The sequence below is a fragment of the Pristiophorus japonicus genome, chromosome 13 (genome assembly GCF_044704955.1).
Source record: "Pristiophorus japonicus isolate sPriJap1 chromosome 13, sPriJap1.hap1, whole genome shotgun sequence".
Lineage (NCBI taxonomy): Eukaryota > Metazoa > Chordata > Chondrichthyes > Pristiophoridae > Pristiophorus > Pristiophorus japonicus.
The window spans coordinates 107,374,236-107,491,084 of record NC_091989.1 but is presented as its reverse complement, the minus strand read 5'-3'; the positions used below and the strand labels follow the sequence as shown (position 1 = coordinate 107,491,084).

Here is a 116,849-nt window from a genome sequence, read left to right as displayed (position 1 = left end):
TTTGCCCACTCAATTTTTAAAATTTGTTCATGAGATTTGGACATCATTGGCAAGGCCAGCACTTAAAGCCCTTGAGAAGATGGTGGTGAGCCACCCTCTTGAACCGCTGTACTCTGTGTGGTGAAGATGCTCCCACAGTGCTGTTAGGGAGGGAGTTCCAGGATTTTGGCCCAGCAAAGATGAAGGAACAGCGATATATTTACAAGTCAGGATGGTGTGACTTGGAGGGGAACGTGCAGGTGATGGTGTTCCCATGCGCCTGTTGCCCTTGTCCTTCCAGATGGTAGAGGTCGCGGGTTTGGAAAGTGCTGCCAAAGAAGCCCTGGTGAGTTGCTGCTGTGCATCTTGTAGATGGTACACACTGCAGCCACGGTGCGCCGGTGGTGGAGGGTATTTGACTGCTTTCTTGTTCTTTTTCGGCTCGTCACTTTAAATGCCAGATTTCGCACACTCAGCTGTAGCATTGCAGGATCAGGACTTTATTGAAACTCCATACGATCCACAGCCAGTATGGGCTCTGTGAGGCATCACACTTCACGGTTCCAGCGTGAGCGCACAGGTCTTTTCATACTTCACAAAAGCATATGACAGCTCAGATCTTTCCATACTACACTGTTAGTGTTAGTGTTTTATCAGAAGAATCACTCAACACTCAGAGTCAGTTCCAACGCCAATGCGGCCTTTATTAACGCCAACGGGGAGGAAGCCTCAGGACTGGATCCAGGCACTTCACTCCGCAGAACAAAGGGTTTCATGGATCTTTATATGTTTTACAACAGTTTACTACAGTTACATACAACAGTTTACTACAGTTACATTAGACCAATAGATAGAGTTAGTCTCTAAACGTAAAGTGGCTCATGTATTGCCAAGAGATGTGTTGCTAGGAATGACTCATGTCTTGTAACATGGCCTGAGCCTCCCTTATCTTACTGTCCTTGGATGCTGTGTTTGGGTAGCCTCCTTATCTCAATCCTGCTACAGAGTCGTATTGTCCTTACTTTCAACAGAACATTTAGTCCTGAGGCCTGGCTGATTTAGAGACACCTGCAGAGTTTGCTTCTAGTCCTGTGTGTGGGAAACAACAAGTATCAGTCTCCAAGAACGCGGTCTAATTTCAGCTAACAGAAATCCCTTGAGGCTTCACTGGTAGCCATTTTATGGTACAAGTTACATATTTAGTTCTAACCTTATACTACAGGTGTATTTCTAACCTTATCCTACAGGTGCCGTTGCCCTAGGGTGCCTAATACCTACAACATACACCATTCCAGTATGAGCGAGAGCTGCTGAACAGTGGTTCACTCACATCTCTTATACCAGTTTCACCTTTGATCACTACATTCCATCAATAAACCATAGTTCAGCAAAGGTACACACAAATGCCAACAGAATAAACTAAACAAACAGGCATTCTAATCATTTTATCACCATGGGTATATTGCCTTCTGAAACTCTTCCCATTCCACTAAACGCAAGTGACCAAGCTGACATATTCCAGACCATTACAGATATGGTTGACTAACTCTTACACATTCTACTATTTTACTCTCCTGTGATGATATCCTTGCTTTAAAATGCCCTTACACATTTTACAACCCATACTCAGCAGAAAGTTGTTTTAACTTTTAACTCATTGTGTACTGGTCACAGAAAATTTGAGGTACTCAGGTAATGTGAACCCTTGTTCCCTCAGAGGGAGTGAATGTTTAAAGTGGTGGATGGGGTATCGAGCTTCTTGTATGTTGTTGGAGCTTCACTCATCCGGGCAAGTGCAGAGTATTCCATCACACTCCTGACTTGTGCCTTGTAGATGGTGGAAAGGGTTTGGGGAGTCAGGAGGTGAGACACTCGCCGCAGAATACTCAGCCTCTGACCTGCTCTTGCAGCCACAGTATTTATGTGGCTGGTCCAGCTAAGTTTCTGGTCAATGGTATCTATCAATCTATCAATTTCTCTTTGCAACTTTCTGCTCCCATCTACACTACTTACCGTGCCACCTAATTTAATGTCATTAGCAAATTTGGATATTAATTCATTCAAGTCATTGATAAATATAGTAAAAAGCTGAGGCATCAGTACAGATCCCTGGGAGACACCACTACTCGCATCCTACAAATTGAAGTACATACCCATTATCTCGACTCTCTGTCGCCCACCTCCTAATTCCATACTTATTAAAATGTAGTATTCCCATACTGGGGGCTTTTACATTGAAAACATTAAAATTAACTGCTCCTATACTGGGGGATTGACACTGAAAACATATTGGCCTGGAATGCGGTTGAAACTGTCAGCACTCGCCGTCATTACTGTGTAAAACTGACAACAACTTGTATTTATATAACGTCTTTAACAGCAGTATTATGAGATTAAAAATTTGACACCAAGCCACATAAGGAGAAATGAGGTAATTTGGTCAGGGATAGGTTTTATGGAGCGTCTTCAAGGAGGGTGGAGAGGTCTAGGCAGGAAATTCCAGAGCTTAGGGTCTAGGCAACAAAAAGCATGGCAACGAATGGTTGAGTGATGAATATCCTTGATTACAAAGAGGACAAAATTAGAGGAGTGCCGACATCTCGGGGAGGTTGTGGGGCTGGAGGAGATTACAGAGATGGGGTGGGGAGAGGCTATGGAGGGATTTGAAAACAAGGATGAGAATTTTGAAATCAAGGCATTGCTTAACCAGGAACTAATGTAGGTCAGTGAGCACAGGGGTGACGAGTGAGCAGGACTTGGTGTGAGTTAGGACACGGGCAGCTGAGTTTTGGATCACCTCTAGTTTACGTAGGGTAGAATGTAGGAGGACAGCCAGGAGTGCATTGGAACAGTCAAGTCTAGAGGTAACCAAGGCACGGATAAGGCCTTTAGCAGCGGACGAACTGAGGCAAGGGCGGAGACGGGCGATGTTACGGAGGTGGAAATAGGCGGGCTTAGTTATGCTGCGGATATGTGGTTGAAAGCTCATTTCTGGGTCAAATATAACACCAAGGTTGTGAACACTCTGGTTCAGCCTCAGACAGGAAGTGGTGAAAGGGATGGAGTGAGTGGCTAGGGAATGGAGTTTGTGGCGGGGATCAAAAACAATGCCTTCGATCTTCCCAATATTCAATTGGAGAAAATTTCTGTTCATCCAGAACTGGACGTCGGACAAGCAGTCTGACAATTTGGAGACCGTGGAGGGGTCGAGAGAAGTGGTAGTGAGGTAGAGCTGAGTATCATCAGCGTACATGTGGAAACTGACGCTGTGTTTTCAGATGATGTCGCCAAGGGGCAACATGTAGATGAGAAATAGGAGGGGGCCAAGGATCCTTGGGAGACACCAGAGGTAACGATGCGGGGGTGAGAAGAGAAGCTGTTGCAGATGATTGTCTGGCTACAATTAGATAAATAAGAATGATCGGAACTCCTTCATGGCAAACGAGCCAAAGGTGGGCAGAGGAAACATTACAAGGACACCCTCAAAACCTCCCTCATAAAGTACAACATCCCCACTGACACCTGGGAGTCCCTGGCCAAAGATCGCCCTAAGTGGAGGAAGTGCGCTGAGCACCTCGAATCTCATTGTCGAAAATATTCAGAAATCAAGCGCAGGCAGCGGAAAGAGCGGGCGGCAAACCTGTCCCACCCACCCTTTCCCTCAACGACTATCTGTCCCACCTGTGACAGGGACTGTACTCTTGTATTGGACTGTACAGCCACCTTAGGACTCATTTTAAGAGTGGAAGCAAGTCTTCCTCGATTTCGAGGGACTGCCTACGATGAAGAAGAATGGAACCAGGCAACTTCTGGCATCTGCTCATGCTTTGTTAAATGCGGAAATCCAGAAGTTGCTGTCAGTGACATCATCCTCCTCCAAAGGGTGCGCTGTTGCAGTCTTTGCAGATGGAGTCAACACAGAATCTGTGATTTGACTTGAACTTCAACTTCTTACGCACTATTGTCGCTGCAAAAACAGTTGAAAATGTTACCATTTTTAATTTGGTGTAACTGAGTTTTTAACGGCGTAGCAAGTCATAATTACTGCTGAACAACCTCACTGGCCCTGAAAAACTAATTTTATAAGTGTGGAGTCTCACTCCCTCAGAAGAACATTTCAGGATTCTGGATTTTAAAAATAATAAAAATAGATTTTTATTTTACTTTTTTAATGTTTGTTTATGTTATTTCAGCTTCTACCTTTATCCCATGTGTATGTCCCACTCTTTATTTTGCTTTCTGTACACTGTTCTAAAATGTGAATTATAATCCCTGCTTTACGGTCTGTGAGAATTCTTCAATCTGATAGGCGGATCAGCCAATTTGCTGCCTGCACTGTTGCCAGATGGCGCCAGATTCAAAGTCACATCATAATGGAGGAAATTAATGCTCTCGAGCCTGCTAAATCTTTGTGGGCAGCTTTGTTTGAGGTCAGCGGCCAGTGCCATCCCTTCACTGCTGACCACAAAATCTGGGCAATAAAATTTACTGCTCCTATACGGAGGGACTTATCATAGAATCAGCGTGGAAGGAGGCCATTTGGCCCGTGCCGGCTCTCTGCAAGCGCACTTCAGCTAGTCCCACTCCCCCGCCCTTTCCCCGTAGCCCTGCAAATTTTTTTCCTTTGGGTACTTATCCAATTCCCTTTTGAAAGCAGTGATTGAGTCTGCCTCCACCACCCTTTCAGGCAGTGCATTCCAGATCCTAACTACTCGCTGCGTAAGAAAGTTTTCCCTCATGTCACCTTTGGTTCTTTTGCCAATCACTTTGAATCTGAGTCCTCTGGGTCTCGACCCTTCTACCAACGGGAACAGTTTCTCTCTATCTACACTGTCTAGACCTCTCATGATTTTAGACACCTCTATTAAATCTCCTCTCATTCTTCTCTGCTCTAAGGAAAACAACCCCAGCTTCTAGTAAAGTGGACAAGGGAAAACCAGTGGATGTGGTACATTTGGACTTTCAAAAGGCCTTTGACAAGGTACCACATAAGAGATTGGTGTACAAGATCAAGGCACATTGTATTGGGGGTAATGTACTGATGTGGATAGAGAATTGGTTGGCAGGCAGGAAGCAGAGAGTCGGGATAAACGGGTCCTTTTCGGAATGGGAGGCAGTAACTAGTGGAGTACCACAGGGCTCAGTGCTGGGACCCCAGCTCTTCACAATATACATTAAGGATTTGGATGAAGGAATTGAGGGTAATATCTCCAAGTTTGCAGATGACACTAAACTGGGTGGCGGTGTGAGCTGTGAGGAGGATGCTAAGAGGCTGCAGAGTGATTTCGACAAGTTAGGTGATGGCAGATGCAGTATAATGTAGATAAATGTGAGATTATCCACTTTGGGGGCAAAAACACGAAGGCAGAATATTATCTGAATGGCGGAAGATTAGGAAAAAGGAGAGGTGCAACGAGACCTGGGTGTCATGGTTCATCAGTCATTGAAAGTTGGCATGCAGGTACAGCAGGCGGTGAAGGCAAATGGCATGTTGGCCTTCATAGCTAGGGGATTTGAGTATAGGAGCAGGGAGGTCTTACTGCAGTTGTACAGGGCCTTGGTGAGGCCTCACCTGGAATATTGTGTTCAGTTTTGGTCTCCTAATCTGAGGAAGGACGTTCTTGCTATTGAGAGAGTGCAGAGAAGGTTCACCAGACTGATTCCAGGGATGGCTGGACTGACATATGAGGATAGACTGGATCAACTGAGCCTTTATACATTGGAGTTTAGAAGGATGGGATTTCATAGAAACATATAAGATTCTGACGGGACGGGACAGGTTAGATGCGGGAAGAATGTTCCCGATGTTGGGGAAGTCCAGAACCAGTGGACACAGTCTTAGGATAAGGGGTAGGCCATTTAGGACGGAGATGAGGAGAAACTTCTTCACTCAGAGTTGTTAACCTGTGGAATTCCCTGCCGCAGAGAGTCGTTGATGCCAGTTCATTGGATATATTCAAGAGGGAGTTAGATGTGGCCCTTATGGCTAAAGGGATCAAGGGGTATGGAGAGAAAGCAGTAAAGGGGTACTGAGGGAATGATCAGCCATGATCTTATTGAATGGTGGTGCAGGCTCGAAGGGCCGAATGGCCTACTCCTGCTCCTATTTTATATGTTTCTGTTTCTCCAGTCTATCCACATAACTGAAGTCGCTCTTCCTTCGAATCATTTTCTAAATTTTTTCTGCACCCTCTCTAAGGCCTTCACATCCTTCCTAAAATGCGGTGCCCAGAATTGGACACAGTACCCCAGTTGAGACTGAACCAGTGTTTTACACAGATTCATCATAATTTCCACGTTTTGTTGTGTACCTCTATTCATCAAGCCCAGAATCCCATAACCTTTTTCAATTTCTTTCTAAACCTGCCCTGCCACCTTCAACGATTTGTGCACATATACCCAAAGGTCTCTCTGTTCATGCATCCCCTTTAGGATTGTACCCTTTAGTTTATATTTCCTCTCCTCATTCTCTCTACCAAAATGTATCACTTCGCATTTTTCTGCATTAAATTTCATATGCCACGTGTCTGCCCATTCCACCAGCCTGCCCATGTCCTCTTGAAGTCTATCACCACCCTCCTCACTGTTCACTATACTTCCAAGTTTTGTTTTATCTGCAAATTTTGAAATTGTGCCCTGTACACCCACCTCCAAGTTATTAATATATAACAAAAGCCTAGAACCGACCCCGAGGGAACACCACTGTATACCTTCCTCCCGTCCGAAAAACAATCATTCACCACTACTCTCTGTTTCCTGTCACTTAGCCAATTTTGTAACCATGCTGCCACTACCCCTTTTATTCCATGGGTTTCAACTTTGCTGGCAAGCCTATTATGTGGCACATTGTCGACTGCCTTTTGGAAATCCGCATTGCCCTCATCAACCCTTGCTGTTATCTAATCAAAAAACTCGATTAAGTTGGTTAAACACGATTTGTCTTTAAAAATTCCATGCTGGCTTTCCTTAATTAATCCACACTTGTCCAAGTGACTATTAATTTTGTCCTGATTATTGTTTCTTAAAGCTTCCCCACTACCGAGGTTAAACTGACTGGCCTGTAAGTGCTGGATTTATCTTTACACCTTTTTTTGGAAATCTCCAGTTCTCGGGCACCACCCCGTTTCTAAGGAGGATTGGAACATTGTGGCCAATACCTCTGCGATCTCTTCCTTCACTTCCCTCAGCGTACTAGGATGCATCCCATCTGGTCCTGGTGACTTATTTACTTTAAGTACAGCCAGCCTTTCTAATATCTTCTCTATCAATTTTTATTCAATCCAGTATTTCCGCTACCTCCTCCTTTACTATGTCTATGGCAACATCTTCTTCCTTGGTGAAGACAGATGCAAAGTACTCATTTAGCACCTGAGCCATATCCTCTGCCTCCACACGTAGGTCTCCTTTTTTGTCCCTAATCGGCCCCATCCTTCCTCTAACTATTAATTTACTATTTACATGCCTATAGAAGACTTTTGAATTACCTTTTATGTTAGCTGCCATTCTATTCTCATACACTCTCTTTGTCCCTCTTATTTTATTTTTCACTTCTCCTCTTACCTTTCTATATATAGTCTGATTCTCACTTGTATTCTCAACCTGACATGTCATAAGCGCTCTTTTTCTGCTTCATCTTACTCTCTAGTTCTTTCGTCGTCCAGAGAGCTCTGACTTTAGTTGCCCCATCTTTTCCCCTAGTGGGAATGTACTTCGACTGTATCCCAACGATTTCCTCTTGAAAGGCAGCCCATTGTTCCACTACAGTTTTGCCTGCCAATCTTTGATTCCAATTTACCCGGGCCAGATCTGTTCTCATCCCACTGAAATTGGCCTTCCTCCAATTAAGTCCTTTTCCATAGCTAATTTAAACTTTATGATACTATTACACTGAGAACATCGTTGCGGTCAGTGGCAAATAAAAAATGCCAGCCTTTCATTACACTTGCCCACAGATTTTCTATGAGCTTTAGAACTGGAACTTGCAATTATTAGAAATCCAAAACAATATGGTGTCGTAGTCTGGGAATCTTGGACCTATATGAACAGGGCAAGCAACTGTTTTTCTCCTTAACCAATCAGATTGAAGAATCCTTACTGAGATGGAAGTATTAGTTAGAATATTTAATTCAATGCCAAATCATGTACAAAAATTGAAATAAAGGGAAAGAAATATGGGATTGAGAGAGATAAAAGAGACAGAAAGAAAAAGTAAAAAATTATTTTTAATTTTACAAATGTTTAAATTTTTTTCAATCACCAACAATAATTAAATATGTAGGAATGAGACTCCACACTTAGTAGTAGTAATTAAGACTTATCATGCCGTTAAACATTTATTTACACTTGAATGGACGAGCCCTAACATTTTCTAGTGGGCAAGTATCGCAAATTCAGACCTTTCATGCGTTTGAATGCCAACTCCCTCAGAGAAATACTGTTATAGCGAAGCTTCTAGAGGAGCAGGACAACTTGAACAGTAACTTCCTGATTTCTGGGTTTAACTGCCTATGTGCGGTCGCCAGAGGTTGTTGTCAATTTACTCATTAATCATGTTGTGCGCTGATAGCCTCACCATTACTTCTACTGCAACATCTGGGCCAATAAAACGTATTGCTCCTACACTGGGGGAATTTACTCTGAAAATATTAACATTTACTACTCCCGTCAGGGGGTCTTACATACGGAAATGTATTAAAATTTACTGCTCAATGTTACTTCGGCAGAAGATCTGCAGAAACCTCAGAGAATGGCATAAACTCTATTTACACCATTTCCACTGAGTTTTAGTGGATCTTCTGCCAGTTGCAGAAGAGCATTCACTATGCTATGTATGCAATCAGTCCATATCGCCTCCTTTAAGGCCATCCCTAAAACCCACCTCTTTGAACAAGCCTTTGGTTACTCCTCCTCTGAATACCTTTTTTGGCCTAGTGCCATTTTTGTCTGATGATGCCTCCGTGAAGTGCCTTAGAACATTTTTCTACGTTACAGATGCTATAGAAATACAAATTGTTGCTGCATAGTGGGTTTTTTGGCCAGCTGGATGTCTGACATATGCAAAAATCTATTACTATCGTTAAGTCTGAGAAAGCTGCATGGGTTGAAAATCTGATTGGCTCATAATGGAGTCCAAACTCTCTTCCAAGAGGGACAGCTGTAGAAACCCAGGGAACCTAAATACAGGTGGTGAACAGTCAAGGCTCAGGCATGCCCAAGAATGTGTCAGGGTACTGCTAGAGTTTAAACCACTAAAACACAAAAGGTAGTAGAAACCTGGAATTCTCTGCCCCAAAAGGCTGTGGGTGCTGGGTCAATTGGAGTGTTCAAGACTGACATTGCTAAGAGTTTTGTTAGTAAGGGTATCAAGGGATTGGAGAATAGGTGGGAAAATGGAGTTCAGGTGGAGATCAACCATTCAATTGAATGGCAAAGCAGGTTTGAGGGGCCACACCTGGAGTACCCGTGAGCAGTTCTGGGCACCACACCTTAGGAAGGATATATTGGCCTTGGAAGGACTGCAGCGTGGTTTACTAGAATGATACCCGGATTCCCAAGTGTTAAATTAAAAGGAGAGATTACACAAATGATGATTGCATTCCCTAGAATTTAGAAGGTTAAGGGATGACTTGATCCAAATTTTCAAGATATTAAGGGGAACAGTTAGGGTAAAAATAAGACTTGGATTTTCTATAGTGTCTTTCACGACCATCGGACGTCTCAAAGCGCTTTACAGCCAATGAAGTACTTTTGGAATGTAGTCACTGTTGTAATGCAGACAGCCAATTTGCACACAAGCAAGCTCCCACAAACAGCTTACACCCGACCCACCAGGGAAAGGTTTTATGTCGGGGTAAATAATGACCAGATAAGCTGTTTTTGATATGTTGATTGAGGGATAAATATTGACCAGGACACCGGAGATAACTCCCCTGCTCTTCTTTAAAATAGTGCCATGGGATTCCTTAGCACTGCACTGCAGTGTCAGCTTAGATTTTTTGAGTTCAAGACCTTGGAGTGGGACTTGAATCCACAACCTTCTGACTCAGAGGCAAGTGTGCTACCCACTGAGCAACAGCTGACACTGAATAGATAGAGCGAAACTATTTCCGCAGGTTGGGGAGACTTAGACTTTGGGACCTAGTCTAAAAATTAGAGCCAGATCTTTCAGGAGTGAAATTAGGAAACACTTCTACACACAATGGGTGGTAGAAGTTTGGAACTCTCCTCCGCAAACGGATCCTAGATCAATTGTTAATTTTAAATCTGAGATTGATAGATTTTTGTTAAGCAAAAGTATTAAGGGATATGGGCCAAATGCGGGTATATGGAGTTGGGTCGCAGATCAGCCATGATCCCAATGTATAGCGGAACAGACACCAGGAGCTACATGGCCTACTCCTGTTCCTATGTTTCCTATGGCCTATTCTTGTCCCTAAAACAGTAAGCTTATAGAATCACAGGGCTAGACTTTCCACTTCACATCGCTGGTCTAGTGTCCATATATCGCCCAAAACGGTAGGCTTTCGCCCATTTTGATGAAAAAGTGGAAAGTTGGGCTGGAACATCGCCGGAAAATTGCCAGCCCAACTTTCGGGTCACATCACCCACCCCAACTTTTGGCACATCGCCAGGTTGATCACTCGCCAAAAAGATCGCTGGCGAAAAGTTGCTTTTACCTGGCCTTCCTCACAAAACTCGGCACTACGGACGCCATTTTGAATGTCGGAGGAAGTGAGGAGGCAGCTTAAACAAGGGGCTTATAATTTGAGAATTATTTAAGGGCCTTTTACTGATAGATCCACTCACATTTATACTTATATTTGTATGTATATTTATTTAGGGTTAGGGTTATTTATTTAGTACCAAGGGCATTTATAACAACAGTGATAGTGATAATAATGATAGTGATGGGACCTGTAGCTTCTCTACCATTACTTATAACTTCACATGCTGGCGTCTGAAGTTGCGTTAAGTGAAGGGGCCGATCGAAGAGGTGGCAGACTAATGCGGAGACTGAGGAGGAGAACGTACAGCCGTCGAATGTACAGGGAAAAGCAATCTTACCTCAATTTGTCTGATAACGAGTGCCTTAGGAGGCTGCGCTTCCAGAAGGAGGTCATCGATGAGATATGCCAGCTCATCAAGGTGGATCTGCAGCCTACCAGCACCATCAGGACCGCACTGCTTGTTGAGGTAAAGGTTACCGCAGCACTATCCTTCTACGCATCTGGCTCCTTTCAGGCTTCAGCTGGCGACATCTGTGGTATCTCAGAGCACGCCACACACTGCTCCATTTGACAGGTGACTGAAGCCCTTTACGCTCGCAGGATGGACTTTATAAGCTTCCCTATGATCCCCCCCCTGCGTAATCCCCAGACGGAAGCCGTGAAGCGTTACAACAAAAGCCACATAGCTACACGCAATAGCGTTGAAAAGACAATTGAGTGCTGAAGCAGCGTTTCAGATGCTTGGACCACTCTGGAGGCAGCCTACCAGGTCGCTGAGTTTATTGTGGTGTGCTGCATGTTGCATAACCTAGCTATAAGGAGAGGACAACAAATGCCAGATAGGGCTACTGGTCCACCTCAGGAAGGAGTGGAGGTAAAAGAGGCTGACGACGAGGAGCAGGAGGCTGGTGAGGATATCGGGGAGGACAATCAGCCTGGCGATGAATCCATGGTTCCCCCCCCCCCCCCCCCAACCCCCAAGAAGGCTGGATAAACCCTGTGGGAGTTACGCAGCTGCAAAGCTGTTGCGCTAGCAGCTCATAAATGAATGCTTTGCATAAACTTACATTGGGGACAGTCACAGTTACGGTTACAGTTAGACAAAAGTTGCATTTACGTTTTATCCTTGTCTGCTCTGGCCTGGCCATTGTTGTACAACATTTGCATTAATGTTTTAACTTAACTTATGTTATTATAAGACAATGCACAACAATTGTAAAATTCAATTAAAAATGTTAATAATGTAACAGTTTCACTTTAACAACCCCCCTCCCCCACCCCACCCCTAATTATAACCCAAAATGAATTTAAAAACAGTAACAATGAGATAACAAGCACAATAACAATAACACCCCCCCTCCCTACCTGCGGCTACGTTTCCCTCCAGATCCTGATCCCCACCCAGTGTCCTAGCCTCACCCACCCGTTTTGGTCCCTGGGTACCGAGACGACGCTGGTGTGTAGTGGGCAACGTCAAGACTTCCTGCTGTGGTGAGGGTGATGGTGGTGCTATCGGCTGTTGGGAGGGTGTTGGAGGGGAAGACGAAGCTTGGGCATCGTCTTCCGAGTCAGAAGGAAGTGCTTCCTCCTGACTCGCTTGTGTGCTGGAGCTTGTGGTGTGTCCGATCACAGCACCTTGGGGTGCAGCGCCGTGCTCAGCTAACAACGCATGCCACAAGGCATTGGTGGCAGTGATCTGTGCACGCATCTCCAGGAGCATCTGCTGCATTGTCTCCGATTGGATAGCAGACACCTGGGAAAAGCCCAGCGTGAACTCCACAAAGGCCTGGAAATGTTTGCGACTAATCGCGACTGTCTACTCGCACAGGGAGATCAAGCCCTCTATCAGATCGGCCCTTGGATGCGAGTGCTGAACTCGCTGACCCAACCTCAGTGGGGTCGGCACGCGCACTGTAAAGCGCTTTGGCATTGCCGGCTGCACGTCGCTTGGTCCCGGTACCTCTTCGGTAGCAATCGACAAAGTTTCACTGTTGTTGGGATGAACGGGGCACCCTCCTCAGTTTCTTCCATAACTTCTTCCTCCCCTGGTTCGGTAGTACTGTCCTCCTTCCACCACCCGTGATGAATGACACCTGTAAAGGTGCAGGTGCATGTGCGGCCTCCATTTGCATCTCTGTTGGTTGACCTTCAAAGCACAATTGAGCTTATTAGAACAGAAGGGTACACATTGCACTGCGCTGGCATACGTAGGAGGAGCAGCACTACTGCAATAATTGTTACCGAGAGACGTTACATATTAATGCAACATGCCCCAGAGAGCTGTCGCGGCCGCATCAGTCGGAGATGGACAGAATAAGGGAGTGAGGGTTTATGGGGAGCGCACAGAGAAGGGGCAGATGGCCAGATGACCTCCCCTGCTTTTATTGCTTGTGTTCTTATGTTGTCAACCTGAGAGTAGCACAAAGGCTGTATGCATGACATGGCATGATTTGTATATGGCATTATAATTAAATGACGTACATTACTTTAAAACTGTTTGACACATTACTCACGTGATGCATGGAAGGGTTCCGCAACACCATGAGTGGTGGCCAAGCGACTGTGGGAACCCACAAGTGCCGTGCCTCGTTCCTCGAGGTCAGCTGCGAAAGTTGGGCAGTGCTCCCTCCGGTGCGCCTCTGCTCACTTCTGTTATTAGATATCATCTTCTGCAAACGTGAAAAGAGCATGGCATAAGCTAACTGATGAGGTAGTATCATGGAATGACAAGTGTCAAACGTTACATGCAAATAGGATCCACAATTGATGCACGGTTATAACAAAGATCGGCATGTTTAGGAGCTACAGCTTGAAACAAACATCTCTCTATACTACAATTGCCATTGAACTCAGCAATGGTAGGAGCTAATGTACAAAAGTGTCCCAGGGCAGACAGTGAGCAAGGGCAACTCTCCCTCAGTCCATGCTGGGACCCTGTGTAAGTGACAGCAGCCAGAGAGACTTAAAAAGGGCACAGGTTCATAGCCCTGTCCAGACCTTAGCAGGGAATATATATATGTTTGTAAGAATTTACAAAATTTAATTCAATCCAGGAGATTTACTATTATAATTACAATCTTCATCAATACACTATCAAATCTGTACTTACTCTTGCTGATTCAACAAGGCTGTACCAGCACTTCTGTCACTGGTAGGGCCCCCTCTCCTCGTGGGACGGCAGGAAACAACGTCCACGATCTCGGCCCAGAGCTTTCTGTAGACCCGGGGTGGAGGTTTCCTATGCCCAGCCCGGGTTAGTAGGGCCTACCGGGAGTGCACCTCCTGAACGAGAGCCTCGTTTGTCTCATCGGAGAAAGGCCTTGCCCCGCACCTCCCCCCCTCCACATCACTGCCGCTGGATGAAGACATTTTTTTTTTCTTAAAACCAAATAAATTTTCTTTAATACTGTTGTCTGTATATCCATTTTGATTTGTTCCTTAAATCTATAATGAACTACAATGACCTGTAAACTCTTTTACACACTTTCCCTCCTCTCTCTCTCCCCTCCCCTCCCCTCCCCTCTCTCTTTGCCTTCTGCACGTGTGGATGACCCCTGACCTCCCGAAACGCAGGAAAACTTGTTCATTTTTTTTTAAATCGCATGCGCAGAATGCCGCTGCTAGGGAAGCTTTATCTTCCACAATGCTGGGCCGAAAATTGTGATCCAAAAAATGGACAATGTTCCAGCGAACATGAAGGCTGACACATCGCCAAGGCTGGAACGTCACCCATTTTTTGGCCGATAGCCAGCAAAGTGGAAAGTCTAGCCCATAGAAATTTACAGCACAGAAGGAGGCCATTTCGGCCCATTGTGTCTACACCGGCCAGCAAAGAGCTATAGCCTAATCCCACTTTCCAGCTCTTGGTCTGTAGCTCTGTAGTTTACAGAACTTTAAGTGCACAACCAAGTATTTTTTTAAATGGCGAGGGTGTTTGCCTCTACCACCCTTTCAGGCAGTGAGTTCCAGACCACCTCTGGGTGAAGACATTTCCCCTCTAAACTTTCTACCATTTACTTTAAACCTCTGTCCCCCCCCACACCCAGTTGTTGACCCCTCTGTTCAGGAAAATAGACTGTTTCTAGTTAACATATCTAGACCCCCTCATAATTTTATGCACCTCAATAAGGTCACCCCTCAGCTTGCTCTGTTCCAAAGAAAACAAACCCACCCTATCCAATCGTTCCACATAGCTAACATTCTCCAGTCCAGGCAACGTCCTTGTAAATCTCCCTTATACCCTCTCTCTAGTGCAATCACATCTTTCTTGTAATGTGGTGACCAGAACTCCAAGCTTCCCAAAACTTGTCCAGTTAGTGCCATTTTGTCTGGAGTTTGAGGCAGTGTGCAGTATGAGGGTTGCACGCCCTATGAACTTGCTCAGACAGACCCTTGCCAGGCCTCTGCTGCTTGGGAGGGCCCTGCCTGGGGCGATGCATGCTGGGCAGTGGCTGACGTCGCGCATGTTACGTGCAGCGCAATGACGCACGGTGTTGTTGTTGGTCGCGGGCTCCATGACATGGCGGCTCGCTGGAGCAGCGAGAATGTGGTGGTGGAGGTCAGGGACTCGCAGGTAACTCCGCGCAAAGCAGCCGTGGCACTGCTGGGGTTCCGGGGTGGCGTTTGGCGAGAGGCGGCGGGCCTGAAGTTGTGCTTCTGGCCGGCCGAATCAGTGAGACTGCGCACGCGCGGGCCCAGCACCCTCCGCCCTCCCTCCCTGCCTTAAATAGGCAATCCTCTCATTATGGTGGTCGCTTCAACTTAATTTCAAACTATTCTCACACATTGCAAATTGCACGTCTGGATTTGGTTAAGATTTGAAACTTGGCTTCTTGAAACTATCCTTGTGTACGGTCCCATTATATACTGACGAAAGATGCTTAGTTATTCTTGCTGTTTTTTTTCTTAAACTATAAATGGTAACAGTAGTTAACCACTTGTGACCGTACTTCTGGGTTGACCCAGTGACCAGGAGAAACAGTAAGGGCTGTCCAGTAAGGCTTCTTAATGGACACTCTCTATGAAAAGTGGAGTATGGTATCCACAGGCTGTTGCATTTTCACTAATAATTAGATTTCTTGTTGGAGAAATAAGCCTCATTTATTTGTGTGATCATAATAAAATCTTATACTTGATTAAATAATTATACTTCATAAACAATCCAGGTGTTATTAAAACACAGAGGATTATAAGAACATAAGAGGGACTGGAGTGCATCATCACGCCCGGCAACCAAATTTTAATTTGATTTTACGTTTTAAAGTTTAATTTGTTTTAATTGCCGGTGCTTTTAGTGTCCCCTTCCCTTTTATAGGGGGCACCAGAGAAATTGTGATTTTAGTGCCCAAAAAAAAACAAAAAAAAAACAATAAACACAAAAAAAAAACAAAAAAAGGAAAAAAAGGGCCTTGTAAATGTCTGGTGTGTCACCCAGGTCGGGTGGCACAGTTTAATGTTTATGTTTTGCAGGTAGACTCTAAAAGAGTTATAAGAACATAAGAAATAGGAGTAGGCCATACGGCCCCTCGAGCCTGCTCTGCCATTCAATAAGATCATGGCTGATCTGATCATGGACTCCGCTCCACTTCCCTGCCTGCTCCCCGTAACTCCTTATCCCCTTATTTAAGAAACTGTCTATTTCTGGCTTAAATTTATTCAATGTCCCAGCTTCCACAACTCTCTGAGGCAGCGAATTCCACAGATTTACAACTCTCTGAGAGAAGAAATTTCTCCTCATCTCAGAATAAGTGGCCGCCCATTTAAACTAAGATCATGCCCTCTAGTTCTTGTCTCCCTCATCAATGGAAACATCCTCTCTGCATCCACCTTGTCAAGCCCCCTCATAATCTTATACTTTTCGATAAGATCACATCTCATTCTTCCGAATTCCAGTGAGTAGAGGCCCAACATACTCAACCTTTCCTCATAAGTCAACCCTCTCATCTCCGGAATCAACCTAGTGAACCTTCTCTGAACTGCGTCCAAAGCAAGTATATCCTTTCGTAAAAATGGAAACCAAAGCTGCACACAGTATTCCAGGTGTGGCCTCACCAATACCCTGTATAGCTGTAGCAATACTTCCCTGCTTTAATAGTCCATCCCCTTTGCAATAAAGGCCAAAATTCCATTGGCCTTCCTGATCACTTGCTGTACCTGCATACTAACCTTTTGTGTTTCATGCACAAGTACCCCCAGGTCCCATTGTACTGCAGCACTTTGCAATCTTTTTCCATTTAAATAATAACTTGCTCTTTGATTTTTTTCCTGCCAAAGTGCATGACCTCACACTTTCCAACATTATACTCCATCTGCCAAATTTTTTCCCACTCACTTAGCCTGTCTATGTCCTTTTGCAGATTTGTTGTGTTCTCCTCACACATTGCTTTTCCTCCCATCTTTGTATCGTCAGCAAACTTGGCTACGTTACACTCAGTCCCTTCTTCCAAGTCGTTAATATAGATTGTAAATAGTTGGGGTCCCAGCACTGATCCCTGCGGCACCCCACTGGTTACTGATTGCCAACCCGAGAATCAACCATTTATCCCGACTCTCTGTTTTCTGTTAGTTAGCCAATCCTCTATCCAGGCTAATATATTACCCCCAACCCCGTGAACTTTTAATTTGTGCAGTAACCTTTTATGTGGCACCTTGTCAAATGCCTTCTGGAAGTCCAAATACATCACATCCACTGGTTCCCCTTTATCCAACCTGTTCATTACATCCTCAAAGAATTCCAGCAAATTTGTCAAACATGATTTCCCTTTCATAAATCCATGCTGACTCTGTCTGACTGAAATTTGTTTTTCCAAATGTCCTGCTACTGCTTCTTTAATAATGGACTCCAACATTTTCCCAACCACAGATGTTAGGCTAACTGGTCTATAGATTCCTGCTTTTGGTTGTCAACCAGAGAATGAACCATTTATCCCGACTCTCTGCTTTCTGTTAGTTAGCCAATCCTCTATCCATGCTAATATATTACCCCCAACCCTGTGAACCTTATCTTGTGCAGTAACCTTTTATGTGGCACCTTGTCAAATGCCTTCTGGAAGTCCAAATACACCACATCCACTGGTTCCCCTTTATCCATCCTGTTCGTTACATTCTCAAAGAATTCCAGCAAATTTGTCAAAATGACTTCCCCTTCATAAATCCATGCTGACTCTGCTTTTCCAAATATCCTGCTACTGCTTCTTTAATAATGGACTCCAACATTTTCCCAAACACAGATGTTAGGCTAACTGGTCTAAATATATACATAGTGATAAATAAAGAAGAAAGACTTGAATTTATATAGTGCCTTTCACGGCCACTGGACGTCTCAAAGTGCTTTACAGCCAATGAAGTACTTTTGGAGTATAGTCACTGTTGTAATGTAGGAATAATGTATGATAAATGTGTGGGAGTGAGTATTTGATTAAAATCTAGTCAAGGCGTGTAGATGATTTTGCTGTTTTTAAAAAAAAATGCCACCAGTTTTCTGTCTCCCTCTTCAAAACATGTTAAGGTCTTACTGGTACCTTTCCCAGGTGGCCATTATTAATAAGTGAGCCATGGCAGATTATTCAACGATAGGGATCCAGGATGTTTGGTTCTGTCCTTTCCCAATATCAATGCCCATGTAGTGAACATAAGTGGAATCTTTGCCTTATTTTCCCTTCCTAGCCCAGGGGTTTTGTAGCCCTGAACCTCTGGACTCGCTGGAATCAGCTAACTTTGCACAGAATGGGAATTGAGTCTTGAGATGTTCCTAATATAAACATTTTTATAGAAAATAACAGGCTGGAGGGGTTACACACTAATCAATCATTGGACTGGAAAAGACCATTGCTTTACATCTGGCCAATCCCAAAGATTGAAAAATGCCATGTTCTATCTCTTAAATGTCTTCAGTGTCAGTTGTGGCTCAGTGGGTAGCACTCAGACCTCTGAGTAAGAAGTTTGTCATTTCAAGTCTCACTCCAGAGACTTGAGCACAAAAATTTAGACTGATACTCCAGTACAGTGCTGAGGGAGTGCTACACTTTCAGAGATGCAGTCTTTCGGATGAGATATTAAACCGAGGCCCCGTCTGCCCTCTCAAGTGGACGTAAAAGATCCCATAGCACTATTTTGAAGGGCAGCTGGGAATTTATCCCTGGTGCCCTGGCCAATATTTATCCCTTAGTCAACATCACTGAAACAGATTATCTGGTCATTATCACATTGCTGTTTTTGGGAGTTTACTGTGCGCAAATTGACTGCCCTGGTTCCTACAATCAATCACAGGCGGTCCCTCGAAACGAGGATGACTTGCTTCCACGCCAAAAAAGAATGAGTTCACGGGTGTTTCAATGAAGGACCCGAACTACGTCTTGGAAGGGTGGAAGATGCCTGTGCGTGGATTTTTTTAACGTGGTGGCCGTTGCACACCAGCCACCACACGGGCTTGACAGAGCTCGGTCTTGGTCCAGTGGCAAGGATTAACCAAGACGACTGCTGTACAGACCTATTGCGTGCACACAGCGCAGTGTGGGCTGGCCTGTGCTGCCCCTGGCCCCGAGCTCACACCTTCCCTGGGCCCCGATCATGTCCCTCTACAGTTTCTCACCGTTCCTTTGCCACGACTTTGCTGCTCCTGCTGTAATGCCTACGCTCCAATCACCATCCTGGACCTTGATGACATCACTCTTCGCTGCCATCAGCCTCCTGCACCAGCTCGCGCTGCTCCCTGAAGTGGTACGCCTCCACGCTGTCCAGGGCCGCCGCTCGTCGCTCCTTTTATGGCTCCGACCTGCCACTGGTGTTCTCACGGCTGCTCCCATCAACCCGTGGCGGAGGCAGAGTGTGGTTCTCCTGCTGGTTCCTACATTACAACACTGACTACAAAAGTACTTAATTGGCTATAAAGCGCTTTGGGATGTCCTGAGGTCATGAATTGCTCAATAGCAATGCAAGTCTTTTATTGCTTCTGCCACCAAAAAAAAATCCAATGCCTCCTTGAATTAGATTGTGCTATCCATTTTTTAATGATAGTCTGATCCACACATTCACCACCCTCTGTGTGAAGAGTTAAATCTAAATGGTGTGTCCACCTCCCTGTTCAGACCTTGATCATTAGTTGTAATCTCGGGTCGTTGCTGAAACAATGGTTCCAATGTGTGAACTGCGTGGTGGGGGAGGGAGTGCTTTATAACACAATGGCTGAAATCTGCCAACTCGGCACAAGTGGAATTAAACCTGAGACTACGAGGTCCGTTATGTTGTATTGGACAGTGGCTTTACCCACTGGAAGGTTTTGTGAGTGTTGATTGTGAAATCCATTTAATTGGTCCCTTTGAGATGAAAGGAAGTGGGCAGAAGTGTTGCACGCAAACGTCTTTTCATTATAGCAGCGCTTGCACCATGGTGGCAGTGGGTTAGCTTTTCTAAACGCTGGATCCTATCCGCTAAGATTAGGAATTACAAGAAATGTCGATTAAGACAGTTGGTTAAAATGGTTGTGGTGGTTTTCAGTTGTTCAGTAACCACAAACTCTAAGCTAAGCACGTCATACAAATTGATTGGATTACTACAATGTACAGATGAAACGTGACCGTGTTCTGTAAGTGCACAAAACAGGCCAACTGGGAGCATTTTGTGCGTGATTGGAAATTCTATATAGTTGTGGTTTGGCAGTGATGTATGTAAAAACTAGGCTAGAGTAAATTATTCTTCTTTGATGCATATCTGTTTAAAATGTTAATTGTAATTTTTTTTTAATACTAGGCAACTGCGATGTCTGTGAACTGCCACGGCCAGCTTGCAGTGCTCTCTGGGTAAGCAAACGTCCAGGGATGGGTAGTAACTGAGGGTAAACCAGGTGTTCGTTTCCATCCTGTTACCTACCAGCCTATTTTCTGTAATGGGGAAAGTACAGCAGCACACAACTCTACACTATCCTGTTGATTACAGGCCTGTTAATGTTCCTGATACAATTTAATATCCTATTCGATCTAAACCTGCAGTCTTGTATAAATTAGGAAAAGGGGAGAGACGCTCTAGTTAGGCCATGAATACCCTCTGAACCCTGAAACTATGTTTAATGCACCTCCTTATTTTTGCTTTGAGTACCGTACATTGTGATATAGATTAGCTTTATGAAACTACAATGCCATTTCTTACTGAGGGATTGCTGGCCTTTGACTGAAGGGCAGATCATGGCTCCTTTCCTGATGCATTCACTATTATCACTGGTGTCTTGCAGTCCTATACCTGTTTTGTTTTATTCATGAAAACTGGTAGACAGAGACACCTGTGGAGGAATCATGTCCCAGCTTGTGTTCCTAAAGACCTAAAGAATAGATGGTGGGTGGAGAAAGCACAGGAGATCCAGCAGCTGGCCGACAGCCATGACGTGTGAAGATTCTTCACCACAGTTCAGTCCACCTACGGCCCAAGAACCCAATGCCCCACCCCACTGCTGGCCAAGAACGGGGAGCCACTCGGGGCCTGCTGAAAGGAGCACTTCGAAGATCTCCTTAATCGTGACTCTGCCTTTGACACAAGTGTCCTTGACTCCATCCCGCAGCATGCTACCCGCCGCCATCTCAGCAAAACCTCAGGCCTGCACGAGGTAGAAAAGGCCACCCGTCAGCTCAAGAACAACAAGGCGTCAGGAGCAGATGGAATCCCTGTCGAGGCACTAAAGTATGGTGGAGAAGCACTATTGGCACGAATGCATAACTTCATCTCTATTATCTGCAACGAGGAGAGCATGCCGGGAGATCTCAGTGATGCCATAATCGTGACCATCTTCAAAAAAGGGGACAGGTCCGACTGCGGCAACTACAGTGACATCTCCCTGCTGTCGGCCACTGGGAAAGTCATCGCTAGAATCCTCCTCAACCGTCTTCTCCCTGTGGCTGAGGAGCACCTCCCAGAGTCACAATGCAGATTCCGTCCACTAAGGGGTACAACGGACATGATTTTCACCGCGCGACAACTAGAAGAGAAATGCAGGGAACAGCACCAGCCCTGATACGTGGCTGCCTTTGACCTCATAAAGGCCTTCACTGTCAAGACTGAGCGACTATAGAGCGTCCTCCTCCGTTTCGGCTGCCCCAAAAGTTTGGCACCTTCCTCCGCCTGCTTCATGACGACATGCAGGCCGTGATCCTAACCAACGGATCCCCCACAGATCCAATCCACGTCCGGACCAGGGTCGAGCAGGGCTGCGTCATCGCGCCAACGCTCTTCTCGATCTTCCTTGCTGCAATGCTCCATCTCACTCTCAACAAGCTCCCCGCTAAACTATAGAACCACTGGGAACCTGTTCAATCTTCAGGCTAGATCCAAGGTTGTCCCATCCTCTGTCATCGAATTACAGTACACGGACAACGCTTGTGTCTGCGCACATTCAGAGGCCGAACTCCAAACCATCGTCAACATCTTCACCGAGACGTACGAAAGCATGGGCCTTACAGTAAACATCCGTAAGACAAAGGTCCTCCACCAACCTGACCCCGCCACACAGCACTGCCCCCGGTCATCAAAATCCACGGCGCAGCCTTGGACAACGTGGACCATTTTCCATATCTCGGGAGCCTACTGTCAGCAAGGGCAGACATTGATGACTAGATCCAACACTGCCTCCAGTGTGCCAGCGCAGCCTTCAGTTGTCTGAAGAAGAGAGTGTTTGAAGACCAGGACCTCAAATCTGGCACCAAGCTTATGGTCTACAGGGCAGTAGTGATACCCGCCCTTCGATATGGCTCAGAGATGTGGACCATATACAGTGGACACCTCAAAGCGCTGCCTCCGCAAGATCCTGCACATTCACTGGGAGGATAGATGCACCAACGTCAGTGTTCTCGCTCAGGCCAATATCCCCAGCATCGAAGCACTGACCACAGTCGAGCAGCTCAATTGGGCGGGCCACATTGTCCGTATGTCAGACACAAGACTCCCAAAGTAAGCGCTCTATTCGGAACTCCTACACGGCAAGCGAGCCCCAGGTGGGCACAGGAAACGTTTCAAGGATACCCTCAAAGCCTCCTTGATAAAGTACAACATCCCCACCGGCACCTGGGAATCCCTGGCCCAAGACTGCCCTAAGTGGAGGAAGAGCATCTGGGCACCTCGAGCCTCATTGCTGGGAACATGCCGAAACCAAGCGCAGACAGCAGAAGGAGCATGCGGCAAACCAGACACCCCACCCACCCTTTCCTTCAACCACTGCCTGACCCACCTGTGACAGAGACTGTAATTCACGTCATGGACTGTACAGTCACCTGATAACTCACTTATAGAATGGAAGCAAGTCTTCCTCGATTTCGAGGGACTGCCTATAATGATGATGTGTCCCTCTGGCATGGCATCCAGCCCATTTTCTGAATTTTTAATATGGAGGTGCTCCCTGATGCACTCATAACCAGTATCATCGAGTTGTGTGAGGCAAGACCTATTACAGTCCCTCACTGTGTGTGTGTGATGGGGTGGGTGTAAATTTTTACTTTTAGCGTTCTCAGGTTGGAAATGGTACTTTTATACTGAAAGTGCCCACCTCATTCATCCTCTTTTATTAAAATCTCAGAGTGTCCCCTATTATTTCGATTTAGCTACCTCATGCCTCAGCCAGCCTTCTAGCGTATCTGATTCTGATTGAATGAATGAATAAATAAATAAATGAGGGCCACATTGTGCTGAATTTTGGGCAGCTGTGTGCCCGGGACCTGTGCTGAATAGGATTTGATCGAGTTGTGCTCAGGTGGGCGATCCACAGCAGTCCTTGCTGCCACTGCCACCCTGAAGCAACCACGAGGAGGTGAGTGACACTTCTCTTCATTTTCTGCCTCTCCTTGTTGGGAATTGCTAGGCAGTTCTGCACAAAGCAACACAGCGATGTGTGGGAAAAACAGGAGCACAAGGCCACGTTCCACTATTCCACAATGAAGACACAAGATGGCCATTTATGCCAGAATATTAAACATTTTTGATCCAAATTTCCCACAAGAGCAGGAACATGCTTTTTGTACGTTCAGTCGTTCTGCCTGTGTGCAATTATGCTCATTAGAATACATTAGGAACAGTTTTCCATTACTGGGGTGGGGGAGAAGTGGAATAAGCTTTGTGTGGACGCAGCAGTATTGGTTCGTCACTGCCAACGTTTATTTCTTCACAGGCGCCGTTTCTTGTATGTTATAAATTTAGATGCTCCTTCAGAAGTACCAAGAAAGATTGCAAGGCAGAGCAAGTGGGACATCGGGGCAGTGCAGTGGAACCCACATGAGACCTCATCCCACTATTTTGCAGCTTCAGTAAGTATTACACTGGGTTGAGCTGATTGGGAATCCTGACATGTGAGAGTAAAGATAAAAATATCTCAAATATTACTGAGATAAAAAGGAAAAACTATAAATAGTGGAAATCTGAAATGCAAAATGCTGGTTGTTCAGGATCTGAGAAAGACAGGTTAATGGCTTTGGCGACGTAGTAGATAGTGATGATGATAGTTGTAGACTTCAGGATAGTGAAATGGGCAGAAGCACGGAAAATGGAATTCAATGCGGAGAAGTGTGAAGTGATGCACTTTGGAAGGACTAATATGGAAAGGTAGTATGGTACAAACAGCATGATTTTGAAAAAATGTCTATACACATATCCTTAAAGGTGGTTATAAAAGCATGTGTGGTCCTTAGGTTTTTAAATAGAGGCATAGAATATAAAAGCCAAGAGATCATGCTGGAACTTCATAAATCACTGGTTAAGCCTCAGCTGGAGTATTGTGGACAATTCTGGGCACCAAGATGTAAAGGCCTTAGGGTACATAGGAGGTTTACCAGGAAGGAAATAAAGTAAATGAGTTGACGGCACAAATCATTACAAATGGGTATGATTTGGTGGCCATTACAGAAACGTGGTTGCAGGGTGGCCAAGACTAGGAATTAAACATACAGGGGTATCTGACAATTCGGAAAGATAGACAAGAAGGGAAAGGAGGTGGGGTAGCTCTGTTAATAAAGGATGATATCAGGGCAGTTGTGAGAGACGCTATTGGCTCTAATGAACAAAATGTTGAATCATTGTGGGTGGAGTTTAGAGATAGTAAGGGGAAAAAGTCACTGGTGGGCGTAGTTTATAGGCCCCCAAATAATAACTTCACGGTGGGACGGACAATAATCAAGGGAATAATGGAGACATGTGAAAAAGGAACGGCAGTAATCATGGGGGATTTTAACCTACATGTCGATTGGTCAAATCAAGTCGCATGGAGTAGCCTTGAGGAGGAATTCATAGAATGCATACGGGATTATTTCTTAGAACAGTATGTTACAGAACCTACAAGGGAGCAAGCTATCTTAAATATGGTCCTGTGTAATGAGACAGGAATAATAAACGATCTCCTAGTAAAAGATCCTCTCGGAATGAGTGATCACAGTATGGTTGAATTTGTAATACAGATTGAGGGTGAGGAAGTTGTGTCAGAAACGAGCATACTATGCTTAAACAAAGGGGACTACAGTGGGATGTGGGCAGAGTTGTCTAAAGTAGACTGGAAACACAGACTAAACGGTGGCACAATTGAGGAACAGTGGAGGACTTTTAAGGAGCTCTTTCATAGTGCTCAACAAAAATATATTCCAGTGAAAAAGAAGGGCGGTAAGAGAAGGAATAACCAGCCGTGGATAACCAAGGAAATAAAGGAGAGTATCAAAGTAAAAACCAATGCGTATAAGATGGCCAAGGTTAGTGGGATACTAGAAGATTGGGAAAATTTTAAATGACAGCAAAGAATGACTAAGAAAGCAATAAAGAAAGGAAAGATAGATTACGAAAGTAAACTTGCGCAAAACATAAAAACAGAGAGTAAAAGCTTTTACCGATATATAAAACAGAAAAGAGTGATTAAAGTAAATGTTGGTCCCTTAGAAGATGAGAAGGGGGATTTAATAATGGGAAATGTGGAAATGGCTGAGACCTTAAACAACTATTTTGCTTCGGTCTTCACAGTGGAAGACACAAAAACCATGCCAAAAATTGCTGGTCACGGGAATGTGGGAAGGGAGGACCTTGAGACAATCACTATCACTAGGGGGGTAGTGCTGGACAGGCTAATGGGACTCAAGGTAGACAAGTCCCCTGGTCCTGATGAAATGCATCCCAGGGTATTAAAAGAGATGTCAGAAGTTATAGCAGATGCATTCGTTATAACTACCAAAATTCTCTGGACTCTGGGGAGGTACCATCGGATTGGAAAGCAGCTAATGTAACGCCTCTGTTTAAAAAAGGGGGCAGACAAAAGGCAGGTAACTATAGGCCGGTTAGTTTAACATCTGTAGTGGGGAAAATGCCTGAAGCTATCATTAAGGAAGAAATAGCGGGACACCTAGATAGGAATAGTGCAATCAAGCAGACGCAACATGGATTCATGAAGGGGAAATCATGTTTAACTAATTTACTGGAATTCTTTGAGGATATAACGAGCATGGTGGATAGAGGTGTACCGATGGATGTGGTGTATTTAGATTTCCAAAAGGCATTCGATAAGGTGCCACACAAAAGGTTACTGCAGAAGACAAAGGTACGCGGAGTCAGAGGAAATGTATTAGCATGGATAGAGAATTGGCTGGCTAACAGATAGCAGAGAGTCGGGATAAATGGGTCCTTTTCGGGTTGGAAATCGGTGGTTAGTGGTGTGCCACAGGGATTGGTGCTGTGACCACGACTGTTTACAATATACATAGATGACCTGGAAGAGGGGACAGAGTGTAGTGTAACAAAATTTGCAGATGACACAAAGATTAGTGGGAAAGCGGGTTGTGTAGAGGACACAGAGAGGCTGCAAAGAGATTTAGATAGGTTAAGCGAATGGGCGAATTGGCAGATGGAATACAATGTCGGAAAATGTGAGGTCATCCACCTTGGGAAAAAAAAACAGTAAAAGGGAATATTATTTGAATGGGGAGAAATTACAACATGCTGCGGTGCAGAGGGACCTGGGGGTCCTTGTGCATGAAACTCTTTTTGGAGTTTATCTGCAAAACAAAAACATTAATCGGTGCCACCCGACCTGGATGACACACCAGACATTTACAAGGCCCTCTTTTTTGTGTTTTTTTTGTGGGTTTTTTTGGGCACTAAAATCACCTTTTTTCCCCAGTGCCCCCTATAAAAGGGAAGGGGACACTAAAAGTACCGGCAATTAAAACAAATTAAACTTTAAAACGTAAAATCAAATTAAAATTTGGTTGCCGGGCGTGGTGATGCACTCCAGTCCCTCTGGTGCCCACCTCTCGCGGAAGGCCGCGAGCGTACCGGTGGACACCGCGTGCTCCATCTCCAAGGACACCCTGGACCGGATGTAAGAGCGGAAGAGAGGCAGACAGTCAGGTTGAACGACCCCCTCGACCGCCCGCTGCCTGGACCGGCTGCTAGCACCCTTGGCCGTGCCCAGGAGCAGTCCTACAAGGAGGCCCTCGGACCTACCCGCTCCCCTCCGCACAGGGTGCCCAAAGATCAGGAGAGTGGGACTGAAGTGCAGCCAGAATTTCAGGAGCAGCCCCTTCAAATAATGGAACAGGTGCTGCAACCTCGTGCACTCAATAAAAACATGGAACACGGACTCCTCCAGACCGCAGAAATTGCAGGCGGCCTGGGAGTCTGTGAACCGGCTTAAAAATTTGTTGCACGGCACTGCTCCGTGCACCACCCTCCAGGCCAAGTCCCCGATGAATAGTGAGAGGACCCCTGCGTAGAGTGCCCTCCATCGGGGACCCCCGCCTCCTCCGGACGGCAAGATGGTACGCCAAGGCGTGTCCGGATGGCAGACGAGGATGGCAAAGTTGAGAGTGTGCAGGAGCAGCCCGTACAAGAAACCCCTCCGCGCGGAACTGAAAGGCACGGAGGGGATTTCCCCGAGGCGGCTCAAGTTGTGAGAAGCCGGCCCCCGAGGGAGGTTCCGGGGTTTGGCGCCGATGAGGAATTCCGTCTGGACGGGGGTCAGTTCGGACGGGATCTCCCCACGTGCTTGAGCCTCCTCGATGCACCTAATCCCAAAAAGTTAGTTTGCAGGTGCAGCAGGTAATCAGGAAGGCGAATGGAATGTTGGCCTTCATTGCGAGAGGGATGAAATACAAAAGCAGGGACGTCCTGCTGCAACTTTACAGGGTATTGGTGAGGCTGCACCTGGTCACCTTACTTAAGGAAGGATATACTAGCTTTGGAGGGGGTACAGAGACGATTCACTAGGCTGATTCCAGAGATGAGGGGTGATGATAGATTGAGTAGACTGGGTCTTTACTCATTGGAGTTCAGAAGGATGAGGGGTGATCTTATAGAAACACTTAAAATAATGAAAGGGATAGACAAGATAGAGACAGAGAGGTTGTTTCCACTGGTCGGGGAGACTAGAACTAGGGGGCACAGCCTCAAAATACGGGGGAGCCAATTTAAAACCGAGTTGAGAAGGAATTTCTTCTCCCAGAGGGTTGTGAATCTGTGGAATTCTCTGCCCAAGGAAGCAGTTGAGGCTAGCTCATTGAATGCATTCAAATCATAGAAAGATAGATTTTTAACCAATAAGGGAATTAAGGGTTATGGGGAGTGGGCGGGTAAGTGGAGCTGAGTCCACGGCCAGATCAGCCATGATCTTGTTGAATGGCGGAGCAGGCTCGAGGGGCTAGATGGTCTACTCCTGTTCCTAATTCTTATGTTCTTATGTAAAGTTTAACCAGGATGAGGAGAGGTTGGAAAAGTTAGGACTATTCAACCTGAGAACAGAGAAGGTTAAGAGGTGAACTAACAAGAGGTTTTCAGGATGATATGAGAGGTTTTGCTGGAGAAAAACTATTCCCTCTGGCAATTGGGTCAACAACCAGAGGTCATTGGCAAAAGATCGAGAGGGGAGATGAGGAGAAATTTTTCAATCGGATTTATCAGAATCTGGAATGCTCTATGGGGGAAGCTTATTCCATAAATAATTTTAAAAGGGAGTTGGACAGGTTCTTGGAAATGAGGATCTTAAAGTTGGGGACAAAAAGCTGGGGTGGGACTAAGCACGACTGCTCTTTCAATGGGCTGAATGGCGGCCTCCTGTGCTGTAAATTTCTATGTTTAGGATGTAACCTTTCATCAATTCTGGTACTTAAGCCATTCAGGCAGTTCGGCTGTAGGCTTTGCAAAATAAGACAATTTTTTACAAAATTATTATTAGTCGGTAATAATGTATTTAAAAAAAAAAGATAGTTGGTCTCTTGATGGGTTCACTACTAGTGGTCTTGCAGAGATCATAGAAGCCCAGGTAAAGACACAAAAATGTTTACAGCTGATGATGCAATATATTGGATAGGTGGGTTCACTTCAGGGCATGTCTGTTTCTCTTAATGTGGGTGCAGGGTTATTGCTGCAGCATTATTGGAAAAAAATTCTGAAGGACAGGATAAATCTTCATTTCAAATGACATGGATTAATTAAGGACAGTTAGCACGGATTTGTTAAGGGAAGGTCATGTCTGATTAACTTGATTGAATTTTTTGAGGAGGTAAAAAGGAGGGTCGATGAGGGTAGTGCGTTTGATATAGTGTATATGGATTTCAGCAAGGCTTTTGACAATGTCCCACATGGCAGACTAGTCACGGAAGTAACAGCCCATGGGATCCAAGGCAAAGTGGCAAGTTGAATCCAAAATTGGCTCAAAGGCAGGAAGCAGAGGGTAATGGCTGATGGGTATTTTTGTGACTGGAAGGATGTTTCCAGTGGGGTTCCGCAGGGCTCAGTACTGGGTCTCTTGCTTTTAGTGGTATATATCAATGATCTAGACTTGAATATGGGGGTATGATTCAGAAGTTTGCAGATGATACTAAAATAATGAAGAAACCACCTGTGGACTGCAGGAAGATATCAATCAACTGGCCAGGTGGGCAGAACAGTAGCAAATGGAATTTAATCCAGAGAAGTGTGAGGTAATGCATTTGGGGAAGGCTAACAAGGAAAGGGAATACACATTAAATGGGAGGACACTGAGAAGTGTAGAGGAACAAAGGAACCTTGGAGTGCATGTCCACAGATCCCTGAAGGCAGCAGGCCAGGTAGATAAAGTGGTTAAGAAAGCATACGGAATAATTGCCTTTATTAGCCAAGGCATAGCATTCAAGAGCAGGGGGGTTATGCTTGAACTGTATAAAACACTAGTTAGGCCACAACTGGAGTACTGCGTGCAGTTCTGGTCACCACATTACAGGAAGGATGTGATTTCTGGTCACTGCTTTACAAGAAGGATGTGATTGCACTGGAGAGGGTACAGAGGAGATTTACGAGGATGCTGCCAGGAGTGGAGAATCTTCGTTATGAGGACAGATATTAGACAGGCTGGATTTGTTTTCCTTGGAACAGATTAGGCTGAGGGGAGACCTCATTGAGGTGTATAAAATTATGAGGGGCCTAGATGTAGTGGATAGAATAGGCCGATTTCCCTTAGAGGGGTCAACAACCAGGGGGCATAAATTTAAAGTAATTGGTATAAGGTTTAGAAGGGATTTGAGGGGAAATTTCTTCATCCAGAGAGTTGTGGGGGTCTGAAACTCACTGCCTGAAAAGGAGGTAGAGGCAAAAACCTTTACTACATTTAAAAAGTATTTGGATGAGCACTTGACTTGCTGTAACCTGCAGGGCTACGGACCTAGAGCTGGAAAGTGGGATAAGGCTGGATAGCCTCTTGTTGGCCAGCACGGACACGATGGGCCAAAATGGCTTCCTTCCGTGCTGTAACTTACTATGATTCTATGAGCATAGAAACATAGAAACATAGAAAATAGGTGCAGGAGCAGGCCATTCAGCCCTTCTAATCTGCACCGCCATTCAATGAGTTCATGGCTGAACATGAAACTTCAGTACCCCCTTCCTGCTTTCTCGCCATACCCCTTGATCCCCTGAGTAGTAAGGACTTCATCTAACTCCCTTTTGAATATATTTAGTGAATTGGCCTCAACTACTTTCTGTGGTAGAGAATTCCACAGGTTCACCACTCTCTGGGTGAAGAAGTTTTTCCTCATCTCGGTCCTAAATGGCTTACCCCTTATCCTCAGACTGTGACCCCTGGTTCTGGACTTCCCCAACATTGGGAACATTCTTCCTGCATCTAACCTGTCTAAACCCGTCAGAATTTTAAACGTTTCTATGAGGTCCCCTCTCACTCTTCTGAACTCCCGTGAATACAAGCCCAGCTGATCCAGTCTTTCTTGATAGGTCAGTCCCACCATCCCGGGAATCAGTCTGGTGAATCTTCGCTGCACTCCCTCAATAGCAAGAATGTCCTTCCTCAAGTTAGGAGACCAAAACTGTACACAATACTCCAGGTGTGGCCTCACCAAGGCCCTGTACAACTGTAGTAACACCTCCCTTCCCTTGTACTCAAATCCCCTCGCTATGAAGGCCAACATGCCATTTGCTTTCTTAACCGCCTGCTGTACCTGCATGCCAACCTTCAATGACTGATGTACCATGACACCCAGGTCTCGTTGCACCTTCCCTTTTCCTAATCTGTCACCATTCAGATAATAGTCTGTCTCTCTGTTTTTACCACCAAAGTGGATAACCTCACATTTATCCACATTATACTTCATCTGCCACGCATTTGCCCACTCACCTAACCTATCCAAGTCACTCTGCAGCCTCATAGCATCCTCCTCGCAGCTCACACTGCCACCCAACTTAGTGTCATCCGCAAATTTGGAGATACTACATTTAATCCCCTCGTCTAAATCATTAATGTACAATGTAAACAGCTGGGGCCCCAGCACAGAACCTTGCGGTACCCCACTAGTCACTGCCTGCCATTCTGAAAAATACCCATTTACTCCTACTCTTTGCTTCCTGTCTGACAACCAGTTCTCAATCCACTTCAGCACACTACCCCCAATCCCATGTGCTTTAACTTTGCACATTAATCTCCTGTGTGGGACCTTGTCGAAAGCCTTCTGAAAGTCCAAATATACCACATCAACTGGTTCTCCTTTGTCCACTTTACTGGAAACATCCTCAAAAAATTCCAGAAGATTTGTCAAGCATGATTTCCCTTTCACAAATCCATGCTGACTTGGACCTATCATGTGACCATTTTCCAAATGCGCTGCTGTGACATCCTTAATAATTGATTCCATCATTTTACCCACTACTGAGGTCAGGCTGACCGGTCTATAATTCCCTGCTTTCTCTCTCCCTCCTTTTTTAAAAAGTGGGGTTACATTGGCTACCCTCCACTCGATAGGAACTGATCCAGAGTCAATGGAATGTTGGAAAATGACTGTCAATGCATCCGCTATTTCCAAGGCCACCTCCTTAAGTACTCTGGGATGCAGTCCATCAGGCCCTGGGGATTTATCGGCCTTCAATCCCATCAATTTCCCCAACACAATTTCCCGGCTAATAAGGATTTCCCTCAGTTCCTCCTCCTTACTAGACCCTCTGACCCCTTTTATATCCGGAAGGTTGTTTGTGTCCTCCTTAGTGAATACTGAACCAAAGTACTTGTTTAATTGGTCTGCCGTTTCTTTGTTCCCCGTTATGACTTCCCCTGATTCTGACTGCAGGGGACCTACGTTTGTCTTTACTAACCTTTTTCTCTTTACATACCTATAGAAACTTTTGCAATCCGCCTTAATGTTCCCTGCAAGCTTCTTCTCGTACTCCATTTTCCCTGCCCTAATCAAACCCTTTGTCCTCCTCTGCTGAGTTCTAAATTTCTCCCAGTCCCCAGGTTCACTGCTATTTCTGGCCAATTTGTATGCCACTTCCTTGGCTTTAATACTATCCCTGATTTCCCTAGATAGCCACGGTTGAGCCACCTTCCCTTTTTTATTTTTACGCCAGACAGAAATGTACAATTGTTGTAGTTCATCCATGCGGTCTCTAAATGTCTGCCATTGCCCATCCACAGTCAACCCCTTAAGTATCATTCGCCAATCTATCTTAGCCAATTCACGCCTCATACCTTCAAAGTTAGCCTTCTTTAAGTTCTGGACCATGGTCTCTGAATTAACTGTTTCATTCTCCATCCTAATGCAGAATTCCACCATATTATGGTCACTCTTCCCCAAGGGGCCTCGCACAATGAGATTGCTAATTAATCCTCTCTCATTACACAATACCCAGTCTAAGATGGCCTCCCCCCTAGTTGGTTCCTCGACATATTGGTCTAGAAAACCATCCCTTATGCACTCCAGGAAATCCTCCTCCACCGTATTGCTTCCAGTTTGGCTAGCCCAATCTATGTGCATATTAAAGTCACCCATTATAACTGCTGCACCTTTATTGCATGCACTCCTAATTTCCTGTTTGATGCCCTCCCCAACATCACTACTACTGTTTGGAGGTCTGTACACAACTCCCACTCACGTTTTTTGCCCTTTAGTGTTTTGCAGCTCTACCCATATAGATTCCACATCATCCAAGCTAATGTCTTTCCTAACTATTGCATTAATCTCCTCTTTAACCAGCAATGCTACCCCACCTCCTTTTCCTTTTATTCTATCCTTCCTGAATGTTGAATACCCCTGGATGTTGAGTTCCCAACCCTGATCATCCTGGAGCCACGTCTCCGTAATCCCAATCACATCATATTTGTTAACATCTATTTGCATAGTTAATTCATCCACCTTATTGCGGATACTCCTTGCATTAAGACACAAAGCCTTCAGGCTTGTTTTTTTAACACCCTTTGTCCTTTTAGAATTTTGCTGTACAGTGGCCCTTTTTGTTCTTTGCCTTGGGTTTCTCTGCCCTCCACTTTTCCTCATCTCCTTTCTGTCTTTTGCTTTTGCCTCCTTTTTGTCTCTCTCTGTCTCCCTGCATAGGTTCCCATCCCCCTGCAATATTAGTTTAACTCCTCCACAACAGCACTAGCAAACACTCCCCCTAGGATATTGGTTCCGGTCCTGCCCAGGTGCAGACCGTCCGGTTTGTACTGGTCCCACCTCCCCCAGAACCGGTTCCAATGCCCCAGGAATTTGAATCCCTCTCTGCTGCACCACTGCTCAAGCCACGTATTCATCTGCGCTATCCAGCGATTCCTACTCTGACTAGCACGTGGCACTGGTAGCAATCCCGAGATTACTACTTTTGAGCTCCTACTTTTTAATTTAGCTCCTAGCTCCTTAAATTCTTTTCGTAGGACCTCATCCCTTTTTTTACCTATGTCGTTGGTACCAATGTGCACCACGACAACTGGCTGTTCTCCCTCCCATTTCAGCATGAGGCGAGGCGGTTGTTCAAATGTGTTGGGCAACAGTCCAGACACAACTGATGATCTCATTCTTGCCTCATTCATTTGAGTCACTCGAGAGTGACCCTATACATACAATTGCATTATACCAGTTTGTCAGTTGTACTGCCCTATTCCGATATCAGATTTGTAATGTAACTCCTTTGGTATCAGTGTAGCTTCTATAGTTTGTCGGCATCACACACACGCGCACAATTTCAATCCCCGCCCCCCCCACTGGGGTTTTCAGATTAAACGTCAGTATCTCACAAATATAAACGCTTTGGCCCCGATATTTGCGGGGAGGGAGGGTGGGGCGACTTTTAGCGGCCAGGAAACATGGAGGTGCTGCTGAATTTAACATCAGTAACTCCTTTAAATTTTTTCCCTCCGTTTCACGCCTGGCAGCTGGTCAGATCTAGAGACTGGCCAGTTGCCAGACGGGAAGGCCTGCAGTGGAAGGCTGGAGCCGGACGGACTGGAGAGGAGGGAGGGTGGTAAATCGCGGGTGAGGAAGGGAGGGGAGGATAACGTGGGGGAGAGAGGGATACATCTTATGGAGGAGGGACGAGATCATGGATCTTGTTGGGTGGGGGGAGTGCTGATGTTCGAAATGGGGAGGTGTCGGCTGATAGGATCGGGGGTGAGGGGGGCGCTGATGATGGATCAAGGTGGGGGGTTCAGCTGATTGTAGAGAGGCTGGCAGATCAAAGGAGGTTTGTTTGTGGGACTTTGGGAAGCACTCCTGCTCCCCCGGTCCACAAGCTGTGCTGGAAGCCAATACCAGTTCTCCCCTCCCTTCACATGCTGGATTTCCCGAACCCTGGGAAACCTGGCCGTTAAATCCACTGTCATGCTAAAATCTGAGGCAAGCAGCCTCATTTAAATATTAGAATTTCTGACCAGCTTCTTAAGAGCAGATTACTTGCCCAACCCCCAACCTGTCCCAGTTAAACCGGAAGCAGGCATGTTTGCTTGAATTTCGCTTTCCCATTTAAATTAATTTAAACCCACCCCTCTCCTGCCCGTCCTGGGCGGTTAAAATTCCCCCCTTTGTGATGACAGCTGTGATTTATTCTTCTTACATGAATGCTATGGTCTGGGTTTATCAGTACTTAAGGTATTGTTGAGTGTCAACAGAGCATCAAGGGCTATGATGTATACTGTACCTGAGAACAAGACGAGCTTTGAATGCGTTCTCAGTGCTGCAATGTGTTTGCGACAAGGGATGAAAAGTGCCATTAACATTGCCCAATTCTCTAAATTGGAGAATGTTTACTGGCTTCATATCTTTCTTCAGAGTTGGGAAGGACTTTCAGGAAATCTTTTAAGCAGGCTCAATAAATGTGAGTTTCCTGTGAGTCCCAATGCAACAATCTCAACTGTGTGTGAAAAAAAATACTGTTTTTAACAAAAAAGTGAAAATGAATTAAAATTGTTGAATGATGACTTATGCCTGTTGTGCACTGATCTCCAGCTAAAAGGATGCCGTGTCTATTTTATAGTTGATGCAAGGTGATATCTGGGTGTGTTTTTCAGTGTAACCAGCGAGTGGACCTATACAAATGGCACGATGGAAATGGCGAGATCCACACTTCATTGCAGGGTCATACTCGCGTTATAAGGTATTTTGTTTTGAATTACATCCCCTGCATAAGTAGTGTGGATATATTGCACTGGTCCTTCTTACAGCATTGTAGATACAGTTAGAGTAATAATTAACAGTTGTCTGCTTGAAGCAATTGTTTTATTCTCTTCCGTTTAAATTGGCTTTTTGAGTAACTGAAACAGTCTTATTGACATTCCTCAAGGGAAGGGAGGAATTTGTTTGTTTTGTTGGTTTCACGTTGGGTCTTGTCTCCCATGCTAAGGGGTCAAAATTTGGTCCCGCTGGTTTTGAGGCGGTGACACTGGCTGAGTGTTGATTTTAGCGGTAGGTGCCACCTCAAACTTCAAAGTTCAGTTTTGCAGCATGAAGATGAGAGAGAGTGGCTTTGCACACTCATGCTCAGGTAACAACGGAGCGGCATCTCAGGAGGCCGACCGAATTTCCTGACGGTAGGCTGCCGGCATGCGAGTTCCCTCACCCACACCCACACTTCCCCACTAATCCCATTAATACATAAATGCTTAAAAACAACATGAACACTTACCTTGATCCCTGGACGCTACCATGCCAGGATCCCTGATGACCCACCACCTTTCCCAGGCTGTACGGACACCTGCCAGTAAGACCACCTTACTCCCCTAATTTTGGAGCATCAGCGGCACGCTTGATGCTGTCACCATGTGGGTGGCAGCCGCACGCGCAGCGGTACGTCTTGGTGCGGTCTCCACTGCCCAACTAAATTTAGCATGAGGCGAGGGACCCGATTGGCGGTAAGTATTTAGCCGTCCGTTAGCCGCTCCTCTCCGGCTAAAAAAACAGATTTCAACGCCTAAAGGTCTGTGACCTTGAGCAGACTCTGGCAAGGAACTGGGGGGCCGAAATTGCCCCGCCGCCCATCTGGGGGCGGTAACCTTCCGGGCCCGGGTCAGTTCACGCTCGGACGGAAGTCCCGTCCCCGGTGTGCAATTGCCCTTTGCGCCCCTCAAACGAAGTGGAGCGCTGTCTCGTTGGAGGGGCATTCATGAGGAGCTGAACAGGTCAGCTCTACGTGGCTTCTCTGCCGAGGGGAGGGCCGCTGCGGTCTCTGCATGGCCCTTTGGTGGCCACCAGGGAAAATCTCAACTGGGCATCTCAGGAGGCCGACCGAATTTCCTGACGGTAGGCTGCCGGCATGCGAGTTCCCTCACCCACACCCACACTTCCCCACTAATCCCATTAATACATAAATGCTTAAAAACAACATGAACACTTACCTTGATCCCTGGACGCTACCATGCCAGGATCCCTGATGACCCACCACCTTTCCCAGGCTGTACGGACACCTGCCAGTAAGACCACCTTACTCCCCTAATTTTGGAGCATCAGCGGCACGCTTGATGCTGTCACCATGTGGGTGGCAGCCGCACGCGCAGCGGTACGTCTTGGTGCGGTCTCCACTGCCCAACTAAATTTAGCATGAGGCGAGGGACCCGATTGGCGGTAAGTATTTAGCCGTCCGTTAGCCGCTCCTCTCCGGCTAAAAAAACAGATTTCAACGCCTAAAGGTCTGTGACCTTGAGCAGACTCTGGCAAGGAACTGGGGGGCCGACAAAAGAAAAATGACGGCCCGGGGCATGCAAGGAGTCCCCTTTAAGGGGCGTCCCGGGCGGATGTCCGTGCCCTGCGAAGCCCGCGCCAGCCTTGTGTCCCACAGGGCAGTTTCCCCCGTGGTAAGCACAAAGGAGTGAGTGCGGGGCGGTGAGGGATCGGCATCATTGCCAGATGTGCGCCGGCCTGGGGCGCAAATCGCAGGGCGTGATGCAAACTCCAAATCGCCTCTAAAATCGGCCACCCATACCCGGGCAAAAAAGGCAATCGCGCCCCGTTAACGCCTACCGACGGTGCTAAAAGAGCACTAAAAAGGGGCGATTTCGGTCCCCACGACTTGCAAACTGCTCTTGGAGCCTGAAGTCACTGCCCCCGTCAGTATTTGCATTTGTCCAGGAAGGTGAGCAAGATTTGGGTTGGGACGAGGGTGAGTGTGTTGATTATTGGATTGCTGTGCGTGTGCTCATGTTTGTGTTCCGTTAGTCATGGAGAAACGGTCATTCCGCTGGAGTGGGGTGTACACAGTCATTTTTTTTCTTAAATTTGCTTTCTTTGTATGCCCTTGTTTGCAGTGATTTGGAGTGGTCGTGGTTTGAACCTGAGCTGCTTGTGACGAGCTCTGTTGACACCTATATCTACATTTGGGACATCAAGTAAGTGCAGGGCTTTGGTGAGTGGGGGGCGGGGGGTTGCGGGGGGGGAAGAAATGACCAAACATTGCTGGTGTCGGAAAGAGGGAAATGTTTTTGTTCTGAATTGTGAATATATAAATGTGAGGATGCTGTTCTGCTGAATAAAGTGCTGGATGTGCCAGTTCACCCACACAGTAATAATGATTGCAATTCCAAGTAATTCATTGCATGTAAAGCACTTTGGGGATGTTTCTGAGAGACTACCAGAACTCCTGTGGTGTGGCAAATGTGGGGAGGGGTTGTTGGGGCCTGATGGCCTGCTCAGTGACGGGGGCTGGTGTCACTACCATTACATAGGATATACGACACAGAAACAGGCCATTTGGCCCAACCAGTCCATTTATGCTCCACTCGAGCCTCCTCCCGTCTTTCTTCATCTGTCAACATAAACCTCTATTCCCTTCTCCCTCATATATGCTTGTCTAGCCTCCCCTTAAATGCATCTATACTATTCGCTTCAACCACTCCCTGTGGTAGCAAGTTTCACATTCTCACCACTCCTAAGTTTCTTCTGAATTCCCTATTGAATTTCTTGGTGACTATCATATTGATGGCCTCTTCCCCACGTGGAAACATTCTATCTGCATCCACTCTTATCAAAACCTTCCATTAAGACCTCTATTAGGTCACCCCTCAGCTTTTTTTTCCAAGAGAAAAGAGACGTAGCCTGTCCATCCTTTCCTGATAGTATCCTTGTAAATCTTCTCTGCACCCTCTCTAGTTAGTACCTCTATATTCTTTCTATAATATGCCGACCAGAACTGTACGCTGTACTCTCCTAAGTGTGGTCTAACCAAAACCGTAATCCTGTATAATGGAGTGGGGTGTATGTGTGGAGAGGTTGAAATTCTCACTGTTGGGAAAAGATAGGGGATCGAATTCGTATCATCGAATCATACAGCACAGAAGGAGGCCATTTAGCCCAAGGTGCCTGTGCCAGCTCTTTGAAGGAGCAATCCAATTAGACGCCCACCCTTGCTCTTTCCCAATATTGCAAATTTTTCATGTTACAATAGTGAATGTTGCTCATCCTTTACGCTAGCTTAGGGGTTGCAAACAATGTTCCCTATAAGCTATACAACCGCACAGTGGTCTGGAGCTCCCGTGCAGCTGACTCACCGGCTTTTAAGTCGAAAAACCATGCATGCATGGAATTTTGAATGGGCCATGTGGCCCCCAAAAAATCAAAGGGAACATTGGCTGCATGATGATGTTATGTTCACCTTCACTGAAATTAGTTTATTACATGTCAGCATCAGTTGAATTCCATTACAGTGTTGATCACGCACCGTTTCTGATATATCGTTGATACATAGATATTTATATTGCTGTGATAAGGAACTATATAAATCAGTGTTTTGCAAATGTAAAAGTACTTGAAGAATTAGATCATTTAAACATCCAGCTGCTCTTTTATGAGTTTCACCCCTTGATTTGTGACTGGGATTGGCTTATTTAAGACAGAAATGTCCCATGCTGTCCAAGTGAAGAAAATGTTTTGACTTTGTAAAGCCTGTGGATCAGGACTAGGCTTAGAATGCAATTTTTGTTCACTTTCTTTACTCCCCTCGCTTAGTGGAGCCATTCGTGTGATATCCATCCATAAGGTCATTGTTAGTGATAAGGGAAAGGTCAGTGCCCCAACAGATAAATGAGTCCTAGCTGGGCAAGTAGCAGGAAGCATACCAGTGCTTAGTATTGGGAAGCAGTGCAGTTTAATCAGGTTAAACTCCAACACGACTGCTGTGCACATATGGGGGTTCCTTGGCTCTGCTACATTGTACCCAAGCTCACTGGACTTGGGGATATAGGGTGTGTTTCTACAGGGAGAGATTATGTACTCTATTGGACAAACATAGTCTACAGGTGGGCATAATTTTCTCATTAATTTGATTTGGAGACTTTTAACTAGAGTGATGGGGGTTTCCGGGTATATTCAAAAAAAAATTAAGATCATCGATGGTGAGAAATTTGTATTTGGGATTATCATTCACTGGAGCTTGAATATTAGAAAGGGTCTGGTTGTAAAGGTGAACTTATGTGTCCAAATGTTAAACTATCATTATTACAATCAAAGATTGAGTTCCCCCTAACCATTTGTTTCTCTCTCTAGGGACACACGGAAGCCATCAGTGTCACTGTCAGCTGTAGGTGAGTAGTGTTTGGAGCTGCACCAGCATGGCAACCAATGAGAATTCTTGAGAGGTTGGCAGGTTCTGTTACAATTGGGGCTCCACCCAACTCACTATATTCATGGTAAATTATAGTTATGATAAGTGGATTGATATCCCTTATGAGTTGAAACTGAAATTTAAAGTATATAGTAAACTAATGTGTATTGTGGTTAACAACAACTGGGCAACATGTCGGAAAAATGTACATGATGCTCACAGTACCAAACTAATATCTTTAGGCCATAAAATGCTTACAGACAATATAGTTCAGGCTAAAATATCAAATAAATTTATTACCAGACTAAAATATACACGGAAGCAAGGTGAATAGGCAGGTAAACAGCAATGTAGTATTTAACTTTTACCAATGTTTTCAACCATTTCCTAAAACCAAAGTAACAGTACTTTGATTTCTTGGAGTTCTTAAACTGAGACTTCGATGACCACATTGTGGGTAATTCAGCTCCATGGAGTTCTGTCACCACTGACTTGGAGTGACACGGTTGAAACAAGTGCACTGAAAAAAACTAGATAAGGCTCCATTTCCTTTGATGTGATGGCTAGTTTCTTTGAAGAACTCCCTTGCATGCTCCTTGAAGCATATCCCAGCCACAGTCTTTCATGCAATCTTTGTTAATTCATTCATTGGTCTTACTATAATTTGACTGAGCAGGCCCCGTTATGATACCCTGCACTATTATGCAACTTTGACCAGTGACTTTGAAAAGGGTCCTCCTGCTGAGATCTGTGGGTAAAACTCAGTGCTGTATCGGATAGTGTAAATCTGGATGAGTGTGTCCCCTAAAGTAAGAAGAATTGTGTTAAATACTTGTGTATCCATGTTTGTATGTGGCATTGTTTTTACCTGAAAATGTCCATTTTGCATAATTTACAGATTAAGTAGTATATTCCCAATTTAAACCTGTCATATAAAACAAAACTGCAGTTAAAACCTAATAAATTGCACATACAAGTTGGCTTCCCATTGAAACTCAAGCCTAATTTATATTGTACATGGATGCTTACTACTGGGCAAATGGGAGAAACATCAGATTTATCAAATTATGCAGAGAGCGACTGAAAGGGGAGTGGGTCAAATGGTGAAACAGGAGCATTTCTTGGGATGATAAACTGGATTGAAGCTGACGCATAGAACGTGAAGGGTCGGCATTTATTCTTGCGAAGGGTGAAAGGATGGAATGATGTGCTTGTGTGCAGAAACATTTTCTAAAATAAATGTTTTCAGCCCTGAATTTGATTTTTGAATCGCCTTTGCCTGACTGTTGAGTTCACAAAGGCAGTGAGTTTGTGCTGGTTCAGTGCCCAGGATACCATAGCATAAAACTGCCCGTAATTCAAAACTAATGGTGCTTAACTAATTTAATGACATTTTGGATGCTCGAGACCTTCTAATGTAATCATAGAATCTTACAGCACAAAAGGGGGCCATTCGGCCCATCGTGTCTGTGCCAGTGTTTTGAAAGAGTTATCCAATTAATCCCATAGTCCTGCAATTTTCTCCCCTTCCTCAAGTATTTATCCAAAACCCTTTTGAAAGTTACTCTTGAATCTGCTTCTGCCACCCTTCCAGTCAGTGCATTCCAGATCTTCTCATCTCACCTCTGGCTCTTTTGCCAATTACCTTAAATCTGCGACCTCTGGTTACCGAACCTTCTGCCAGTAGAAATAGTTTCTCCTTATTTACTGTATCAAAACCCTTAACCGTCTCTGTTCCAAGGAAAACAATACCAGCTTCTCTAGTCTCTCCACATAACTGAAGCCCCGCATCTCGTACCATTCTGGTAAATCTCCTCTCTAAGGCTTTGACATCCTTCCTAAAGTGTGGTGCCCAGAATTGGACATAAAACTTTAGCTGAGGCCTAACCAGTGATTAATTGCCTTGCTTTTGTACGCCCGTGCTTCTATTTATAAAGTCAAGGACCTTGTATGCTTTTTAACAGCTTTATCAACTTGTCCTGCCACCTTCAAAGATTTCTGTAAATAAACCCCAATCACTTTGTTCCTGCATCTAATATACCTAATTATACCTAATGGACTTGATTTATCAGCCTTGCCTTCATTGCACTACAACCCTTATAGAGTTGGTGTATTTAAACTGATCGCTTATAAAGAGCGAGATTCATGGGTTTGGCCACCAAATATTTGGAAAAACCAATCAAATAGTTTGAAGCCCCTAGTCCCTGTTTACGAACAAGTAAAGACTATCTGGTCCATCGAGCCTATCCCACAATAGTGATAACTAGTGTATCGCAAATTATACACTCCACCCCACCCCAAACCATGTGATCTCCCGGAAGAGGCAAAAAAAAGATTTAAAAACCCAGGCCAATTTGGGGGGAACAATCTGGGAAATTCCTCTCCGACCCATCTAGGTGATCAAAACTAGTCCAGGAAATCACTCTGACCATTAAATTCCCTGCAGTACTTACCTTCTGTAAGAGGTGATCTCCGCCGCAGCCAGAAACGAATCTAGCTTTCGCTTGAAGGAATTCAGCAAGTCTGCATCCACCACATGAAATGGCAGCTTGTTCCAGAGCTCTATTCTCTGTGAGAAGAACCACCTCCTGATCTCTAACCTAGGTTTAGCCCTATACAACTTAAATTTGTGACCCCTGGTTCTGCCTAACCTATTTAATTGAAATAAACTGTCAGCTGGAACACTGTCTATTCCCTTCATTATCTTATAAACCTCAATCCTATCCCCCTAAGCCTACACTGCTCTAAGGTAAAGAGTCCCAACTCTTTCTGAACCCAACTCAATATATTTCCACTAATACCAGAGACTCCGATCTTGTAGAGAAGCCGCTTATGCAGTACCTTGTTTACTGGGCTTCCCTCATCCACCAGCTTTGTAACATTTTCAAAAAATACAATTAGATTTGTGAGACATGACCTCTTTTTTTTAGTGAAGCCATGTTAGGTGTCCCTAATATGTCCCTCCCTATCCAAGTATTCATATATTGCAGCCCTCATGATTTCTTCAAGCATCTTGCATTCTTCAAGCATCAAGCATTATTAATGATGTTTAACTGATGGGCCTATAGTTTTCCAGGTCTGTCTTGTCATCATTTAAAAAAAAAATGGGGTCTACATTAGCCTCATTCCAATCTGTTGGAATCATTCCAGAGTGCAATGAGCTATTAAAAATACAGGCCAGGGGCTCACACAGCACGTGTCCCATCTCCTGGAGGACCCTCGGATGGATATCATATGGCCCGGTTGCTCTATCTATTTTCAAGTTCTTAATTCTTTCTAAAACAATATGTTTATTTATGTTAATGTTACCAACAAAACTAGTATTATTAAATTCTAATATTTGTCAGAATTAAATTGAGATTTGTATGAAAGTTGAATGATATAGCAGAGAGGTGTGTAAAGTTGCTTGGGTTTCCTCACATGATTAATGAAGCTGATTTCTATATCCGATAAATGTAATAACGGCAGTGGAAAAAACCTCAAGATATGTTTTCTTACAGTAACATGGCTGTGGCTGGGAGTATTTTCTATTTCTGTGCGAAGTTGGTGCAATCACTACTGTATTGTGTCAAGGAGATTAAGGAAGAATGTTTTGGGGAACTGGGTTAAACAATGCAGGCGACGAGAAAGTGGTTGTAATTTACTTGCATTGCACAAGCGGCCTCTTTATGTTTCTTTATCTCTTTCCCACATTGTGTAGCTGGAGCCTCTCAGGTAAAATGGAACAAAAAGAACCCGTGCTGCTTGGCAACGAGCCATGACGGAGATGTCCGAATCTGGGACAAGCGGGTGAGTGGTGCAGAAGGTAAAACTCCTGCTGAGCCTCCGAGACAATGCGCTTGTGTGCGGTGGCAGAATTAAAAAAAAAACATTTGGACCCCTCTGAATTTGTTTTTTTGAATAACCTTTGCACAACCGATGGAGTTCACAAGAGCAGTGTGAGTTTGTTCTGGCTCAGTCCAGTTTTCAGTGGGTAGAATCCCAGAGCACAAAACTAATTGCTCCTGACTAATTTAGTAACTTCTTGGTTTGAGAGAGCTGTGAAGATGGTAGAAGAAATTTTTCACTGAAGTGTTGGAGCAGTGCATTGTAGATAGAAAGTTGATTCATTCCCAGAGTGAACAATGCTTCAGGCAGACACAGGTCTAAAGTGTGGCCACATCACATTTTCCTGCACCCGTCCAGCATCCCTTTGGTGAATGTGTGCGTTAGAAGAAGGCTAAAGAACCAAAATTAACTATTGGCTCTTATTGAATACCAAGGCTGGGCTCGTTGAGGACGGTGGATTTCTGGACATAGCTTCAACTACTAAAATTTTAATCTCTGCATCTTAAAAATCCTGGACACTTGGGGGAAATTGTGTTTTCTACTTTGTATCTACAATGTATTGCATTTCTTTTCCAATTAGTAAATTGTTCGCACAGGTATTTGTGCAAGAAGAAAAACGTAGTAAGGCATCGAGCAGTCTTTCGACCAAAGAATATGGGTCAAGGGGGATTCTCCAGCCTTTTACGGGAATAAATAACTGCAAAGAGGACCTCTGGAAAAACTGATCTTTTAGAACAAACTGAGGATATGGAGTGAGTAGATAACATTGTTTATATGGACAGTTCAGTAAGACCAATAGCTGAAGCAACAGAGAAGTTAAACAAAGAATAGCAATTGCACAAGAAGTGTTCAATCATCATCATAGGCAGTCCCTCGGAATTGAGGAAGACTTGCTTCCACTCCTGAAGTGAGTTCTTTGGTGGCTGAATAGTCCAATACGAGAGCCACAGACTCTGTCACAGGTGGGACAGATAGTCATTGAGGGAAGGGTGGGTGGGACTGGTTTGCCGCACGCTCTTTCTGCTTCCTGCGCTTGATTTCTGCATGCTCTCGGCACTGAGACTCGAGATGCTCAGCGCCCTTTCGGATGCACTTCCTCTACTTAGGGCGGTCTATGGCCAGGGATCTCCAGGTGTCGGTGGGGATGTCGCACTTTATCAGGGAGGCTTTGAGGGTGGTCTTGTAGCGTTTCCGCTGCCCATCTTTGGCTCGTTTGAGTAGAGCACTTGCTTTGGGAATCTCGTGTCTGGCATGCAAATTATGTGGCCTGCCCAGCAGAGCTGATCGTGTGTGGTCAGTGCTTCAATGCTGGACGAGGACGCTGATGTTGGTGCGCCTATCGTCCCAGGGGATCGTTGGTGATATTTCTCCAGCGACTTGAGATGTCTGCTGTATATGGTCAATGTCTCTGAGCCATACAGGAGGGTGGGTATTACTACAGCCCTGTAGACCATGAGCTTGGTGGCAGTTTTGAGGGCCTGGTCTTCAAACACTCTTTTCCTCAGGCGGCCGAAGGCTGCACTGACGCATTGGAGGCGGTGTTGGATCTTGTCGTCAATGCCTGCTCTTGTTGATAGGAGGTTCTTGAGATATGGGAAGTGTCCACGGTGTCGAGTTGCCACGCCGTGGATCTTGATGACTGGGGGGCAGTGCTGTGCGGTGAGGACAGGCTGGTGAAGGACCTTTGCTTAAGGATGTTTAACATAAGGCCCATGCTTTCGTACGCCTCAATAAATACGTCGACTATGTCCTGGAGTTCAGCCTCTATGTGCGCAGACGCAGGAGTCATCCGCATACTGTAGCTCGACGACAGAGGCTGGTGTGGTCTTGGACCTGGCCTGGAGACAGTGCAGGTTTTAGTTCCACTCCAGCGGGGAGCTTGCTGACTGTGAGGTGGAGCATGACGGCGAGAAAGATTGAAAAAAGGCGATGATGCAGCCCTGTTTGACCCCGGTCCGGACGTGGATTGGCTCTGTGATGGTTCTGTTGGGAAGGATCACGGCCTACATGTCGTTGTGGAGCAGGCGGAGGATGGTGACGAAGTTTTGGGGGCATCCGAAACAGAGGAGGATGCTCCATAGACCCTCGCGGTTGACAGTGTCAATGGTCTTTGCAAGGTTGAAGAAGGCCATGTATAAGGGCTGGTGCTGTTCCCTGCATTTTTCCTGTAGCTGTTGCGCTGCAAAAATCATGTCCGTTGTGCCCCGTAGGGGACGAAATCCACACTGTGAATCCGGGAGGAGCTCCCGGCCACGGGAAGAAGACATAAGAACATAAGAAATAGGAACAGGAGTAGGCTATACGGCCTCTCAAGCCTGCTCCGACATTCAGTAAGATCATGGTTGATCTGATCACGGACTCAGCTCCACTTCCCCGCCCGCTCCCCATAACTTCTTATCCCCATAGCGTTTAAGAAACTGACTATTTCTGTCTTAAATTTATTCAATGTCCCAGCTTCCACAGCTCTCTGAGGCAGTGAATTTCACAGATTTGCAACCCTCTGAGAGAAGGGCGTTGAGGAGGACTCTAGCGACGACTTTCCCAGTGGCTGATAGCAGGGAGATTCCTCTGTAGTTGCCGTAGTCGGACTTGTCCCCTTTTTTAAAGATGGTCACTATTACTGCATCTTTGAGATTCCCCGGCATGCTCTCCTCCCTCCAGCTGAGAGAGATGGTCATGTATTCGCACCAGCAGTGCCTCTCCGCCATACTTCAATGCCTTAGTAGGGATTCCATCCGCACCTGTAACCTTGTTTTTGAGCTGTCTTATGGCTTTTTCTACATCATGCAGTGTTGGGGTCTCACTGAGGTGGTGGCGGGTAGCATGCTGCGGGATGGAGTCGAGAACACTCGCGTCAAAGGCACTGTCTCGATTGAGGAGATCTTCGAAGTGCTCCTTCCAGCAAGTCCTGACTGCCTCGTGTCCTTGATGTATGTTTCCCTGTTCTTGGACAGTAGTGGGGTGGACCCTTGGGTGTTTGGCCTATAGGTGGTCTTGACTGTGATGAAGAATCCTGGCACATCATGGTTGTTGGCCAGCTGCTGTATCTCCTGTGCTTTTTCCATCCACCACCTGTTCTTTAGGTCCTGTTTTTTTTTTTGTTGGACCTCAGCCTTGAGCCGTCTGTAATGCTGCTTTGCTGCTCCCGCGTTGGGTGGTTGTTTAAGGCTCAGAAATGTCCTGCGCTTGCGATCTATTAGCTCTTGGATCTCCTGATCATTCTCATCAAACCAGTTCTGGTGTTTCCTGGTTGAATGACCGAGCATCTCTTTGCAGGCCAAGCGCTGTGGGCATTCTGCGTCTCGGGATCGTCAAGGTGTCAGGTTAGCTGTGAGGCGCTGGCTGTACAGGGCTCTCTTAACTGGGTTCTTAAGTGCTCCGGCATTGGCTGTTTTGCGGCACTGCTTCTGCTGCCCCCTCTGCTTTGGGGTTATGTTGATGTCGATGATGGATCGGATTAGGCGATGGTCCGCTGGTGATGCGCATATCCTTGCGATCCCTGGCTCGGACGATGACGTAGTCGAGCAGGTGCCAGTGCTTGGAGCGAGTGTGTTGCCACGATGCCTTGTATTTGTCCCTCCGGCGTGTTCAATACCATGACAGCGTTATCATGCAACCAAAGAATCCAGCTGATGATAAGTAACATTCTTAAGTGTGGTCGTCAGTGCCGTACAGATGTGAAAACTGGACCTTGAATTCTGAAGTAAGAAGTGTGACAATGTTTGAGCTGTGGTACTGCAGATATATGCTAAAATTTAGTTGGTAAGAAAAAAGGGCCCTTGAACTCGCACAGAGAGAAAAATTGATGAGGCCGATTTAATAAAAATAAGACTTGTATTTATGTAGCCCTGATCACGACCTTGGGACATCCCAAAACGCTTTACAACCAATGAAGTAATTTTTAAGAAGTGTAATTACTGTTGTAATGTAGGAAATGTGGCAGCCAATTTGTGCAGTGATAATTACCAGATATTTTGATGATGTTGGTTGAGGGATAAATATTGACCAGGACACTGTGTAGAACACCCTTGCTCTTTGAATAATGCCATGTGATCTTTTATGTCCACCTGAGAGGGCAGATGAGGCCTCCGATTAACGCCTCATCTGAGAAACGGCACCTTTAACCGTGCAGCACTCCCTCGGTACTGCACTGGAGTGTCAGCCTAGATTTTGCGCTCAAGTCTCTGGATTGGGACTTGAAACCACAACCTTCTGATTCCAAGGCGAGAGCACTACCAATTGAGCCACAGCTGGTTAGAATAAGGCTATACTGTCACAAGGAAAATTGTTGGGGTTGCCATCGTCTACAGTTTTTGGTAATAGATTGAAGCCAGAAAATAACAACAATGCTAGATGAGGTAATGGAATGGGTAGGTGTAACATCGGGGGGGTGGGCATAATCCATCCGAATATGGAGTGCACTGGTCATCAGCTTCTCCCGAGCAGAGAGCCATCGTGGAAAATTCTGAAACTAGCAAGGAGGGGTATTTGAGGTTTTAAGAAGGCTTCTGCCTTTAAACAAGAGGCTGTACAAGTGTTTTAAAATAAGATCTAGACAAGACTGCTCTCATTTTTTCCTAGAAACCAAACACAGCAGTGGAATATATAGCTGCTCATTTGTCAAAAATTCATGGGCTGGACTGGCACCCGGAGAACGAACACATCTTTGCTACATCGAGCCAGGATAACTCTGTCAGGGTAAGTGCTGGGCCCCATAAGCTCTTGGTTTTTATTTCATCTGTGTTAAGAGGGAGGTATACATCTATCCAACACAAGTCATTTTTCTTCCTCTTCTGGTCTCTAGTTTTGGGATTACCGACAACCACGGAAGTATCTAAACATCCTCTCCTGTCAAGTGCCAGTGTGGAAGGCCCGGTACACGGTAAGGATTTTTCCTATTTGCTGTTAAGAGGCAAAAGATGATCATCTTTTAGAATTATCGAATGGTGAAGGAAACTATTTGGCCTGTTGAGCTCGTGCCGGCTCTCCTGACAGCAGAAGTGCCTGACACAGAACAGGACTGACAGCTTCATGTTGATTCATTCCAACTCATAGCCGTATAACCGGATTCCTTCGTCCCATGTCTAAACCTTACAATCTGCTATTCCGCACTTCGAATTTGGCAACTAACATATAACATTCGTGGATTATTCCAAAAATGGTCTGATATTGGAGCAGTTTGCTTTTTTCCATTTTCTCCCTTTGGCTTCATACTATTCAGCATCATAGAATGGGTACAGCGCAAAAGGAGGCCATTCAGCATGTAAAGCCCGTGCTGGATCTCTGCAAGAGCCCTTCAGCTAGTCCCACTCACCCGCCCTTTCTCCGTAGCTCTGCAAATTATTTTTTCTTTAGGTACTTATCCAATTCCCTTTGAAAGTCACAATTGAATCTGCCTCCACCACCCTTTCAGGCAGTGCATTCCAGATCCTAACTACTCTCTGCGTGAAAAAGTTTCTCCTCATGTCGACCTTTGGTTCTTTTGCCAATCACCTTAAATCTGTGTCCTCTGGTTCTCGACCCTTCTGCCAATGGAAACAGTTTCTCTCTATCTACTCTGTCCAGACCTCTCATGATTTTGAACACCTTTATCAAATCTTCTCTTGGCCGTCTCTGCTCCAAGGAGAACAACCCCAGCTTCTCTAGTTTATCCATATAACTGACGTCCCACATCCCTGGAACCATTACTGTAAATCTTTTCTGCACCCTCTCTAAGGCCTTCACATCCTTCCTAAAGTGCAGTGAACACAATTGAATACAATTCTCCAGTTGAGACCGAACCAGTGTTTTATAAAGGTTCATCATAACGTCCTTGCTTTCGTACTCTATGCCTCTATTTATGAAGCCCAGGACCCCATAGGCTTTTTTAACTGCTTTCTCAACCTGCCCTGCCACCTTCAACGATTTGTGCACACATGTCCCTGGGTCTCTTCTGTTCATGCACCCCCTTTAGAATTAAACCCTTTGGTTTATATTGCCTCTCCTTGTTCTTCCTACCAAAAAATATCACACTTCATCCTCTCCCCATTTCATTTTGATATTGACTGTTTTTTGAGTATTAAGCACATTGATGAACTTACTCTGGATTTTGAATAATGAGGTGCCGGACAGGACTGCCTATTGGCATTGAGCCAAGCAGAGGATAAATTACCGGGAAAGTTTAATAATAGGATTTTTAGTCTGCTCCTTTTCCTTCCTGCCCTTCTTTCCAACTTCACAAAATTACGATGGTAGCTTGATGTGATGCCAGTTGTTTGGTACTGGATGTTATTTGAGAGCAGTGGAGGATAACTTAATTTTCTTTTGCCTTTTTACTGGTAAGCATTTAACTTCCACTTAATTCTTTCCTTTCATAGCACAGCACAAAGCATAACTTGCCATATCGACTAAATGCCTTGTAGTTGATTCCTTAGGGATGTCCTACCCAAGTCCCAGTCTGATGCATTGGAAGAAGTAAGCTTGAATAGTTGAATGACCTTCATCACTGTGTAACTTTGGTTCGATGTTTTGGTTTCCTCCTGTTACACTGAAGTAGATGCTGGAGTGATTTCTGTATGGGAAAATTAGGCATGGTATTTTCCTTTAAGAATGAACTGCAGTTTGCCTGGTTATTGTAATTTACAGTAGAATTGTTCTCTGTCCTTTGCAGCCGTTCAGCAATGGCTTAGTGACGGTGATGGTCCCACAGTTACGGCGTGGTGAAAACAGCCTCCTTCTCTGGAACGTTTTAGACCTGAATGTCCCTGTTCATACCTTTGTTGGACATGATGATGTGGTGCTAGAATTTCAGTGGCGCAAACAGAGGGAAGGTAAGAGTCCCAAAACACATAGGAACAGGAGTAGGCCATTCAGCCCCTCGTGCCTGCTCCGCCATTCAATGAGATCATGGCTGATCTGCGACCTAACTCCATATACCCGCCTTTGGCCCATATCCCTCAATACCTTTGGTTAACAAAAGCTATCAATCTCCAATTTAAAGTTAACAATTGATCTAGCATCACTTGCCATTTGCTTCAGTGAGTTCTAAGTTTCCTACCACTCTTTGTGTTACCTAATTTCACTCCTGAAAGGTCTGGCTCTGATTTTTAGACTATGCCCCCTAATCCAGCCAGTAGAAATAGTTTCTCTCTATCTACCCTATCTGTTCCCCTTAATATCTTGAAAACTTTGATCAGATCACTCCCTAACCTTCTGAATTCTAGGGACTGCAGCCCTAATTTGTGTAATCTCGCCTCGTAACTTAACCCTTGAAGGCCGGGTATCATTCTGGTAAATCTACGCTGCACTCCTTCCAGGGCCAATATATCCTTCCTGAGGTGTGGTGTCCAGAACTGCTCACAGTACTCTAAGTGTGGTCTAACCAGGGCTTTGTACAGCTGCAGCATAACTTCTACTTCCTTGTATTCTAGTCCTCCAGATATAAAGGCCAGCAAATGTAATGCTCCTATTTAAAAAAGGAGACAGACAAAAAGCAGGAAACTATCATCTATGGTTGATACAGCCTAACATCTGTGGTTGGGAAAATGTTGGCGTCTATTATTAAAGAAGCAGTAGCAGGACATTTGGAAAGCAAAATTCGGTCAGGCAGAGTCAGCATGGATTTATGAAGCGGAAGTCACGTTTGACAAATTTGCTGGACATGATGGATAAAGGGGAACCAATGGATGTGTATTTGGACTACCAGAAGGCATTTGACAAGGTGCCACAAAAAAGGTTACTGCACAAGATAAAAGTTCACGGGGTTGGGGGTAATATATTAGCATGGATAGAGGATTGGCTAACGAACAGAGAACAGAGAGTCGGGATAAATGGTTCATTCTCTGGTTGGCAGCCAGTAACTAGTGGGGTGCCGCAGGGATCAGTGCTGGGACCCCAGCTATTTACAATCCATATTTACGTCTTGGAAGAAGGGACTGAGTGTAATGTAGCCAAGTTTGCTGACGATACAAAGATGGGAGGAAAAGCAATGTGTGAGGAGGACACAAAAAATCTGCAAAAGGACATAGACAGGCTAAATGAGTGGGCAAAAATTTGGCAGATAGATTATAATGTTGGAAAGTGTGAGGTCATGCACTTTGGCGGAAAGAATCAAAGAGCAAGTTATTATTTAAATGGAGAAAGATTGCAAAGTGCCGCAGTACAGCGGGACCTGGGGGTACTTGTGCATGAAACTCAAAAGGATAGTATGCAGGTACAGCAGGTGATCAGAAAGGCCAATGGTATCTTGGCCTTTATTGCAAAGGGAATGGAGTATAAAAGCAAGGTAAACTTGCTACAGCTATATAAGGTATTGGTGAGGCCACACCTGGAATACTGTGTGCAGTTTTGGTTTCTATATTTACGAAAGGATATACTTGCTTTGGAGGCAGTTCAGAGAAGGTTCATTAGGTTGATTCTGGAGATGAGGGAGTTGACTTATGAGGAAAGGTTGAGTAGGTTGGGCCTCTACTCATTGGAATTCAGAAGAATGAGAGGTGATCTTAGCGAAACATATAAGATTATGAGGGGGCTTGACAAGGTGGATGCAGAGAGGATGTTTCCACTGATGGGGGAGACTAGAACTAGAGGGCACGATCTTAGAATAAGGGGCCATCCATTTAAAACAGAGATGAGGAGAAATTTCTTCTTCCAGAGGGTTGTAAATCTGTGGAATTTGCTGCCTCAGTGGAAGCTGGGATATTGAATAAATTTAAGACAGAAATAGACAGTTTCTTAAACAATAAGGGGATAAGGGATTATGGGGAGCGGGCGGAGAAGTGAACCTGAGTCCATGATTAGATCAGCCATGATCTTATTGAATGGCGGAGCAGGCTCGAGGGGCCGTATAGCCTACTCCTGTTCCTATTTCATATGTTTTTATGTTCTATCCCATTAGCCTTTCTGATTATTCTCTATACCTGTTCATTTTAATGATCTATGTACCCAGACCCCAAATCTCTTTGGACTTCCACTGTTTTTAGCCTTTCACCATTTAGAAAGTACCCTGTTCTATCCTTTTAAGGTCCAAAATGGATGACCCTGACATTTGCCTACATTGAAATCCATTTGCCACAGTTTTGCCCATTCACTTAATCTGTTGATATCGCTTTGTAATTTTATGCTTCCATCTACACTGCTTACAATGCTGCCTATCTTTGTGTCATTGGCAAATTTGGATATATGACTTTCGATGCCATCATCTAAGTCGTTAATAAATACTGTCAATAGTTGAGGCCCCAACACAGATGCCTGCAGGCCATCACTAGTCACCTCATGCCAATTTGAGTACCGACCCATTATCCCTACTCTATGTCTCCTGTCACTCAGCCAATTTCCTAACCAAGTCAATAATTTGCCCTCCATTCCGTGGGCTTCTACCTTAGTTAACAGTTAGTCTTTTATATGGGACTTTATCAAATGCCTTCTGGAAGTCCATATAAATAACATCCATAGACATTCCCTGTCCACTACTTTAGTCACCTCCTCAAAAAATTTGATCAGGTTTGTCAGGCATGACCTAACTTTAGCAAATCCATGCTGGCCATCTCTGATCAACTGAAAATTTTCAAGATGTTTAGTCATCCTATCCTTAATTATAGTCTCTAGCAATTTCCCGACAACAGATGTTAGGCTAACTGGTCTGTAATTTCCTGGTTTCCCCCTCTCGCCATTTTTAAATAGTGGAGTGACATGCACAATTTTTATTCTAAAGGAATGGTTCCCGAATCGAAAGAAATTTTCAAGATTATAGTTAGGGCATCTGCAATGTGCTCACCTATTTCCTTTAAACCCTGAGATGGAAACAATCTGGTCCTGAGGGCTTGTCACTCTTTAGTGCCATTATTTTCGCCATTACTGTTATTTTACTTGCGTTAATTTTATTGAGTCCTTGTTCCTGATTCAGTATTTGTTTCCTTGGGATTTCTGGCATGCTAGCCTCTTCCTCCACTGTAAATACTGACGCAAAGTAATTATTCTTCATGTCCGCCATTTCTTTATTATCATTGATAATATAGAAACATAGAAACATAAAAAAATAGGTGCAGGAGTAGGCCATTCGGCCCTTCGAGCCTGCACTGCCATTCGATAAGATCATGGCTGATCATTCCTTCAGTACCCTTTCCTGCTTTCTCTCCATACCCCTTGATCCCCTTAACCGTAAGGGCCATACCTAACTCCCTCTTGAATGACCGCTTCCAGTTTTTAAGGGGCCAACATTGTTCCTGACTACCCTCTTTTTCCTAATATAAGTGTAAAAGATGTTGTGTTGATTCTGATATCCATTGCAAGTTTCTTTTCAGACTCCCTTTTTGTAGATCTTACTATCTGTTTTGTGAACCTTTGCTGTTCTTTGTATCTTACCCATTCACCAGGATCTGTGCTATATTTTATATGCTTTTATCTTTTAGTTTTATGCTTTCCCTAAGCTCTTTAGTCATCTGTGACTGTTTTTTTTGGCAAGTAGAGCTCTTGCCCCTCAGGGGTATAAGCTGGTTCTGTATCACCTTAAATTCTTTTCGAACATCTTCTGTCATTTTACCCATTAACAGATTTGCCCAGTTTACTGTGGACAGTCTCGGTCTCATCCCTTTGAAGTCGGTCTAACCCAAATCTAGAATCTAGAAGCACAAGGTGTGGCTTGTGAGATATCTTTGTTATTCCAGCTTTAATCTGTGAACTGTTTTCCCATTTTTCTCTTCTCTTTCTCTCCCCATCCTGTGAGAGAAGTCATGATACTACACAAAATGAATAGTCCCTAGCTTATATGCTCCTTAAATATTTTGCTCATTTAAAAATCAACATGACATTCAAAGAAGAAAGGGCTACATGAACAACAGTTGGAGCTGCTACTGCATTTTCATATATGGGTAAGGTTATCGAACCCATTTGTTAACCTGGCTCATGCTTTATCGACATTGAGCATTCCCCTGAAACCTGCAGCCTGGTTATTGCATTATCTCCATAAAGGTTTATCCTATAGGTCATAAAATTGCATTTAATTTTTATCCTTACAAACTACCAGCCCTTGAAACTCACTTTCCGCTTCGAGATCTTTGAACGTGTTGCTGCCTCCCAGATTCATGCTCATCTCTCTTGCAGCTACCTGTTCGAGTTTCTCCAATCGGTTATTGCTTTAGCCAAAGTTACAAATGACATTCTCTGTGACTGTGACCACTGTGCATAATTCCTCCTCCTCTCTGCAGCCTTTGAAGTAGTCAACTGCACCATCCTTTTCAAAGCCTCTCCTCTCTTAACCAGCTCGATCGGATGCCCCTACTTGAATCCATTCTTGCCTATTCTTGCCTCTAGCCAGTGCCTCTCTAGCGATAGCTTCTCTTCCTATTCCTGTATTGTCACCCTCATGGGTGCATTCTTGGTTCCCTTCTCGTCCTTATCTACGTGCTGCATCTTGGCGATATAATCTGTGGATAGGGGCTCACCATCTACATTAATGCTGATAACATCTATCTCTTGTCCACCATCTCTCTCGACTCCTGCACTGCCCCTTGTGCTATCAGATTGATTGTCCAATGTCCAGTCTTTGATGAGCTGTAGTTTCCTCCAGCTAAACATTGGGAAGACCAAACTCAAAGATTTTTGGCCCCTGCCACACACCTGGTACCCTTACAACTGACTCAAACCCACTCCCCAGCCAGACTGTTCTTAACCTCTGGATCCTGCTCGACCCATAATGCTCTCCATCAGAACGATTGCTTAATTCCACCTCTCACAATACCCCCTCGGCCCCTACTTTAGCGCCCCTACTTTAGCTTATCTGCCACTGAAACCCTCATCGATGCCATCATTATCTCTAGGCTCGATTACTACAGTGGTCTTCTGGTTGTCCTCTTATCCTCCATCAGCTCATCTGAAACTCAGCTGCCGATATTCTATCCCGCCCCAAGACTCGCTCGCTCTTGTCCCTCTCCTCGCTGATTTACATTTCCTCCTGGTCCTCAAATACTTCAAATCTAAAATTCTTACTTTCTGTTTAAATCCCCTCACTATCTCTGCAATCTCCTCCAGCCCTACAATGCCCCTTCTCACTGTCAATTTGTTTGATTCTGAAATTCTGTGCATCCCCACCTCCCTTGTCCTACCATTTCTGCAGTGTCATCAGTTGTCTCGGTCCCACGCTCTGGAATTCCCTTTGTAAACTCCTCCGCCTCTCCATCTCCCTCTTCCTTTAAAACCCACCTCTTTGACCAAACTTTTGGTCATCCCTCCTACTTTCTCCCTCTTTGACTTGTTGACCATTTTGTTCACTCTGATCGCTGTTAAAAGCCATGGGACGTTTCTATACATAAAAGGTGCTAGATAAATACAAGTTGTTCTGGTTTTCCCAAGGTGAAAATACTTCTAGCGAATGAATCACTTGTAAAGCTTCAAAAAAATGTTGTTTTTGCTGCCTTTCACCACTAATTAAAAGGAAAATATTTTTGGCAAGTCTCTGTGGTGAACGAGACAAAGGATCTTTGTAGTGAGGAATCATATAAATTTACGGCACAGAAGGAGGCCATTTGACCCATTGCGTCTGTTCCGGCTGAAAAAGAGCTATCCAGCCTAATCCCACTTTCCAGCTCTTGGTCTGTAGCCCTGGAGGTTACGGCACTTCAAATACATATTCAACTACTTTTTAAATGTGATGAGGGTTTCTGCATCTACCACTCTTTCAGGCAGTGAGTTCCAGACCCCCACCACCCTCTGGGTGAAAAAATAGCTCCTCAACTCCCCCCTAATCCATGTACCAATTAGTTTAAATCTATGCCCCCTGTTTATTGACCTCTCTGCTAAGGGAAACAGGTCCTTCCTATCCACTCTAAATCTAAGCCCCGTATAATTTTCTACTGCCTACTCTAGTGCAGTCACATCTTTCCTGTAATGTGGTGACCAGAACTGCACGCAGTACTCCAACTGTGGTCTAACTAATGTTTTATACAGTTCAAGCATAACCTCCCTGCTCTTATATTCTATGCCTTCTTTAACCACCTTATCTACCTGTCCTGCCACCTTCAGAGATCTGTGGACATGCACCCCAAGGTCTCTTTGTTCCTCTACACTTCTCAGTATCCTACCATTTATTGTGTATTCCCTTGCCTTGTTAGTGCTCCCCAAATGCATTGCCTCCTACATCTCCAGGTTGAATTCCATTGGCCATTTTTCTGTCCACCTGACCAGTCCATTGATATCTTCTTGCATTCTACAGCTTCCTTCCTCGTTATCAACCACACGGCCAATTTGCGTATCACCTGCAAACTTCTTAATTATGCCCCCGGCCGCCGGCATTGAAGTCTATATTATTGATATATACCTGTACCACAAAAAGCATGAGACCCAGTACTGAGCCCTGCGGTACCCCACTGGAAACCGTCTTCCAGTCACAAAAACACTTGTCGACCAATACCCTTTGCTTCCTGCCACTGAGCCAATTTTGGATCCAATTTGCCCTGGATCCCATGAGCTTTTACTTTTCTGACCAGTCTGCCATTTGGGACCTTATGAAAAGCCTTGCTAAAATCCGTGTAGACTACATCAAATGCGCAATCCTCATCGACCCTTCTTGTTGCCTCCTCTCAAAATTCAATCAAATTAGTCAGACACAACCTTCCCTTTAAAAAACCATGCTGACTGTTCTTGATTAATCTTGACTGTTCTTGATAAATGTTTGGTATTACATTTTGGTACGAAGAATAGGGAGGTCACTCATTACTTGGCGGATGCAAGTCTCGGTAGGGTAGAGGAACAAAGAGATCTCGGAGTACACATACATAAATCACTAAAAGTTGCGACACAGGTTAGCAAGGCCATAAAAAAAGACAAACCAAGCACTAGGGTTTATTTCTTGAGGTATAGAATTGAAAAGTAGAGAAGTTATGCGAAACCTGTATCAAACCTTGGTTAGACCACACTTCGAGTACTACGTACGTACAATTCTGGTAGGCAAATTATAAAAAGAATATAGAGACTCTGGAGAGGGTGCAGAGAAGATTTGCAAGAATGATAACAGAAATGCGAGGGTATACATATCAGGAACAGGCTATGTCTCTTTGCTCTTGAAAAAAGAAAGGTGAGGGGTGACCTAATAGAGATCTTTAAAATTCTGAAAGGTTTTGATAGAGTGGATACAGAGAGAATGCTCCTACTTGTGGGAAGAGCATAACTAGAGTGACTAAGATAGTCACCAAGAAATCCAATAGGGAATTCAGAAGAAACTTCTTTACCCAAAGAATTTGGAACTCACTACCTACAGGGAGTGATTGAAGCGAATAGTATTGATGTATTTAAGGGGAGGCTAGACGAGCATATGAGGAAGAAGGGAATAGAGGGTTGTGCTGATAGATTTAGATGAGAAAAGACTGGAGGAGGCTCGAGTGGAGCATAACGCTGGAATAGACTGGTTGGGCTGAATGGCCTGTTTCTGTTCCGTATATCCTATGTAATCTGTGCCTTTTTAAATGACGATTAATACTGGCCCTCAGAATATTTCCAATAATTTGCTCACCACTGAGATTAGGCTGACTGGCCTGTGATTACTCGGTCTATCCCTTTCTCCCTTTTTAAACAACAGTACAACATTAGCAGTCCTCCAGTACACCGGCATCACACCTGTAGCTGTAGTGGATTGGAAAATGATGGTCAGAGCCTCTGCTATTTCCTCCCTTGCATCTCTTATCAACCTGGGATATATTTCATCTGGGCCTGCTGAATTTATCTACTTTCAAAGATGCCAAACTCCTTAATACTTCCTCTCTCACTATGTTTATCTCATCTAATAATTCACACTCCTCCCCCTTAACTACGATGTCTGCATCGTCCCTCTATTTTGTGAAGACAGATGCAAAGTATTCTTTAAGAACCATACCCATGTCTTCAGCCTCAACCTTTTTAGTCTCTAATAGGCCAGACTTTTTTTTTAATCCTCTTGCTCTTTATGTATTAATAAAACATCGTTGGGTTTTCCTTGATTTTACTTGCCAATATTTTTTCATGCCCTCTCTTTGCATTCCTAATTTCCTTTTTAATTTCACCCCTGTACTTTCTACACTCCTCTAGGCTTTCTACAGTATTTAGCTCTTGGTATCTGACGTAAGCTTCCCTTTTTTTGCCTTATCCTACCCTGCATGCTACTTGACATCCAAGGGGCTCTAGATTTGGGAGTTCCACCCTTTTTTTGTGGGAACATATTTTCTCTGAATCCTCACAATCTCCTCCTTGAATGCCTCCCACTGCTCTGACACTGATTTACTTACAGTAGCTGTTTCCAGTCCACTTTGGCTAAATCACATCTCAGTAAAATTGGTTTTCCCGCCAATTGAGAACTTTTACTCCTGGTCTATTTTTGTCCTTATCCATAACTATGCTAAATCTAACTGAATTATGATCACTACCACCAAAATGCTCTCCCACTGATAGCCCTTCTATCTGCCCAGGTTAATTCCCTAAAAACCAAGTCCAGAACCACCCCATCTCTTGTTGGCCTTGCTACATACTGGCTAAAAAAAATTCTCCTGAATGCATCTCAAGAATTCTGCACTCTCTATACCTTTTACAATGATTCTATCCAAGTTAGTATTAGGGTAGTTGAAATCCCCCATTACTGCCCTACTGTTTTTGCACTTTTCAGAAATTTGCCTACATATTTGTTCTTCTAGCTCCCTCTGACGATTCGAGGATCTATAGTGCACTCTCAGCAGAGTGATTGCCCCTGTTTTGTTCTTCGGTTCAACCCATATAGTCTCTTTTGATGATCCTTCTAACATATCAGCCCTCCTCACAGCTGTAATTGTTTATTCAACCAATATTAAAACCCCCCTCCTTTTTTTTAATCCCCCCTCTATTTGTCTGAAAACCCTGTAACCAGGAAGCTGAGCTGCCATTCCTGCCCCTCTTTCACCCATGTTTCAGTAATAGCTCTGATGTCATACTTCCTGCCAAACTGCCAAAGCCCTTTGTTCATAGAATCATAGAATGGTTACAGCATAGAAAGAGGCCATTTGGCCCGTTGAGGCAGTGCCGACTCTCTGCAAGAGCACCTCAGCTAGTCCCATTTCCCTGTAGCCCTGCAATTTTTTTTCTTTCAAGTACTTAGCCAATTCCCTTTTGAAAGCCACGATTGAATCTGCCTCCACCACCCTTTCAGGCAGTACATTCCAGATCCTAACCACCTACTGCGTAAAAATGTTTCTCCTCATGTCGCCTTCGGCTCTTCTGCCAATCACCTTAAATCTGTGTCCCTCTGGTTCTCAATCCTTCTGCCAATGGGAAGTTTCTCTCTAACTACTCTGTCCAGACCCCTCATGATTTTGAGCACCTTTATCAAATCTCCTTTCAACCTTCTCTGCTTGAGGGAGAACAACCCCAGCTTCTCCAGTCTATCCACGTAATTGAAGTCCCCCATCTCTGGAATCATTCTCGTAAATCTTTTCTGCACCCACTCCATGGCCTTCACGTCCTTCCGAATGTGAATTGCACAATATGCCAGTTGAGGCCGAACCAGTGTTTTATAAAAGTTCATCATAACTTCCTTGCTTTTGTATTCTGGCTCCCCGCTGGAGTGGAACTAAACTACAAAACCAGTGGGAACCTGTTCAACCTTCGCCGTCTCCAGGCCAGGTCCAAGACCACCCAAACTCTGTCGTCAAGCTATAGTACGCGGACGACGCCTGCGTCTGTGCACATACTGAAGCTGAACTCCAGGACATAGTCGACATATTTACTGAGGCGTACGAAAGCATGGGCCTTACGCTAAACATCCGCAAGACAAAGGTCCTCCACCAGCCTGTCCTCGCTGCACTGCACTGCACCACCAGTCATCAAAATCCACGGCACGGCCCTGGATAACGTGGACCATTTCCCATACTTCGGGAGCCTCTTATCAACAAGAGCAGACGAGATTCAACACCACCTTCAGTGCGCCAGTGTAGCCTTCGGCCGCCTGTGGAAAAGAGTGTTCGAAGACCAGGCCCTCAAATCTGCCACCAAGCTCATGTTCTACAGGGCTGTAGTAATACTCGCCCTGTATGGCTCAGAAACATGGACCATGTACAGTAGACACCACAAGTCGCTGGAGAAAACCACCAACGATGTCTCCGCAAGATCCTACAAATCCACTGGGAGGACAGACACACTAACATTAGCGTCCTCGACCAGGCCAACATCCCCAGCATTGAAGCACTGACCACACTTGATCAGCTCCGCTGGGCAGGCCACATTGTCCGCATGCCAGACACGAGACTCCCAAAGCAAGTGTTCTATTCGGAAATCTTTCACTGCAAACAAGGCAGAGGAAACGCTACAAGGACAGCCTCAAAGCCTCCCTGATAAAGTGCAACATCCCCACCGACACCTGGGAATCCCTGGCCAAAGACCGCCCTAACTGGAGGAAGTGCATCCGAGAGGGTGCTGAGCACCTCGAGTCTCATCGCCGAGAGCATGCAGAAATCAAGCGCAGGCAGCGGAAAGAGCGTGTGGCAAATCTGTCCCACCCTCCCAACGACTATCTGTCCCACCTGTGACAAGGTCTGTGGTTCTCGTATTGGACTGTCAGCCACCTAAGGACTCATTTTAAGAGTGGAAGCAAATCTTCCTCGATTCCGAGGGACTGCCTATGATGATGATGATGATCGATTTTATAAAGCCCAGGATCCCGCATGCTTTTTTGAACCGCTTTCTCAACTGGCCCTACTACCTTCAATGATTTGTGCACGTATATCCCCAGGTTCTCTGTTCATGCACCCCCGATAGAACCGTACCCCTTCGTTTATATTGCCTCTCCTACCAAAATATCACTGTGCACTTTTCTGCATTAAATTTAATCTGCTCATTCCCCAGTCTGCCTATGTCCTCTTGAAGTCTATCGCTATCCTCCTCACTGTTTACTACCAAGTTTTCTTTCCTCTGCAAATTTTGAAGTTGTGCCCTGTACACCCAAGTCCAAATCATTAATATATAACAACAAAAGCAGTGTCCCTGTGGAATACCACTGTATACCTTCCTCCAGTCCGATAAACATCCGTTCACCACTACTCTGTTTCCTATCGCTTAGCCAATTTTGTATAAAAGCTGTCACTGTCCCTTTTATTCCATGGGCTTCAACTTTGCTGATGTGGCACCTTTTTGGATCAAGCGCCTTTTGGAAGTACTTTTACAGCACATCAACCGCATTGTCCCCTCTCGTACCTCATCAAAAAACTCAATCAAGTTAGTTAAACATGATTTGCTTTTAACAAATCCGTGCTGGCTTTCCTTAATTAATCCACACTTGTACAATTGACTGTTAATTTAGTCCCGAATTACCGTTTTTAAAAGCTTCCCCACCACCGAGGTTAAACTGACTAGTCTGTAGTTGCTGGGTTTATCCTTGCACCCATTTTTGAACAAGGGTGTAACATATGCAATTCTCCAGTCCTTTGGCATCACCCCTGTATCTAAGGAGGATTGGGAAATTATGGCCAGTAACTCTGCAATTTCCACCTTAACTTCCCTCAGCATCCCATCCGGTCCTGGTGAAGTACAGCCAGCCTTTCTAGTACTCTTTATCAAATTTTATCCCAACTACAGTATCTCAACTATCTCCTCTTTTACTATGACTTCAACAGCATCTTCCTTGGTAAAGACAGATGCAAATTACTCATTTAGAACCTCAACCATGCCATCTCCCTCCGTGCGTAGGTCTGGTTTTGGTCCCAATCAGCCCCACCCCTCATCTTGCTATCTATTTACTATTTATATGCCTATAGAAGACTTTTGGATTCCCTTTTATGCTAGCTGCCAATCTATTCTCAAACGCTCTCTTTGCCCCAATTTTGGCCATGACTGGCATCAATCTTTTTGGAGTAAGTTGATTTTTCTGACGTAAATTTAAAAAAAAACATTTTCCCAATAAACTTGCTCCAGAATTAGGTACGATTTTCTTTAGTTCAGTTTTTTTTCAAAGGGGGGCGTTCCCAGACACTTACGCCAGTTTTGGCCATTTATGCCACTTTGGCCGGCTAACACTTACACCAAATCGACTTAGGTCAGCGTATGTGGCCAGGTCTGAAAAACAGTGCGGGCAGTTAAGAAATTGGCGCAGGTAAGTCAGTAAGGACCTGCACCAAGCAGCAAACATTCCAAATAAAAGTTAAAATAACTAAATAAAAATAAAGAACTCAGGTAAACAATTGATTAACAATTAAATATTTGAAGTAAATCCTACCAAGGGCCGGGGAAGGTAGAGGGCCGGCCTGTACAGGAGGCCATTTGGCGTGGGATAGGAGAGGCTGGCAAAGAAGCTTCGGGAGGCTGGGGGGGGGGGGGGGGGGGGAGGGAGGGAGGGAGGGAGAGGAAAGGCTGGGCTCGGCGGCATCACGGGTAGGGTTCTGGCAGCCTGGGCTGCACTCAGACGCGGGTAACCATTCGGCCACGGTTAGGGGCAGCGAACATCGGGTCCTGCTGACAGCTTGCAGGACACGCTGGGGGGGCGAGGAACATGCACGCAGACTCCACTGCGCATGCGACAGCTGCTGGCAGTATTTTCAGTGCAGGGCTGTAGCTTCGTCCCCCCTCCTCTCCCCCACTCCACCATGGACACCGCGCCAGGACCCGGGACACTCGGCAGAGGGGCCAGGATACTAAGAAAGTTTTTTGGCGCCCTGTCCAGCGCACAAAGTCGGCGCATAAAGGGTCAGTGTGCCAAAAAAACGGGTTGGCGAAAATTGGGCCCATTTTCTTTTTCACTTCCCCCTCTGAACTTTCTATATTCAGCCTGGTTCTCACTTGTATTTTCAACCTGACATCTGTCATACACACCCTTTTTCTGCTTCATCTTTCTCTCTTGTCATCGAGGGAGCTCTGATTTTGGTGGCCCTACCTTTCCCCCTCGTGGGATTGTAACCTCGACTGTACCCGAACCATCTCCTCTTTAAAGGCAGCCCATTGTTCGATTACAGTTTTGCCTGCCAATCTTTGATTTCAGTTTACCCGGGCCAGATCTGTTCTCAACCATCTGAAATTGGCCTACCTCCCAAGTATTTTTATACTAGATTGCTCCCTGTCCTTTTTCATAGCTAATCTAAACCTTATGATACTATGATCACTGTTCACTAAATGTTCTAAAACTAGGGGACAACGGGCCCAAAATTGCCCAGGAGTTGCTCCGTTTTTTTTTGGAGCAACTTGATTTTTCTGGAGTATCTTAAAAATCCTCATTTTGCACATTCAATTTGCGCCAGTGTAAGTGAGTTAGTTAGGATTCTTTTAGTTTAGTTTAGTTTTTTTCAGAAGGGGGACGTTACCAGCGACCTACACCAGTTTTGGCCATTTAAGCCACTTTGGACAGCTAGAAACATAGAAACATAGAAAATAGGTGCAGGAGTAGGCCATTCGGTCCTTCTAGCCTGCACCGCCATTCAATTAGTTCATGGCTGAACATGCAACTTCAGTACCCGATTCCTGCTTTCTTGCCATACCCCTTGATCCCCCTAGTAGTAAGGACTTCATCTAACTCCTTTTTGAATATATTTAGTGAATTGGCCTCAACAACTTTCTGTGGTAGAGAATTCCACAGGTTCACCACTCTCTGGGTGAAGAAGTTTCTCCTCATCTCGATCCTAAATGGCTTACCCCTTATCCTTAGACTGTGTCCCCTGGTTCTGGACTTCCCCAACATTGGGAACATTCTTCCTGCATCTAACCTGTCTAAACCCATCAGAATTTTAAACGTTTCTATGAGGTCCCCTCTCATTCTTCTGAACTCCAGTGAATACAAGCCCAGTTGATCCAGTCTTTCTTGATAGGTCAGTCCCGCCATCCCGGGAATCAGTCTGGTGAACCTTCGCTGCACTCCCTCAATAGCAAGAATGTCCTTCCTCAGGTTAGGAGACCAAAACTGTACACAATACTCCAGGTGTGGCCTCACCAAGGCCCCGTACAACTGTAGCAACACCTCCCTGCCCCTGTACTCAAATCCCCTCGCTATGAAGGCCAACATGCCATTTGCTTTCTTAACCGCCTGCTGTACCTGCATGCCAACCTTCAATGACTGATGTACCATGACACCCAGGTCTCGTTGCACCTCCCCTTTTTCTAATCTGTCACCATTCAGATAATAGTCTGTCTCTCTGTTTTTACCACCAAAGTGGATAACCTTACATTTATCCACATTATACTTCATCTGCCATGCATTTGCCCACTCACCTAACCTATCCAAATCGCTCTGCAGCCTCATAGCATCCTCCTCGCAGCTCACACTGCCACCCAACTTAGTGTCATCCGCAAATTTGGAGATACTACATTTAATCCCCTCGTCTAAATCATTAATGTACAGTGTAAACAGCTGGGGCCCCAGCACAGAACCTTGCGGTACCCCACTAGTCACCGCCTGCCATTCTGAAAAGTACCCATTTACTCCTACTCTTTGCTTCCTGTCTGACAACCAGTTCTCAATCCATGTCAGCACACTACCCCCAATCCCATGTGCTTTAACTTTGCACATTAATCTCTTGTGTGGGACCTTGTCGAAAGCCTTCTGAAAGTCCAAATATACCACATCAACTGGTTCTCCTTTGTCCACTCTACTGGAAACATCCTCAAAAAATTCCAGAAGATTAGTCAAGCATATAGTATGTGGCCACTTGCGGCTGCTAAGAAAACCTTTGCGGAGAGTTAAGAAATCAGCGCAGGTAAGTAAATTCTGAAGCACCAAGACTTACAAAGCACAGAAATAAACCTTCAATAACAAATAAAAAATAGAAGAAAGCGGAGGGGTCCTGCACCTAAAGCACCAAGACTTACAAAGCACGAAAAGCACAAAATGTAATAAGCAATAAAAACAAATAAAAAATAGAAGTCCTACCTTCATCTGATCACTCGGCCAGGGTTAGGGACGGCAACTGCGAGCATCGGGTCCCTCTCACAGGCTGCAGGACCTGCTGGGGGCGAGGAGCTACTGCGCATGCGCACACACTCTTAACACGCATGTGCAGGCGTCCCGGCACTGTTTTCAGCGCCGGGACGCTAGCTCTGCCCCCAATCCACTGGCCATGCTACGCCACCACTGAGGAGAGGCCGGACAGCGGCCAAAGTCCCGGAGGAAGATTTTCGGCCATCTTGGAGGCGGACAAAGGCGGCGCATCTTGAGTGAGTGCGGCAAAGATTGGCAGGGGCCAATTTTGAGCCCATAGTCTCAGCATAAGGGGACGCCCATTTAAAACTGAGATGAGAAATTTCTTCTTGAGGGTTGTGAATCAATGGAATTCTCTGCCCCAGAGAGCTGTGGAGGCTGGGTCATTGAATATATTTAAGGTGGAGATAGACAGATTTTTGAACGATAAGGGAGTAAAAGGGTTATGGGGAGCGGGCAGGGAAGTGGAGCTGAGTCCATGATCAGATCAGCCATGATCTTATTGAATGGCGGTGCAGGCTCGAGGGGCCAAATGGCCTACTCCTGCTCCTATTTCTTATGTTCCCCTACTGACACTTGATCCACCTGACCCACTTCATTCCCCAGACCCTGATCCGGATCCAGCAATGCCTCCTTCCTCGTTGAGCCAGAAACGTACTGATCTAGAAAGTTCTCCTGAACACACCAGAAATTCTTCCCAGCTTCCCCCCCCCACCATCTCTGCCCTTTACACTATTACTATCCCAGTCTATATTAGGATAGTTGAAGTCCTCCATTACCACTATTCTATAGTTCTTGCACCTTGCTGTAATTTCCCAGCAAATTTGCATCTCTAAATCCTTCCCACTAGATAGTGGCCTATAGAATACACCTAGTAGTGTAATGACACCTCTATTGTTTCTTAACTCCAGCTATATAGATTCTGTCCTTGACCCCTCCAGGACATCCTCTTTCTCCAGCACTGTAACATTCTCCTGAACCAAAATTACCACCTTTCTCTCCTTCCCTCTCTTTCCTGAACATCTTGTATCCAGGAATATTTAGTACCCAATCCTGCCCTTTTTTGAGCCAGGTCTCCATTATCACTGCAACATCATATTCCCATGTAGCTATTTGTGCCTGTAACTCACAAAATTATTCACCACACTTTGTGCGTTTACACACATGCACTGTAAACCTATATTAGACCTTGTATTCTCTTTTAGTCTGACCCCACCCAATACTGTGGTATTTCTTACTCGAGAGCTATCTATCTCTCCCAATCCTTTGTGCACTTTATTTCTCCTTTCTAATGCTACATTCTAGTGCTCATCCATTTTCTAGCCTTTGTTTCCTCTGCCTTCCAAAATCACTTACTAATTTTCCGCCTTCCATTTCCAGCTTTGCTTCTCTCCCTTCTAAATCTAAATCTAAGCTCAATAAGCTCAGGTTCCGATCCCCCTGCCAAGCTAGTTTAAACCCTCCCCAACAGCACTAGCAAATCCCCCCACCCCCACTAGGATATTGGTCCCGACCCTGTTGAGGTGCAACACATCTGGCTTGTTCAGGTTCCACCTCCCCCAGAACTAGTCCCAATGCCACAGGAATCTAAAGCCTTCTCCTGCACCATCTCTCCAGCCACGCATTCAGCTGCTCTCGCCTCCTATTTCTGTACTCACTTGCTATTTGCTCTGGCAGTAATCTGGAGACTACTACCTTTGAGGTCCTGCTTATTAATCTCTTTCCTAGCTCCCTAAAGGCCACCTGCAGGTCCTCATCCCTCTTTCTACCAATGTCTTTGGTACCAATATGGACCATGACCTCTGGCTGTTCACCACCACCCCCCATCAGAATATCCTACAGACTCTGTGACATCCTGTAAATGCTCCTCTAATTTTCTGATTTATACTCTTGTCAAACACTATGATTACCATTAGGGGCCTCTTAACAACTCCCATCAGTGTTTCCTGCCCTTTGTTATTTCTTAGCTCCACCCATACTGATCCTACATCCTGACTTTCTGGGCTAAGATCTTTTCCTTCTACTGCCTTTACCTTATCCTTTATTATCAGGGCTATTCCACCTCCTTTTCTATATTGCCTATCTTTTCTAAAAGTCAAGTACCCTGGAATATTTAGTTCCCAACTTTGGTCACCCTACATCCACATCTCAGTAATGGCTACTAGATCAAACCCATTTATCTCTATTTGTGCCATTAATTCATCTATCTTGCTACGAATGTTTCGTGCATTCAGATATAGTGTCTTTAATTTTTACTTTTGACTGTTTTTCCCTGATGAGGCCTTAGTCGCAAATGCCCTATTACCGTTATTAAACTCTGTCCCTTCCCGACACAATCTGCTTGATTTTACCCAAATCGCTATTCTGTTTGACAGCCTTTACATTTCTCTTCAGACTTATAAATTTATCCTTACCTGAACCCTCCCTCTCCCTTATTAGTTTGAAGCTGTCTCTTCTGCCCTAGTTATTCACTTCGCCAGGACATTGGTCTCAGCCCGGTTTAAGTGGAGTCCGTCCCAACGGAACAGCTCCTTCTTTCCCCAGTATTGGTTCCAGTGCCCCATGAATTGAAAACTCTGCCTCCCATACCACTCAACCATGCATTTAAACCTCTAATCTGTTTCTCCCTATGCCAATTTTCACATGGCTCAGGTAGTAATCCAGAGATTATTAACTTTGAGGTACTACTTTTTAATTTCTACCCTAGCTCCTCAAATATCCTCAGCAGAACCTCATTCCTAGTTCTACCTATGTCATTAGTTCCTACGTGGACCACAAGAACTGGATCCTCACCTTCTCCAAGTTCTTCGCCAGCCACGAGGGGATATGTTCAACCCTGGCACTGGGCAGGCAACACAGCCTTCGGTCCCCAAATCTCAGTTGCAGAGAATGGTATCTATCTCCCGGCTATACTATCTCCTACCACATTCCTTTTCGATCCCCCTGCCTGAGTGGCCTCCTGTACCACGGTGCTGTGGTCCATTTGCCCATTCACCCTGCAGCTTTTGTTCTCATCCACACCGGTTGCAAATATCTCTTTACTTGTTGGACAATGGAAAACGATGAGGCTCCTCCACCACTGCATCTGTGGTTCCCTTACCTGCCTGAGTTGTAGTCACATCTTCCTGACCCTGACCACTAACCAAATCTAAACCGCTACCTAACCTAAGGCATGTGTCTGCCTCTTGGGTCCAGGTAATTCTCCTTCTCCCTGATGCATCACCATGTCTGCACTTTGGACTCCAGCTCAACAACTTTGAGCCGAAGCTCCTCGAGTTACAGACTCCCACATGCTGCAGTTGTGGCACGCCTCCTTGGTTTATTTTTAGGTTTTTTAAAAAACTAATTAAGTTAACTAGTTGAAATTATTAATTCAATAAAGTTAGTTATAGGTTCTTAGTTTTAAATACTTACTGCAGGTAAGGTATAGCGTGGTCAGCAGTAAGGCAGAGCTCCCTCTATTCTGTGCCCTAACCCTAAGCTCAGAAGGGCATCTCTTATTGCTCCAGTAGGAACCTTTCCTGTTCTTTCACTATCCACTTTAATGTCCTCGTCTCCCCATGTTGTGTGTGCATGTACTTGTGCTAAGAATTTCTGCTCCACAGTCTGCGTACAGGGTCTTCTTTCATTAATAGTTCCTTTCACGGTATTTGCAGATGTATGGAATGTTTTAGATGGAGCTGGACTCTGGCTGTGTTCTAAATCTGGTTTCCTGCTTTCTGTAGAATTGAAGGACTATCAGCTGGTTACCTGGTCACGTGACCAGACTCTGCGGATGTGGCGGATTGACATGCAATTACAGCGGGTAAGTAGTTTCTCACTCAATGTCTCATCAGGTGGTGTAAACTGTTGTTACAACAACGACTGTCACCATTCCTTCCTTTATCTTAACAATAAAATAACAGTTGGCAGCTCCCTCAGTACAGAAACCTGTTCAAAAATACTTTCCTGCAGAGTAAGGGCAATATTAGATCTTCTCAGATGAAGGCAGGGTTTACATATAGACCTACTTTCTTACTCGTATTGCATGTGTGTGCATGACTGGGGACAAAACTAGGTTAACGATAGGAGACCAAGTTCCATTTTACATTCAATCGTTTGAATGCAATTTTTAGGGTGAGATTGGCATGTTTATGGGTGAATGTTACATCAGCGTGTCCCTTCAACTAAACATCTGAAGCCTGGGACTGGAATTGATATCGGTTATATATGGTAAGCTAAGTTCTTACTCAAAACCTTGTTCTGTGATGCATTAGGCCATGTTGCACATGGAGCTGTCTCCCTAACCTGGCCGCCTTTATTTAATGTATGGATTGCAGTGAGAAAGTTGGGAGAAGATGTTGATACCTGTATGAAGGGAGTCTGAGCGAATGGGAGGATGTGGATGCCTATTAAAGGTTCTTTCCTCTTGTGGGGGGCAGGGAGTTGTTTTCTATTTAGTGACAAACTGAGCAAAGAGGTTGAGCTTGTTAAGGGAAATCTGTGGCTGTGTAGTATTTCAGTGGGGATGGTGTGTACTAGTTAGAGTAGTGAGGGTATCCCTGTATGGTAGTTGAATGGGGAGGGATATAACTATATAGTAGTTGAGATGGGGGAAAGAGGGTGGGTTGGGAGGTTACGACTGTGCAGCACTTGCAGTGTGGAGGGTGTGGTTATTAAGCTGTAGTAGTAGTTGACTTTTCAATGCAACTTCATCAGCGCAAGGTTTTGATCAGCTATTTTGTTCCAGCTCTGTGCAAATGACATGCTGGATGGCGATGAGTTAATTGATGGTGTTTCCCTGCTCCCAGAGACAGATAAAGCCCTTCATTCACAGGATACTGATCCTCACCCAACGCTAAGTCATGTAACTGAGGAGGATGAAGGTAATATAGTCACTAACTTCTGAACAGACTTTTGTATATTGTGTTTGCTTCTGTGAACTACTGCTTAAGTAGTAGGAAAGTTGGAGACTTGCAGAAGCTGGTGCTGAAGCTGGTGAAAAGAGTGTTTCTGAGAGTGCGTCAGGTATCTGAAGTGGCAGAACTTAAGGGCTCAATCTACAAGATCTCCTGAGCCAATCCCAGCTTTTCTTTGCTTCCAGGTAGTTGCCATTGTTGCTCAGTTCTTATTCAGGCATGCCCTGACCCAGCATCGAGTGGAAGTAAAAACGTGTTGGGGCCAAAATTGGCCTTTTTTTTTTAAGAGCGGAATCGGGGCGGGCTCTCCGATGATCGATACATTGCCCTCGTGACTTTTTGAGGCGGAGCAGATATCTGCCCCGCTCCTGTGCGAACAGTGGTAATGACGTCGTCATAGCACGCACCGACTGCTCCCCACCATGCAATCAACATTGCCTTCAAACAGTCGATCGACCGCGGGTCGGCTAGGCGGCGCATCTGCCCTTAAAGTGGAGGGTGCACCGTCGTGGCCGCCATTTTATTGACAATGGCGGCCACGGGTTCGGCCGGGCCGCCAACAGGCAGCCTGGCCGAAGCCCTCCCTGGTGACTCGGTGGACGCCAAGTAGCCCTCGCAGCGTCCCTCCCCTTTAAGTGAAGGGGAGGGACATCCGCATCACGCTGACGTGTTCAGCGTGCCGCTGATACTTACCCGACATCCGCCCCTCTGCCGCCCCAAACATCGGCCGATGATTTTTTTTTAAAAAGAAAAAGGCAATTTCCCTTGATTCCCCGCCCCATCGATTTGGCCGGTAATTCACCAGAGAATTTGAATTATCTGCCGCAAATGGCAATTTCGGCCCCGTCGTCCTGCATTGGAAGGCTGGGGGAAGGGGCGGGTGGGGGTTAATGGGAAAGATGGATCTGAGATGTTCCTTTGTCTACCTAAATCTAGCCTGCTATCAGCCTTGAGGTCTGGCTCTGGTTGCTGTCCAGGGATTGGGGGAATTGGGACAGTAATGCCAACCATCGTACCAGTTAATACCATTTGATTTGAATGGTTTGTATCTATTTTCAACAGTGCACATGACTATGCAACCACACTGTGGCATTAACATTTCAGCGCACACCGCACGTGCACGATTATCTGTCCATAAATTCGCATAGGCAGCGTTGTTATGATTTGAAAAAAAAAGTAACCTGTCTTTGCCGCACTGCTTAAGTTGCCATGAAGATTCGTGCAGTGATTCTGTAACGGCTCTTGGCAATGGAGCTGACTGGCTGTACCTGTGACATTGGGCTATGGTTAGACTGGGGAAGTTGCTTTGGAATTTATATATATATATATATATAAGAATGTGGGTTTAAAATAGAGTGGTTGCAAAGTACTCATCAAGGTGCATGGTGTCTCTTGGCATTGCTCTGGTTTAAAAAAACTTTTCTCAGTGGAATTTAAAAAAAAATTAAATGCTGAATTAAAACAATACTTTGAAAAACGATACTTTGAATATTAAATGCTATATCCCGTTCTGGACAACGTCCAAGCTGCAGGTAATTTGTATGCTTATCATGCCTTGATCATAATTCCAGAGGAAGGTATTTGCACTGTGCACTTATTTTGGAGGCATGTAACCACATAGCGTGTTTGTTTCTGTTCCATGCGATTGGAATGTTAATTTTATAGTTAACAGTTTAGTATAGGCTGCCAATTTGAGGAAGCACGCATGATCTACCTGTGAACACGGGAGGTAAGAGTGTTTTTATGATAGGATCTGGATGCTGAATGTCTGCATAAAATACAGACGGGCTATGTATGTTAGGCACTCTTAATATGGGTTCTTCGCTTGTCAGATTAATCTTGTTTAACTAAGCGACAGGGGTTTGACTGAGACTTTATGCAGTCAGTCCCTTTCCCACTGCATTTTATGAGACAGATGTTTGTGTTCCGTGCTTATTTACCACCACTCTTAACCTCTCCCTGCACAAATATGTTTCTTTTGGACAGATATTTGCATAGCATGCACTACAGTTACACTCTGCATGTCCTTTTTCCAGCATCGAGGGAAGAATTTCACAATCATGTCACCATCAGCTCTAAACCCGATTACCTAGGACTACCGCAGACATTGCAGCAAGAATTCTCGTTGGTCAATCTGCAAATTCGCAACGTGATGGTAGATGAGGTGAGTGTGAATGCATTGAGTCACTGCTCCAATGGTTGGGCTACCTCCACCCGTCCTCGAGCAATGTTTTCGGTTGATCGTAGGTATATAACTTACAACATTGTGACAAAAATACAACTATTTGACCAGAATTGCAAGTTGTACATTTTTCTGTCTTTCCTTTCTGTTCTGGTGAGCTGAACACTTTTAATCGTACCAAATAGATAAGCCACAAATAAAAATGGAAGTGTTGGCAAAACTGGCTTTGATGTGTTTGCACATTACTATGTAATTTTGACACACTGATTCCTTTACTGTCCAACCACAGCCTACGATGCAGGCTGCCTCAATTTTGAAAAAAAAACTGGGGACAGCTCTGTGGTTAAGAATTGCAGTTGGGTTTAGAAGAAGATCAGATAATTTTCACAAGTGTGTGTGTGTCTCTTTGCTCTCTTCCCCTTCCATTCCCCGTGCATTGCTTCACATAGCATCTTATTAAGAGTGGTCACTTAATTATTTTTTTAGACTGGCGTGCAAACTTTGTAGAAATAATAAGAGAGCTGCAGTATAATATGCCCTCAGTATATCCGCACGGCGACTCTTGTTTTAAGCTACTACATGTTGAACCTCCCTGATCCAGAACTCCCTTATCTGGAACCATCCCTTGTCCAGAACCATTCCCAGTCACCAGGTGGTGCATGCGTAGAACTCTGACATGAATAAATTGAAATCCTTCCTCGCTGGCGACTCCCGCAACCGTTGGCCTGACCCCGCCATCCACCCCCATCTCCCCATGATCTCTCCGCCGCACTCTCAGCCCCAAACCAGCCAGTCCCGATATCCCCTTGCTCAGTACCTGTACCATCCAATTTAACGTGACCACCCCTCATCTGGAAAAATCCCTTATCCGGCACAGGCCACTTCCCGAGGGTTCTGGATAAGGAAGGTTCAACCTGCATTGAACTTTTATTATTTTATTTTTATTTCCAACTTTTTAATAGATTTTCTAGCTTTAAGCCTGGTGCAAGATAAATTATTATTTCAACTGAGTTCAATGAAAATTAAGTTTTTGGATTATTGTGACTTTAGTCTTTGTTTCAGCTGTGTGAATGATACCAACACGATTGTGTTTTGTGTGGTACAGATGGATGCTGTAAATCGCAACTGCACAGTCTCCGTGCATTGTGGCAATTTGCGGGTGAAGATGGTTGTGATGTTTCCAGTACAGTACCCGAACAATGCTGCCCCCTCTTTCCAGTTCATTAATCCCACCACCATCAGCTCCAGCATGAGGACCAAACTCCTTAAGGTAAACTGACCATGTGTGAAAAAGTGCTAATCCTGTAAGAACTGGCAGCTGTAGAGAGCTTTTAAATAGGGCCCTTAATTATAGAACGTTTTGTTACATTACGGAAAATAAATGTGCTAACTTGTGTATTGTTCAAGTGAAACGTTGAATTGGGATTCCATCTACCTGTTCCAGTGGATCAGGCCAATGAAGAAGAGCACAGAGTTTTGCTGGTGTCTTGACCAACATACCTCCCTCGGCCACCAGCACTAAACAGATTAATTGGTTAAATTTATAGCCTTGTTTTATGTTGGGGAGTCCAGTGTGACCTCAGTCATGGGGGGGAGGGGGGTCAGGTGTCTGAATGCGCTTCAATAATGTGGCGTCTCATCTGTGGTAATTATATGTGCATTTGTAGTGTAGATGTGCAACTGTTAAAATATAGGCTGCTAAAATATTTTGCCTTGCTGCACTGCGCAGCCTACCTTTTCTGTCCTGGCTACTTTGCTGTGCTCCCACCCGGTGTGTCCCCACATTCCGTTTAGAAAATATGGTTACCCTATTTTAGATGGGATCTTGCTGTACATGAAATGGTTGCTGTTTGCATACGTAACAGCAGTCACTATTTCAAAATAATTCAATGTATGTGAAATACTGAGAGATGTTTCTAAAACAGATGATAAGGTGATATGTAAATGTGAGTGGTGTGTGTGTCTAGTTTTATTGCTGTGTGTGAATCTTAAGATGACTGGTTGTGATGGTATTTATCTGGTTGACTGCTTCTGTCTTTATGTGGCTGGTTTTGCGTGTCCTGTCTGTTTGGTGCGTATTGTATTTGCCTATGTGACTGGTTTTCTCTGTTTAATTTTGTCTGTGTTTGTACAATGGTGTGTATGTGGCTCTACATGGTGGATTGTAGTTCTGTGTATAGGAGAATGGTGTGTTTTTGGCCGTGTGTGGCTGGCTTGATGTGTGGTGCTTTCGCTCCATTAGGACTTTTGTAAAGCTGTTCTGTATTTGCTGCAGATTCTGAAAGATACATCCCTCCAGAAGGTGAAGCGAAACCAGAGCTGCCTGGAACCCTGTCTGCGCCAGCTGGTGTCCAGCCTGGAGGCCATTGTGGTAAGTGATTTTTGTGTTTCATTACCGTATGGCAGATCTAGTAATACGATGCTGTCACATTGAAAGGGGGCCGTGTGTGTGTGATAGACAGCCATGAGATTAAAAAATGAAATGTAAGTGTAACTTAAAAATGATGTCATAACCAAGTTATACAAACTTGAATGTTGTTTGCCTTGTGAATTGGAAGGAGTGGGACTGGTGACAATCCTGACAGACAGCTTTTCACAAAGTTTCTTATTAATTCCCAAAGTATGTTTTTTTTTTGCTTATAGTCCATGATCTGTGCTACTATTTCAACTACTTTTAGAGTCAAATCTTATGGGATTATATGTAATTAATAGTTGTGCATTTTTATTGGAGGGGGATATTCCTGTTTCTTTTCTAAGATGATCGTCTCATTAGTCACAGCAATCATAAATCAAATCTTCACCTAAAGGGGCAGGTTATTCTGTGGCTGAGTACTGTCTGGGGAGGGAGGGAGAAGAACCCTGATAATACTCAGCTAGGGATTAGCCCTGATCTTTGGAGAACTGGAAAGCCCCAAATCAGACCAGACAGTAAAAATGGATCCCAATGATGCTGGGGATTCCCTACCTGATGTCAGCCTGCTTTATCTGCAACATTGTACGACGGTGTAGAACTGATGCTCACAGAGCTCCATGGGACGATCCTGCAAATGAAAATAATTTTCAAACCAAGAGTTACAAAAATATCCGTTCAAGGCAAAGCTTCATGGGGCAAGTACCTGTCCGTGACTGCACAGTGATGTTTGAGAGGCATGATAAAGCATGTATAAGTCCAAGTTACGTCGGATATACAGCACAGAAACAGGCCATTCGGCCCAACCAGTCCATCCCGGCGTTTATGCACCACTCTAGAAATAAAGTTGTTTTCTTAATTTCAAATTAGGTCCTTGTAGAATTCAAAGTCTTTTAAATGGTAAAAAGAAACCACAGCAGTGCCGTGCGCGATTACACTTGCCTGTCCTAATGAAACCCCCCCCCACTTTTTCTGGGTCATAACTTTTCTTTTAATTTCTAGAATCAGGACAACAGCGGCTCTGCTAACTCCCAGAATCCATTTGTCCTCGGAAATTCTGTGACGCCACCACTGCCGACTTTTCCACGCGTCACTAACACATATGGTTCCTACCAAGATGCCAACATTCCCTTTCCCCGCACCTCTGGGGCACGTTTCTGTGGAGCTGGTTAGTGAACATTTAAGTGCTCGCTGCGGGTTGAAACCAACGTTCCCCCTATGGTGCTTGGGCACATGACTGCACATCAATCCGGAGGTTCTGCGCGGGCCGCTCACAAGCTGGAAGAGATACCGTGCATGCGCAGCCGTGCAGCGAATTCAAAGGGACTGCATGTGAAAAAATATTAGAGGGAACATTGGTTGGAATCCCCACTGAGTTATTTTTGTTGTCTGGCATTGATGGCCTAGATTTGCGAGGGGTAGGGTCCTGACTACCAGTCAAACAACAGCTTGAATGGTATATGTAGCAAAATACTAGTACCCAATTGTGAGGAGTAGCTTCCCCAGTAAGGTGTAGGCGTACGTGTCCCCATAGTACACCTGTATTGAATATAGTCAGGATGCACCTATAATACTACAGCATTAAAGCGTGAATTCTAATTGGTCTTGATCTGAGACATTGGAATTTCAGCAGGGCATTGGTAGCTGCTTAAGCACACTGATGCTGTAAACACTAAATTAAATATCACGCCTTACACTGCAACTCTTGACAATTGCACAGTGTGAGAGAAAGGCTATAAACTAGGGAGGAGAAACTATTTATAATCTGCCTTTTAATACAGATGCTGACCTACATATAACCTTTCTGGGAAACCACTTCGACAGGATCTGTGTTTGCAGAAGGAAGAGGGGGTTAGGACTATGTTGTCCAATAGACATTGCCAACTAGCCAATGGTGTGGCTACAGCATCACCGTTTTAGCCACTTTTAGTAGAAAAAACCTTACATGCACAAACATACAGATAAATGTCCTTCACAAGTGAATATTTCATAACTCTACCACTGTTCAGTAACCAAGGAAGTAAAGCACTCGCAAATCTCGAAAACCACTCTGCCTCTCCTCTTATGATCTTGCCAACAAAACGACAAAAAGATCAAGGTACACATGCACGCACCGTGCGAATCTGAGTATCGAGATCACATGCTCAGCAACGGTGTCTTTTACCCATTGTATTTAACTAATCAGAACTGCAATTGGCTACATCTGGATTCCTAATGCTAGTGGCTAACATATTGGAGAACACTGGGATTTCAGTACAAACTGACACAGGCTACTGATTCTATTCACATCAAATTTCAGTATCTCTGGGCCCTTTCCCTAACTGCTACTCATGTCCCAGTGTATCTGCCACAGAGCCTGATAATTAGGGATGTACATTTTCCAAATTTGGCCAAATGCAATCATCTTTGCACATTCAGGAGAGTTTTAATGTTCTGAACTGATTTTAATACCTATAAACGGTCCGGGTGAAAGTCCACTTGTTGCATGGTGCTTGGCTCATGCACCGAGGCCAGGAATACACCGGAGTGGACCAGGCTGGCTCTCAGTGCTGCCGGCAGGATGTGGAATCTATGCTCCCACCACAAAAGCGGTCTTCTCATTGAGCTTTTGGTGAACCTCGCAGATCAGGAGTGGAACAAAAGTTGGCCAGATTAAACTTGAATGATCTTAATTCTTTGCTGAAAAGTGAGCCAATCCAGTAGATTGTTGATAATGAGCAAGTCCTTAACATCCCAATTGTGAGACCTGGTAGGAGATGGAGGAACACCAGTCAGTGATTGAATACACACAAGTTCAGAGGGCAAGTAAATAACAATCTATAAAATAAATGGACTGTAATATCAGGCCTAGGGATGAATTTCACAGTGCCTTTCTAGTTTCACATAGCCCTAAATTGATACTTTTCATTCCCTTCCAATATAGGTTGTGGGTTCAAGTCCCACTCCAGGGACACGAGCACAAATCTAGGCTGACACTCCAGTGCAGTCCTGAGAGAATGCTGCACTGCCGGAGGTGCCATCTTTCAGATGAGACATTAAACCGAGGTTCCGTCTGCTCTTAGATGGACGTAAAAGATCCCATGGCACTATTTTGAAGAAGAGCAGGGGAGTTATCTCCGGTGTCCTGGCCAATATTTATCCCTCAATCAACATAACAAAAAAACAGATTATCTGGTCATTATCACATTGTTGTTTGTGGGAACTTGCTGTGTGCAAATTAGTTGCCGCGTTTCCCACATTACAACAGTGACAACACTTCAAAAGTACTTCATTGGCTGTAAAGGGCATGTAGACGTCCAGTGGTCGTGAAAGGCACTATAGAAATGCAAGTCTTTCTTTATAAGTGGAATCTGTCTCGGGATTCTTCGCATGGATTTGGCATTCTTGTTTCAATATCCACACATCCAGAGGCTATGTTCACGTGTGGTTTGTGTTCCCATCCAAGAATTTAAACTTGCGAAAAATTCAATTTCCTGATGGCTTAACTACTGAAGGTGGTGAGTAGTTGACTTGGCAGATCTGGTCATGCCGAATTAGCTGATCTTGATTGGTTGCTACAGTTGGCGTCAGTGTTCCTCATCTCGGGAGGGGAAAATCAGCCAGCATTTCCACTCCCGATTTCCATCTCGCAGCCCTTACTGGAATTGTGTGTGTGGATAGGATCAGGATAGAGCTCAGCTATGATCACTCCCACAGTTGAGCATTCTGCTGACCATTTTACCACCTAGATCCTTGCATGAAGACTGGCCACTTGGCCAAAGTCCAGAAGATTGTCAGCATGTGTGGGACCTTGCAGCAGGACAAGTCCAGAATAGAGAAAGTTGTCAGAATAAGAATAAACATTATGTAAATTCAGCTCAGTGTCTAAATTAAAATCTAGCTCGCGTGGTGCCCCATATCAGCTGATGCTTAATTTGAATGCGTTTGCCTTGTCCAGGTTACCTAGTGTACTTCATGAGACCGATGACTCTTCACCGCACAGTGTCTCCGACGGAGCCCACGCCCAGGTAAAGAAAGACAAATATATCATCAGTTGGGATTATTTGCTTCAAGGAGCTTTGCAGATTGAATGGGCTCGTCAGTTTTAGGTGGCAGCTAAGAATCGCCCAGCATTTTAAGATTGTTTTGCATCCGTAATCAAATATCTGGTTACGGTGACATACTGCTTTTAACACATTACTGGTGGATCTCCTGTGGAGCTGCTCATGGTGAGTCAAAGATGACACTTGCCTGGGGGACGCAGTGGGTGGGGAAGAAGGTTGCCACTGTGTTGTCAGCTGATCCCATTGCTGTGAAAAACTGAAGATAAAGTAATGTTTATTTCATCGATCTTGTTGCTCCTGCTGACTGCTGAAATCTCAGAGTTCTTTTTAGCCCATGCTGTAATTTATTAATATTCATGCTGCCCATGACTGATCACAACCTTGTATTGTGTGTTTAGGTCGCTGTCGGCACTCTCTGCCTATCACAGTGGAGGAATCACCCCGATGAAGATCCGTACCGAATCGCAGAGTAACTTAAGGTTATACAGTGGGAGCCCAACCCGCAGTGAAAAGGAGCCAGTCTCCATTAGCTCCTTCTATTACAAGGAGCGAGTGAGTAGAGTGCACGGTACCTGTGACCAGCCGCACAATCCATTGTCTTCATCCCAGGCATCAGTCTGTCCTATGTCACTTACATAGCAAATAATTCATTGCGTTTTCGCCAGAGTTTTTCACATTTCTGCGAGAAGTGGAACGTATCAAGCATGGTATGATGTACTTTCAGTGCCACGTGCCTGAATTACGTGCTGCAGCGTTTGGTCGCTCTGCTACCCAGAGTGGTCTCGCTTGTCTGTCTCTAGAACATCGGAGCAGTCAGAGGCCCTGTGTTTTCTGCCTGTTGCCCACTTCTGAAGTCCCAGATAGTCAGATGCTATACTACAAGTGCATTTGTGTGGTCATTAAACCAGGTTGGAGAAAGCAAAGGTGATGAAATGGGACTTGTTGAAGTGCAAATAATTGATCTAAAAAGACGACAAATCCGGTATAAAGTTTAACTAATCACAGACTGATAAAGATGATTAATTTTTATTTTATTTTAAAATATTGACCTCAGTTGATGGCGAGCCTTTGATCTGTCATCTGTATGTGTGAGTTTTGTTTATTTTTAACTAGCTGAAGAGTGAACAGTTACTTTGGTCAGAGGCACACCAGCTGCAGCCAACAAGCATCCTCTCACAGATTGTGGGAACTTTATTTGCGTGGCTGGTCTTTTTGATTTAAATCTGAGGCACGCTCTGGGAACTCTCTGCCCGTGAACTGGAGATTCTGTGTCCGACCTCTCTCGTTCATTAAAATCACAGCGGGATCAACTTTGGATCTCTTCGTCTCTCCTACAGAATTGGTGCTTTTTCTTCCCTGTTTGACTAGTGTCGACAATGCTTGCATTAATTTAGCTAACGTATGTGTCAGATCCTGACCCAATGCTGTATGTTTGGTGTGATAACAGATAAAAACTCGTGTTGGGGGGAGGGGCGGTGATGGGTACAGATAGCATGGTGATTGCAGTCCCTCTTTACCCTACTTAGTGTAGTTAACGGAGGCCTCCCTGCCCATGTGGCATTCGCTCTACTGCCACCCACGTTTTGCTTTTGTATTTTGTAAACTGGGTTGACATCTCCTTTGGCCCTCCTGCTCTTCCACGCATGTGGGGGTGCTTTGGTTTACAGCGCTTTCCCCTCCACTTGCTGCTTGTACCTGTGCAGGAATAACCCCCCGAGTCCCACGATATTTTAAGAGTTACTCTTTGGGTTCTAGAGTACTAAGAATTGGTGAGCAGCTGAGAGTTATTTTTAGAATGTGACAGCGTATGTTTGCAGTGCTGGACATGGATGCCGTACTAACTGTGGTGCAGTATAGCATTGAGGAACTGCAGATTGCTGAGCTTTTCCACGAGTGAGGAAGTGCTGGGTTTGAAAACACAGAAGTGACGGTCGGGCCGGTTTTCATGAGCTGCCTTCTCTGTTCTGCATTCTGTTTATTCCAGAAGTGGAAATGTGAAGATGATTGGCTCTAGTTTTAAAGGTCCAGAGGAGTCCTCAGGCTTCAGGATGCTGCTGTTAGACGAGAGAATTGTGGAGACGCAAGCCTATAGATTACTCTGCTCTTGGAGAGCCAGCACGGGCTGAACGGCCCGTTCTATGCTGTAACCATTCTATGACGTTGACTGTGTGTTTTAGGGGTTTATAAAGAACATCCAGCACTAATTAAAATGTGAGGCGAGTGGTGGAGATGCAGTGTGAGGGAGGTGGTGTGTGGGGCGAGGAAGGGAGGTGGTGTGTGGGGTGAGAGAGGAAGGGAGGTGGTGTGTGGGGTGAGGGAGGAAGGGAGATGGTGTGTGGGATGAGCGAGGAAGGCATGGGGTGAGGGAGGGAGGCACGGGGTGTGGCGTAAGGGAGGGAGGGAGGTGGTGTGTGGGATGAGGGAGGAAGGCGTGAGGGAGTGGGGCGCGTGGTGTTTGAGGGACAGAGGGAGGTGTGTGTGGAGTGAGGAAGGGACATGGTGTGAGGGGTGAAGGAGGGAGGTGTGTGGGGCGAGGGAGGGAGGGATGTGTGTGGGGTGAAGGGAGGGAGGAAGGCATGGGGTGAGGGAGGGAGGCACGGGGTGTGGCGTGAGGGAGGGAGGGAGGTTGTGTGTGGGATGAGGAAGGGAGGCGTGGTATGGGGATGAAATATTTGGCATGTATGTTGCTGCTAAATGCATTTCACACAACGTTCTGGAAATCTCATCTGTACTCTGTCTCTTTCTAGGAATATGATTGCATCTATCTAGTGAGAGAGGGACTTCAAATTAAAAAGTAATAATTGACTGACGAACCTGTCTCCTTGTTTGTATAGGGTTTTTATCTGTAATTATACAGCTTGGGTCCTGACTCTGTAAAGTAGAAGCTGAAATATATAGCTCTTCAGCTAGCTTCTCACTGAGTGTCTGTGAGTTAAGTTTATCTTTTCTGTGCATTTTCTTTTATTTTGGATCTTTCTGTGTGTTTTTTTTCTGTGATGATTTAATTTCCTTTTGTTCTCTTGGTGTTTCTCCTTTTTTTGGTGTTGTTCATACTTGCAGATGTCTCCTCTCTCCACCCGGCGACGCTGGTCCATTCAAGCCATTAATGAGTTCCCGGTACTGTGCACATTACCATCCTGCATTTGTGCCCTTGTGTCTCTGGGATGGCCAGACGCCCGGTATCCGTGACGATCCCTTCACCATCAGTCAACTCCGTTAACACATGGACTTTGGTTGACTTTTTTGTTTTGTTTAATCTTTTAAAGTCGCTGACCCATGCTGTGAGAAGCCCTCCGTGACATCATTGAGGCCCCTTCCTCATGACTGAACCCAGACAGCGAATGTCAGTGGACTTATTCTCTCATCAGGGGCACCACAGCTGGGCTCACTCCTGACCTTGCCTGACATCCTTGCGAGTTACTTGCCAGCGGAGTCACCGATGACCTTCGGGCAGGAACCCTAGCTGAGATTTTATTTCTTGCTTTCCCTTCCCTAGACCAAGGGTGGCTGAGGACAATTGTAGCGGCTCAGCTTCGACCCAACATAAGATCACCTAATTCAGTACAGTCGGAAATTCCTAGTTTCTGAATCCGTATCTGTTGTCCTGATCAGTCCCAGATGAGGTACAGCTGGCCATCCCATAACTCTTGGGCAGTTCAAAGCAATCCCTGCTGTTCACACTTTTTTTTTCATGTAATTTTAATTTCACTAGATGGTTACTAATGACTAAGTAACTGCACAATGTGCATGCTAATGACTGGGAGCTGGGCTTTTAGCATTTGTGCAGCTTTCTAAGAATGTGCTGTTCCATTCACAGATTACAGGAGCATCTCTGTGGTGTGTTAATCCAGGTGACCTGGTTAGAGGCATCCCTTCATTCTCTACACTTGTATGTGTGTGTATGGACACTCTTGTGAGCCTCACACATGTATTCCAATGGAACTTAAACAGTGACTAAACTGCAAGCCATTGGTCTACATGCAGAAGCTGCCATGATCAGGGTGTCACTGCACAGACAACTGGTGACAAAAGGCCCTCTTCGTGCTTATCAGATCAATGGGGCCCTGTGCATGTGTGTGCATCGTGGAAGGTTCATCAAAGTGTGTTCCATGTTCCACTAATGTTAAAGCTTTGCTTCACTGAGAGCACAAGGCCCTGTCCTGCTGAGACTAGATGGAACGTTTTAATGCAGTACAAAGAACTTGATGCACTTTCTACTCCAATTTACCCTGTTAGTTCCTGTGTTTGATTGAGGTCGTCCACTGGTGGCTGTCTGGATACCTGTGTTGAGTGTGCAGTCACATCTGGCAAGAGCTGTCTAGATGTCAATTTGTGTTCCTAGTGGACGCTGCTTGGATGCTTTTGTAAGTTGGGCAGTCTAATTAATGTGCTGGTGGTGGCATGTTATCTTGAATGCATGTAGAACCAATGTGGTAGGGTGGGAGCCTTTGGCAGATCAGTACAAGACACCCGACTGGTAACTTTGCCAAATCTGTGTTAACACTTTGCAGGAATCCTGTTAATCTTCACACTTCTGTAGGTAGTGGCTAGCTTTTCTCACCACAGTCTCTAGAGTTCTCAAATTGGTTTGTAAAGATTATGGTTTGTTCTCGCAGCTACTGTCCATTTGGCCAGGGCACTTGAAATAAAGGTGTCATGAATTGATTTGGGATGATAGTAATGTTTACATAAACTTTTCATACAATGCGGCCCAGAACAAGATGTTGTACACATTTTGTTTTCCATACACAGAACCTATTCCATGCATGTGAGATAACTCCTCGACCAATGCTACTTTCTCACAAGCTGCCAGATTTTAAAATTATACAGCTGTGCAGTTACTCCCACCAACAGCAAGCTGTCATTGTAACCGTGGTGATTCCCTCACTATTTAAATGAATATAGGACACCTTAGAAAGTTGCTGTGGAGTAATAGCATGCACACCACTTCCAATATCCAGACACTTTGGGGGGGAAAAGTTAATAGAATATGATTAGCACAATGAGTTAAGTCTACAGAAGTCATGCTGAGGCTTTAGATTGCAATGGTCAGTGTACATGTCTTGTCACCTTTAGCATGAAAAGAATATGTTTGGATTGGAAAGGGTGCAGAGAAGAGCAACATTACTGATCTGAAGTATAATAGTTGAGGTATGAGGATAGATCAGGCAATATTAAGCCTTACAATCTAGAAAGAAGGTGGTTAAGGCTGGAACTCCCCAAATTATTGACCTATCTTAAATAAAGCTATCCAGTTTGCCTAAACTGGAAGCGGGCAATGTAATATAAATGGAAATGAACAAAAAGTAAATTGAAAAACTGATACTGGGAAGAACTTTACTTAAAGATTGCTAAATAGTTTGGGCTAATCTGCTGGAAAGGTAATAGATGCAAAATCATTGGGGTTGTTCAGAATCTAGTTGTGATAGGAGAGTTAGGATGTGAGATAGATGAGCTTCAATGGTCTGAATGGGCCTTTGCTTCAATATCACTCTCGCCTCTGATGCAGAGGTTGTGTGTTGTTGTTTACTCCAGAGACTTGAGCACATAATCTCGTCTGGCACTTCATTGTCGTGCTGAAGGAGATGCCATCTTTCGAATGATGTGTTAATCCGAGGTCCCATCTGCCCCCTCGGGTGGACGTAAAAGAACCCATGGCACTATCCGATGAAGAGCAGGGGAGTCCAGGCCAATATTTATCCCTCAACGAACATCACTTTAAAAAAAAAAAAAGATTATCTGGTCGTTATCTCACTGCTGTTTGTGGGATCTTGCATTTCCCTACATTACAACAGTGACAACACTTCAAAAGTACTTCATTGGCTGTAAAGTGCTTTAGGACATCCTGAGGTTGTGAAAGATACTATATAAATGCACGTTTTTTCCTTTAGATTTCTTGTGTTAAGAAACTTATACTAATCTATAACACATTTACATACAAATGACCTAAATAAAGTAGAGCTAGTTAAATTCCACCAAAGTTCTGTTCTAATAACCAACACATGCACTCCATCTCTGCATTTCTCATCCTAATATTCAGCACACACTCCATCAATGTGTCCTCTTTTTAACAACCAACACACACACAATCCCTGAATCCTCGCACGCACTGATGTGCATACACAATCCCTGCATCTCCATCCTAAAAAAACAGCACGCATACACTTATCCCTCTATCATTTTCCTAATAACCAGATCATACGCTCCATTCCTGCATCCTCTTAATCATAAGTACACATTATCCATCCCTCCATTCTCTTCCTAATAACTAGTGTAACATATACCTACATCCTCTGTATAACCAGCACACACATTCCACCCCTGCATCATCTTCCTAAAAACCAACACACAAAATATATATATATATAATTCACTCACTCACTCACTCACATAAGTTGCATTTATATAATGTTTTCAATATGAAGAATGTCCTAAGTAGCTTCACAGAAAGCTATAAGGAAAATGGCAAACAAGCCACAGAAGGAGGCTTGGTAATCAAATGCTTGGTAAAGAGATTGGTCCTTGCGAAGGTTTATAAGGAGGAGTGGGAAGTGGAAAGGAGGAGGAAGTACAGAGAGTAGGACCTAGGCAGATAAAGGCTCTGCTGCCTGTGGCGGGGTGAAAGGTAGGGGATGCATAAGAGGTCAGTGCCAAAGGAGCAAGAGAGTTTGGGGCCATGATTTAGGATTGGAGAAGATTTTAGCGAAGAGATTGGGGGAGACCATGAGGGATTTCAAGACTTGAATTTTAAATTTGGGACACTGGGAATGAGAAAGCACTATTGGTCAGAGTATTGAGTGATTGGGAATCAATGTGGGACAGATTGTTTGCATGAGTTTGTAGAGGAAGGGAGGCCAACAAGGAGATTGATAGACTGATTGAGTCTGGAGGTGACCAAGGCATGTATTAGGGATTCAGTGGCAAAAGAGCAGAGGTAGGGGCGGAGGAAAGCAATGTTGCAGAGCTGGAAGGAAGTGCTCTTTGTGGTAAGGATGATATGGGCTCTGAAACTAAGCTCGGGGTCAAACAGAACACTAAGATTGCAAATGGTCAGGTTAAGCCTAAGATTGTAGCCGGAAGAGGGAAGGGTGTGGATTTTTTTGCTAGCGTTGAAGGCAATGACTTCTTCTTAATGTTGAGCTGAAGGAAGTTGTGATTCATTCGATGTTCGACAAGTGCAAAGGCAGTCAAGGAAAGTGGTAGAAAGGGTGACACTGGTGTATGTGTGGAAGCTGACCTCATTACCGGACATTATATCACCCTCTGGCAGCAGGTAGATGAGAAAGAGGAGGGATTGCAGGAATAGATCCTTTGCGGTACTCGATGTCGGAGGATAGGCATTGGAAGGCGGATGAAATGTGATCAACTGTGTCAGATGCTGCAGAAGGTTGAGGAGGGATAAAGTGTCAGTCAGTCAGGTACAGTGTCTTTCGTACACAGACACACACTTCACCCTACATTCTCACCCTACAGTCTGATCAAATAACAACTGATGATACAAGAATCAAGGTGACTAGCCATACATACTGCTTTACGTTGTACAACCACCATAATGCAGCAAAACTCCACATGTAACCTGCAAGTTCTTAGCTTTTAATGGTAACACTACACAACCCCTACATGTCTATTCCACTCATGGAGATCGGGATTTCATTTGTGTTAATAAGCTTCATGCTTGATCGTTTTCTATGCAGTATCTTTCATTACTTGCCTATAATCTCAGTTTGAATGCTATTGTTTGGATCACTAGGTGAGAGGTTAATCGCTTCATACCTGGTTTAAATAACTGCAAACACTGTACTAATGTTAAACTGTTAACTGGATTTTGTGCTTCAGCAATGATTTTTGTCCCTTTTTGTGATTTAAAAAGACCATCAAATAAGTCTCCTTTGGTTTGCCATTAACCAATTTGGACTGTCGTGGACTTTACCTAAACACTATCAACAACAAAATCTTTCTGTTTGGCAGACAGTCTGTGAGCTACTGTGGGTCTCCCAGGTCCATAAATGACTTCTGCATTTGTCCTGATAATTCTGTAGGGTGCACGGTATAACGGACCATTTAGTCCATCGAGTCGCCAGTGTTCAGTCTGCAGCTGCAGGCCCTGGAATGAACACTGCAAATTCTAGGAAAATCTTTTGAGAACAGAGTAATGATTTTATTTAGATCAGATGTAGGAATGTCCATATAAACCTTGTTAAAGAACCCACAAAATAAAATTCAGTAATATACATAGGTTTAACTGAACTACAGCGAAATATCTTTGCCCCCACAAAGCCCAGAAAGTTCTTTAATTTCTGATAATCTTGCTTTAATTTCTGATAATTTGCTTTAATTAGTTCCATCAGGATAAAGACGCACTCCCCTCCCTCCGACGGAACTGTCAGAGCAACAGAAACTAAAAAGCTTTTCCTGTTCATAGAAATCACGTCGATGGAAAGGAAAGCGAGAAGGGACCGACTCAAACAATCGACCAATCAAAGCTGCAGGAAAAGTCATCATCCAGGACATCTCCTGTCTTCTTCCAGTACACAAGTCATTGGGTGAATTGTACATGTATGTGTCGCCATTGCATTGAATAGTAAATGATGTGCAACTCAATGGGGGAGAAATTGGGGTCAATTGCGGCGACCATTAGCGCCCCTGGGGGTGCTAATGGGTGTTTGCGACTGGGCACAGTGCCGCTAACAACTCCCGCTAAATTCAGTGGGAGTTTAGTGGCGGAGCTGCAGCGTTGCGCCCCGATCTCCTGTGCCCGCAGATCGTGACGTCGTTGCCTAAATTGGGTATTGTCCCTGAGGTTGCGCCGGGCGATGACAGTGACAGCTTCAGGGGATGCGTACAGGGCAGCCGGCCGCTAGCAGGTGAAAGTTAAAGGGCCGGCTGCTCCTGAAAGAAATGTACGCTTTTCTTTCCCGCACCGTTGCTGCTTTGCACGCGGGGTCCATGCCGCGATCGCTCAACCCGGCACTGTGCTTGAGTGCCGGGCTGATCGCGCGGCACCCCCACTCCCCAGTGGTCTATGTTGGAGCCTTTTTATTTTGCGGAGTATGCAGCTTGGGCCTTTCCCTTTAATTCAGGGAAGAGCCCCTCCTACGCGGAAGCGCTGCTGAGCCGTGCGCCCCGCTGACACCCCGGAAAAGAAGGCAGTGGAGTGTTTGATTTAGCGCTCTACTTCCTTTCTGGGGCGGTAATCCCAATTTCTTACAAGACTTCAGCGCCTGGCGCAAAGTCTTGCGCCTCATGAGTGTTACCGCCCCCAAATGGGGCGCACCCGAATGTTTAGGCCAATAACTCTTAACACAGGAAGAATGACTGACATACAATTCTAGGCTCACTACCATCTTCTCGAAGGCAAATAGGGACGGGCAATAAATGCTGGCTTTGCTCACAACGCCCACATCCGGGCGATTAATTTAAATAACAGTTCTAGAATTAAAATTGTATATTTTAAAATGGAACATTTCTCCCTCCTGAGAGATGCAGTGTTCTCGCTCAAATTTTCCTTCAATGGTCAAATTTTCTTCCCTCCTCAGCGACTCATGCTAGTGTGTGATTTCATAGGTGATGGCAGCACTCTGGCATGTTGCCTCGGTGGGGATACTAATCTTTTCCAGAGCTAACAACCCACATTCATATCTTGTGGGGCGGGGGGGGTCACCAAATAGCTGTCATCAAGAGCAGTTAACCCACTGTTTTCCTTGCTCCAATTGTAAACCTCACTTGCTTTGATTGGCCTCTGTTCAAGGGTCATTAAAAAATCTGTTTTCTTGCCAATTTAAAAACGCTTTGTTTTATTTCCAGGGTGTTTGTAAAATTCTACTTTAGCTTGAAGAATATCAGGAGGGAGGAGTTGGACTGTTAGAACCCAGGCAACTTTGAAGAAAATGACTTTTTATTGGCATTGCTGTCAAAATCTAAATTCAGCTTTTGAGTTCTGAAGAAATAAATAACATGTCTTGAGTTCATCATTTGGCTAAGCGTAGTGAAGGTATTCAAAACTTTTGCAGGGAGTAATTGAAGGTGCATTTTATTCAGCCTCCACCAGGAGTCTTTCAGCTCTGCTTTGAGAATCTGTTGTGGCAGAGGGAGGGCCACACTGACCAGCATGTTTTTGGTTCAGGAGGATCAAGATTTTATTATTTCTGGCTCACAACTAGGAGGGAAGATGAGTGCTGCTCTGATTGGAAGAAGCTATTTGCCTGCATTTCTCACAGTGAGAAGAGATACAATTCCTCAGTGTGTCAACAGATCTCAGCAAGAATGAGTCAGTCTACCAAATGCTAGTGAACACCATATCAATCTGTGATGTTAAGATACCAGAGTACTTCCAGGAAGGAATACTCCGCTACTCTCAATTCTGTCCCCCTGCACACTAACTCAATTAGGGGGGTTGAGTACAAATGTTACCTGCTACTTATCAACCCAAGCCTGGATATTATGCAAGCCCTGCGAGAGTCTGGCATGGGCTATTTCATTATCAGAGGAGTTGCTTATGGAGCTTAACACTGTAGAATCACCAGTGAACAACTCCACTCCGGACCTTACAATGGAGGGAAGGTCATTGATGGAGTAGCTGAAAATGGTTGTGCCGAGGGCATTTCCCTGAGGATCTCTTACAGTGATGTCCTCTGTGATGATTGACTTCTGATAACCACAACCATCTTATTTGTGTCCGGTATGACAGCAGCCACTGGAGCGTCTTCCTTTTGATCTCCATGGCAGTAATTATAAGATTTTCAGAAGAGAAGGCAGTTTGGGCCGCAGGTAGATATGATGCAGCAACGCTGTGCTCTTTCTTTCTCTGACATCAGTTTCTCTCATTTTCACCTTTCTCTGCAGACTGAATGTGAATGACATCCAGGATACTTGTCAGAAGAATGCTGCAGTGGCCCTGTCAGTTGGGCGCAGAGACCTTGTACAGGTACTGAGCCTATCCAATTATTCCATCCAAAAAGATATTCAGGAAGTGGGGGGGAGGATTTCTTATTGAAGATAATCAGCTCTGGCCCTATTTCACTGGTTATGAGGTTGGGCTCGAGCCCTCTCAGTGTATTTGACTTTTGGGTAGGTTTCAGTCATCTCATAGAATTATATAGAATATACATAGAAATGGGCCATTCAGCCTAACCAGTCCATGCCAGTGTTTATGAACCACTTCAGCCTCTTCCCATCCTTCCTCATGTAAGTATCAGCATAACCCTCTATTCTCTTCTCCCTCGTATGCTTATCTAACTTCCCCTTAAATGCATCTCTACTATTCGCTTCAACTACTCCCTGTTGTAGTACTCCCTGGAGCTCCACGTTGTCACCTGAATTCTCTTTGATTTCTTGGTGACTATCTTATATTGTTGGTGTCTAGTTTTGCTCACAGGTGGAAACACACTCTCTGTGACTACTCTATCAAAACCTTTCATAATTTTGAAGACTTCTATTAGGTCACCCCTCAGCCTTCTCTTTCAAGAGAAAAGAGACCCAGCCTGTTCATCCTTTCCTGATAGGTATAACCTCACATCTATTTACAATATACATTAATGATTTGGATGAGGGAATTGAATGTAATATCTCCAAGTTTGTAGATGACACTAAGCTGGGTGGCGGTGTTAGCTGTGAGGAGGACGCAGGGTGCAGGGTGACTTGGACAGGTTAGGTGAGTGGGCAAACGCGTGGCAGATGCAGATGCAGTATAATGTGGATAAATGTGAGGTTATCCACTTTGGTGGCAAAAACACGAAGGCAGAATATTATCTGAATGGCGACAGATTAGGAAAAGGGGAGGTGCAACGAGACCTGGGTGTCATGGTACATCAGTCATTGAAAGTTGGCATGCAGGTACAGCAGGCAGTGAAGAAGGCAAATGGTATGTTGGCCTTCATAGCTAGAGGATTTGAGTATAGGAGCAGGGAGGTCTTACTGCAGTTGTACAGGGCCTTAGTGTGGCCTCACCTGGAATATTGTGTTCAGTTTTGGTCTCCTAGTCTGAGGAAGGATGTTCTTGCTATTGAGGGAGTGCAGCGGAGATTCACCAGACTGATTCCCGGGATGGCAGGACTGACATATGAGGAGAGACTGGATCGACTGGACCTGTATTCACTGGAGTTTAGAAGGATGAGAGGGGATCTCATAGAATCACACAAAAATCTGACGGGACTGGACAGGTTAGATGCAGGAAGAATGTTCCCAATGTTGGGGAAGTCCAGAACCAGGGGACATAAACTAAGGATAAGGGGTAAGCCATTTAGGACTGAGATGAGGAGAAACTTCTTCACTCAGAGAGTTGTTAACCTGTGGAATTCCCTACCGGAGAGAGTTGTTCATGCCAGTTCATTGGATATATTCAAGAGGGAGTTAGATATGGCCCTTATGGCTAAAGGGATCAAGGGGTATGGAGAGAAAGTGGGAGAGGGGTACTGAGGTGAATGATCAGCCATGATCATATTGAATGGTGGTGCAGGCTCGAAGGGCCGAATAGTCTACTCCTGCACCTATTTTCTATGTTTCTATGGTATCAGCCTTGTAAATATTTTTTGCACCCTCTACGGTGCCTCTATATCCTTTTTATAATTTGGCAACTAGATCTGTACACAAGTGTGAACTAACCAAAGATCTGTACAAGTTTAGCATACCTTCTCTACTTTTCAATTCCATCCTTCTAGAAATAAACTCTAGTGCTTGGTTTGCCTTTTTTAATGGCCTTATTAACCTGCATCGCTACTTTTAGTGATTTTGTGTATTTTTACTCCCATATCCCTTTGCTCCTCTACCACATTTAGATTTTTATTTTCCAAGTAATATGTGATCTTGTTTTTCTTACCAGAATGTAATACCTTACACTTATCTATGCTAAGATTCATTTGCCCATTCTGCAAATTTATTAATGCCTTCTTGTAATTTGTTGCAGTCCTCCGCAGTATTGACTATACTTCCAAATTGTGTTTTTGATTCCAAAGTCTGAATCATTAATATAAATTGTGAACAACATTGATCCCAGCACCGATATTTGTGGGATGCCTCTTCCCACCTTCTGCCACTCTGAATAGCTATCCTTTAACCCTACTCTCTGCTTTCTGTCTTGCAGCCAGCTAGTTATATTCTGCTACTTGTCCCCTGATTGTGCATGCTCTGACCTTATTCATTAGTCTATTCTGTGGTGCCTTATCAAAGGCGTTTTGTGAATCTAGATATATTGCATCGATAGCAATTACCCTTATTTATTCTCTCTGTTGCCTCTTCAAAAAGTTCAGTGAGGTTGTTCACGCAAGACGTTCCTTTGGAAATCCATGCTAAGTATTCATTATTAAGGAAGCTGGAGTCCAGCATTAAGTAAGCAGTAGCGGGACATTTGGAAAAGCATAATACAGTCAAGCAGAGTCAGCATGGTTTTATGAAAGGGAAATCACGTTTGATAAATTTGCTGGAGTTCTTTGAGGATGTATCGAGCAGGGTGGATAAGGGGGAACCAGTGGATGTGGTGTATTTGGAATTTCAGAAGACATTCTATAAGGTGCCACATAAAAGGTTACTGCACAAGACAAGAGCTCATTGGGTTGGGGGTAATATATTAGCATGGACAGAAAACAGAGAGTTGGGATAAATAGGTAATTTACCGGTTGGCAAACTGTAACTAGTGGGGTGCACAGTGATTGATTGGTCCTGAGGCCTCAACTATTTACAGTCTATATTAATGACTTGGATGAAGGGACCAAGTGTAATGTAGCCAAGCTTGCTGATTATACAAAGATGGGTGGGAAAGCAAGTTGTGAGGAGGACACACAGTCTGCAACGGGATATAGACAGGCTACGTGAGCAGGCAAACGTTTGGCAGATGGAGTATAATGTGGGAAAATGTGAGGTTATCCACTTTGGCAGGAGAAATAAAAAAGCTAATTATTATCTAAATGGAGCGAGATTATAAAATGCTGCAGTACAGAGGGACCTGGAGGTCCTTGTGCATGAAACACACAAAGTTAGTTTGCAGGTACAGCAAGTAATCAGGAAGGCAAATAGAATGTTAGCCTTTATTGCAAGGGGGATAGAGTATAAAAGCAGAGAAGTCCTGCTACAACTGTATAGGGTATTGGTGAGACCACACCTAGAGTACTGCGTACAGTTTTGGTCTCCTTATTTAAGGAGGGATATACTTGCATTGGAGGCAATTCAGAGAAGGTTCACTCGGTTGATTCTAGAGATGAAGGGGTTTACTTATGAAGAAAGGTTGAGCAGGTTGGGTCTATACTCATTGGAGTCTAGAAGAATGAGAGGTGATCTTATTGAAACATATAAGATAATGAGGGGGCTCGACAAGGTAGATGCAGAGAGGATGTTCCCACTTGTGGGGGAATCTAGAACCAGGGGCCATAGTTTAAGAATAAGGGGTCGACCATTTAGAACTGAGATGAGGAGGAAACTCTTCTCTCAGAGGGTCATAAATCTGTGGAATTCTCTGCCCCAGAGAGCTGTAAAGGCTGGTTCATTGAATATTGGAGATAGATTTTTGAACGATAAGGGAATAACAGGAAGTGTACCTGAGCCCAAGGTCGGATCAGCCATGATCTTATTGAATGGTGGAGCAAGCTCGAGGGGCCAAATGGCCTACTCCTGCTCCTATTTCTTATGTTCTTATATTTTTGGTTTCTAGATGTTTTTCTATTTTCTCTTTTAGAAGAGATTCTATTATTTTTCCTACCACCGATGTTCAGCTGACTGGTCTATAGTTCCCTGGACATGTTCTACCTCCCTTTTTAAATATAGGTAACAGGTTAGTTACCCGCCTGTCCTCTGATACTACACATTTTTCTAATGAATTATTATATTGAAAAGTAGGGAAGTTATGCTAAACCTGTATCGAACCTTGGTTAGGCCACACTTGGAGTACTGCGTACAGTTCTGCTCGGTGTAATATAAAAAGGATATAGAGGCACTGGAGAGGGGGCAGAGAAGATTTACAAGGATGATACCAGAAATGCCAGGGTATACATATCAGGAAAGGATGAACAGGCTAGGTCTCTATTTTTCTTGAAAAAAGGTGACGGAGGGCTGACCTAACAGAGGTCTTTAAAATTATGAAAGGTTTTGATAGAGTGAATACAGAGAGAGTGTTTCCACTTGTGGGGAAGAGCATAACTAGAGGCTATCAATACATAATAGTCACCAAGCTGTATCTGCTATTTGATATTTCTTACTGACCAGTACATGCATATATTCCAAACTAAGGATTGTGGAGAGATTTTCCACTTCTAGGCCCCCACGCAAGCACTGGAAGCACAGTTACGAACTGCCAGCCTGTGATGTACTTCCCACTAATTTTAATGGGAAGTAAATCACAGGCAGGGTTTGCACGACTTTATGGTATGTGCTCCCAGCACATGCCTGCAACCTGTCGTCGAGCTACAGTATACAGCCAACGCCTGTGTCTGCGCACATACAGAAGCTGAACTCCAGAACAAAGTAGACATATTTACTGAGGCTTACAAAAGCATAGGCCTTACGCTAAACATCCGTAAGACAAAGGTCCTCCACCAGCCTGTCCTAACCGCACAGCACTGCCCCCAGTCATCAAGATCCACGGTGCGGCCCTGGACACCGTGGACCACTTCCCATATCTCGGGAACCTCCTATCAACAAGAGCCGGCATCGACAACGAGATCCAACCTGCCTCCAGTGCAGCCTTCGGCTGCCTGAGGAAAAGAGTATTTGAAGACCAGGCCCTCAAAACTACCACCAAGCTCATGGTCTACAGGGTTGTAGTAATACCTGCCCTCCAGTCTGGCTGAGACATGGACCATGTACAGCTGAACCTCAAGTTGCTGGAGAAATATCACCAATGATGTCGCCGCAAGATCTTACAAATCACCTGGGAGGAAAGGCGCACCAACATCAGCGACCTCTTCCAGGCTAACATTCCCAGCATTGAAGCACTGACCACACTCGATCAGCTCCGCCAGACAGGCCATATAGTTCGCATGCCAGACACGAGAAGCCCAAAGCAAGTGCTCTACTCGGAGCTCCTTCATGGCAAACGAGCCAAAGGTGGGCAGCGGAAACGCTACAAGGACACCCTCAAAGCCTCCCTGATAAAGTGCGACATCCCCACAGACACCTGGCCCAAGACCGCCCTAAGTGGAGGAAGTGCATCCGAGAAAGTGCTGAGTACCTCGATTCTCAACGCCGGGAGCATGCAGAAATCAAGCGCAGGCAGCAGAAAGAGTGTGCGGCAAACCAGTCCCACCCACCCCTTCCCTCAATGACTATCTGTCCCACCTGTGACAGAGTCTGTGGCTCTTGTATTGGACTGTTCAGCCACCAAAAAACTCACTTCAGGAGTGGAAGCAAGTCTTCCTCGATTCCGAGCGACTGCCGATGATGATGATGATGAAGTCATGTTTGACAAATTTGCTGGAGTTCTTTGAGGATGTCACGAACAGGGTGGATAAGGGGAACCAGTTGATGTGATGTATTTGGACTTCCAGAAGGCATTTGACAAGGTGCCACATAAAAGGTTACTGCACAAGATAAAAGTTCATGGGGTTGGGGGTAATATATTAGCATGGATAGAGGATTGGCTAACTAACAGAGAACAGATAAATGGTTCAATCTCTGGTTGGCAATCAGTAACTAGTGGGGTGCTGCAGGTATCAGTGCTGGGACCCCAACTATTTATAATCTATATTAACGACTTATAAGAAGGGACTGAGTGTAACGTACCCCAGTTTGCTGACGATATAAAGATAGGAGGAAAAGCAATGTGTGAGGAGGACACAAAAAATCTGCAAAAGAACATAGACAGGCTAAGTGAGTGGGCAAAAAGTTGGAAAGTGTGAGGTCATGCACTTTGGCAGAAAAAATCAAAGAGCAAGTTATTATTTAAATGGAGAAAGATTACAAAGTGCCGCAGTACAGCGGGACCTGGGGGTACTTGTGCACGAAACACAAAAGGATAGTATGCAGGTACAGCAAGTGATCAGGAAGGCCAATGGTATCTTGCCTTTTATTGCAAAGGGGATGGAGTATAAAAGCAGGGAAGTCTTACTACAGCTATACAGGGTATTGGTGAGGCCACACCTGGAATACTGCATGCTGTTTTGGTTTCCATAGTTACGAAAGGATATACTTGCTTTGGAGGATTCCAGGGATGAGAGGGTTGACTTATGAGGAAGGGTTGAGTAGGTTGGGCTTCTACTCATTGGAGTTCAGAAGAATGAGAGGTGATCTTATCGAAACGTATAAGATTTATGAGGGGGTTTGACAAGGTGGATGCAGAGAGGATGTTTCCACTGATGGGGGAGACTAGAACTAGAGGGCATGATCTTAGAATAAGGGGCCGCCGATTTAAAACAGAGATGAGGAGAAATTTCTTCTCTCAGAGGGTTGTAAACCTGTGGAATTCGGTGCCTCAGAGAGCTGTGGAAGCTGGGACATTGAATAAATTTAAGACAGAAATAGACAGTTTCTTAAACGATAAGATGATATGGGGTTATGGGGAGCAGGCAGGGAAGTGTAGCTGAGTCCATGATCAGATCAGCCATTGAATGGCGGAGCAGGCTCAAGGGATTGTATGTCGTACTCCTGTTCCTATTTCTTTTGTTCTTATGATGATGCAACCCTGATGTGGAAAATCCACACTCCCACCACCAAATTTTAGTGTTGTATAATGGGTTGTTACTATACAAGTAGTCAAAGGAATGGCAAGAATTATTTTCTTTCAGGAGTCCAAATTGGTGAATTTGCATTCCATTAGCAGTTTCTAATCAGGGGAAGTGAAACAGTCTAGTTTACATTTCCATACTGATCAATAATGATTGGATGATTATTTGGCAAGCTGTCTGAGGTAACTAAAGTGGGTCCCTGTGCATCTCTGCCTAACTCTCAAAGGTGAAGCACTTGCCTTCCACTTGACACCTCCCAGCAGCATGGTGGCGATCAAAGAGCTTCTGTGACAATCACCCACTCTGATGGAGTGCAATGAAGCACCAACGTGCTAACAACCAAGCTCCCAATTTCAATAATCTATCATAGTTATGCAACTGTCCTGTCTTTTTGCTCCATCAATATGTAAATACACCATCACTTGAGAGAGAAATAAATAAATTGAATTCATATAGTGCCTTTTACATCTTCAGGTGTCCCAAATCACTTCACAGAAAATTATTTACTTTTTTGAAGTACAGTTATTCTTGTAACGTAGGCAAATGCAGCAGCCACAGCAAGGTTCCACAAACAGCAATGGGATAAATGAGCAGTTAATCTGTTTTGGTGGTGTTGGTGAGGGATAAATATTGGCCAGAACACCATGAGAACTTTCCTGCTCTTTGACAAGCGCCATGGGACCTGCGAGGGCACACGAGGCCTCAGTTTAACGTCTCGTCTGAAAGGTGGCATCTCCGACAGTGCAGCATTCCCTCAGTACTGCGCTGGATTGTCAGCTTATCTTGTGCTCCAGTCTCCAGTGTGGGCTGGAATCCATGACCTTCTGACTGAAGCAAGAGTGCTCCAACTGAGCGAAGGCTAACATTTATGAGCTCTTCCTTCTCCTTTTATCTTCACTGCGTTGAAATTGAGATTCAAGGCACAGTTTCTTACTCTGTCCCATTCTTTCCTGGGACTTCAAATTGTAGAATTCCTTGCGTTTTTCCTGTCTCCTAGGATTTTAAAATCCAACATTATTACCATCTAATCTTCTCAATCTGTGGTGTCCTGCAATCTGCACCTTGGCTTTTCACTTTGGTTCCTCCGATTTAATATTAAACGACAGGCACAACAACAGTGAGCTCTATAATCTGCAAGCAACTAGCTTAGAATCCTTGATTTTATAGAATAAAGTGTGAAAGTGGTTCTATTTTTATATTCAATTCAACCAGACTAATCCTGTTCAAACTGTATGATGCAACCCAAAGTGTAATGATAAGGGAGTCAAGGGTTTTGAGCGATAAGGGAGTCACAGTTTATGGGAAGCGGGCAGGGAAGTGGGGTTGCAGCCAAGATCAGATCAGCCATGATCAATTGAATGGCGGAGAAGGCTCGAGGGGCCAAATGGCCGACTCCTGCTCCTATTTCTTATGTAACACTACCTTTCCCATGCCTGGTACTTACTAATTTCACTGTGCACTTCCTTGTATTCTCTAGGTATGGTCTCTGGCTGCTGTTGCCACAGACTCCTTCCTCAGTCCCCATCCGGACCCCGACATAGAAACACCGTGGGCACGACATCCGTTCGGCCGGCAGCTCCTGGAGTCGCTGTAAGATTGTTTTGGGAGGCACTTGTAATTAAGGGATGTGGCAAACTGGACAGGAGTTCGGGGCTGGCTTGTCTAAAATGACCTGAAGCCTGTCTCTGTGTGACCATTCATTAAGCAGCGAGGCTCTGTGAGACATCCCTTAGAAACTATATTCAATGCAGGAAAAATCTAAAAGTTAATTTTTAAGGAACTTTATGAATGAAGTATGCTGTCATCTTGTAATTTCTCATTTTAATGAACACTCAGTACTGAAGGCTTCTGCAAACCTTTTTGCTGTTTTACCCTGTTTCATAGAAAGAAAGACTTGCATTTGTACAGCGCCTTTCATGACCTCAGGACATCCCAAAGCGCTTTACAGCCAATGCAGTACTTTTGAAGTATAGTCACTATTGTGATGTAGGAAACGCGTCAGCAAAGGTCCCACATACAGCAAAGTGATAGTGACCGGATCTTCTGAGGTTGGTTGAGGGATAAATATTGACCAAGATACTGGAGATAACTCCCCTGCTCTTCTTTGAAATAGTGCCATGGGATCTTTTAAGTTCACTTGATATGGATCTTGGTTTAATGTCTCATCCGAAATACGGCACCTCCAACAGTGTAGCACTCCCTTAGATTTTGTGCTCAAGGCTGTGGAGTGGGGCTTGAACCCATGACCTCCTGGCTCAGAAGCAAGAGTGGTACTCCTGAGCCATGGCTGATACCTTCATGGCATTTTTGTTAGGATTGGAATGCTGATGTTGAAGCTAGGGACATCTGTTGGAGCTCAGGCATTGATGGTTTTGCTAAATGTTTGGAATTTTGCCATGATCTGAATTGTGTGCTAATTTTAACTTGTGGAAAAAGAACCAATTCCATGTTATCAGTTGGTGGGAGAATCTGGCATGTGGGCATCGCCACAATGATTGACATGAAGATGCCGTGCTTTGCAGAGTTGAATAGTTCTCCCTTTCCACTGTCCAGAATGGGATTCCGTGCTGTTGCAAGGCTCTCCATCCAGAGGCAGTTGTTTTTAAGGGTGGCCACATTCAGCGACAATAAATTTAAGACAAGGCGCTATGAATAGTAGTGTCTCTGATCTACTGCTAAAGCCATCCGTCTCTGAATGGCCTGTCATTTGAGGCTTTCCCTTCTTTTGCTCTGCCACTTCCAGGATGGCAGCCACTCCCCCAATGTACTGTTTGTCCCCAGACCCAATCGGAGTCTTGGGCTGGGTTCCAAGGGCCTTTCGAGCCAACCAGCCCCCTCCAGTGCTTTTAGAGCCACCTGCCCATCTAAACATTAATTCCTGCACTATGCTTTTAGAGCCACTGTCCATCCAACTGGGAGTGCTAGTACTATGCCAGTAATATTGCCAAAATGTTTTTATCTCCAGCTAGTAAAATAATCTCAGAAAATTGAGATGTTTTTCTGCTTTTTCACCTTTCCTTCTGGAGGTGGTGACTCAGACTGGGGTGTGGTTTCCTGGGTGGCAGCAGCCCTCTGTTATCTCACTTTTAATGTGTGAATCCGAGCAATAAGTGTCGGTGGGTTACATAACTATAGAGACAATTTCAGGCAATCCCAGTCAGCCCTCAGCTGACATCCGCATGTGTACAAATCCAGCAAATGGGCAGCGGCTGTTGCCTTGCATTGATGCAGTCCGTTATTGTATCATCATTGCTGCACTAGCTGAGACTGGGAGCTCAACATTAAACCTGGCACCTTCCAGTATGTTACACACTGAGCCCTCTGGAAAGAAGGGAGCAGGGAAGGAGGCAGGGGCTTTTTAACTTTTTTTGTTTAAATCATCCACGTTACCAGAATTTCCAATCCCTGCCAAAGATTGGTGACTTAAAACACTTGTGAATCAAACTCAATATGTAGACACCAAGTTCTGTGAAACCCTCACTTGATTTAACAATGCAAAGGAGTTGATGTATATTTTGTAGGTTTCTGTGGAAGGATGAGCCAAATGCTCATTTCCATCTGTACTTGTATCTTTGTGATCTTATTCAGCTGATCTGAGCAGCCTAGATTGTTTAACAGTCTTGAGTCATTTTAAATGTGGTTCCAATAGTGAACAGGAGGGGCCCCAGTTCTGCCTCCTGCACTGCTTACTCGATGTGTCCTTAACTGGTTCTGTGTTTTTCCACAGCCTGACTCATTACAGCACGATACATGATGTTCAGACACTAGCCATGCTATGCAGTGTGTTTGAGGCCCAGTCCAGGCCTCAGGACTGCTACGGCAGCACAGGGCAGCAACTGTACCAACGCACTTCTACCTCTACTCCTTTTTTACACTATGTAAGTGTCTATTTCCTGTTAGCACGGTCTGGGGGTGGACTATAAAAGCTATACAAGGTATAGGTGAGGCCACACCTGGAATACTGCGTGCAGTTTTGGTTTCCATATTTACGAAAGGATATACTTGCTTTGGAGGCAGTTCAGAGAAGGTTCACTAGGTTGATTCCGGGGATGAGGGGGTTGACTTATGAGGAAAGGTTGAGTAGGTTGGGCCTCTACTCATTGGAATTCAGAAGAATGAGAGGTGATCTTATCAAAACGTAAAAGATTATGAGGGGGCTTGACAAAGTGGATGCAGAGAGAATGTTTCCACTGATGGGGGAGACTAGAACTAGAGGGCATGATCTTCGAATAAGGGGCCGCCCATTTAAAACAAAGATGAGGAGAAATTTCTTCTCTGAGGGTTGTAAATCTGTGGAATTTGCTGCCTCAGAGCTGTGGAAGCTGGGACATTGAATAAATTAAAGACAGAAATAGACAGTTTCTTAAATGATAAGGGGATATGGGGAGCAGGCAGGGAAGTGGAGCTGAGTCCATGATCAGATCAGTCATGATCTTATTGAATGGAGGAGCAAGCTCGAGGGGCCATATGGCCTACTCCTCCTAGTTCTTATGTTCTTATGTACTCCTAATTGCACTGTTTTGATGTAATTAGGTACTGTTGGAGCCAGTGCCACAGGCTGCGCTCTACCAGCCACAGCACCTTGAGTTAGAATAGTCCTAATGAAATCCCATGTGAACCAAATGGACTGAGGGAGGCCGCTTGGTGCCTGACCATTTTGTGAGCATAACCCTGGCTGTTCATAGGTGATGGCTGTGGATGCTTTTGGCCAAGGAAATACTTCCAGACCGTCAGACACATCCACACTGAGCCGTTCCGAGACTACTGGGTCCAGGACCCAAGTATTTTGAGACAGCAATGTTAAAGCTTCCCCCGTTAAACAGTTGTGTGTTCACCAATCACTGTTGCTTGGATGTGTTTGAGCGCATGTGTTGGGGGAGGGGAGTGGTTACGTTTGTTTATTTGGGGCAGGGGGATTGAATTTATTTGGGGCAGGAGTGGGATTAAATCTGTCTGGGGCGCGGGAAGGGTTAAATCTGTCTGGGGCGCGGGAAGGGTTCAATCTGTCTGGGGCGCGGGAGGGGTTAAATCTGTCTGGGGCGCGGGAAGGGTTAAATCTGTCTGGGGTGCAGGAGGGGTTAAATCTGTCCGGGACGCGGGAGGGGTTAAATCTGTCTGGGGCGTGGGAGGGGTTAAATCTGGGGCGTGGGAAGGGTTAAATTTGCCTGGAGCACAGTAGGGGTTAAATTTGCCTGGAGCACAGGAGGGGTTAAATTTGTCTGGAGCACAGGAGGGGTTAAATTTGTCTGCAGCGTGGGATGGGGTTAAGTCTGTCTGGAGCACGGGAGGGGTTAAGTCTGTCTGGAGCACGGGAGGGGTTAAGTCTGTCTGGGGTGTGGGAGAATCCTGGAAGTTTACAACATGGAAAGAGGCCATTTCGGCCCATCGTGTCTGTGCCGGCCAACAAGAGGCTATCCAACCTAATCCCACTTTCCAGCTCTAGGTCCGTAGCCCTGCAGGTTACGGCACTTCCAAATACTTTTTGTGGGCCCAAGTTTCCACATGATTCGCGCCTGATTTTTAGGAGCAACTGGTGGAGAACGGATTATTTTAGAAATCGCAATTCTCCACATTTTTTTTTCTACAGTTCTAGTTTAGAACAGAATTTTTTCTTCAAAAGGGGGCGTGTCCGGCCACTGACGCCTGATTTGAAAGTTTCCACAGTGAAAATGTACTCCAAACTAAAGTAAAATGGAGCCAGTGAAGATTTTTGTAGAACTGAAAAAACCTGTTCTACACATTAAAAAATCAGGCGCAGGTTACAAATTAGGCGTCCAGAACGAGGTGGGGGGGAGGGGGGGGGGAAGGGAACTCATTAAATTCGACAATAAATCTTATTTATACTTCTACAAATATTATACAAATAAATCCAACCTGAATAAACATTTATAAGCGAAGAAAAGATTAAATAAACCATCTTTCTACCTGTGTGAAAGTGCTTCAGCCAGGGAGAATTCTGCAGCCGTTCGTGTCGCTGAGCGAGAGAGAGAGGGAGAGAGGGAGAGAGAGAGAGAGAGAGAGAGAGAGGGGGGGGGGAGAGAGAGGGGGGAGGGAGAGAGGAGGGAGGGAGAGAGAAGGGAGGGAGAGAGAGAGAGAGAGAGAGAGGGGAGGGAGGGAGGGAGGGAGAGAGAGAGATGGGGGGGAGGGAGGGAGGGAGAGAGAGAGAGATGGGGGGGGGAGGGAGGGAGGGAGAGAGAGATGGGGGGAGGGAGAGAGAGAGAGATGGGGGGGAGGGAGGAGGGAGAGAGAGATGGGGGGGAGGGAGGGGGGAGAGAGGGAGGGAGAGAGAGAGATGGGGGGGAGGGAGGGAGGGAGAGAGAGAGATGGGGGAGGGAGGGAGAGAGAGAGATGGGGGGAGGGAGGGGGAGAGAGAGAGAGAGGGGAGGGAGAGAGAGAGGGGAGGGAGGGAGAGAGAGAGAGGGGAGGGAGAGAGAGAGAGCGGGGGTGGGGGAGGGAGAGAGAGAGAGAGCGGGGGGAGGGAGGGAGAGGTCGGATTGGATCCAGTTCGGGAGTCGGGTTCAGTGGGGTCGGGTCGGGGAACAGGAGCGCGGGTCGGGTCGGGGAACAGGAGCGCGGGTCGGCTCGGGTCAGTCGGGGAGGGGGGGGGAAGCGGGTGTCGGGTCGGGTCTGGTCGGCGGGGGGGGGGAGCGGGACTCGGGTCGGGGCGGGAGGGGAAGCGGGTGTCGGGTCTTGTCGGGGGCGGGGAGCAGGAGCTGGCCGTGGGAGGAGCCCCAGTGAGGCCATTCAGCCAGGGCTAGGGGCTGCGTGCTTCGGGCCCCTCCCACACAGTTCGGCGCCTGGAGCTACTGCACTTGCGTGCCGACTGTAGCGCGCATGTGCAGAGGTCCCTGCACTGTTTTCAGCACTGGGACCTGGCTCCGCCCCCCCCCCCCCCCCCCCCACAGCTCGTGCTGGCTGCGCCGAGGGCCAGAGGACTTGTAAGTAGGTGGAGAATACCGAGGATTTTTTTCGGCGCGAAAAACGGGCGCCCATTTTTTTTCTTGTGGAAACTTGGGCCCTGTATGTGGTGAGGGTTTCTGCCTCTACCACCCTTTCAGGCAGTGAGTTCCAGATCCCCACAACCCTCTGCGTGAAGAAATTTCACCTCAAATCCTCTCTAAACCTTCTATCAATTACTTTAAATTTATGCCCCCTGGTTGTTGACCCCTCTGCTAAGGGAAATAGGCCCTTTCCACTATTGGCCCTTCATCATTTTATAAACCTCAATGAGGTCTCCCTTCGCCCCCTCTGTTCCAATGAAAACAAATGCAGCCTATCTAATCTGTCCTCATAGCTTAGATTCTCCACTCCCGATAACATCCTCGTAAATCTCCTCTGTACCCTCTCCAGTGCAACCACGTCCTTCCTGTAATGCGGCGACCAGAACTGCATGCAGTACTCCAGCTGTGGCCTAACCAGTGTTTTATACAGTTCAAGCATAACGCTCCTGCTCTTGTATTCTATGCCTTGGCTAATAAAGGCAAGCAGTCCATCTGTCTTCTTAACCACCTTATCTACCTGGCCTGCTACTTTCAGGGATCTGTGGACATGCACTCCCAGATCCCTTTGTTTCTCTACTCTTCTCAGTATCCTACCATTTAAGTGTATTCCCTTTCCTGGTTAGCCCTCGCAAAATGGATTACCTCACACTTCTCTGGATTAAATTCCATTTGCCACTGTTCTGACCAATTGATTGATATCTTCCTGCAGTCCGCAGCTTTCTTCTTCATTATCAACCACACAGCTAATTTTAGTATCATCTGCAAACTTCTTAATCATTCTCCCTATAGTCAGGTCTAGATCATTGATGTAAATCACAAAAAGCAAGGGACCCAGTACTGAGCCCTGCAGAACCCCACTCGATACAGCCTTCCAGTCACAAAACACCCATCAACCATTACCCTTTGCTTCCTGTCTCTGAGCCAATTTTGGATCCAACTTGCCACTTTGCCCTGGATTCCAAGTTCTTTTGTTTTTGTGACCAGTCTGCCATGTGGGACCTTATCAAAAGCCTTGCTAAAATCCAAATACACTACATCATACGCTTTGCCTTCATAGACCCTCCTTGTTACCTCCTCAAACAATTCAATCAAGTTAGTCATTCACAATCTTCCCTTAACAAATCTGTGCTGACTGACTTTGATTAATCCGTGTCTTTCTAAAAGAAGATTTTTCCTGTCCTTCAGGATTTTTTCCAGTAATTTTCCCACCAGTGAGGTTAGGCTGACTGGTCTGTAATTACTCCGTCTATCCCTTTCTCCCTTAAACAAAGGTACCACATTAGCAGTCCTCCAGTCCTCTGGCACCACACCTGAAGCCAGAGAGAATTGGAAAATGATCGTCAAAGCCTCTACTATTTCCTCTTATGTTTCATTTAGCAGCCTGGGATACATTTCATCAGGCGGGGTTAAATCTGTCTGGGGCGCGGGAGGGGTTAAATGTGTCTGAGGCCCGGGAGGGGTTAAATCTGTCTAGGGCGCGGGAGGGATTAAATCTGTCTAAGGCACGGGAGGGATTAAATGTGTCTGAGGCCCGGGGGAGGGTTAAATATGTGGGGCCCGGGAAGGGTTAAATGTGTCTGAGGCCCGGGAGGGGTTAAATCTGTCTGGGGCACTGGAGGGGTAAATCTGTGGGGTGGGGGGGGGCGGTTACATCTGTCTGAGGCCCGGGAGGGATTACATTTCTATTTTGGGTGGGGAAGGATTAAATCACAAAATCTGTTTTTGCAGCAGTGAAGGGACTAATTCTCCATTGGGGCAGGTGGGTTTAACATTGTTTCAGATTATTTGAATGTTGTCTGTGGCCTGAGTCCAAGTTCTGATCAGCACGTATCCACTGAACATTTGTAAACTGATTCCAACTGTGTTTCCATGGCCCTGCTCTGTAGAGTGTTATAAAGCTTCTTCTCTATTCTCGCAGTCAGGCTATGCCTCTTCAGGGTCCTACTCAAGCACATCTGAAACTATCGTTGGGTCGACTGGATGGAACATAGGTAAGGCACTCTTGGAAGAATGTGGTAATATGAGCAGATGGCTTGGATGTAAAGATGTCCTGACTGAAGGGATAGTTGGAGTGGATGGAACAGGGTATTCTGGGAGACAGTAGAAATGAGATTTAATAATTAGAGACAGGATTCTATATTGGCAGAAAACAGCAATACATATTAAAACAGCCCTGCTCTGTCCCTTATAATCGCGACAAAACCCTGCTCAGTCTTACAGTACATCAGTGTAATCTCTACAGCACCCTGCTCTGTCCTACAGTACATCAGTGTAATCTCTACAACACCCTGCTCTGTCCTACAGTACATCAGTGTAATCTCTACAGCACCCTGCTCTGTCCTACAGTACATCAGTGTAATCTCTACAACACCCTGCTCAGTCCTACGGTACATCAATGTAATCTCTACAACATCCTGCTCAGTCCTACAGTACATCAATGTAATCTCTACAACACCCTGCTCAGTCCTACAGTACATCAGTGTAATCTCTACAACACTGTTGGATGGAGTATAAATCAAGAAATAATGGAGGCTAGTAAAAAAGGAACGGCAATAATCATGGGTGATTTTAACCTTCATATTGATTGGACAAAGCAAATTGGCCAGGGTAGCCTTGAGGAGGAGTTCATACAGTGTATCTGGGATAGTTTCCTTGAACAGTACGTGGCAGAACCAACCAGGGAGCAGGCGATCTTAGATCTAGTACTGTGTAATGAGGCAGGATTAATAAATGATCACATAGTAAAAGATCCTCGAGGAATGAGTGACCACAATATGATTGAATTTCAAATTCAGTTGGAGGGAGAGAAAGTTGGTTCTCAAGCCAGTGTCCTAAGCTTAAATAAAGGGGACTACAAAGGCATGAAGGCAGAGTTGGCTAAAGTGGACTTGAAAAATAGACTAAAAGTATGGAATGATTGAAGAGCAATGGCAGACATTTAAGGAGCTTATTTCATAACTCACAAAAAAAATATATCCCAATGAGAAGGAAAGACTAAGAGAAGGGATAACCATCCGTGGCTAACTAAGGAAATAAGGGAGGGTAGCAAATTGAAAACGAAGATATACAATGTGGCCAAGACTAGTGGGAGGCCAGAGGATTGGGAAACTTTTAAAAGCCAGCAGAGAACGACTAAAAAACATGATTGAGAGGGAACATAGATTCTGAAAGTAAACTAGCATGAAATATAAAAACAGATAATAAGAGTTTCTACAGGTGCATTAAAAGGAAAAGAGTGGCTAAAGTAAATGTTGGTCCCTTGGAGGATGAGAATGGAGAACAGGGAAATGGCAGAGACATTGAACAAATATTTTGTATCGGTCTTCACGGTAGAAGACACTAAAACATCCCAATAGTGGATAATCAAGGGACTATTGGTAGGGAGGAACTTAATACAATCACCATCACTAATGAAATAGTACGAGATAAAATAATGGGACTATAGGCGGACAAGCCCCATGAGCTGATGCTCTACATCCTCGGGTCTTAAGAGAAGTGGCAGCCAAGGTAGTGAATGCATTGATTATAATCTACCAAAATTCCCTGGATTCTGGGGCGGTCCCAGCAGATTGGAAAACTGCAAATGTAACGTCCCTATTTTAAAAAAAGGAGGCAGACAAAAAGCAGGAAACTATAGACCAGTTAGCCTAACAAATGTTATTGGGAAAATGCTGGAGTCCATTATTAAGGAAGCCGTAGCGGGATGTTTGGATAAGCATAATTCAATCAAGCAGCGTCCGCATGGTTTTATGAAAGGGAAATCATGTTTGACAAATTTGCTGGAATTCTTTGAGGATGTAACTAGCAGGGTGGATAAGCGAGGTGGTGTATTTGGATTTCCAGAAGGGATTTGATAAGGTGCTACATAAAAGGTTACTGCACAAGATAAAAGCTCACTGGGTTGGGGGTAATATATTAGCATGGACAGAGGATTGGCTAACAGAAAACAGAGTCGGGATAAATGGGTAATTTTCCGGTTGGCAAACCGTGACTAGTGGGGTACCGCAAGGATCAGTGCTGGGTCCTCAACTATTTACAATCTATATTAATGACTTGGATGAAGTGACCAAGTGTATTGTAGCCAAGTTTGCTGATGATACATAGAGGGGTGGAAAAGCAAATTGTCAGGATGACACAAAAAATCTGCAAAGGGATATAGACAGGCTCAGTGAGTGGGCAAAAATTTGGCAGATGGAGTATAATGTGGGAAAATGTGAGGTTATCCACTTTGGGAGAAATAATAGAGAAGCAAATAATAATTTAAATGGAGAAAAATTGCAAAGTGCTGCAGTACAGAGAGACCTGGGAATCCTTATGCATGAAAGACAAAAGTTAGTATGCAGGTACAGCAAGTAATCAGGAAAGCAAATGAAATGTTGGCCTTTATTGCAAGGGGGATAGAGTATGAAAGCAGAGAAGTTCTGCTACAACTGTACAGGTATTGGTGAGGCCACATTTGAAGTACTTCGAACAGTTTTGGCCTCCGTATTTAAGGAAGTATATACTTGCATTGGAGGCTGTTCAGAGAAGGTTCACTAGGTTGATTCCGGAGATAAGGGAGTTGACTTATGAGGATAGGTTGAGTAGGTTGGGCCTATACACATTGGAATTCAGAAGAATAAGAGGTGGTCTTATTAAAACTTACAAGATAATGAGTGAGCTCAACAAGATGGATGTAACTAGCAGGGTGCATAAGAGAGGATATTTCCACTCATGGGGGAAACTAAAACTAGGGGATATAGTCTTAGGCCGCCCAGGAGAAATTTCTTCTGAGGGTTGTAAATCTATGGAATTCTCTACCCCAGAGAGCTGTGGAGGCTGGGTCATTGAATATATTTAAGGCGGAGATGGACAGATTTTTGAGCGATAAGGGAGTAAAGGGTTATGGGGAGCAGGCAGGGAAGTGGAGCTGAGTACATGACCAGATCAGCCATGATCTTATTGAATGGCGGAGCAGGCTCGAGGGGCCAGGTGGCCTACTCCTGCTCCTATTTCTTATGTAACACCCCGCTCTGTTCTTTATTCAGATACTACCTCTATTTAGTAATACGGTCTGTATATCAGTAACTGTGAGCTGCTGTAGCCACCAAATGGAATCTCTCAGAATGACGTAATTTCACAATAATCACTGGAGTAATGATGCTCACTGACTGTTCCTGTGATATTTCAGAGGACTTCAGCACATGAATCGGAAGATATTTTACCCATCAATTTCAGCCCTTTATAGTGGCTCATTCCAGACTTGCATGAATTGCCATTCATAATCACCAAAAACTTAGCAGCTCATTGTCACCAAAATTAGCCATGCAAATTAATTTTACAGAATTAGCCAAATCCTTGTGTTTTATGGGAACTGAATTGTAGTTTGCAAGGCTGTGAAGCATTTCATGTATTCAGATAATAACAATCGTGTGGTTTGTGATCATCATTTGAACCCACTGATTCTGTGCTGCAGTGTGTAACCCAGCCCAGCTCAGATTTCAATATTCATACTGAGCTCATGTCACTGACTGATGGTCATTGCACTGGCTATATGAGCCGACTTCGAATGTGCGAACAGGACGAAGCAATGTCATGATTGTCTGCAGTATGACCCTGAGCTCTTACATGTCACCAGCATACAGAGAAACTATATCAGACTTTTGGGGGCGGTAGTGATGCTGAGAATTTTCAGGCCTCACCCAGTGTGTGATTGCTGCACTGACTCCAGTTAATATGTAATAAATATGCTAACGCTCTGTTTTAGCGGGCCGGGAATCGGAGCACCTCAGCTCTTGGTGCTGTGAGTCACCAGATGACTATCGTTATGGAAACCAGATCTACATGGATCCAAAAGAACGAGAGAAAGAACAACATGAAAAGAACAAAAAGTGAGCAACTACACTTTACCTGTCTTTATATGGTAAAAAACAAATACGAGAAACCTCTGGTAGCCAATCATTTAAGCTTTGATTTAGTCTTTTAGCCTTTTTAAACAAAAAATGATTTCCCTCTCTCTTGCAGGCGTTCACTCCTTACTAGGGACCAGTAACACGAGCATTAGCCATTCACTATCCTATCCAAGTGGCTATTGTGAGTTTTAACAAGTGAACTATTTTACCATGAAGGGCACCACAGGAAAGCCCAATCCTGTCCTCGAGGGCTGTCTATACAGGTGCAATTCCAGTAGGAGTTGCTGGGTAGCGATCAAATGCAGGGACCTTGGCCAAATATTCCCTCCCCACTTAACCGGGGCTTCTGAGGCCACTTGTAGCATTCTTACTGCCCATCTGGCAGTCTGTTAGTACAGCCCAGGTATCAGATCTGGCTCCATGTTGGTCTCTGTGGTTCAGCTACTTGCTGGGTAGACTTGCTGAATTGTCCCTCGGTATTTTTGGGAGTGGGGAGGGTAGAAAGATTAGAGGTCTGAATGATGCATTGTGATTTAAATCTGGTCATTTTGTACTGGGTACAAGACTCATTGGAGGGATGGTGGGGGTGGGGGTAGGGGGAAGAGACTACTTCAAGCTGTCTGCTTTCTCTGTTCTCAGCTACTTACTTGATGTCGTGTAATTCAAAGAACAAACGTTAGCGCTGATTGTATCATCTTCCCAGTTTAATGACCTTGATGATAGAAAGGGGCAGTGGCCTCTGAAAGAGAGTGCCACTTGGGTGTTAGGTTGTGGGTAGCAATAGTGTGCAGCAATGTGGAGTGATGTGGAACATAGGTTTGCATTGTGATTCCCCACACCTCCAAGTCCTGATGTCAGCGTCATCACTGTGGGCAAGAACTGAGTGAGGCCAGGAGCTTCTGCACAGAAAGGGAGGGAAACCTTATGGGCCACCCATTTAAAACGGAGATGAGGAGGAATTTCTTCTCTGAGGGTTGTAAATCTGTGGAATTCTCTGCCCCAGAGAGCTGTGGAGGCTGGGTCATTGAATATATTTAAGGCAGAGATGGCCAGATTTTTGAGTGATAAGGGAGTAAAGGGTTATGGGGAGCGGGCAGGGAAGTGGAGCTGAGTCCATGATCAGATCAGCTATGATTTTATTAAATGGCACAGCCTGCTCAAGGGGCCAAATGGCCTACTCCTGTTCCTATTTCTTATGTTCTTGTTTCTGGACTGTGTTCCTGCAATATCCATCAACTGTTGGTCGTTTGCAGAGGTCCTGGGGTAGATCTTTCATCCTCTCCAATAATGTGTGAGATACTTAAGTTGGGGAAAGAGGAGAAACTGAGGGAGTTGAACCAAAACACTTTATTGAACAGAAAATCTGCCTGCGTATTTCTCACGCTAAGATAATATTGCTTGCATAGTTTGTGTATTTGTGATTTAGCCTCCCTTCCCTCAATTTCCAGGCTACTTGACCCAGCCAACATGCTGCAATATGATGACTTTAAGAAGTGTTATGGGGAGATCCTGTACCGCTGGGGTCTGCGAGAGAAGCGTGCAGAGGTGTTGAAGTTTGTCTCCTGCCCTCCAGACCCTCACAAGGGGATTGGTAAGTACAGATTTTAAAGCAGTAACCTCATTACTGGCTTTATGCTTGTTGGTGTAGTGGAGGTCCCAGAAACTCAAACTGGTGGTACTTCAGTACCCAATACCCATCTGATTTTACCTTGTGTGGCCAGTGCTCTAGTGAAGTTGCTTGTTAGTTATGGATCAAGTCTGTTGAAGTTGAATTGGTTATTCTACAAAAGGCCAGCTCTCTAAATCATAATGACTATGTGGCAAATCCTTAATGGCGAGAGACTAGGAACCGTAGAGGAGCTGTAGAAGGAATTTGGGTGTCCAGGTATACTAAAAACAGATCACTAAAAACAGGTACAAAAAATAATGAAATAGGCTAATGGAATGTTGGCCTTTATCTCAAGGAGGCTGGAATACGAAAGTTATGCTTCAGTACAGAGCCTTAGTCAGACCCCATCTGCAGTACAGTGTTCAGTTCTGGGCACCACAGCTAAGGAAGGATATATTGGCCCTGGAGGTGGTACAGTGCCGATTCACCAGAATGATACCGGGGTTTATAGGGGTAAAGTATGAGGACAGGTTGTATAAATTTGGCTTGTATTCTCTTGAGTTTAGAAGGTTGAGGGGTGATCTAATTAAGGTGTTCAAGATGATGGCCTTGAATTTCCTGTGTATTTATGTCTAGAGACATGCGCAAGTCAAATATGCGGCCTAAAAGGGTGTTGGTGAGTTACACATGTAACTACAATACGCCCAAATCAGATTGTCTATCAATCCGTCCGCCCGAACGCATCTCCACCTATAAAACTGGCCGTGTCCTCGAGCTACAGAGACCCATGTACGAGTTTCCGCCAATTGCGCTTGCTCAGAGGCTCTCCTAAAATTAACACCAGGTTTTCAGGCGAGGCAGGAAACAGTCATTCTGTTGCTTTATTGCAGTTGTTTGAGTTTTAAAAAAATGATCTTGAGCTCTGCTCTTATTTTCTGTTACTTTGTGCCAAGCTGCACGACGGCGGCCTGAACCACGCGACAGCACAACAGAAATGGGCTGATCAGTGAGTCGACCGAAGAAAAAAAATCACGGTGCAGCGCACCTCCCCTTTAACTTTCACCCCACGAGTGGTGGTCGGCCTGGTTCGTGACCCGCAAGGCTGGTGCTGACATCGCCAGCCTCACAGGGTGCTGTCTGATTTCCGCCACGCGGCAAAAAGGGATCGCCGCTCACGGCGATGACGTCATCACCGGTGGCCCAGGGCACTACCGTGTTCCTGCCTCTGCTAACTCCCGCGTAATTTTGCTGGAGCCGGTAGTGCCCCCACCCCCGGACAAAAGCAGTTTCGTGCTCCGTTAGTGCCTCCGGAGACGCTATCGGGAGGAGCAGAACTGAGGAATTTCAGCCCCCTTGTGTCTAATGTGCATGAATGATGGTTGAGTCAGTTTAAACTTTAATTTTCATACTGAAAGAAGGAATATATAGTGTGAGTTCAGCACTTTCTTTGGGCCCTGATATTTACGCTGATTTATAGCCATTTTTATGTTCGGGCGCATTGTAATAAGAAATGTGAGCAAAACGTGAAATCGGTGGAATGGGCATGTCAGTGGACACATTTTCAGGTCTAACCTCCAAGTTCAGCCCACAGAGGTTGATGAAAGAGTTTGACAGAATAGATACAGAAAAGCTTTTCCTCTGGTGGGGGAATCCAGGATAAGGGGTGCACAATCTTAAAATTCATGCAGAGCCACTCGAGTGCAATTCGGAAGTATTTTTTCACACACACTAATGGAAATCTGGATTTCTCGCCTCCAATAGGCTGTGGATAGTAGGTCAATTGAATTTTCCATGACCGAGATTGACAGATTGTTGTTGGGTAAGGGCATCAAGGGATATGGAGCAAAGGCGGGTAAATGGATTTGAGGTGCAGATCAGCCATGATGTAATTGAATGGTGAAACAGGCTCGAGGGGCTGAATGGTCTACTCCTGTTCCTATTAAAATAAATTTGTGAATAAATGTTTGGGTTATTGATAGCTATGCCTGGAACTCAATCTTGTGATTTGGAGAGTTGAGTTTGCCGCTGAATAATCTGACCAAACGGGTGAGTTGGTGACTGAGTTTGCATCCTCCTTCAAATAGGGAAAAGTTCGATATTTAATTTTTTTTATGCCTTTCATTGCGAGGGTAAAAAAAATCAGCTTCAGCTAGTTGAAACCGAAAAGTACTAGATCCTTTGTCTCTGTGATGGGGGCCAGTATACACAACGTTCCAGAAGTACCCAGTCCCAATGAGCGCTGGATAGCCTTTATTCTCAGTGTCACTACCTATACTCAAACTGATTAGGTCGAAGCATGCTTGGTGGCTGGGTCATTCTTGTTGCGGTACAAATCTATGTCAAAGGACAAGACTCAAGACATCTGTCTCTAAGTGGGAAAACACACAAGTTTAATATACGTATTTGTAGACGTGGCTATGTCGGAGATCTGTGCTTGGGTTCCGCAACCCATAACCCCAGATACTCTCCGACTGGCCCAGAGCGCCCCATATTTAAGCTTGCAAACTACAACTGCGTGTGTCATCAAGGTTACACAGAAGAATAGACACATTCCGCAACAAAGTACATGAGACCCTGAGGTCATTGTTTAAACATTTAGTTCCCCTTTATCAGCAGAAAAACAAGCAGATATCGTAAGAACAAACATGTAGCTGTGTGCCCCCTCCCCTTGTCTTGCTTCCCCTATCTTCATGACTCAGGGTAAGTGGATGTTGGAGTCTAAATATGGTTTTCCTGCCAGGCAGGCGAATTCTACTTGACCATATTCGGTTTATAGCAGGAATAGCCCAAAAAATCCCTCGACAATTCTGCTTTAAAATGCAAATGCTCGGAGCGTGGGTGAGTGGCGGGAATAGAGAAAATGAATTCTCTCAAATGTTGGACCATCCAAGGGAGCTTTGTTCTAAGATGAATCAAAAACAAATACATCATCAGATAGCCAGGAGACCACTGCTCATACCTTATTCACTTACGCGTGGAAATTAGTTAATATCTTGAGCGGCTGACAATTGATGATCATAGAATTTTACAGCACGGAAGGAGGCCATTTCGGCCCATCGTGTCCGCGCCAAATTTGTGTAATCGCTAAATGAGCCTGCGTTAATATCAGGGAGAGCAGTGTAATTGAGGGGCAGCCCCGTGCTCCTCAGGTCACTGCTCATAGTGCCTCAACCACCAGAGAGCTACCAGTGCTTCTGCGATTCATTCCCTATGTTAATGTCCATTAGCGACTCCGTTGAAAGCTACTGAAAATAACACGGCGTTCAGGCCTTCTCTCTTGTTTTGAAATGGTTTTGTATTTTACAAGTCAAGTATTGCACACTTTGTTTTTTGCTGTGTCTTTTTGCTTCTGTAAATAAATCTATTGGTCGTCGGTGGAAAGTAACAGTCTGGCCATGTGGTATTTATTGAATGGGTGGTAGGAATCCCCTATAGTTTTCTGTGGATTACTCTGTAATTAAGGGCAATTGTTAGTCTTGGACATGTACTGTCTCACACACCGCCCACTGTTTAAGGGTGTAGGGTGCTGTTTACATGAATCTCTGTCCACTCATGGAAACTGTCGATATTGTCAGGATGAAGATGTTGGGAGAAAGCTCACACAAGGACATGCCAGTGTAAGGAGGAGGCAACTTAATACAGGGAGTGATGGTGGACAAAAAATGTTCACTATGGAAGAGAAATGGTTGCATAGATTGATTGTTTAGGTTTCATGTATTCTATTTGCTGAAAGATGAGGCAGCTTTCAACTGAATTTAGGGCAGAAATATTTGGATAGTAATGGGCTTCTTTGCCCAGTAAAATAAAAGAAAGACTTGCATTTATATAGTGCCTTTCACGACCACTGGACGTCTCAAAGCGCTTTACAGCCAATGAAGTACTTTTGGAGTGTAGCCTCTGTTGTAATGTGGGAAATTTATTATTTAATGTTTTAATTACAGTTTAATTTTTTTCTCTGCTTTCTCCTCCAGAGTTTGGGGTGTACTGCTGTCACTGCCGCAGTGAGGTACGAGGGACACAGTGCGCTATTTGCAAAGGCTTCACCTTCCAGTGTGCCATCTGCCATGTGGCTGTCCGTGGATCTGCCAACTTCTGTCTCACCTGTGGGCATGGTGGCCATACCAGTCACATGATGGAGTGGTTCCGGACCCAGGAAGTGTGCCCCACGGGCTGTGGCTGCCACTGCCTGCTCGAGAGCACATTCTGAAAGAAGCCCACCATCACTGCTAGTTATCCGAGGCCTTGGATAGCATTCCAGAATATTCTATCTGTGGCTCTTAGTTGAAATTGTGACTGTCAATTGAACAGAGATGTGGAAACTTTAATCAGTGGGAGAACTTTGATACTGGAGTTTTATTCTTAGAGGCACTGGGACAAATCTTCAGACTTTCAAATCATCTGGACTCTGCTTTAAAGGGTGGAGCAAGCACGAGTTGCACATATTCTCCGGCACAGCAACGATGAATGGCAAGATCTAAAAGCAAGACTTATTTATAAAAGCATTTTTTTTTAAAATGAACTATAACATGGATTTGGCTCATTGTTAGTGATGATCTCCGTGCAGCTGTCGACGGTGATCGTCGTGAGCGCAGCGTTGGACGGTGATCGTCGTGAGCGCAGCGTTGGACGGTGATCGTCGTGAGCGCAGCGTTGGACGGTGATCGTCGTGAGCGCAGCGTTGGACGGTGATCGTCGTGAGCGCAGCGTTGGACGGTGATCGCCGTGAGCGCAGCGTTCGACGGTGACCCTACATACTTGCCGTGTACGAATGAAAATGTTTCCCAACTAACACAAGCACAGACTTGAAATGACCACAATTGATAAAGCTGTGGTTGTTAAACCAGTCTTTGATTAGCAGAGGTATTACTTGCTCAGTGGTTTGCGCAGGTTTTTTTTCTAGTTTTCATGGTTGCTGCTGATATATTTCCACACTGCTTGTGCGGTGTTTGACTTGACTTCCACAAATTGAAGAGTAATGATAATTAAGTTCAGTAGAGGTACTGGATGCTGCAGTGGGTTAGACGTTGGCTTCACACCTGGAAGGTGGATAAAAATCCAGCCCAGACTGACCCCTCTGTCGTTTTCTCTACACATCCTACGTGATATGAGTTTGGGCAGTCGAGATTCCATTGTTGATGGCCATAGGCCCACAGCATAAAACTGCCTTGAATTTGGCACTAAATTGGGAATGTCGCTCAATGAGCTGCAGAATGGGTGGTGTGGGAAATTGAAGGAAATGCTACACAACTGCAGTAGGTGGGGTTGGGGCGGGGGAGGGAGCTCTCTGAGACCAGGGGCTGAGGCACAATACTGAAACAGAATAAAGGGAGCTTTACTCTGTTTCTAACAGTGCAGTACCTAACCTGGGGCGGTTGATATTGACGCTACATGCTGCAAATGGAAAATGGTCCGTTTCTTAATACTAACATCCCTCATTATTAGCTCAAAGTTCACTTGAAAAAAAAATACATGAAGTTTAGTAGGGCAGTTCTTGAACAGA

The 116,849-nt window shown here is 45.0% G+C and overlaps 1 protein-coding gene and 1 long non-coding RNA gene across 6 annotated transcripts; one reads left to right on the top strand and one right to left on the bottom strand.

Moving 5' to 3' along the window:
- Window positions 1-658: 658 nt before the first annotated feature.
- Window positions 659-15,291, bottom strand: LOC139278747 (uncharacterized). Its single transcript, XR_011596345.1, has 4 exons — window positions 13,816-15,291; window positions 13,220-13,375; window positions 12,667-12,852; window positions 659-1,068 (listed from the first exon to the last, which is right to left on the bottom strand). It is a non-coding gene; the product is annotated as an uncharacterized lncRNA (long non-coding RNA).
- On the top strand, window positions 15,192-116,605 carry wdr59 (WD repeat domain 59). 5 transcript variants are annotated; one of them, XM_070897839.1, is made up of 27 exons: window positions 15,192-15,279; window positions 20,454-20,503; window positions 23,848-23,983; window positions 35,461-35,546; window positions 37,690-37,770; window positions 39,923-39,960; window positions 43,681-43,769; window positions 48,390-48,506; window positions 48,613-48,690; window positions 50,458-50,617; window positions 69,396-69,475; window positions 70,400-70,535; window positions 72,605-72,732; window positions 73,856-74,020; window positions 75,026-75,121; window positions 76,163-76,328; window positions 79,098-79,167; window positions 79,602-79,755; window positions 82,264-82,320; window positions 87,626-87,759; window positions 90,046-90,127; window positions 98,326-98,438; window positions 100,576-100,726; window positions 105,768-105,840; window positions 109,596-109,719; window positions 111,189-111,331; window positions 115,321-116,605. In XM_070897839.1, the coding sequence occupies exons 1-27, from the start codon at window positions 15,226-15,228 to the stop codon at window positions 115,554-115,556; spliced, it is 2,997 nt and encodes a 998-aa protein (XP_070753940.1). In that variant the 5' UTR covers window positions 15,192-15,225; the 3' UTR covers window positions 115,557-116,605. The 5 variants fall into 5 exon arrangements, with proteins under 5 accessions (XP_070753940.1, XP_070753941.1, XP_070753942.1 ...); XM_070897840.1 differs by lacking the exon at window positions 82,264-82,320; XM_070897841.1 differs by lacking the exons at window positions 111,189-111,331; window positions 115,321-116,605 and having other exon boundaries at window positions 105,772-105,840; window positions 109,596-109,683.
- Window positions 116,606-116,849: the final 244 nt, after the last annotated feature.

Coding starts and splice junctions, on each gene's coding strand:
- wdr59 (XM_070897839.1), top strand. CDS start 15,226: ATGGCGGCTCGCTGGAGCAGCGAGAATGTGGTGGTGGAGGTCAGGGAC. Junction 15,280..20,453: donor TGGAGGTCAGGGACTCGCAG/GTAACTCCGCGC, acceptor TTTTAATACTAG/GCAACTGCGATGTCTGTGAA. Junction 100,727..105,767: donor CTACTCCTTTTTTACACTAT/GTAAGTGTCTAT, acceptor CTATTCTCGCAG/TCAGGCTATGCCTCTTCAGG.